Source organism: Hyperolius riggenbachi, chromosome 1, assembly GCF_040937935.1.
Source record: "Hyperolius riggenbachi isolate aHypRig1 chromosome 1, aHypRig1.pri, whole genome shotgun sequence".
Classification (NCBI taxonomy): Eukaryota; Metazoa; Chordata; class Amphibia; order Anura; family Hyperoliidae; genus Hyperolius; species Hyperolius riggenbachi.
The window spans coordinates 163,088,432-163,210,327 of record NC_090646.1 but is presented as its reverse complement, the minus strand read 5'-3'; the positions used below and the strand labels follow the sequence as shown (position 1 = coordinate 163,210,327).

Sequence of the window (121,896 nt, the reverse complement as noted above, 5' to 3'; positions counted from 1 at the left end):
CTAGTGCTATTGTAGTGGAAAACAGCCTGCTTCACTTATAAGGTACCAGGTTACAGACCCTAGAAGTATTTCACTGCCACTATGTCGCTGGGCTGTAAAGCAAAGCTGAAGTATGTATTAACCACTGAATAACAAAAAAAACAACAGGTAGCACTAGCTATACTAAAACTAGATTTATTGCTATAAATGTTACTATACTTTAGCAATCTAGACTGTATAATGACTTGGGGGCAGCTATAGTTCAAAAGTGTATATAATGTGGGTATTAATTCAAAGATTTTCAATACTGGCAAACGCATGCAGGACAGTTGAGCATAGAAAAACTTCCTGACAATCACTTAAAGAGAACTCAAGGTGGATCTTCAGGAGACAGATAGGACACAGAGACATGATCTCTGCCTAATGACATGATTGTGTCCCCACACCGCCTCTCTTTGCCCCCTCCCTAAGTCAGAGGTCGACAGAGGGGAGAGGAATTCCCTGTTCAAAACACCTGCCAGGGGCATTCTTGCAGGGGATAAGCAAGTCCATTTTGACTTGGTAACATCTGGTATTCATATGCTTGTTCAGGGTCTATGGCTAAAAGCATCACACTAGGCGCAATCGCATATGCGTTTTCAACTATCTACTATGGGTGCATATGCAATTCTGCCTAGTATATTCCTACCCTTAGAGGCAGATGATCAGCAGAATAGCCAGGTAACTGTTATAGCCTTAAAGGGGAACTGAAGTAAGAGTTATACGGAGGCTGCCATATTTATTTCCTTTTAATTAATACCAGTTGCCTGGCAGCCCTGCTGGTCTATTTGTCTTCAGTAGTATCTGAATAACACCAGAAACAAGCATGCAGCTAGTCTTTGTCAGATCTGACTTTAAAGTATGATCTGCTGCATGCTTGTTCAGGGGCTATGGCTAATAGTATTAGAGGCAGAGGATCAACAGGGCTGCCAGGCAACTGGTATTGCTTCAAAGGAAATAAACATGGCAGCCTCCATATACCCCTCTCTTCAGTTCCTCTTTAAAGAAGGTCTGTAATGAAAAAAACTCCCCTGGGGGTACTCACCTCAGGTGGGGGAAGCCCCCGGACCCTCGGTCCCACAGCAGCTGAGAAAATCCTCCCGGAGTGGCGGCGATGTAAATATTTACCTTTTGGCTCCACCGCAGGCGCAGTGTCCGCTCTTCCCGCGGAGATAGGCGAAAATAGCTAATCTCCTTCGGGCTGCTGTACTGCGCAGGCGCAAGTCGCCTGCGCAGTAGAGCAAACCTGACGGAGATCAGCTTTTTTCGCCTATCTCCGTCAGAAGAGCCGCAACAGCGCCCCTGCTGGAGCCTAGAAAGGTAATTATTGCACAGGGTGTCCGATTTGTCGCCTGTGCATTCCGGGGGCTGTAGCGAGACAGCTATGGGACACAGGAAGCAGAAAACAAAGCAAGCGCTCACCAATATGGGACACAGGAAGATAGGGGAAGCCTCGATAGGGTCCAGAGGCTTCCCCCGACTGAGGCGAGTACCCCCCAGGGGAACTTTATCAGTACAGGTTTTCTTTAAAGTAAATAAATATGGACACCTCCATATCCCTCTCGCTACAGTTGTACTTTAAATTTATGCAACTAGGTCAATGAAAAACAGATGCTAAACTTCACTTGTCCGGCTGCATAAAATTTGCATAAACTTACTTACTTAAAACATCTGCATGAAGTCACATTAAATGATGATAAACATCAAAAATTTTATTACAAAACTAACTTCATACCGTAGTGTAACAAGTAAAAAAAAAACAAATACAAAACAAATAATGCTTAGGATCTGGGCTATGCCTCCAGCTGATTTACAATCTCCTTTTTCCGATTGGCCAGGTGAGATTCAATGATTTCTGCAAAGAGATCTCTCTTCAGGAGCTTGTATGCCAGGAGTAAGAGCTGTCCGGCTACTTTATGAAAGTACTACAATAGAAAATAAGCATACATGAATTATCACCTCCAATCACACCTGGGTACTATGTTCAGTATGGTGCCCCTAATCTATAATACTGTATAGCTATAGTGGATTACTTTGGTGACCACTTACCAGCCTTGCAGTCCTTTCAGATTTACTCTCCTCTATCCAGCTGGATCCTTTATATAGATGGGGCTTTCACAGGGCTGTGGAGTAAATTTTGGGTACCTGGAGTTGGATGATTTTTTTTAAATTTTCTTTTGTACTAACTCCATAGCCCTAGTATTAGACTAAGGAGTCAAAAGTAATTTTGGGGTACCTGGAGTTTGAGTCAGTTTCATAAACTGAGGAGTCGGATGATTTTTATACCGACTCCATAGCCCTGCTTTCTAGTCAATATATCATACAACACGCCTTAAATTCAGTGTTAGACCAAGCACTCCAATGGAGGAGTGTGCTAAAGCTTAGACGCAGCTACAGCCCGCTGTTTTGAATGCTTCTTTGTCAAGCTGCAAGCTCATATGAGCTTGCCAAAGAAGCATTCAAAGCAGCGGGCTGTAGCTGCATCTAAGCCCATTTTTTTTAGCATGTGATTTTAATTACGTGTCTGAATAATGAGCTATTTCTTCAAAAGTGGTGCTGCTGATCTTGGTTTCTTGAATCACAGAAGCCTTCAGATTCATTCCTCAGCCTGTTTCAGGAACTCCGCAGCATCTCAAGTTTTCTGCTATTCATGCTGACAGTATGTAAACTGGCCACAAGTAGTGGTGATTATGTAGCATTGCCTTTTTATACAATATTCCAGACTTGTCAGTCAGTTTGATCCCAGCAGTTACATTGCTTATACTAACTGCTAGAATAAATATTGTATGCACATTCAGAATTGAAATATAACACTACAACTGCACTTTTTTTTACTGATCGGTATACTCCTAAAAAATGGATGCTGGTACCAAACAATTTAAAGTACCCCTGACCTCGTGTTTTGAATAAAATGTTTAATGCTTTTTTTTTTTTTTTTTTTTTTTTTTAAATCTGTGCTGTGACATAAGAGTTACAGCACAATCCTTCCCCTTTAGCACCCCCCCACCCAGCCACTTGAGGATAGACTGGGAGGATGTCAGTACTTTCTCCTCTCTGCCCATCATCAGTAACACCCCCTGCACTCGCTGCTCCTAGACTGATTAATTTAAAGTTAATGAGAGCTGTAAAATAATGCTGCTAGCGGTAATCTGGAGTCTGGGTCCAGGTTACTGCAGAGAGTGCAGCATTCAATACTCACCTCCCTGGGATCCAGACAGTCTGCTCCAAGGCTCTCGATCCATCGGGTGAGATTGTTGTCTGTCACATGATGACTGACGGAGATCTCACCAAATTAGAGCACCCCCAGAGGAGAAATTGCACAGATCTAGATGCTAGAGAGGTAAGTTCTGGGGTCCGCCTAAACTGAGGGATATCTCCGGCGTGTGATTAGTCCTGAATTTTAGACACTAAAAGCAGGAAAGATTGCACTGCTTTTAGACCCAAATATCCTGAACTAATTGGGGGGGTTAAAGCAAGTTCATTCCATTAACTAAAAGTAACAGAGCTGCACACACTGGACCTTCCTGGCGCTAAAAACTTAAGGTACGTTAGGTAGAATAATTAATAAACGCATAACCGTGCATAAATTACTTTCCCATTACTAGTGAACTTGTCTGAAATAAAAAAAAAAAAAAACTTACATGTGATCCATAACAAAAGAGGTCAATTCCCAGTTCATAGCCCATGCCATAATCACACTCATCATTTGCAAACTGAACAAAAGTCATCATTTCCTGAATAGGAGCAAAAGCTTTCATCCTCACGTCATCGCTGGGAGCTTCCACAATGGCTTTGCAAATCTTCTTAAGACTCCCTTTGAAGTGAAGTAAATAGATATACATGTCATTGCATGAAGAATCTGCATAAATTATGATATCTCTGCACTGGATATTGCCAGTTTTACTTTAAAAAGAATTTTACGGAAATGCAACTGGCGATTTATTCAAGAACAGTGAAAGAAAATCAAAACAAAAACTAATACATTAAAAATGTTAAACAAAAAGTATACCAGGAGGTGATCTAACATACCATCTGTTTCTGGGAGTTCTCTGTATCCAACATCATTCTTGTCTACAGGTACCACCAGGCCTGCACCATGGAAGGACTTTGTCACAACCTGATAAAATACGGCATACTAAAATGATATTCTAAACCCAGGGATAAATTAGGGAAACGTGTAGTAATAAAAAACATTAGCCGCACATAGTACTATTATCCACTTTATTGGAAAAATATGTAACAAAATGGACAAACAAATATAAATCTCATAGTTGGGGCATTGCCAGTGCAAAATGAAAAAAAACAACAAATGATTGTAATATTACTCTAATAATACTTCTATCAACTCCTAACATGATACGCTAACTGTGGGCTAATATACAGCTATACATCAGTAAATAAGGAGGTAGGTCACTAATCAATACTTACATCTCGCGCCTGAATAAATGAATAAATTTATTATTAAATACATCAATGAAGGTATACGAATATTCAATATTTGGTATGGTATAAATTTACAGGGAATCTGAAGTGAAAGTAAACTTATGAGATAATGTATTGCTTGTGTAGTACAGCTAAGAAATCAAACATTAGTAGCAAAGAAAAGTCTCGTATTGTTTTCCAGTACAGAAAGCGTTAGACACGTCACTGTTTTCTATGCAAAACCGCTTCTGAGCTTTCCGACTACTTTAGTTGGCTACAGTGCTATTTTCTGATGCACTTAGTGACTCCGCTATAATGATTCCTAAGCAAAGCTAGACAATGCTCAGTCGGGGATTTTATCAGGGTCGATTACAAGCAGGCTGAGCAGTAAAGAATGAAACAAAGCATAGTAGGTGTTTTCTTGAATGTTCTCACTGATATATATGGTAAAATACACAAGGGTGTTTGGTCTCTGGTTCACTTTAGGAACAATAACAATTGTCCACTGGCATCTTGACATGCAGCTCCATGAAGTATAACTGAATAGGATCAGACATACTAATACTAAAAGCGGCACTGCAGATCACAGTGGCGGTGCCTATTGGGGTGCATCACTTGGCCTTGCTGCGAATGCCAGCATACCCAAATACCTTCTGAATCTGTAACCCTAGCCGAGGGCATTAAGCTGTGCTGACCCCACTGGAGTTTTTTTCTCCAGTTATGGATCTCAAGTTATTAAAGCCAAGATATAAACATGATAGACAATTGGAATTAGTGATGGAAGCCTCCATATTCCTCAGTTTGTTTCCTTTAACTGTGAAATTGTAGCTGCTCACCTTTTTGTCTCTCCGTTTCATTGAGGCAGATTTCTGTTCCAACGAATAGCTACATTTATCTGCAGCTGCTGTTATCTTCTCAACTAAATCCTTTATTGTGGCAACTGCTTTCTTATCTGTCATTTCCTTTTGCTTCTTTATTGCAAATAGCCTAGAAACAAGGTTTAAAAAAAACCCAACAAAAACAGTACATTTATATGGATGAACTATAATGTACCAGGCTAGAGAACATGCACCCAAATCAAGCAATGCATATAACATTTGAGGTTTACTTACTTGACAGCAGCAAATATATTATCTCCAGTTGGAGTGATGAGGCATCCTTTAACAGCATCATTAGTACCAACAAAAACTGGCAGATCATCTGGAGAATCCCTGGAGAGGGTAGACAGATTAGACACAGACTGCTGATGCACAGAACAATACAATATACTGTTTATACCAGGGCTGTGGAGTCGGTCCAAAAATCCACCGACTCCGACTCCTCAGTTTAGGATTCCACCGACTCCGACTCCTCTAATTTGCATATTACAATTTTGTTGATTAACCACTTGAGGACCTAGGGCTTTCTACCCCTTAAGGACCGGCCACTTTTTTTCCATTCAGACCACTGCAGCTTTCACGGTTTATTGCTCGCTCATACAACCTACCACCTAAATGAATTTTGGCTCCTTTTCTTGTCACTAATACAGCTTTCTTTTGGGGCTATTTGATTGCTCCTGCGATTTTTACTTTTTATTATATTCATCAAAAAAGACATGAATTTTGGCAAAAAAATGATTTTTTTAACTTTCTGTGCTGACATTTTTCAAATAAAGTAAAATTTCTGTATACATGCAGCGCGAAAAATGTGGACAAACATGTTTTTGATTAAAAAAACCCCATTCAGTGTATATTTATTGGTTTGGGTAAAAGTTATAGCGTTTACAAACTATGGTGCAAAAAGTGAATTTTCCCATTTTCAAGCATCTCTGACTTTTCTGACCCCCTGTCATGTTTCATGAGGGGCTAGAATTCCAGGATAGTATAAATACCCCCCAAATGACCCCATTTTGGAAAGAAGACATCCCAAAGTATTCACTGAGAGGCATAGTGAGTTCATAGAAGATATTATTTTTTGTCACAAGTAAGTGGAAAATGACACTTTGTAAGAAAAAAAAAAAAAAAAAAAAGTTTCCATTTCTTCTAACTTGCGACAAAAAAAAATGAAATCTGACACGGACTCACCATGCCCCTCTCTGAATACCTTGAAGGGTCTATTTTCCAAAATGGGATCATTTGTGGGGTGTGTTTACTGTCCTGACATTTTGGGGGGTGCTAAATTGTAAGCACCCCTGTAAAGCCTAAAGGTGCTCATTGGACTTTGGACCCCTTAGCGCAGTTAGGCTGCAAAAAAGTGCCACACATGTGGTATTGCCATACTCAGGAGAAGTAGTATAATGTGTTTTGGGGTGTATTTTTACACATACCCATGCTGGGTGGGAGAAATATCTCTGTAAATGACAATTTGTTAATTTTTTTTACACACAATTGTCCATTTACAGAGATATTTCTCCCACTCAGCATGGGTATGTGTAAAAATACACCACAAAACACATTATACTACTTCTCCTGAGTACGGCGATACCACATGTGTGGCACTTTTTTGCACCCTAACTGCGCTAAAGGGCCCAAAGTCCAATGAGTACCTTTAAGATTTCACAGGTCATTTTGAGAAATTTCGTTTCAAGACTACTCCTCACGGTTTAGGGCCCCTAAAATGCCAGGGCAGTATAGGAACCCCACAAATGACCCCATTTTAGAAAGAAGACACCCCAAGGTATTCCGTTAGTAGTATGGCGAGTTCATAGAAGATTTTATTTTTTGTCACAAGTTAGCGGAAAATGACACTTTGTGAAAAAACACAATTAAAATCAATTTCCGCTAACTTTTGACAAAAAATAAAAACTTCTATGAACTCACCATACTCCTAACGGAATACCTTGGGGTGTCTTCTTTCTAAAATGGGGTCATTTGTGGGGTTCCTATACTGCCCTGGCATTTTAGGGGCCCTAAACCGTGAGGAGTAGTCTTGAAACGAAATTTCTCAAAATGACCTGTGAAATCCTAAAGGTACTCATTGGACTTTGGGCCCTTTAGCGCAGTTAGGGTGCAAAAAAGTGCCACACATGTGGTATCGCCATACTCGGGAGAAGCAGTACAATGTGTTTTGAGGTGTATTTTTACACATACCCATGCTGGGTGGGAGAAATACCTCTGTAAATGGACAATTGTGTGTAAAAAAATCAAAAGATTGTCATTTACAGAGGTATTTCTCCCACCCAGCATGGGTATGTGTAAAAATACACCTCAAAACACATTGTACTACTTCTCCCGAGTACGGCGATACCACATGTGTGGCACTTTTTTGCACCCTAACTGCACTAAGGGGCATAAAGTCCAATGAGTACCTTTAGGATTTCACAGGTCATTTTTGTTTCAAGACTACTCCTCACGGTTTAGGGCCCCTAAAATGCCAGGGCAGTATAGGAACCCCACTAATGACCCCATTTTAGAAAGAAGACACCCCAAGGTATTCCGTTAGGAGTATGGTGAGTTCATAGAAGTTTTTATTTTTTTGTCACAAGTTAGCGGAAATTGATTTTAATAGTTTTTGTGTCATTTTCCGCTAACTTGTGACAAAAAATAAAATCTATGAACTCACCATACTCCGTACGGAATACCTTTGGGTGTCTTCTTTCTAGAATGGGGTCATTTGTCGGGTTCCTATACTGCCCTGGCATTTTAGGGGCCCTAAACCGTGAGGAGTAGTCTTGAAACCAAATGTCGCAAAATGACCTGTGAAATCCTAAAGGTACTCATTGGACTTTGGGCCCCTTAGCGTACTTAGGGTGTAAAAAAGTGCCACACATGTGGTACCGCTGTACTCAGGAGAAGTAGTATAATGCGTTTTGGGGTGTATTTTTACACATACCCATGCTAAGTGGGAGAAATATCTCTGTAAATGACAATTGTTTGATTTTTTTACACACAATTGTCCATTTACATAGAAATTTCTCCCACCCAGCATGGGTATGTGTAAAAATACACCCCAAAACACATTATACTACTTTTCCTGAGTACGGCGGTACCACATGTGTGACACTTTTTTGCAGCCTAGGTGCGCTAAGGGGCCCAACGTCCTATTCACAGGTCATTTTGAAGCATTTGTTTTCTAGACTACTCCTCGCGGTTTAGGGCCCCTAAAATGCCAGGGCAGTATAGGAACCCCACAAGTGACCCCATTTTAGAAAGAAGACACCCCAAGGTATTCCGTTAGGTGTATGGCAAGTTCATAGAAGATTTTATTTTTTGTCACAAGTTAGTGAAAAATGACACTTTGTGAAAAAAAACCAATAAAAATTATTTTCCGCTAACTTTTGACAAAAAATAAAATCTTCTATGAACTCGTCATACATCTAACATAATACCTTGGGGTGTCTTTTTTTTCTAAAATGGGGTCACTTGTGGGGTTCCTATACCGCCCTGGCATTTTACAGGCCCAAAACCGTGAGTAGTCTGGAAACCAAATGTCTCAAAATGACTGTTCAGGGGTATAAGCATCTGCAAATTTTGATGACAGGTGGTCTATGAGGGGGTGAATTTTGTGGAACCGGTCATAAGCAGGGTGGCCTTTTAGATGACAGGTTGTATTGGGCCTGATCTGATGGATAGGAGTGCTAGGGGGGTGACAGGAGGTGATTGATGGGTGTCTCAGGGGGTGGTTAGAGGGGAAAATAGATGCAATCAATGCACTGGGGAGGTGATCGGAAGGGGGTCTGAGGGTTTGGCCGAGTGATCAGGAGCCCACACGGGGCAAATTGGGGCCTGATCTGATGGGTAGGTGTGCTAGGGGGTGACAGGAGGTGATTGATGGGTGTCTCAAGGTGTGATTAGAGGGGAGAATAGATGCAAGCAATGCACTGGCGAGGTGATCAGGGCTGGGGTCTGAGGGCATTCTGAGGGTGTGGGTGGGTGATTGAGTGCCCTAGGGGCAGATAGGGGTCTAATCTGATAGGTAGCAGTGACAGGGGGTGATTGATGGGTAATTAGTGGGTGTTTAGGGTAGAGAATAGATGGAAACACTGCGCTTGGGTGGTGATCTGTTGTCGGATCTGCGGGCGATCTATTGGTGTGGGTGGGTGATCAGTTTGCCCACAAGGGGCAGGTTAGGGGCTGATTGATGGGTGTCAGTGACAGCGGGTGATTGATGGGTGTCAGTGACAGGGGGTGATTGATGGGTGATTGATAGGTGATTGACAGGTAATCAGTGGGTTATTACAGGGGAGAACAGATGTAAATATTGCACTGGCGAATTGATAAGGGGGGGTCTGAGGGCAGTCTGAGATTGTAGGCGGGCGATTGGGTGCCCGCAAGGGGCAGATTAGGGTCTGATCTGATGGGTAACAGTGACAGGTGGTGATAGGGGGTGATTGATGGGTAATTAGTGGGTGTTTAGGGTAGAGAATAGATGGAAACACTGCGCTTGGGTGGTGATCTGATGTCGGATCTGCGGGCGATCTATTGGTGTGGGTGGGTGATCAGTTTGCCCGCAAGGGGCAGGTTAGGGGCTGATTGTTGGGTGGCAGTGACAGGGGGTGATTGATGGGTGATAGGTGATTGGCAGGTGATTGACAGGTGATCAGTGGGTTATTACAGGGAAGGACAGATGTAATTAATGCACTGGCGAATTGATAAGGGGGGGGGGGTCAGAGGGCAATCTGAGCGTGTGGGCGGGTGATTGGGTGCCCGCAAGGGGCAGATTAGGGTCTGATCTGATAGGTAAAAGTGACAGGTGGTGATAGGGGGTGATTGATGGGTGATTGATGGGTAATTAGTGGGTGTTTAGAGAAGATAACAGATGTAAACGATACATTTGGGAGGTAATCTGACGGCGGGTTTGCGGGCGATCTAATGGTGTGGGTGATCAGATTGCCCGCAAGGGGCAGGTTAGGGGCTGATTGATGGGTGGCAGTGACAGGGGGTGATTGATGGGTGATAGGTGATTGGCAGGTGATCAGTGGGTTATTACAGGGAAGAACAGATGTAATTAATGCACTGGCGAATTGATAAGGGGGGGTCTGAGGGCAATCTGAGCGTGTAGGCAGGTGATTGGGTGCCCGCAAGGGGCAGATTAGGGTCTGATCTGATAGGTAACAGTGACAGGTGGTGATAGGGGGTGATTGATGGGTAATTAGTGGGTGTTTAGAGGAGAGAATAGATGTAAACAATGGATTTGGGAGGTGATCTGATGTCGGATCTGTGGGCGATCTATTGGTGTGGGGGGTGATCAGATTGCCCGCAAGGGGCAGGTTAGGGGATGATTGATGGGTGGCAGTGACAGGGGGTGATTGACGGGTGATTGACAGGTGATTGACAGGTGATCAGGGGGATAGATGCATACAGTAAACAGGGGGGGGTGGTCTGGGGGGGGGTCTGGGGAGAATCTGAGGGGTGGGGGGTGATCAGGAGGGGGCAGGGAGCAGGGGGGGGGATAAAAAAAAAATAGCGTTGACAGATAGTGACAGGGAGTGATTGATGGGTGATTAGGGGGGTGATTGGGTGCAAACAGGGGTCTGGGGGGTGGGCAGGGGGGGGTCTGATGGGTGCTGTGGGCGATCTGGGGCAGGGGGGGGGAGAAATCAGTGTGCTTGGGTGCAGACTAGGGTGGCTGCAGCCTGCCCTGGTGGTCCCTCGGACACTGGGACCACCAGGGCAGGAGGCAGCCTGTATAATACACTTTGTAAACATTACAAAGTGTATTATACACTTTGTATGCGGCGATCGCGGGGTTAACATCCCGCCGGCGCTTCCGTATAGCCGGCGGGATGTTGCGGCGAGCGAGCGGTGACAGGCGCCGGCGGAGGATCGCGTCACGGATGACGCGATCGCTCCGCCCATGCCCTTAAATGGACCGCCGCCTCTGTGGGTGAGGCCGTCCTGCAGGGCTCCACTTCCCCGCCGCCCCTGTGTAGTGGGCGGTCGGGAAGTGGTTAAAAGTATGTAACATGAAATTCGTCTCTTAACTGCCAAAGCTTAGGAATTTTACAAGACAACTGAAGTGAGAAGGATATGTAGATTACTATATTTATTCCCTTTAGACTAAAACTAGTCCTTGGTAAGAGTACTTGTAAAAGGTACAGACCGGAACAAAGAACATCTATCAGGCCCTAGGCAATGTAATTGTGGGTACATGTAAGAATGATGTGCAGGTACTCTGCAGGGGAATGAGGAGATTGTAAACAGACAACACCTCTGTGTTCAATGTGCACAGCATTCTCAGTGGATTCCCTGCAGCTCTGTGGGGAGTGCATATGTAGAGTATAGTACTACTGTAACAAAGTAAACCTGAGACAGATGAAATTAAAGTTTTATACATACCTGGGGCTTCCTCCAGCTGCCTTCAGGATAATCAGTCCCTCGTTGTCCTCCTCCACCACCTGCATCTTCTGCTAGGAGTCCAGGTACTTGAGCCAGTCAGGCGTAGTGCGCATGCACACACTCCGCCGCCAGGAGCATACTACACCTGTGCAGCACTATTGCGCAGGTACAGAATGTTCCTGGCTGTGGGAGCGGCATGCGGCCGGACAGCGCTGACTGGCTGAATTACCAGGACTCATAGCAGAAGATCCGGGTGGTGGAAGACAGTGAGGGACTGATTAGCCTGAAGGGGGCTGGAGGAAGCCCCAGGTATGTATAAAACTTTACTTTTCATCCGTCTCAGTTTCCCTTTAATTTGTAGTCACCAAACCAAATTTTAATAACATATCAAATTATTTGATTTCATCAGCAAAGGGAGTGCATACATTTGCATAACTCAGCATCAATGCAGAATTATTTCCATCTCGTTGACCATCTCTATTAGTGACACTGCTACACATCAGGCTTTATACTTACAGCATAGATGTTATTTAGTGTATAAAAGAGATTCCTGTGTACACTTCATATATACAGTCACAATCAGATATGTATATCTGACTTTAAAAATACGGGGACTGCTTTATTGAAGCAGCACAAGTAACTAATTTTGATTGGTTTATTTCATTTTTGTAGACTAAGCACAGCTATTACTGTATATATACTGTATATATACATTATTTTTAATGACTTTTATCTGAGAAATAGAACATTTTATCATATTTTCTATTTTAATTACAGTTACAAATTCATTAGGAGTCGGAGTCGGTGCATTTTTCCCCGACTCCGACTCCAGGCACCCAAAATTGCCCGACTCCGACTCCACAGCCCTGGTTTATACTAGACTACAAGTCTAGAAATTTAGGTCCGACTCACTAAATAAAAATATGGGGGTCGACTTATACAGGAGTCACTGGCAATACTGAACACATTGAGTAATGTGTGTACTATTAAGGGGCCCATACACTGGTCGATTTCAGCCATCAATCGATTCCATCAAAACGATCAGAAATCGATTCTTTCACATCAGCAAAATCGATTTGTAGCCAATTTCAATCAATTTGATCTATCAGACAGCATGGAAAATCTATGGCCCATAGAGTTGCATTTGGATCTAATGGTGCAATAATGCATTTAAATCCATTTGCAATAGCTTTCCAATAGATTTCATTCTGAAATCTATTGGAAATCTGTTCCCAGTGTGTGGCACACATCAGATTCCTGTCAGATTCAACTTGACAGGCATCTGACAGAAATCTAATGGTCGAATCTGCTGCAAATCTATACGTGTTTGGCCACCTTTAGCAACATTCCCATTTACAGCAATTTACCCAGTGGTAAGTGACACTTTCTTGATAAAGGAAATTCTAAGAAAACACAGGTCTGAAAGTCCTGGCCACAACAATTAACAAGGAAAAGGGAGGGGGAGATACTGAGCTGCAGGAAGGCGGGTAGATAATTGCTGCACTTGGGGGCCTGGGGGAGTTATTGGCTGCACTTAAGGCACAGGAGGGGTTAAGAGCTACAATAATGTATGCAGTGCAGTCATTAACTCCTCTTGGTCCCCAAGTGCAGTTTTTAATTCTTCCTGGTCCCCAAGTGCAGCCATTAACTTTGCTGGGTAGATTTATACTTGAGTCAATAAAAAATTCCAGCTTAAGAGGGTCAAATATTAGAGTCGACTTGTATATGGGGTTGACTAATCACACTGCAATGCAGCAAGCTTACAAAATACATAATCGGGCAATTTGGGGCATGGGGTTAGGAGTAAAGGTAACTAAATGGCTGAATTAGGTTTTCCAGCTTGCTCACTGTTAAAAGGCAGGCTTCTGCAAGGTCTGTGGGGCTCCCTATCCACTAGGCAATGGGTGTTTATAAACTTCCTATTTGTGCACCTTTATTGCAAACAGGGCACTAAAGTGCACGTGTGACACAGAAGCGTGCATGCTTGTGCACACGTATTTGGATACTTCAGCCCATCATGGCATGAAATGGTTAAAGGGTACCCGAGAGGAGTTAAAAGAAGACACTTATACATACCTGTGGCTTCCTCCAGCCCCCTTCAGGCTGATCAGTCCCTCGCTGTCCTCCGCCCCCTGGATCCTCTGCTATGGGTCCCGATAATTCCATCAGTTGGCACAGTCCACATGCGCCACAACTGGCTGAATTACCGGGCCACCTAGCAGAGGATTCAGGCAGCAGAAAAGGACACAGAGGGACTGATCAGCCTGAAGGGGGCTGGAGGAAGCCCCGAGAATGTATAAGTGTCTTAACTCATTTCAGATTTACTTTGAGGAACTTTACCATGCAAAATACAGCCAAAAGCATGCAGGGGATCATACAATATACAGTAGAATCTCGTTATAGTAAACTCTGTCCCCAGGTCCCCGCCATATGCCTGTATAAATATAAGTATGACAAATTCTGATATAGTAAAGTACTTGGCCAGGTCCCTTGATGTTTACTATAAAGGGAATCTAATGTATTACAAAAAGAATTGGGATGCCCACCTATAAACACATAGATTTGGGCTCATTCACGCTACACAATGCGTGCAGGCTTTTCCTGATGCATGGCATGCTTAGTACTTTATAGTGCAGACATGGGCAGGCACAACACTATACAACCAGACGAGAAATTGTGTGGGGGAAAAAAACTGCTCCAAGACGTGTCTAGGAGTGTGTTCAAAGGAATTACTGACCATTGTTCCAGAATAGAGAGACAATATTTATATTGCACTTTTCTCCATGTGGACTCAAAGCGCCAGAGCTGCAGCCGCTAGGACGCGCTCTATAGGCAGTAGCAGTGTTGGGGGGTTTTGCTTTACATCACTACATTTGATGATTTGCATTACACTTGGTGCGGCTTGGATGCAGCTGTTTGGCCATAGAAACTCATTCCATGAAGCTCTCCACATAATATTCTACAGCTAATCAGATGGCCATACAAAGTTTGGAGGCCTTTGGTAGCTATTGACTCTGCAGAAAGCTGACAACTTTGCACAGGACGTGCTTCGGTATGCACTAAGCCAGCTGTCTGATTTTACATGGTCTACTACTTAGTGGCTAGTTTTCTGTTGCTCCTATTTACAAATTCTGAAAGTGAAAAGTGCATTAAATGTAGCTTGCTATTTTGCTATGCGCTTGAGTACTGTGGAGCGTTGCGAGGGGGATGGTGGAAAATAAAGGTGCCCTTTAACCCCCTTGGCGGTATGAAAAATACCACCAGGGGGCAGCGCAGCAGTTTTTAAAACATTTTTTTTTTTAAAATCATGTAGCGAGCCCAGGGCTCAGTGGCATCCCCCCGCCTGCTTCGATCGCCTTCGGTGATCTCCGATCAGGAAATCCCGTTCAAAGAACTGGATTTCCTGGAGGGCTTCCCCCACGGGGCGGGATGACGTTAGCGACGTCGGGACGTCATTGGGACTCCGGATCCAACCCTCGGCGCTGCCTGGCACTGATTGGCCAGGCAGCGCACGGGGTCTGGGGGGGGGGGGGGGCGCGCGCGACGCACCGGATAGCGGCGATCGGGCGCGCGGCGGTGATCGGGGTGCTGGCGCAGCTAGCAAAGTGCTAGCTGCGTCCAGCAAAAAAAATAAATTATTTAAATCGGCCCAGCAGGGCCTGAGCGGCACCCTCCGGTGGCTTACCCCGTGTCACACACGGGGTTACCGCTATGGAGGTTAATGATACAATTCAAGCAGACAATCAACCTTCAATGTCCAATAATGCTGATTGAAAAAATTAGATGGGCAGAAATATAAAACAATCCGATAATTTCAGATAGCATTGATCCTACAAAGTGATCGATAATCCGCACGATAAAACGATTGTTTTTGTCGATTGGCACCACCAACAACATCCAATGGGCTGTCTAAGAGTGCTCTTGCGATCCAGGTCTGGTTTCTGCCGCCAATCCGCAGCGTGAAGCCGGCCTGATTCTTGTATAAAGTCTAAGGAAGTCTTCATAAGCGAAAGCTTACACCTTTTCTTCAAAGCTGGCCAATAAATGGTATTCATCCTGATTCAAAACTTATTTCTGATGGCTAAGAGGGTACAATACTGCATTGCTGCTATAAGGAAACCTAATGCGAGAGACTTATGGAGCCGGTCATGTTCATTTTCTTTTAAAAAATACCAGTTGCCTTACTGTCCTGCTGATCAAAGGCCTTTAATCATTTTAGCCATGGACCCTGAACAAACATGCAGATCAGGAGTTTGACTGCATTTGCCACTTGCTTGTTTCAGGTGTGCGATTCAGACACTACTGATACATAAAAGATCAGCAGGATACTAGGCAGTAAAACTCATTTTTTTTCCACAGACTTAAGTGTCCCTTTAACCACCTGCCGCCCACGTCACGCCAGTAGGCGTGGCCGCGGCGGCAGCCCCAGGACCGCCTAACGCCGATTGGCGGAAGGTCCTGTCAATTAGAAATGCGGGCGATCGTGCGCGCGCACATCGCCCGGCATCACTTGCGGCCCCCCTGTGTCATCAGCCCGCCGGCCAATTAGCAGCGCCGGCGGGCTGCGATCTTTCAAATGGCCCAATGCAAAGTGTATAATACACGTTGTTATGTAAACAACGTGTATTATACTGGCTGCCTCCTCCTCTCCTGGTCACAGCGTTCCGGGACCACCAGGAGAGAGGACGGCAGCCCTGCTCACTTAGACCCGCACGTTTCCCTGCTCGATCCCCCACCCGATCGCCGCTGATCACCCCCACTACCCCCCTCACTGGCCCTGCCAAGGCGTCTGACTGAGGTCTGAGTGTCATCTGGTCGAGGTCTGAGTGCCATGTGAGTGACATCATTGCCTGTGCACAGTTTGACTTCTGATTGATTGATTGATTGCGTTGTGATTATTGATCATGTGATTGCCGTTTTCAATTGCTGTATACATTGGTTGGCATCTGACAGCTGCACTGTGATTGATATCTGGTTGCCTGTCACAGCTCTGATCGAGGTCTGAGTGACATCTATTGTCTGTGCACTGATTTTTTTTTACATCTGATAGATTAGTGATTGGTATTTGATCATCTGTGATTGCCTGAGATTTCAATTGCCGTTTACATTGGTTTGCATCTGACAGTGGCACTGTGATTGATATCTGGTCGCCTGTCACAGCTCTGATCGAGGTCTGAGTGAGATCTGAGTGACATCTATTGTCTGTGTACTGATTTTTGACATCTGATTGATTGATTGATTGGTGATTGGTTTTTGATCTGTGATTGCCCTGTGATTCCAATTGCTGTTTACATTTGTTGGCATCTGACAGCGGCACTGTGATTGATATCTGGTCACCTGTAACAGCTCTGATCGAGGTCTGAGTGACATCTTTTGCCTGTGCACTGTTTTTTTGGCCAGTGAGTTAGCTAGGCCCCTTTGTTAGGTAGTTAGCGCCCAGCCCACTACACCGCAATCACTATAAGTCGCTGATTAGCGTCATCACTGTCGCTAATCAGCATTGGTACTATATAGTATCTGTAAGTGATCAGTACTGATGGCAGTCAGATCTATATAAGTACGTTAGGGTCACCTTAGAGTAGGCTCCACTAAAAACGCAGTGTTTGCCCGATCAGGCCTGATCGTTCTGCCGCACTTGCGTTCAGCCCTCCCCACCAAGTGAAAGAAATTTTAGTTTTCTGATCACTGCAAAAAAACACAATAGTTGCGACGCTATAAAGATCAGTTTTGATTTTTTTTTTTTAATCAAAACTGAGCGATCGCAGCCCTTTACTTAACAAATACTCCCATTTGCTAGACAGGTGCATTTTTTCCTGGGTGGTCTCAGAGGAATACCCCCTAAATTTAGCAGCCCAAAATGGCAAAAAAGATGTATTCCCTGCAAGAGGCCTACAGTATTATGGCCGAGTCGGGTGAGAGTGATTGGGACTTCTCATCCGACGAATCATCCGGCTCAGAATATGAACCTGTAGAGGACAGTGACTCTCTGACCGATAGTTCTGATGACGAGGTTGAGGTCCCTGCTAGCGCCAGGCGTTCCCGACCCCATGTCAGTGGACCACAGGTTGCGCAGGATCAACCTGAAGGCCAGCAGAGTGGTGCTAGCGCTGATCCAGATTTTGATGGTGAGGCATGCACCAACAGCGCAGCACATCCTGGACTTGAAACCAGTACTGCCGTAGACCCTGGTGAAGTGGCGAGCACCAGCATGGCAGTTGAAACTGGTTCGGTGGTACGTGCAGTAAGACTCCAGTCGCAGCCACCAGAAACACGGGCCCGTAGTACCCCTAGGCTCCCAGAGGTGCTGGCAAACCCTCATTGGAAATTCCCTAATTCCGCCGCACCCGTAGTGCCCCCTTTCACCGCCCAGTCTGGAGTCCAGGTGGAGACAGATCATCTAGGATCGGCCCTAGACGATTTTCATCTGATCTTCACCGAGGATCTCTACGACTTAGTCGTGGCAGAGACCAACCGTAAGGCCACACAATTTATCACCGCCAATCCGAACAGCTCCCATGCCCAGCCTTTTCGGTGGAAACAGGTCACAGTTTTCGAATTTAAAATCTTTTTGGGCCTTCTCCTTAACATGGGTCTAACTAAAAAAAATGTATTGCGGTCCTATTGGTCTACGCACCCAATACATCACATGCCCATGTACTCTGCTGCCATGTCCAGGTCACGTTTTGAGGACATCCTGCGCTTCCTGCACTTTAATGATGATACAACCTGTTATGAAAGAGGCCACGCTGACTATGACCGGCTCCACAAATTTCGGCCCCTCATAGACCACCTGTCATCCAAATTTGCAGATGCTTACACCCCTGAACAGAACATCTGTATAGACGAGTCCCTCGTACATTTTACCGGGCGCCTTGGCATTAAGCAGTACATCCCAACCAAGCGCGCCCGGTATGGGGTCAAGCTGTATAAGCTCTGTGAAAGGGCCACAGGCTATACATATCGCTTTAGGGTCTATGAGGGAAAAGACACAAAATTGGAGCCGGTCGGATGCCCTGACTACCTGGGGTGCAGTGGCAAGATTGTGTGGGACTTGGTGTCACCCTTATTCCACAAGGGGTACCATCTCTATGTGGACAACTACTACACAAGTGTGGCCCTCTATCAGCATTTGAAGATACTTGGAATTCCCTGCTGTGGCACCGTGCGGCCTAGTCGCCGGGGCTTCCCCCAATATCTTACTGCTACCCGACTTGCACGGGGGGAGAGGGCTGCCTTGTGTAATGACGACCTTCTTGCAGTGAAATGGAAGGACAAGAGGGACGTTTACCTTCTGTCGACCATTCACGGAGACACGACAGTCCAAATTCAGCGAGCAACTGAGGTTGTTGAGAAACCCCTCGCTGTCCACGACTATAATTTAAACATGGGAGGGGTGAACTTCAATGACCAGATGTTGGCTCCCTATTTAGTTTCCCGAAGGACCAGCCGCTGGTATAAGAAAGTGGCTATTTACTTGATTCAATTGGAAATGTACAACAGCTTTGTTCTCTACAGTAAGGATGGGAGAACAGGATACTTCCTTAAATTTCAGGAAGAGGTCATTTCGGAACTCCTGTATCCAGGAGGGGCCGTGGCCAATCCCCCTAATGTAGTTAGCCGGCTACATGAAAGACACTATGCTTATGTCTTTCCGAGTACCCCAGGTCAACGCACCCCAAGAAAACATTGTCGTGTCTGTAAGAGGGATGGAATGAGGCGTGACACCACTTTTTATTGTCCCTACTGTCCTGACCAGCCTGCCCTATGCATAGGGGAGTGTTTTGAACAGTTCCACGAACACATTCGCTATTGGAGTAGGGAACGTGAGACACGGTAGTAGTCTCTCAAGGCTCTTTCACACTGGAGCGATGTGTTGCAGCATATTGCCTAGCGAAAGTCCCACTTTGCAGGTTCCTTCCTTACGCCGGAAGTGGTTGACTTAAAGCTAGTGCATACCTACGCTACTGCGCGGCTCCTGTGTGTGAAACCAGACATCTGCTTTTGAGAGACCCAAAAACACTGGAGTGATGGTTGCAGCAAATTGCCTAGCGAAAGTCCCACTTTGCGGTCCCCCCTTACGCCGGAAGTGGTTGACTTAAAGCTAGTGCATACCTACGCTACTGCGCGACTCCTGTGTGTGAAACCAGACATCTGCTTTTGAGAGACCCAAATACACAGGGCTGCCAGAAACCTCTCCTTTCACTTGGGACAAAGTGCATAGTGTACTTTGCTACATCTCTGTGCGATTTGCGCTTTGCACACTGTCCCATGGGGAAGGAGAAGTTTGTCCTCGGAAGGTAAGTTAAAAAAAAACAAAAAACAAAAAAACAGGTAAGCAAAAGTTCCAAATGTTATTGTTTGGTTAAAAAGGTTTAATAAAGTTTACGAAAGTTAATGTTAATGAATTTCTTGCATTGCTGCTTGCTTGTTTTTTTTTGTATGTTTTTTTCTCTCTCTTTTTCCATCCTTTACCCTTCCAGGTGGACCGAGCGAACGACTGATCGACCAACCAGCTGCAGCACTGATGGTGCATCCTGACAGAAGCATTGCGCGTCTGTCAGATTACACACGTCGGTGCATGCAGCGCTGCAGGACGAGATTTCTCCTCCGCAGTAAGATACGTTTGTCAAGGCATATGAGCTGAGGGGTGGTGTTGGAGCTCCTATGCTTTGGCAAGCACTTTGTATCAAAACTGGCAAAGGTTTTTTTCATCCACATCGATCGATGTGAATGGATTAATCTGGTTTGCCAGGGCATAGGAGCAAAGTGGGTTTGGAAAATTTTGTGGGCGGTGCTCCTATGTCCTGGCAAACGCCATGCTCCCCTCTTTTTTCACATATTTCGGCAGATATTTTTTCACCCACATTGATCAATGCGAATGTGAGAATCTTTGCCGTTCATTTTTCCTTTTATGGAGAAAAAAAGTGCATCACCCGTATGCCCAATGTAAGGAGTATAGCAGAAACTCCTAATACTGGCCATACATGTAATGATTGTAGAGACGCTAAAATGCCAGGACAGACCCCCACAAGTGACCCCATTTTAGAAAGAGGACACCCCAAGGTATTCGCTGAGGGGCATGGTGAGTTCATAGAAGATTTTATTTTTTGTCATAAGTTAGCAGAAATGGATTTTTTTTATTTTTTTTCCCACAAAGTGTCATTTTCCGCTAACTTATGACAAAAAATAAAATTTTATATGAACTCAGTATGCCCCTCGTGGAATACCTTGGGGTCTCTTCTTTCCAAAATGGGGTCATTTCTGGGGTGTTTTACTGTCCTGGAATTGTTTGGTGGGGGCCTAAATTGTGAGCACCCCTGTAAAGCCTTAAGGTGCTCATTGGACTTTGGGCAAGTTTGCGCAGCTAACCTGCAAAAAAGTGTCACATATGTGGTATTGCCATTCTCATGAGTAGTAGTATAATGTGTTTTGGGGTGTCTTTCCACACATACCCATGCTGGGTGGCAGAAATATCTCTGTAAATGACAATTTAGTGTAAAAAAAATGGAAAAAAATTGTCATTCACAGAGATATTTCTCACACACAGGATTGGTTATGTGTGAAAATACACCCCAAAACACATACTACAATTCCTGAGTACAGCGATGCCACACGTGTGACACTTTTTTGCAGCCTAGCTGTGCAAAGGGGCCCAAAGTCCAATGAGTACCTTTAGAATTTCACAGGTCAATTTTAATTATTTGGTTTCCAGACTACTCCTCACAGTTTAGGGCCCCTAAAATGCCAAGGCAGTATAGGAACCCCACAAGTGACCCTATTTTGGAAAGAAGACACCCCAAGGTATTCCATGAGGGGTATGGTGAGTTCATAGAAGATTTTATTTTTTGTCACAAGTTAGTGGAAAATGTGTGGAAAAAAATTGAGGAAAAAAACCTAAAAAATCCATTTCCACTAACTTGTGTAAAAAAATAAAATATTCTATGAACTCATCATACCCCTCATGGAATACCTTGGGGTGTCTTCTTTCTAAAATGGGATCACTTGTGGGGTTCCTATACTTCCCTGGCATTTTAGGGGCCCTAAACCGTGAGGTGTAGTCTGAAAAACAAATGAGTAAAATTGACCTGTGAAATCCTAAAGGTACTCATTGGACTTTGGGCCCCTTTGCACAGCTAGGCTGCACAAAGGTGTCACTCATGTGGTATCCCCGTACTCAGGAGAAGTAGTATAATGTGTTTTGGGGTGTCTTTTCACACATACCCATGCTGGGTGGGAGAAATATCTCTGTAAATGACAACTTTTTCAATTTTTTTTTACACACAATTGTCCATTTACAGAGATATTTCTCCCACCCAGCATGGGTATGTGTAAAAATACACCGCATAACACATTATACTACTTCTCCTGAGTATGGGAATACCACATGTGTGGCACTTTTTTTGCACCCTAAGTGCGCTAAGGGGCCCAAAGTCCAATGAGTACCTTTAGGATTTCACAGGTCATTTTGAGAAATTTGGTTTCAAGACTACTCCTCACGGTTTAGGGCCTCTAAAATGCCAGGATAGTATAGGAACCCCACAAATTACCCCATTTTAGACAGAAGACACCCCAAGGTATTTTGTTAGGAGTATGGTGAGTTCATAGAAGATTTTATTTTTTTGTCACAAGTTAGCGGAAACAGATTTTTATAGTTTTTTTTCACAAAGTGTCATTTTCCTCTAACTAGTGACAAAAAATAAAATCTTCTATGAACTCACCATACTCCTAACTCAATACCTTGGGGTGTCTTCTTTCTAAAATGGAGTCATTTGTGGGGTTCCTATACTGTCCTGGCATTTTAGGGGCCCTAAACCGTGAGGAGTAGTCTTTAAACCTAATTTCTCAAAATGACCTGTGAAATCCTAAAGGTACTCATTGGACTTTGGGCCCCTTAGCGCAGTTAGGGTGCAAAAAAGTGCCACACATGTGGTATCGCCGTACTCGGGAGAAATAGTATAATGTGTTTTGGGGTGTATTTTTACATTTACCAATGCTGGGTGGGAGAAATATCTCTGTAAATGGACAATTGTGTGTAAAAAAATCTAAAAATTGTCATTTACAGAGATATTTCTCCCACCCAGCATGAGTATATGTAAAAATACACCCCAAAACACATACTACTTCTCCCGAGTACAGCGATACCACATGTGTGGCACTTTTTTGCACCCTAACTGCGCTAAGGGGCCCAAAGTCCAATGAGTACCTTTAGGATTTCACAGGTCATTTTGAGAAATTAGGTTTAAAGACTACTCCTTACGGTTTAGGGCGCCTAAAATGCCAGGGCGGTATAGGAACACCACAAATGACCCCATTATAGAAAGAACACACCAAGGTATTCCGTTAGGAGTATGGTGAGTTCATAGAAGTTTTTATTTTTTTTGTCACAAGTTAGCGGAAATTGATTTTTATTATTTTTTTCACAAAGTGTCATTTTCCGCTAACTTGTGACAAAAAATAAAATCTTCTATGAACTCACCATACTCCTAACAGAATACCTTGGGGTGTCTTCTTTCTATAATGGGGTCATTTGTGGTGTTCCTATACTGCCCTGGCATTTTAGGGGCCCTAAACCGTGAGGAGTAGTCTTTAAACCTAATTTCTCAAAATGACCTGTGAAATCCTAAAGGTACTCATTGGACTTTGGGCCCCTTAGCGCAGTTAGGGTGCAAAAAAGTGCCACACATGTGGTATCGCCGTACTCAGGAGAAGTAGTATAATGTGTTATGGGGTGTATTTTTACACATACCCATGCTGAGTGGGAGAAATATCTCTGTAAATGGACAATTGTGTGTAAAAAAAATCAAACAATTGTCATTTACAGAGATATTTCTCCCACCCAGCATAGGTATGTGTAAAAATACACCCCAAAACACATTATACTATTTCTCCTGAGTAAGGCGATACCACATGTGACACTTTTTTGCAGCCTAGGTGCGCTAAGGGGCCCAAAGTCCTATGAGCACCTTTAGGCTTTACCGGGGTGCTTACAATTTAGCACCCCCCAAAATGCCAGGACAGTAAACACACCCCACAAATGACCCCATTTTGGAAAGTAGACATCCCAAAGTATTCAGAGAGGGGCATGGTGAGTCTGTGGCAGATTTCATTTTTTTTTGTCACAAGTTAGCAGAAATGGAAACTATTTATTTTTTTTGTCACAAAGTGTCATTTTCCGCTAACTTGTGACAAAAAAAATCTTCTATGAACTCACTATGCCTCTCAGTGAATACTTTGGCATGTCTTCTTTCCAAAATGGGGTCATTTTGGGGGTATTTATACTATCCTGGAATTCTAGCCCCTCATGAAACATGACAGGAGGTCAGAAAAGTCATAGATGCTTGAAAATGGGAAAATTCACTTTTTGCACCATAGTTTGTAAACGCTATAACTTTTACCCAAACCAATAAATATACGCTGAATGGGGTTTTTTTTAAATCAAAAACATGTTTGTCTACATTTTTCGTGCTGCATGTATACAGAAATGTTACTTTATTTGAAAAATGTCAGCACAGAAAGTTAAAAAAATCATTTTTTTGACAAAATTCCTGTATTTTTTGATGAATATAATAAAAACTAAAAATCGCAGCAGCAATCAAATAGCACCAAAAGAAAGCTGTGTTAGTGAGAAGAAAAGGACGTAAAATTTGTTTGGGTGGTAAGTTGTATAACCGAGCAATAAACAGTTATAACTGCAGTGGTCTGAATTGTAAAAAATGGCCTGGTCTTTAGGGGGGTTTAGCACTGCAGTCTTCAAGTGGTTAAAGAGTAACTGTCAGGCTGCAGAAGCTAATTTAAACCTCTATTCTCCTGTGTTAAACAGTTTAGAAGGAAGCCAAAAAGGCATTACTGAAGATAAAAATCTCTCTTACCTTTGATGTGTGCTTATCAGCAAAGCTGTTAGACCCAAGCAGGACGCAAGCCGCATACCATACTGCAAATCATTCTGGGGCCCTCCCCTCGGCTGCTAATGAGACGTTACAGGATAGAGTTTCAGCAGCTTGTAATCAGTCCAGCGCGTAGCACTGATAAATCTCCGGGCAGAGTACACTGCAGGAGTCCGCTATTGTTCCTAGCCGCATGGCTAATTAATATTCACTGCACACTGGTGTTATCCAGTACAAGCTTTTCTGTGATCAGGAAGCAGGGAGGACATGACGACACATTTGGCTTCATAGGACGACAGACAAACATGGAACCTGCCATGAGCTGTCAGGAGCATCAATCTCTGCATATACTATATAAAAATTCTGTGAAATCCAAACGTGGACAGTGAAATGCATATGTAATGTAAGTACAGCCAATCTTTAGCTACTGATATATGTGTTTATTTTCTCTGAGACCCCTTACCTAACAGCTCCTCTTTAAGGTACCCCTACACTTCTAGATTAGCAGCCAATTCGACTATCAGAATGCTTCCAGTCAGATGCCTTTCAGGTCAAATCTGACTGGAATCTATCTGATGTGTGCCACACAGTAGGAACAGATTTCCAATAGATTTCAGAATGAAATCTATTGAAAATCGATCGGTATTCAGTGTTGCATCATTCGATCCAATGCATCCTTATGGGCCCATCTGTGTGCTGCCAGCAGCCAATTGACACAGATTTTCTGTCCGGACCGATCGATCATGCTTTCTGCTGCATCGATTTCTAGCCGATTGGATCAGAACAGTCGAATCGGCCGTTGATCGATGGCTGAAATTGACCAGTGTATGGGCCCCTTAGCAAACCGATTATTTGGCTGGCTCATTGATAGAATCAGAAGTATCACCCAATATGTACTGAGCCTAGGGATGTCATTGTGTAAACCAGGGCTGTGGAGTCGGGGCAATTTTTTTTGGTTACCCAGAGTCAGAGTCGGGAGAAAATGCACCAACTAAATAAATTTAAACTGTAATTAAAATAGAAAAAAAAAGTTCTATTTTTCAGATAATAGTCAAATAATTTATATAGACAGTAATCGCTGTGCTTAGTCCACAAACATGAAATAAACCAATCAAAAAATAGTTACTTGTGCTGCTTCAATAAAGCAGTCCCCGTATTTTTAAAGTCAGCTATACATATCTGATCGTGACTGTACTGTACAGTATATATGATGTGTACCCACTACCCAGGAATCATTTATACTATACTAAACAACATCTATGCTGTAAGGATAAAGCCTGATGTGTAGCTGTGTCACTAATAGAGATGGTCAATGAGATGGAAATAATTTTGCGCCGATGCTGGTTTATGCAAATGTATGCACTGCCTTTGCTCATGAAATCAAATAATTTGATATGTTGTTAACATTTGGTTTGGTAACTACGAATTAAAGGGTACCCGAGACAGATGAAAAGAAAAGTTTTATACATACCTGGGGCTTCCTCCAGCCCCCTTCAGGCTAATCCAGTCGCTGTCCTCCTCCGCCACCTGGATCTTCTGCTATGAGTCCTGGTAATTCAGGCAGTCAGCGCAGTCTGGCCGCGTGCCGCTCCCACAGACAGAAACGTTCTGCACCTACGCAATAGTGCTGCGCAGGTGTAGTATGCTCCCAGCGGCGGAGTGTGTGCATGAGCACTACGCCCAACTGGCTCAAGTACCTGGACCAATAGCAAAAGATCCAGGTGGCGGAGGAGGAAAGCGAGGGACTGATTAGCCTGAAGGGGGCCCCATGTACAGTGATGTGAAAAACTATTCACCCCCTTACTGATTTCTTATTCTTTTGCATGTTTGTCACACTTAAATGTTTCTGCTCATCAAAAACAGTTAACTATTAGTCAAAGATAACATAATTGAACACAAAATGCAGTTTTAAAATGATGGTTTTTATTTAGTGTGAAAAAAAACTCAAAACCTACATGGCCCTGTGTGAAAAAGAAATTGCCCCCTGAACCTAATAACTGGTTGGGCCACCCTTAGCAGCAATAACTGCAATCAAGCGTTTGCGATAACTTGCAATGAGTCTTTTACAGCGCTCTGGAGGAATTTTGGCCCACTCATCTTTGCAGAATTGTTGTAATTCAGCTTTATTTGAGGGTTTTCTAGCATGAACCGCCTTTTTAAGGTCATGCCACATCTCAATAGGATTCAGGTCAGGACTTTGACTAGGCCACTCCAAAGTCTTCATTTTGTTTTTCTTCAGCTATTCAGAGGTGGATTTTGCTGGTGTGTTTTGGGTCATTGTTCTGCTGCAGCACCCAAGATCGCTTCAGCTTGAGTTGACGAACAGATGGCCGGACATTCTCCTTCAGGATTTTTTGGTAGATTGTAAGCCTTTGGCAGGGCCCTCTCCCCTTGTGTATCTTACTTGATTGTGTTCACTTTACCCAGAATTTGGAAATGGTAATTTTTACCACTACCACTCCAGTTTATGATCTGGTATGTACTACTATCTGCATTGTGTGGTGTATCTTATTGCTATTACCTGTATTGTTGTATCTATGGTCTGTTACCTGTATTGTTCTGTCACCCCAGTTATCATTGTCTGTAATCCTATTTATTGTACAGTGCTGCATAATATGTTGGTGCTATATAAATCTAATAAATAATAATAGACAGTAGAATTCATGGTTCCACCTATCACAGCAAGCCTTCCAGGTCCTGAAGCAGCAAAACAACCCCAGACCATCACACTACCACCACCATATTTTACTGTTGGTATGATGTTCTTTTGCTGAAATGCTGTGTTACTTGTACGCCAGATGTAACGGGACATGCACCTTCCAAAAAAGTTCAACTTTTGTCTCATCGGCCCACAAGGTATTTTCCCAAAAGTCTTGGCAATCATTGAAATGCTTTTTTAGCAAAATTGAGATGAGCCTTAATGTTCTTTTTGCTTAAAAGTGGTTTGCGCCTTGGATATCTGCCATGCAGGCCGTTTTTGCCCAGTCTCTTTCTTATGGTGGAGTCGTGAACATTGACCTTAAAGAGACTCCGTAACAAAAATTGCATCCTGTTTTTTATCATCCTACAAGTTCCAAAAGCTATTCTAATGTGTTCTGGCTTACTGCAGCACGTTCTACTATCACCATCTCTGTAATAAATCAGCTTATCTCTCTCTTGTCAGCCTGTGTCTGGAAGGCTGCCAAGTTCTTCAGTGCTGTGGTTCTGTGATGCATCTCCCCCCTCCAGGCCCCTCTCTGCACACTGCCTGTGTATTATTTAGATTAGGGCAGCTTCTCTCTTCTCTCTTATCTTTTACAAGCTGGATAAATCCTCCTCTGAGCTGGCTGTGCTTTCACATACTGAGGAATTACATACAGGCAGAGCTGTCTGCACTCTGCAGGAAGAAACAGCCTGACACTTCAGTGGAAGATAGCTGCAGGGGGAAAGAAACACACAAATGATCTCTTGAGATTCAAAAGGAAAGGTGTATACAGCCTGCTTGTGTATGAATGTATTTTCTATGTGTGGACATACTGTACATCAACCTACTTCCTGTTTTGGTGGCCATTTTGTTTGTTTATAAACAAACTTTTAAAAACTGTTTTTAACCACTTTTAATGCGTCGAGGAGCGGCGAAATTGTGACAGAGGGTAATAGGAGATGTCCCCTAACGCACTGGTATGTTTACTTTTGTGCAATTTTAACAATACAGATTCTCTTTAATTGAGGCAAGTGAGGCCTGCAGTTCTTTAGATGTTGTCCTGGGGTCTTTTGTGGCCTCTCGGATGAGTTTTCTCTGCGCTCTTGGGGTAATTTTGGTTGGCCGCCCACTCCTGGGAAGGTTCATCACTGTTCCATGTTTTTGCCATTTGTGGATAATGGCTCTCACTGTGGTTCGCTGGAGCCCCAAAGCTTTAGAAATGGCTTTATAACCTTTACCAGACTGATAGATCTCAATTACTTTTGTTCTCATTTGTTCCTGAATTCCTTTGGATCTTGGCATGATGTCTAGCTTTTGAGGTGCTTTTGGTCTACTTCTCTGTGTCAGATAGCTCCTATTTAAGTGATTTCTTGATTGAAACAGGTGTGGCAGTAATCAGGCCTGGGGGTGACTACAGAAATTGAACTCAGGTGTGATAAACCACAGTTAAGTTATGTTTTAACAAGGGGGGCAATCACTTTTTCACACAGGGCCATGTAGATTTGGAGTTTTTTTTCCTCACTAAATAATAAAAACCATAATTTAAAACTGTATTTTGTGTTCAATTATGTTATCTTTGACTAATGGTTAACGGTTTTTGATGAGCAGAAACATTTAAAGTGTGACAAACGTGCAAAAGAATAAGAACTCAGGAAGGGGGCAGATAGTTTTTCACATCACTGTATGTATAAAACTTTAAATTTCATCTGTCTCAGGTTTACTTTGTTACACACATATGCACTCTCCACAGAGCTACAGGGAATCCACTGAGAATGTTGTGCACATTGAACACAGAGGTGTTGTCTTTCACCCATAAACCTGGTTCAGATTGTACCTGAACAATGTGTAATAGAGGAAGAATTGCCTCATTCCCCTGCAGAGTACCTGCACATCACTCTTACCTGTACCCACAGTCACATTGCCTAGGGCCTGATGGATGTTCTTTGTTCTTGTCTGTACCTTCTACAAGTACTCTTACCAAGGACTAGTTTTAGTCTATGACTAAAAGTATTAGAGGCAGAAGATCAGCCGGTTAGCCGGGTAACTGGTATTGTTTAAAAGGGAATAAATATGGCAGCCTCCATATCCCTCTCACTTCAGTTGTATTTTAAAATTCCTAAGCATCGACAGTTAAGAGATGCATTTCATGTTACATACTTTCAATCAACAAAATTGTAATATGCAAATTAGGAGTCTGAGTCGAGGAGTCGGTGGATTTTTGTACCGACTCCACATCCCTGGTGTAAACTTCAAGCGACCTGGCCAAGTAGTTTACATCATCACAATTTGTTGTACATTGTATATTCATACAGGAATGGGTTTACAACAGCCAGAGGTCTACAATAGCAGAGTTTACTATTAACGAGATTCTACTGTAATCAAGCAATTGAAAAATAGCATTTTGCAAACTACTTGTTAATATCTCACCTGTAGTACCCCATGTGAAACTGCGTTCTACTATCCCCTACAATGACTGTCTGAAATTCTGGCGGGTCATAGAAAAACCTCCAGTGAAGATTATAATTGACATCTGTTTTCTTGGATGAGCTGTGCTTTCCAGAGAGAATATCATAAGGGCCTATAAGCTGAAGGCCAAGACTGGCTCTCAAAACATCTGTAAAAATAAATAAATTAGTCACAAGAGATCAGAGTGTACTCATGCAATTTGTATACAACACACGGTCACTTCACATATTCAGAAGTCATAAAACCAGGGATGTGGAGTCAGTACAAAAATCATCCAACTCCGAAGTTTATGACGCCACCAACTCCAGGTACCCAAAATTGCTCTGACTCCAAATCCCTGCATAAAACCAAGCTCTTGCAATCTGAAGACCTTGCAGCAAATCAGTTTTGAAGTGTTAACAGGGGCTGAATGAATCCTCGAAAGAGGTGCTTAGCGATAAACTGGGGCCGCCAGCCTCTCTACCCCTCTTCCCCCATGATGACCCCTGTGCATGTATACCAAGTGTGCTCACCTTAACCATTTTTTTTTTCACCACCACCTATAACAAAAGAAGCAAATGGATTGTAGAGGTGGCACACCTTACCCAAGGTGTGGGTGCATAACGTGTGGGTGCTAAGCGCAAGCACACAGTACTTCAACAGTCAAATATAAGTTCAGGTTAGCACACCAGCTTCAAGATGCAAACAATTCTATGTATTGCTTCATCAGCACATATACATGACAACGCAGCCCCGAAACAATGGTCATGTATATGTGCTGATGAAGCAATACATAGAATTGTTTGCATCTTGAAGCTGGTGTGCTAACCTGAACTTACATTTGACATCCCCTATAACAAGTGCGACCAGTATAAATCCCCCATCACCCCCACAGCAAGTATGGCTGCGTAATCACACCATGATAGCAAGTGTGGCTAGTATGATGCAGGCATGCGCACCCTCTCCCCACTCATCACAGAACAGATAACTGAAGTGTTTTGATATTATTGTGCTGATATTTTTTCCACAGTACATTAGAGCAGTTATTTCACTGTCTGTTACTCTAAAGAGCTCAGAAATCAGAAAGTCAAGACACTGAACATTTACACTGCACTTTTCTCCTGGTGGCCTCAAAGAGCCAGAGCTGCAGCCACTATGATGCGCTCTATAGGCAGTAACAGTGTTAAGGAGTCTTGCCCAAGGTCTCCTTACTGACTAGGTGCTTGGCTTACTGAACAGGAAGAGCAGAGATCTGAACCCTGGTCTCCTGTGTCAGAGGCAGTGCAAGTATATGTCAATTCCAGTAATTCCTCAGCGTTTCACTACGGTTATGCCCAACCAGAATTCCTGAGTACCTGTAGCCACCCAGTGCGCAAACACAGATTCACAGGTGCCTTGCCACCACCCCAACAATGAGATAGTATCAGATGCTGCTCACAAGAGTAAAGGCCAAAACATTGAATACAGTGAAAAAAAAAAAAAAAAAAAAAAAGGTTCCAGTAATAGAAACTCAGATTGTGGGTCCCTGCACACAGGATTATGTTTTAACGTAATGCACATCCAAAGCGCTATTTGCAGATCACAGAATATTTGACCACTTTCCAACCCAACAGTTTTGCCCTTCTGGCATTATGAGCCTGTGACGATGGCGGGAGGACAAAACTAGTCAGTTTTTTACTGTACTCAATGTCTTGAAATGTACTGTTGTGACCGGCATCTGAGGTCATATTGTTGGTGTGGAGGCGGGCACCTGTGAGTCTCTGTGCGCTGGGTGGCTACAGGTACTCCACAGATTCTGGTTGGACATAACTGTAGTGAAGGATTTACTGGAATGTGCATTGTACCATATATGGAAACTGGATCCCCTGGCAGCTGGTTGCTACATGTGATGTCCGCTTGTGTGTAAACGCCTGTATCTCCTGCTCCCTATTTATACTTGAGAGATTATACAAGCTTCTTGAAGATAATTTCATCACATGGAGTTTAAACAGACTCTAGTGTTGTATGTATGACAACTGTCCTAACCAGATATGCCAATATTTCCAGCTTGTATGCAAATTTAAAGCAAACCAGAGCTGAGTGAAAATGAAAAATCGATACTTACCCAGGGCTTCCTTCAGCCCCATAAGCACGTGCGAGTCCCTTGCCGTCCTCCCGCGGCCTGCCGTTCAGCCGCAATCAGCCTTGGTAACAGGCTCAAACGCAGACTTCTGCGTATGCACGGAGCAAGTTATTGGGGCTGATTGCGGCTGCACGGCAGACCGCCAGAGGACGGCGAGGGACTCGCACGTGCTTGTGGAGCTGGAGGAAGTCCCGGGTAAGTATCGATTTTTCAATTTCACTCAGCTATGGTACATTTTAAAGAAGAATGTAGCTTGGATCTGTGCCAAACAAATACACTGCCTGATTTTATTTGGCCCAATTTGAAGCTGCTTACAATTTACTTTAAATTTGCATGCAAGACAGAAGCACAAGCCTCACATTCAGTAGCTCTTGTGCTAACTACTTAGAGACTATCTTTAAAAGGATCCTGAGGTGTGGGACCTATGGAAGCTGCCATATTTATTTCCTTTTAAACAATACCAGTTGCTTGGCAGTCCTGCTGATCTTTCAGGTCGGTAGGGTTCAAATCACACACCTGAAACAAGCATGCAGCTAATCTTGTCTGATCTGCTGCATGTCTGTTCAGGGTCTGTGGCTTAAAGCATTAGAGGCAGAGGATCAGCAGGACAGCCAGGCAATGTGCATTTAAACAGAAACAAACATGTCAGCCTCCATATTCCTCTCGCCTTGGGTTCCCTTTAACATGAGAAGCAGCATCCTTACCGGAGGGTGCCTGTGGATCAATCTCTGCACAGAAAGTCCAGAATGCATAGAAGTCTTCAGGCATGGAAAGCTTATACAAGCCTTCCACCTCCTGCCGCAAACTGCTGGGAACATCCGACTGATCAGATCGCCTTTTCTTGACATCGTCCTTTACTGTGCAGTGCTTCTACAAGTGGGGAAAAAAATTAAAGACAGCACGCTTAAAACTCTTCCCCAAATGGAAATCTTAGCTACAGCTATGTAGAGCAAGCTATAATGACGATGAAGGTCTGTTTTTTTTTTGGGGGGGGGGGGGGGGAGCAGATCATGTACAGCAGTGCGGTAAAATCTTAGCAGATGGAATATGATTATGTATAAGAATAAGTATATACAAATATAGCATCCTCACACACCTTATCTGAGCCAAGGCGACCATACACCTTTTGGATCAGGGACATAATTGGCATATTGTTTACCTGCTGGTTAGTAGATCAGATTCCAGCCATCACAGCTACCTGTGCGCAGCCTGATTATTAAGGGGGAAAAAAAAGGGGAACTTACATACTTTGCTCTTTCTAATCAACAGACAAGGCCCCCTACCTCCATGGTGCAGCAAGCTACTACCACCCCAACACAAGTCAGCGCTAGTCTAGTTAGGGGACCCAGCAGTAAATCTCACAGGGAAATTCTGCTAATGTGATGGGTGGACAGCATACTCTTCAACTGCTAGGTTTCAGGTTGTACTAACCTATGCCCACTGCATTCAGCCTATCACAATGATTCGTGCTGTACAGCACAGGTGTCAAACTTGGTCCTCCTTGCCAATTTTGTGTCACCCTCGAGAGGATCAAATGTGCAGCATTGTAAGCAGTAAAAACAGCAGCACATTGCCTTCCCATTCAGAGTAGCACACCAGCAACAGTGTCTCTGATTAACCTCCCTAGCGTTCTGGACGAGCTGAGCTCGTCCAGAGACACCAGAGGTCACCGCTCAGGCCCTGCTGGGCCGATTTGAATATTTTTTTTTTCAAACACGCAGCTAGCACTTTGCTAGCTGCGTGTTTAATTTGATCGCCGCCGATCCGCCGCGAAAGCGGGCCCCCTCCGGGACCCCTGCGCAGCCTGGCCAATCAGTGCCAGGCAGCGCTGAGGGGTGGATCGATGACGTCACTCCATTCGTTGCCATGGCGATGGGGGAAGCCCTAAAGGAAATCCTGTTCAGGATTTCCGGATGGGACTTCACGCCAGCGGTGATCGGAGACGCTGGGGGGACGCCGCAGGGAGCAGCCAATCATGTAGCTAGCGCTAGGCTAGCTACATGATATATAAAAAAAAAAAAAAAAAAGGGCCGACAAAAACCCTCCCGTGGAATCAGAACGCCCAGCAGGTTAAAACATTGTCAGTTTGACTAGGGGTGCAGCAATAACCCACAAGAAACCCCCCAGGGAAATTAGTATGGGGCCCCTCTTGGGAACAAAAAACTTTTCATATGGCTGGCAAAACACACACCTATACGCCCCCCTCCCACACACACTCTGCCCACATAAGAGTACCACAGTGAAGCAGTGTAATATGTAACTGGTCCAAAGATGGGTTGTGACTAGTGTCTTTTGTTCTTACCAGCAGCTGCAGGGCTCTATGCTTGCATATCTCCATCTTCCAATCATGTGACATACATTTGGAGCCAGAGTTATGCATCATAGAGCATGTGGCTGTCAAGAAGACCAGAGGAGACCCGGAGCAGCACTGGATGCACCACTGCCCGACTCCACAAAAGGGTGAGGAGCTGCTACTCCACAGAAGGGGCGGAGCTGCTCTCCCAACCCCACCCCCCCCTTGGTATGCCACTTAAGGCCCATACACACGTCGGATTTTTGCGAACGACCCGTTGCTTGAACGTTCCGCCGTTCGTACGTCAAATCCGGTGTTTGTACAGACTATCGTTCAGGTGATAAGACTGGTTTTCAGTCTTATCACCTGAACGATAGTCTGTACACACGCCAGATTTGACGTGCGAACAACGGAACGTTCAAACGACGTGTCGTTCGCAAAAATCCGACGTGTGTATGGGCCTTTAGTTTGAGACAATAACTGTTAAAACAAACTCTTTGGCCACAACTTAAATTACGTTCTAGCCCCGTAAGTGATTGAGTTTGACACCCTTGCTGTAGAGGGGAGCTGTAATTGGAGATGTATTTTTTGGGGAGGTTTCCTGCTGGGTTCCCTAAACTAGCGCCCAAAAGTCTAGTTTCACTCAGAATCGATGTTGTGAAACATAAGGCCGACTTTACAGTCCATTTGCACCCCATATGCTATCCACTGAAACAGGGCTGTTGAGTCGGTACAAAAATCTTCCGACTCCGACTCCTCAGTTTATGAAACTCCGACTCCGAGTACCCAAAATGGCTCCGACTCCTTAGACTAATACTTAACAGGGTTGAGGATTTTGTACAAAAATCATCCGACTCCAACTCCTCAGTTTATGCATTTCAACTCTGACTCCGGGTGCCCAAAATTGCCCCGACTCAGACTCCACAGCCCGGCACTGAAACATCACAATGGGCTTTCCCAACCTGCAGGATAAGTAGCAGATGTATTGCCATATAAGGCTCCATACACACACTAAGCACCTGATAGTCTACTCTGTATCTTTTCTGTCATGTGAAACAATGAACAAGTGCACTAATTCAAAAGTGCTTAAAAAAAAAAAAAAAAAAAAAATTATACATACATACATACATACATACATACATACATACTGTACATACATACTGTACATGTGAAAAACTATTTGCCCCCTTCCTGATTTCTTATTCTTTTGCATGTTTGTCACACTTAAATGTTTCTGCTCATCAAAACCGTTAACTATTAGTCAAAGATAACGTAATTGAACACAAAATGCAGTTTTAAATGATAGTTTTTAGAATTTAGTGAGAAAAAAAAAACCTCAAAACCTACATGGCCCTGTGTGAAAAAGAAATTGCCCCCTGAACCTAATAACTGGTTGGGCCACCCTTAGCAGCAATAACTGCAATCAAGCGTTTGCGATAACTTGCAAAGAAGCTTTTACAGCGCTCTGGAGGAATTTTGGCCCACTCATCTTTGCAGAATTGTTGTAATTCAGCTTTGAGGGTTTTCTAGCATGAACCGCCTTTTTAAGGTCTTGCCACAACATCTCAATAGGATTCAGGTCAGGACTTTGACTAGGCCACTCCAAAGTCTTCATTTTGTTTTTCTTCAGCCATTCAGAGGTGGATTTGCTGGTGTGTTTTGGATCATTGTCCTGCTGCAGCACCCAAGATCGCTATAGCTTGAGTTGACGAACAGATGGCCGGACATTCTCCAAGATTTTTTGGTAGACAGTAGAATTCATGGTTCCATCTATCACAGCAAGCCTTCCAGGTCCTGAAGCAGCAAAACAACCCCAGACCACCACACTACCACCACCATATTTTACTGTTGGTATGATGTTCTTTTGCTAAAATGCTGTGTTACTTCTACGCCAGATGTAACGGGACACACACCTTCAGTCGTCGGTCCACAAGGTATTTTCCCAAAAGTCTTGGCAATCATTGAGATGTTTTTTAGCAAGATTGAGACGAGCCATTTTTTTTTGCTTAAAAGTGGTTTGCGCCTTGGATATCTGCCATGCAGGCCGTTTTTGCCCAGTCTCTTTCTTATGGTGGAGTCGTGAACACTGACCTTAATTGAGGCAAGTGAGGCCTGCAGTTCTTTAGATGTTGTCCTGGGGTCTTTTGTGGCCTCTCGGATGAGTTTTCACTGCGCTCTTGGGGAAATTTTGGTCGGCCGGCCACTCCTGGGAAGGTTCATCACTGTTCCATGTTTTTGCCATTTGTGGATAATGGCTCTCACTGTGGTTCGCTGGAGTCCCAAAGCTTTAGAAATGGCTTTATAACCTTTACCAGACTGATAGATCTCAATTACTTTTGTTCTCATTTGTTCCTGAATTTCTTTGGATCTTGGCATGATGTCTAGCTTTTGAGGTGCTTTTGGTCTACTTCTCTGTGTCAGATAGCTCCTATTTAAGTGATTTCTTGATTGAAACAGGTGTGGCAGTAATCAGGCCTGGGGGGTGACCACAGAAATTGAACTCAGGTGTGATAATCCACAGTTAAGTTATTTTTTAACAAGGGGGTCAATTACTTTTTCACACAGGGCCATGTAGATTTGGAGTTTTTTTCCTCACTAATTAATAAAAACCATCATTTAAAACTGCATTTTGTGTTCAATTATGTTATCTTTGACTAATAGTTAACGGTTTTTGATGAGCAGAAACATTTAAGTGTGACAAACATGCAAAAGAATAAGAAATCAGGAAGGGGGCAAATAGTTTGTCACACGTACGTACGTACGTACGTACGTACGTACGTACGTACGTACCCATACATACATCCTAGAGCAGTGATGGCTAACCTTTCAGAGGCCGAGTGCCCAAACTGCGACCTAACATCGACTTAGTTATCTTCGAGTGCCAATGCGCGCCGGTAAAATGGGCGTGGCCATGATATTGTATGGGCGGAGCTAACGTAATGATGTAACAGCAAGGCATAAGAAAGCAGCGTTTCCGCCATGATGTGGTGAATCGAGGATTCGCATCATGGGTGTGCAGAAACTGTATGATGCTATTTATACCCGCCGTAACCCCAAAGCAGCAAATATAGCCAACTATGACCATTAAGGGCTCATTTACACTATGTGCTGCGCTGTCAGTTTTGACGCAACGCACATAATGTAAGATTCATATGGTAACATGAAAGTCAATAGACTTCCATGTTACCATTCACACTACAGGTGTGTGTTCCCATGCGTTACGTTGTAACGAATCTGGGAACATTTTAACACACAACGCATACGTTTCCCCGATGAGTACAGCTGCTGACGTCCACGCTTTAGCGCACCACAACGTGCATTCCGTGTGATCACTGTGCGTTGGCAGCGCATGCATGAAATCGCATTCGTGCATACGTTCTGTAGTGTGAATGAGCCCTTAATAATAAATGCAGCAACAGTTACCCCAGACACCAGAAAATAAACGCAATGTGTGCAACATTTCACCCGAAAACAAACGCAGTGGGCCACATTTCACCAGAAAACAAACGCAGTGGGCCACATTTCACCAGAAAACAAACGCAGTGGGCCACATTTCACCAGAAAACAAACGCAGTGGGCCACATTTCACCAGAAAACAAACGCAGTGGGCCACATTTCACCAGAAAACAAACGCAGTGGGCCACATTTCACCAGAAAACAAACGCAGTGGGCCACATTTTACCAGAAAACAAACGCAGTGGGCCACATTTCACCAGAAAACAAACGCAGTGGGCCACATTTCACCAGAAAACAAACGCAGTGGGCCACATTTCACCAGAAAACAAAAACGCAGTGGGCCACATTTCACCAGAGAACAAAAACGCAGTGGGCCACATTTCACCAGAAAATAAACGCAGTGGGCCACATTTCATCCGAAAACAAACGCAGCGGGCAGCATTTCACCAGAAAAACGCAGCGGGCAGCATTTCACCAGAAAATAAACGTAGTGGGCAACATTTCACCAGAAAACAAAACGCAGTGGGCAGTATTTCACAGGAAACAAACAGTGGGAACATTTTAGCAGAAAATAACAGTGGGACGAATTTCACCTGCAAAAGAGTAATGTACTCACCTGACAGAAGTCTTCTCTCTCGGCTGGGCTCTGGCACGCATCTCCCCCGCAGAAGGAACTTCTGCAGTCTCCCGCGCTGCCGCTGACAGGCAGAGTGCAGGGCTACGGGAAGATGGCGCCCGAAGCTCTGTACTGGAGACACAAATAGTCTCTAGTACAGGGCTTCGGCAGCCATCTTGCCGTAGCCCTCGTCTGCCTCCCGGGAGACTGCGGGGCTGCGGGCTATGAACTGGCGCGGCGGCGTCTAGTAGACGCTGTGGCCAGTTCATAAGCAGCGGTGGCGTGCCAGCAAATTAGGCATGCCATAGGTTCGCCACCGCTGTCTTAGAGGCAGGCCTGGACTTACCTCACAGGAGCCTATAGAAAAAGATGCCCTGGCACCTTCTCCCTCCATGAACCTACAAACCCCCAACCAATTGCACCGCAAGTGTGCTGGCTGTCCCAGCTGTCACTTCTCCCTTACTTCTCTTGCCCATCATAAGTAGCTACAGGTGCCCCTTAATATTAGGTAGCCAGAAGTACTCTCAATATTAAGTAGCTAGAGGTGCCAAGGATTAGGTAGCTAGAGGAACCCCAGTATTAGGTGGAAAAGGTACCCCCGACTGAAGGGAGATCTCATCAGTGGAATGCTGAGGTCTGGGTGAGTAACCTCATTTACACTCATCTGAACGCTGCATAAGTACAAACTACAGAGGATTATCAGGTCGGCGCAGAGGATCATTGGGAGACCTCTGCCCCCACTTGACCACCTTTATAACACAAGACTGCGAACCAGGGCACTGAGGATTGCAAGTGACCTCTCCCACCCGGGCCACTGTTTTTTCACCCCACTTCCACTGGGTCGGAGACTCTGGGCCATCCACACCAAGTCCACCAGACACAGGAACTCCTTCATCCCTATGGCCGTTAGCCTCCTGAACTCCCTTAACATTCTACCACCCTCTATCAGCGCCCTACCACCGCATAGGAGCGGTAGACTTCCAGCAGTGTTGTTTCTGAAAGATGAATACTAAGCTTTATGTATATCTGATGATGATTGTATATGGTGTACGTTTATATTTGTGTATGAGGTATTACTGTCATTCTGTTTTTCCTGCCTTTCTGTCCATGTACCGATCCATTGTGCCAAACCCAATTCCGGGCTTGACCCAGTCATGCTTGGCGAAACAAAATGATTCTGATTCTGAAGGAAGGAAGTGTTGGGAAGGGGAGTGGGGCTGCCTTTACATCATCAGGCGCCTGTAGGCACGTGCCTACAGTGCCTTATGGTAAATCCGACCCTGGCTAGAGGGAATTACAGTAAATCTCCGTACACACACACTCCAATACCGCCATCATGAATCGAGCGAGACCCAACAGTTCGCAACAAAGCAAGACTCTGCAGGTTTGATTTCAACAATGGTTTGAATGGAGCAATCGTTTGTTATCATTCAATTATTATTATTATTATTTAGTATTTATATAGCGCCGACATATTACGCAGCGCTGTACAGTATATATATATATATATTGTCTTCTCACTAACTGTCCCTCAAAGGAGCTCACAATCTAATCCCTACTATTATCATATGTCTATGTTTGTATTATGTAGTGTAAGTACTGTAGTCTAGGGCCAATTTAGGGATGAGCCAATTAACTTATCTGTATGTTTTTGGGATGTGGGAGGAAACCGGAGTACCCGGAGGAAACCCACGCAGTATTCAATATTAACAAGTTACACCAATAATCGTCCCGATCGATCTGCCAGGACCGATCAGTCTACATGGTTGATAACCACTGTCTTTTACCACCTTTAGCACCCTTTCATCAAACGATTTTCAGCCAACCTGTCATTCCTCGTTCATTTCAGGCGACAGGGATCAATCGTGTGTATGCAGTTCAAGTGAGTTGAACAATACTCGTCAAGTTAAACAAAATTGTAAGTGGTACAAGCGGCAGGCAAGCTCTTCAGAATGAAAGGACCTAACATAGGGCAATTGCAGGAAACTGGCAGCTGCAGGGTGACAAGTCTGTACATGCTGTGCCAGCCGCACTGCCATCGGTGAGCATGGTCTGCGGATCTCACCTGCTGCTCAGCTGATGTTGCTCTTTTTCCTCCTCCCGCCATGTCAGATTTTTGCCTTGCCGCGCCAAATCTCCGAGACGTCATTTTCTTGTTACCTCCCCTCGGCGCCCCCTGCTGTAGAGAATCACCGACCGCAATACTTGCATCAGTCACGTGATCGTCGCATAAACAAGGAAGTCTACTTGCCAGTAGTAGACATGGCGTTTGCAGGGCACACGACACACGCGGAAGTTTCACTCTCCAGTCTCCACACAATATTCCATTCTGCAATGGAAAGTGCTAACCACTAGATGTCAGCATGGTTTACAACGTGATTTACATAACGTTCTGCAACACTCCATAGACAGCGTCATGTGCTCTGGTATAGCTGATCACTAGCTAGTTGAATTTCTGAAAGCTGGTTGAATTTTTGCTGCATGCGTGGCATGCAAGGAAGTTGCATGGCACCATGATTTCTTGCACTCTCAGAGAGCCCTTTCACACTTATGTGCAGTGCTGTCCGTTGCGACGCACCACATGTTGGGGTTGATTCACAAAAGAGTAGCACGACCGTGCTATGCAGTTAACACGCAAAGTGCCGCGTGTGCAAAGGCAAAGCTTACGCCCGTGTCCTAACTAACGTTTGCGCTCGATAATGCAGACATTTGCGCGCGGATGGGCGCGTGATTGCACGCAAATGTCCTCATTATCGCGTGCAAAAGCTAGTTAGCACTCGGGCGTAAGCTTTTGTGCGCTTTGCATGTTAACTGCATAGCACGGCCGTGCTATCAGTTAACGCTCTTTTGTGAATCAACCCTGTTGTGTGCGACATGCACAGTAACATGAAAGTCTATTGACTGTCTGATTACAATAGATAAAGCATTCCCGCCCATTGTGATGTACCGCGTCCCGGAACCTTTTATCGCACAACACAAGCATTTTCTCGCTGTATGTTGTAAGTATGCATGAAATCGCATTCGTGCACGGCTTAGCTAGTCTGAAGGAGCTGAGCTCTTCCACTGCAAAACGCACTGTGTTGTGATTGCAATACTATGCCCTAAACAAATGGGACTTTTCATGCGGCATAGCACACATTAAATTCATGCATTTATAGGTTTACATTGGGATTGTTATTCTGCAATTAGGGGAAGAGGGGTTGGATGTTACAAAGGCGTACGTTAAAAAGGGGCGATGGGAAAAAAGGGCGCCGGGTTTTTAACGATAAACATGGATTACGTTTAAAAATGTATTTCGTTTAAAAGTAATGTTTTTAAACGTTATAAATCATTAAATAATGTGTATTAAATCGGCAATTGTAAACACGTTAATCTTTCGTTTAAATAATGAAACGCATAATAACGTTTAAAAAAAAAATTACTAAGTAACCCTCCCTGTACCTACCCCTAACCCCTAGACCCCCCTGTTGATGCCTAAACCTAAGACCCCCCCTGTTGGTGCCTAAGTAACCCTCCCTGTACCTACCCCTAACCCCTAGACCCCCCTGTTAGTGCCTAAACCTAAGACCCCCCTGTTGGTGCCTAAACCTAAGACCCCCCTGTTAGTGCCTAAACCTAAGACCCCCCTGTTGGTGCCTAAACCTAAGACCCCCCTGTTGGTGCCTAAACCTAAGACCCCCTGTTGGTGCCTAAACCTAAGACCCCCCTGTTAGTGCCTAAACCTAAGACCCCCCTGTTGGTGCCTAAACCTAAGACCCCCCTGTTGGTGCCTAAACCTAAGACCCCCCTGTTGGTGCCTAAACCTAAGACCCCCCTGTTGGTGCCTAAACCTAAGACCCCCCTGTAATTTTTTTCGTTTAAAAATAATGTAAAAAAAAAAAAAAAAAGTAATGTTTTTCGTTTAAAAATAATGTTTGGGAAAAATATTGTAGTGGTTTTCGTTTAAAAATAATATTTAAACATGTATAAATCATTAAATAATGTGTAATCATGAGAAACAGTAATAAAACATTAAGTCTCCGGGCGCCGCTTTTAAAACGTTAGTTTTCTCCGGCGCCCTTTTTTCCTACCGGGCGCCCATTAAACGATATTTATTATAGAAGTGAATGGCGGCGCCCGATTTGTCCACTAGCCTCAGGCGCCCGAATTTACTGTTTCCGTTACAAAGGGCTCTTTTACATTATGTTGCATTTCAGTTAGGGCGATCTGTTTGTGGTGCAATTTTTACTCGAGCACAATCGTTGGCCTGCCGTGTTTTTGGTGAGATTTAACTTCTATACTTTGTACAGTAGCTCAATCGTAGTAGTGGAAATTAGGAGGAAATGTAATTGTTTCCTAGTGGAAAAGAGTCCTAAGGGCGATTGCAAGAAAACTGCACAGTACCACGTTTGCTGTGCAATTTTCTTGCACTCCTATTGAGGGAAAGTATGCCCTACGTTTGAGTTTGGGTGAAAATCAAATTGTGTTGAATACAGCAGTAGTAACAGGGCACTGTGATTGGCTTAGCTTTGGAAAATCAAATCTTGGGATGGAAACGTGGACAGTGGAAGAGGGCTCTAACCAAACGCAAGAAAAATACAAAATGCAATTTATTTTCAGATGGGTAAGACTAGAATCGTATCCGTGGAAACAGGGCACTGCAAGTACTTTGGTAATCGGGGTAACCTGTGATCGGCCAAATGCTGGCAATGTGATTTTTTTTTAATCAAAATGCGGTCAAAAAAGTGCCTAATACAAATACAGGAAAAATGCAGCAAGCAGTACACATACCTCCCAACTTTTTGAGATAAGAAAAAGGGACATGTAAGCTACCTCCCAACTTTTTGAGATAAGAAAAAGGGACATGTAAGCTACACCCCTGCCACTCCCCTAGTCATGCATACCATAAAGATTTCATAAGAAAAAACACTGGCCCTTTCTATCCTGGGTCATTTTCCTTCATTGTAACATTTAAAAATAAGAATTAAATCAAATTAAAGGAATGGAATAAAGTTTAGAGTCAATTAAACACATTTTTCAGTAAAAATAAATAAATCCATTTACCCAGATCTGTACATCAGTCCTGATAGAGGGACCAATGAGGAAGAAAGAGGATCAGGGTCCCCAAAGAGGAACTGTCCCTCCAAAGAGATACAGTTGGGAGCTGATACACTCTAGCTTGTGGAAAAATCAAATGATATTAGCAGAAAAGGAGCGGCGTGATTTACATTGGTCTGCCTGTGTACTTGTGATCCATGAATTTTATATAAGGCCCCACTCACACTGGGAATCTCGAAACACTACCAAAATCACTCGTTTTTGCAAAGCAATTTTCAAGTGATTTGTCACTGTATGGGAAAGCAATTTTGGGCATCTGTTTGAAAAGGGCACCTGGAAAAAAGGGCTCCTGGTGTAGCCCATATATAACAAATTCGGCTACAAAAAGGGTGCCTGGTGTAGCCCATATGACAACTTCGGCTACAAAGGGCACATGGTGTAGCCCATATACAGTATGCCAACTTGGGCTACAAAGGGCGCCTGGTGTAGCCCATATGACAACTGCCCCCTGCATCGTCACAGCAGCAGCGCCGGCCGCGGGGGGAGCGGGGAGCTGGGGGGGAGCACTACCTACCTATGCTGGGCACTATACTGGCTAAACTGGGCACTATACTGGCTAAACTGGGCACTTTACTAGCTAAACTGGGCACTATACTGGCTAAACTGGGCACTATACTGGCTAAACTGGGCACTTTACTAGCCATACTGGGGCACTATACTAGCTAAACTGGGCACTATACTAGCTAAACTGGGCACTATACTGGCTAAACTGGGCACTATACTAGCTAATCTGGGCACTATACTGGCTAATCTGGGCACTATACTGGCTAAACTGGGCACTATACTGGCTAAACTGGGCACTTTACTAGCCATACTGGGGCACTATACTAGCTTAACTGGGCACTATACTAGCTAAACTGGGCACTATACTAGCTAAACTGGGCACTATACTGGCTAAACTGGGCACTATACTGGCTAAACTGGGCACTATACTGGCTAATCTGGGCACTATACTGGCTAAACTGGGCACTATACTAGCCATACTGGGGCACTATACTGGCTAAACTGGGCACTATACTGGCTAAACTGGGCACTATACTGGCTAAACTGGGCACTATACTAACTAAACTGGGCACTATACTGGCTAAACTGGGCACTTTACTAGCCATACTGGGGCACTATACTAGCTAAACTGAGGCACCACCTACCCATACTGGGCGCTATACTGGGCACTATACTGGCTATACTGGGCACTATACTGGCTATACTGGGCACTATACTAGCTATACTGGGCACTATACTAGCTATACTGGACACTACCTACCTATACTGGGCACTATACTAGCTATACTGGGACACACTGGGGGGCTGCACCAATCCAGCATTTCCTACCCCCGGCCTATATGGGGGTCAATCATTTTTCCCTGTTTTTTCAGGGAAAAGTTGGGGGGTCGGCTTATATGCGGGTCGGCTTATATGCGAGTATATACGGGTATTTAAAAGTTATAGGCAAAATTTGTTGGGCTATAAAAGGGCTCTAGATATAGCTAAGAAAAGTGATTATTAATGCCTAACTGCTCCCTACTCTCACACAGACACCTCCCCTGATGGTGCCTAACCCTAACCCCCCAGGTGTTAGGGTTAGGCACAAAGGGATACAAAGGGGTGCCCTTTTGTAACCGAAAACATTGTACCTGAAAAAAAAATATGGGCTACAAAAGGGTGCCCGCTTGTAGCCTATATCAAAACTCGGGAGCCCTTTTCACCACCTTGTAGCCCATATTTGCAGAAATAACATTGATGTCTATGGAGGAGCCCTTTTCAACGGATCCCAATTTTGGAGCTATTGTGTTTTATGATAGATTAACATTGAAATGTACTTTAAAAAAATGCTGCCTGCACAGTGCTTGTGATTCCAGCAAATCGCTAAATGCTTAATCAGGGATCCATTGAAAAGGGAGCTCCTGAGCTGCCTGTCTGAAAAGGGCTCCTCCATAGATATCAATGTTATTTCTGCAAATATGGGCTACAAGGTGGTGAAAAGGGTGCCAGAGTTTTGATATAGGCTACAAGCGGGTGCCCTTTTGTAGCCCCCCAAAAATTTTTCGGCTACAAGGTGTTCGACTACAGTAGGGCACACCCCTTTGTAGCACATATTTTTTATTCGGCTACAAGGTTTTCGGCTACAAAAGGGCACCCGTTTGTTGCCCACAGTTTTATTCGGCTACAAGGTTTTCGGCTACAGTAGGGCGCCCCTTTGTTGCCCATATTTTTTATTCAGCTACATGGTTTTAGGCTACAAGGTTTTTGATTCTGCTACAAAAGGGCGCCCATTTATAGCCAAGACTTTTGATTTGAGGGTGCAGGGGAGGTTAGGATTAGGCATCACAAACGGGGGGGTTTCTTATGGTTAGGCACCACCTGGGGGTCTTAGGGTTGGGCACCACCTGGGGGAGTCATAGGTTTAGGCAGCACCTGAGGGAGGGTCTTAGGGTTAGGCACCACCTGGGGGGGGGGTCTTAGGGTTAGGCACCACCTGGGGGGGGTGGTCTTAGAGTTGGGCACCACCTGGGGGAGTCATAGGTTTAGGCAGCACCTGAGGGAGGGTCTTAGGGTTAGGCACCACCTGGGGAGTCTTAGGGTTAGGCACCACCTGGGGGGGTCTTAGGGTTAGGCACCACCTGGGGAGTCTTAGGGTTAGGCACCACCTGGGGAGTCTTAGGGTTAGGCACCACCAGGGGAGTCTTAGGGTTAGGCACCACCTGGGGGGGTCTTAGGGTTAGGCACCACCTGGGGAGTCTTAGGGTTAGGCACCACCTGGGGGATCTTAGGGTTAGGCACCACCAGGGGAGTCTTAGGGTTAGGCACCACCAGGGGAGTCTTAGGGTTAGGCACCACCAGGGGAGTCTTAGGGTTAGGCACCACCAGGGGAGTCTTAGGGTTAGGCACCACCAGGGGAGTCTTAGGGTTAGGCACCACCAGGGGAGTCTTAGGGTTAGGCACCACCTGGGGAGTCTTAGGGTTAGGCACTAAATGGGGGGTTAGGGTTAGGCACCACCCTAGGGAGGGTTCTGTGTAAGAGTAGGGAGCAGTTAGGTCGGGATCCGTTAAAAAGGGCACCTGAGCTGCCTGTATGAAAAGGGCGTCTCCATAGACATCAATGTTATTTCTGCAAATATGGGCTACAAGGTGGTGAAAAGCGCGCCCGAGTTTTGATATAGGCTACAAGCGGGCGCCCCTTTGTAGCCCATATTTTTCGGGTACAAGGTTTTCGGCTACAGTAAGGCTCTCCTTTGTAGCCCATTTTTCGGCTACAGAAGGGTGCCCCTATGTAGCCCATATTTTTTTCGGCTACAAGGTTTTAAGCTACAGTAGGGCACCCCTTTGTAGCCTATATTTTGTATTCGGATACAAGGTTTTTGGCTACAAGGTTTTTGATTCTGCTACAAAAGGGCACCCTTTTATAGCCAAGATTTTTGATTCAGGGTGCAGGGGGGGATGGGGGTTAGGATTAGGCATCACAAGCAGGGGGGTCTAAGGGTTAGGTACCACTAGGAGGGTTTAGGGTTAGGCACCACCAGGGGAGTCTTAGGGATCCTTACTGATATTCCTGCTGGCACCATGATCCCTGCCTCTTTAATGCTAATTTCCAACGTTTTGGTATCCCTCCTTCCATAACAGTTCTCACTCCCTCACCCTCACCAGGATTGCACTTTTAGGCTGCCTTCACATTAGGACGTTGCATTTGGGGCTACGTTAAGGTGGCACAACGTGCCCCTAACGCAACGAATGGTGGTGTTGAAGTTGGACGTTATAAAGAGCCCCATTATGCGTCTCTTGGTGCATCGTTTTCGTTCCATACTGATAGAACGAAAACGGCGCATGCGTCAAATTAAAAAAAAAAAAACATTACTGAGCATGTGCAAACAGTCTAACACAGCTAACTACGAGTATAACGCACAGCATGCTGCACTTTCATTGAATGTGCAGCGTTATACTCCAACGCAACGTGTGTACTGTGAACAGCCCATTGATTTTTCATTGCTGTGAGTTGTTCTGCGTTACGGGCTGCTGTAACGTGGAAGTCTAACGTCCCACTGTGAAAGCAGCCTTACTTAGCTTTCCTGTATGACAAGAAGACACAGACACACAGCACTGGGGGAAGGGGGGAAACAAAGGTGAATGAGGGAGAGCTGGTGCCCACCAACAGTGTGTCTGAGCGTTTTTCAAATCGACAGTGATTTGAAAAGCGATTTCACAGCATGAAGCATTTTTTGGAGCGATTCATTATAAAAAATTGCTCTGAAAATCGTTTCACAAAATCACACTCACAAATTGCTAGCGATTGCTATTGTGATCTTGGTGTGCACTAGCCCAGAGAGAGGAGGAGTGGAGAGAGACTGAGAAGGAGCAGAGAGCTCATCTGTATTGCAGTCCCACATCACACAGAGGCTACTTGCTTGTAATTTGACTCCTGTTCCAGTCTCTCACACAAGTCAGAAAGCAGCCCTCCTGGAATCTAGGGACTGTCAAAAACTTTTCAACTTTTTTCACACCTTATCCACACATGCAGTCATTATAACATAGGGTACAGACCAGACATATTTTTGCCCACAGACCCTCCAGGCAAGCTCTGCATTGTGTAAATTTACTAACTTGCCTGCCCTCCAGTTGCACCTTTATCAGCTAGCCTAGTGTTTCACATTGCCTTACAACAAACCTGAATACACCAGACCTGCCCTAAATCACTGAATGTAAGGCAGCCTGGGGGGAGATTGCCCCCCTTCCCCCCTGGCCAGTCTGCCCCTGTTGCCAGCAGTGATAATGGGCATGTGAGACTAGGAGTTATTAACTTTGTAACCAAAGAGCTGCTGCTTATACTGCTGTAATCTGATCCCTCACCCTCAGTGAGCTGGGAGGAGAGTCCCTAAAGCCACATCTACACCCGTAGATGCGGCCGCGATGTTCCTTATCAATCAAACCGCTGATGCGGCTCGATTGATAAGATCCGACAGGCAGGATCTTGCTTACGCCTTACGAATCAAGCGGAAGATAAGCGGCGCCGGAGGGGACGAGCAGGGAATCGAATGCGGCACACGCGCGGCGAGCGGGGACGCGGCGGGCACGCGGAAGAGGCGATCTGGCGGCTAATTGAGCCGCCGGATCGCAGCCTCATCTACCCGTGTAGATGAGGCTTTACTCTTCACAGCTCAGCAGAAGCTGCAGTTCCTGTTTCTTCCAGACATCCACTGTGAACCGAATCGTTCATTGTGATGATCAGGTTGATTCGACTCACAAAAAAGATCTGGATCAAATGAATAATTTGTTCATGATCCGGACAACACTAATAGTGACACGAGACTACAGTGGGACTGAGGCATGCTGGGAGTTGTAGTCCAGATCCCGGCAGGCAGTGCTGCATGGTGACAGCTGCCTCCACAGTAGGGTTGTCACCCAGACGGAAATTTAATTACAAAGCCACTGCCGGAAAATTTGTTTTACCGCTGTAATATTAGATAGTTCAACTAGAGGTAGAGGTTGATTGGCACAAGATGGTCGCAGACTGCAGACAGGTAGGGGGTAGCAGGTGGTTCTAGTCGTGCCTCCAGATCAGTGAGCCAACATCCATCAATGAAAAGTAGAAAGAAGTATCCGGGCACCAACAGCAGCAGTAATGCTAATACACCTTTAATACATCCCCAAACCGCTTGACATACAGGTAAAGCCTAACAGCCGTTTCACAGGAAAAACCTGCTTCGTCAGAGGCAACCAATAGCAAAGTGTCACAGAAACGAACATTCTTAAATACAATACAATACAATAAGGTTAACCGGCTTACCACACCTCTTTCAACCGCCCCACCGCCGGGCGTGCGTTCGTATCCGCACACCGCCCCGAGCCACTAGCTCCATGCATAGTCCAGTGAGTCACTTCCGGGTGGATCGTTCAGGCGTTCGCCTGATTGGTTGTTGGGGTGTCACATGACTTCCCCATCACTTCCGCCCGTTCGCAGTAGCTAGTGGTATCGGTGAAGGGAGGAGTCGGCGTCTAGTAACCTAGGCGACCGGAGAGGCAGCGTGGCGAGCCTGGAATTACAAACCAAAACAGAAAACAGCCTTACATAAAAGCAATATATACAAAGCAACAGTAAAAACAACATTTGCAGCTATAAATATGCAGAGTAATCATATAGAAGAGCCTAATCAGCCTAATAAATAGAAGGATAGAAAGCGAAGAGGGAATCAGTATAGAGCAACCCCGTTCAGCCTACACCCTTCAAATTCCTGGAACTTTGCTGAACTACACTAGGGTTCAACATGACCACTATAGGGAAGTATTTCCCCAAGCAGTGCAACCTCAAACAAGCAAGGTCGTCATCCTTCCATGAAATTCGGGTGACAGTGAAGCATAACCTTATGTTTCACTTGAGGCTAAAAGAGAGACGAGAAGAAGGGAAGAGTCTGAGATACCATTAGTATATTACAGGATACAGGATGCAGCCCCCAAGCCCCACTGGTTCCCGAGACTGATTACAGCAAACCTATCTCGGGAACTAGAGGGGCTCGGGGGCTGCAATTTGCCACAGAGCTAGATCTGGGGGTCCCCTCCCTACCCTGAACATTTCGGGACTGTACGTGGTGCAGAAGCGGAGATATGTAGGACGTTATACGTGGCTGCACAATTTGATGGGACGCAGGCTCTTACTGCGCATGCGGGGCTGCACAATCTGCAGGGCTGCTCATTCTGTCACTACACCGGCAATGTATCTGCCCGTTTTTTGTTTTTTTTGTGTGTGTATGGACTGAACCACAAGAGCAGAGGGGGAGACAGTAGGTCAATGTTATCATAATACATATACTACGGTAAATGTGATAAGTCTATAGCCTATTCTCCCTCCTGCTGGATGTACACAGCCCCCTGCCTCCCCTGACTGCAGAGCTGACGTAACACTGATACAGTTCAGTGTTCAGAGGCAGGGCCGAGGCAGAAGCGAGAGAGGCTCCAGCCTCAGGGCGCAGTGTAGGAGGGGGCGCATAATTCACTAAGCTATCATTCCCTAATTGTGTTTGAAGCAGAGAGAAATAAGAAAAAGGGATACATGGCAGTGACTGCATTGCAATTCAGATAACTAGAAAGTAAGGTGATAGCGGCCCTGGGGCGCATCTTAGTCTAATAGCAATCAGTGTGTGGCGGCTTGGGTGGTAGGGATGGAGGGGGCGCACTTTGGTATCTCAGCCTTGGGTGCTGGAGGACCTTGTCCCGGCTCTGTTCAGAGGAATGCCCAGCGCCCCTCCCCCTAAGAAAATGAGCACTGCCGCTGGAAAAGGAGAGAGACACAGAGACTGAGACAGGTCGTGGAGGAGCTGAAGCTATGACAGGCAGCAGATAACGGAAAATTGTATACTTACCTACCGGTAATTTTCCTTTGCTATCTAAACTCCATGGCAGCATACTACGGGGTTAACTCCGCCCCCTAACCCCTCAGGACTCGTGTCTAAAAATCTTTTGCCCTACCCACTCTTGCTTTTTCTATTAGTCCACCACTAACTGTGGCTTCTCGGGTGGGTCCTTCGTATGCTGCCATGGAGTTTAGACAGGAAAGGAAAATTACCGGTAGGTTAGTATACAATTTTCCGTTTTCCTGTCCAACTCAGTGGCCGCATACTACGGGGACTTAACTAGCTTGAATAAAGGGAGGGTAGAGCCATAAAGAACACTCAAATACAAATATGATGCCTAGAAAAAAACTGTATTGAACAAATCAAATTAGTAGTTTTATATTGTCATTTTGACAGAAGACATGATTTCTCTCCCAAATTGAACCGTGGATAGTGCTCCCGGATCCACTTTATAATGCCTTATAAATGTGTTTGCTGACGACCAGCTGGCTGCACGACATATAACTTCTGGCGACATCTTCGTTAGTGCTGCCCAAGATGCTGCAATAAATCTTGCGCTGTGACTACTTCAGGTGGTTCCTTGCCCATTATCTTATAAGTCTCTTTGATTGCCCTCACTAACCATCCTGCAATCGTTCTAGATGTCGCTGGGTATCCCTTTCTATATCCTTCGGGTATTATAAAAAGTATTTTTGTTTTGCGTAATTCCACCGTCCTCTGAACATAGGCCTTGATTATCTGTGGTACATTCCATGTGTCGGGATAGTCCGCCTATGGGTCAGAGAATAATGGCAGGTTCCATTCTTGATTGAAGTGGAAAGAGCTTGCCACTTTTAGGATACGGTAAATTCTTGTACTGGCCTTAAAGTTACTATATCTTGAAAGAATTGAATATAAGGTGGTTCACAGCTTAACGCCTGAAGCTCTGCAACTCTGCTGGCCGACACAATTGCTGTTAGGAAGACTGTTTTACGTGTCAAGCTGTATAATGTGCAGTCACAAAGGGGTTCAAACGGTCTCCTGGATAATCCTGCCAGTTCCAACGGTAAGTCCCATTGCGGATACCAGTCTTTTTTAGGTGGTTTGATCTTATTGACCGCCTGAATAAATTGTATGAGCAGTGGGTCCATTGCCCCTCTTGTATGTGTCATCGCCAAAATAGCCGATACTTGTCCTTTAATCAGGGCCGGTTCAAGTAGCAATAGGGTCCTAGGGCAAAATTAGCCTGGGGGCCCCCCTGATACCCCCCGACCAAAAAGCGTCATTAGAGGTCCTTTGTTGCAGCCAAACTTCACTCCTTGGCCCCTGAGCTGGCTGCTGACCCTCCCCCTATCACCTCCCAACTTAACAGACTCTGCAGAGCCCCTGGGTAGCAACAGTTAAGATGGGGAGGGACAACTTGGGGTCCCCTAGAGGCTCTGGGGCAATTGGCCATTTTTTCCAATGGTAGCTCCGGCCCTGCCTTTGATTGTTCTTAACACTAATCTAAATTCTAGCCCCTTTTGTAGAAACTCAAATACATGTGTCACGATCGGTGTAGCGGAGAGGGTCTGATTCTCGGTGATCTGCAGTATCACTGGGAATACAGATATATATCCGATTATTGATGATCTGCAGTATCACCGATAATCCGATATAACGCTAACCTCTGAACACCTGAGTAGTGTGAGTGCTTGGTGCAACAGTAATACCGTGAGGACTAAGCCTCAGGAACAAGTGCCGTACTGTATGAAGTACAGCAGCAATACAGATTCCTTCCGAAGGCCTGGACTCTCCCAGGGGAGGAGTCAGGCGGAGCGTAGGAAGGACAGAACGTGAGTGACACCTAGGAGAGGGCGTCACTAACAGATCTGGGAACTGCCTCTAACAGCAAGGTCAGTTCTCGAAGTCGGGCAAGCCAGGTCGTAACACACGGACAGATACAGTACAGATACAAAAAGCAGAGGCGGAGTCTAATAAACAGGCAGGGTTCGGCAACAGGGTATCAGAAATATCGGGGTACCAGATCAGAATACAGAAGAATAGTAACAAGCTTGGGGAACCTGAGGAGCGAGTTCCCAATGAATACAGGATGGGCCCTGAGGCAGCAAATACAGAGCTGGCCCTGTGGAGCAGGTGCCCAACAAATACAGAGCTGGCCCTATGGGGCAGGTGCCCAGCAAATACAGAGCTGGCCCTGGGGAGCAGGTGCCCAGCAAATACAGAGCTGGCCCTGTGGAGCAGGTGCCCAGCACATACAGAACTGGCCCTGTGGAGCAGGTGCCCAGAACATACAAGGCATGAACTATCTCCTAGTGATAGAGATAGTTCTCAGGGTTGGGAAGGCCCTGGGGCGCAGGTGCCCAGCGAATAAAGAGCTGGCCCTGTGGAGCAGGTGCCCAGCGAATACAGAGCTGGCCCTGTGAAGCAGGTGCCCAGCACACACAGAACTGGCCCTGTGGAGCAGGTGCCCAGAACATACAAAGCTGGCCCTGTGGAGCAGGTGCCCAGAACATACAAGGCATGAACTATCTCCTAGTGATAGAGATAGTTCTCAGGGTCGGGAAGGCCCTGGGGCGCAGGTGCCCAGCGAATACAGAGCTGGCCCTGTGGAGCAGGTGCCCAGCGAATACAGAGCTGGCCCTGTGAAGCAGGTGCCCAGCACATACAAGGCATGAACTATCTCCTAGTGATAGAGATAGTTCTCAGGGTCGGGAAGGCCAGGTCGGCAACTCACAGACAAACAAAGTACAGGATCAGAAGACAGGGGCAGAATCAGGGGCAAGCGGAGGTTGGCAACGGAGTATCAGAAAGGCAAGGTACAGGGTCAGTTATCAGGAGAGTAGTCAGACAGGCAGGAAGTGATAACAGATAATCACAATCAAACTAGTACTTTAACCTTTTCGGGACCGGCCACCTACCCCCCCTTAAGGACCAGGCATTTTGTGCGGGAAGGGGGTGCGCGCGTTTGGGGGGGTCAGGCGGCCGGATCCCGTCTGTGGCTGCCTGGCATTGTGTCCCCCCTTGGTGGCCTGGGCCCCCCCTTCTGCCAGCAGCCTTCACTTACCTTCCAGGCTCCAGCGATGAGCCGCACGGGACCCTCTTCTCCGGCCGGCATCTCCGTTCTGTCTGACGAGCAGTTCCGGGTCGCGGCTTGATGACGTCATCAAGCCGGGACCCGGCGCTGACGTCAGATGAAGCGGAGATGCCGGCCAGAGCGGAGGGGGGCGCCGATCGTCGCTGGAACGGCAGGGAGGTGAGTGGATCCTCTTCTTTCCCCCCCTGCCGCCGCAGCTGTCAAACAGATCACTACGATCCGACGGCGATCGTAGTGATCGTGTGATCAGCAGCCATACGCGATGGCTGCTGATCACTCGGGGGAGATGTCGGCTGTCATATGACAGCTTAATCTCCCCCTCCGGGTGAGCACGATCGCGTCGGGAGCGGAAATTGCGGGCCGGCGTAGATTCTACGCCGCATCAGGCTAGAACAGCCACAAGTGCGGCGTATAATCTACTGCAAGCGGTCCTGAAAAGGTTAAGCTATCAACAGAATCTAGCTAAGTGTAGGATTACAGCTCCAGCTGGTCCCGGCACACTTAAGGATCTGACTAAGGGTCTGCGTGCTTCCACATTGTGATCGCAACGACAGGCAACCAGCAACTGACCAAGCAGCAGAATATATAGTTACTGGACACTGCCGCCCCGCCCGAACCATTCAGCCAATCATGAGTCCTGCAGGAATCAGCTGACCTTCCTGATCAGCTGACACTTCCCCTGCTAGTATAAAGGTCCTGGATTCAGGCCCGCGCGTGCATAGCTCTCCATCTACCTAAGTGCACTAACAGACCCAGCCACACCAAGCACACGCTGCTGCATGCAAACAGCCGCTTTGCTGTCAGGACATGCGGCGGCTATTCCGCGTTCCACCACACACCCAGACGCGTGCAAACCGCCGCGTAGGATGCGGAGTCAGCCGCCTAGCTCTTGGCACACGCGGCGGCTTTCCGCGTTTCCTCACAGTACCCCCCCCCCCCCCTGAGGCGTGGACTCCGGACACGCCCCAGACAGATCCCCAGGAGACAATGATAGCGACGTCAGCTACCAAAGTCGAGGACCGTCCTGTGTCAGATTCAGGATTTTGGTACAAGGCATAAATGTGATAGTCACTAAATTCCTCGCATTCAGAACATAAATACAACCTTTCACAGGTGCGAGATTTCTCATGAGTGACAACCGGTGGATCAGGCGAAAAACATTTCCCACACTCAGAACATGAATACGTTTTTTCATCGGTGTGAGACTTCCAATGACTGAGAAGTTCAGTGTTATTTACAAAACATGTTACACACTCAGAAGACGAATAAAGCTGTCCCCCGCAGTGTGAGTTTCTACGATTGACAAGATTTATGTTATGTTTAAAACATTTCCCACACTCAGAACATTAATGTGATTTCTCATCAGTGTGAGACTTCCCATGACTGAGAAGTTCTTCCTCACATACAGAACACCAGTACAGCTTCTCACCGGTGTGAGATCTCCCATGGGCTACAGGCGGTAGTTCGGGTACAAAAGGGACCCCACACTCAAAACATGAATAATGTTTTCTCATTGGTGTGAGACTTCCCATGACTGAGAAGTTTCTCCTCACATACAGGACACACGTATAATTTCTCACCTGTGTGAGATTTCCCATTAGTCACAGGTCGTCCCTCAGGTACAAAAGAGTCCCCACACTTAGAACATGAATATATGTATCCCTTAAAGTGGGGCCTACTATGATTAACAAGATCTAATTTCTGCTCAGAACATGAATGTGGTTTCTGGTTACTTAGAATCTGGTCAGATGATGGAGCTGAAGACTGTACGGTTTCAGACTCCTGAACTCGATTTGCTGCAATAAGCAAGCTTGACCCTTGCGCAGCAGATTCATGACTATAGATAGAGCCATCACTCTCATAAAGTTCGGAAATGTTATCCGCATAGTAGCTCTCTATCTGTTCTTCAAAACTATTTCCCGCTACTAGTGAGGTCATACTTCCCCTATATGAGTTCTCACCATAACGCGATTTCTCAGGAATCATAGGTTGTGCAGGATGTACGTGGGACTTTCTATGATTGAGGAGATCCGCATAATATACAAAATCCTCTTTACACTGTGAACATGGAAAGGATTTATCAGACGGACGGGAGGTATCTAAATCAGGGAAAGACTTGAGCGACAGACTTCCCACCAGGAGTTCAGATACACCAGCACATGGTTTCTGGAGACCGGGATCTGAACTAGCACCAGATCCCGTATTTCCCAGAGATGGCGCAGCAGACTCCTTAGAACTCGGGACTCTCACCATCCCCAAAAAATTTTTCCTTGACTTTTTCCTGCAATCTCGTACCCAATGGTTATGTTGTCCGCAATAGAAGCAAAGACCCTCTAGGCGTCTTCGCGTCCTCTCTGATTCAGATAACCTAGAGTGGTGCCCTACGAATTTCCCTGGCGAGGGTACTCTAGATTGAATTACAGAGGGGGGTGACACTGGTGCAACAGAGTTTAAAATACACTTAATTGACTCAGTCAGTTGGTTAACCTGAGTCTGTAATGTATCAACCGCTTTCCTAACCTCCTTAAGAGTAGCGGTTAACACATCGATCCGTTCATCAAGTGTCACCATGTTTTTTTGGGCCTGTCATTCTGTCACGATCGGTGTAGCAGAGAGGGTCTGATTCTCGGTGATCTGCAGTATCACTGGGAATACAGATATATATCCGATTATTGATGATCTGCAGTATCACCGATAATCCAATATAACGCTAGCCTCTGAACACCTGAGTAGTGTGAGTGCTTTGTGCAACAGTAATACCGTGAGGACTAAGCCTCAGGAACAAGTGCCGTACTGTATGAAGTACAGCAGCAATACAGATTCCTTCCAAAGGCCTGGACTATCCCGGGGGAGGAGTCAGGCGGTGCGTAGGAAGGACAGAACGTGAGTGACACCTAGGAGAGGGCGTCACTAACAGATCTGGGAACTGCCTCTAACAGCAAGGTCAGTTCTCGAAGTCGGGCAAGCCAGGTCGTAACACACGGACAGATACAGTACAGATACAAAAAGCAGAGGCGGAGTCTAATAAACAGGCAAGGTTCGGCAACAGGGTATCAGAAATATCGGGGTACCAGATCAGAATACAGAAGAATAGTAACAAGCTTGGGGAACCTGAGGAGCGAGTTCCCAATGAATGCAGGATGGGCCCTGAGGCAGCAAATACAGAGCTGGCCCTGTGGAGCAGGTGCCCAACAAATACAGAGCTGGCCCTATGGGGCAGGTGCCCAGCAAATACAGAGCTGGCCCTGGGGAGCAGGTGCCCAGCAAGTACAGAGCTGGCCCTGTGGAGCAGGTGCCCAGCACATACAGAACTGGCCCTGTGGAGCAGGTGCCCAGAACATACAAGTACAGTGACCAGATTTTTGATGGCTCAACCTGGCGAAAAATGGGCGTGGTCATAACGTGGTGGGCGTGGTCATAACATGGTGGGGGTGGGGCTAACTAGTGTGACAGAGCTAACTAATATAGCTGTGTAACTGAGGCAGTGGGCCAGAGTTACAGAAATGCCAAAAAAGACCTTAAAGGATACCACAGCTGACAAAAAATATTGTTGCAGTGTGTGGGGGATTACAAGTACATACCTTTAGCGTCTCCTTTAGCGCCACACAGGGCGCAGTATGTCCGGGTGGGGGGGTCAATCAAGTCGCCGGACACCGGGAGGAATATTAGACTAACGGCAGCAGACAGAGGGAGGAAGGAGGCGCTAAAGGTATGTACTTGTAATCCCCCACACACAGGGCCGGCCCGCTCATGAGGCGGGGTGAAACATTTGCCTCAGGCGGCAGATCTGGGGGGGCGGCACCCGCCCGTCCATGGACGCTGGGGCCGCCCGCCGAGCTGGAGGGGTAGCGGGCAGAAAGGGGGTATTGGGCCTAGCGGCGGGGAGGGGGGTCGGACCCCCCCCCTCCCTCGCCTGGGTCCCCCGATCTGCGCTCCTCCTCCAGCATAAAGTACCAGCCAGCGTGCATATGAGAAGAGGCAACGGGCGGGGGAATCACTCACCTTCCGCGTTCCATCGCGTGCTCCACTGACGTCACTTCCGGCAACGCCGCCCACTGTATTGTAAGTGGACGGCCTTGCAGGAAGTGACGTCGGTGGAGCGCACGATGGAACGCGGAAGGTGAGTGATTCCCCCGCCCGTTGCCTCTTCTCATATGCAGGCTGGCTGGTACTTTACGCTGGAGGAGGAGCGCAGATCGGGGGACCCAGGCGAGGGAGGGGCGGGGGTCCGACCCCTCTCCCCGCCGCTAGGCCCAATACCCCCTTTCTGCTAGCTACCCCTCCAGCTCGGCGGCACCCCCCCCCCCACCCACGGGGGAGGGGGAGGGGGAGGGGGGGGCGATTTTTTTTTCTAATTTTGCCTCAGGCGGCAAAAAGTCTAGGGCCGGCCCTGCCCACACACTGCAGCAATATTTTTTGTCAGCTGTGGTATCCTTTAAAGTACCAAATACAGCCATTATGACCATCAAATAATAAATGTAGCAACCGTCAACTCCGGCACATGACATGCAAAAAATATGTTTCCTCCGACCAGTTGAAATGCAACAACCACTACCTCCAACACTTTAAATGCAACCACCGCTACCTCCGACACTTGAAATGCAACCACCATTACCTCCAACATTTGAACTGCAACAACCGCTACCTCCGACACTTGAAATGCAACAACCGCTACCTCTGACACCTGAAATGCAACAACCGCTACCTCTGACAATAGAAATGTAACAACCGCTACCTCCGACACTTGAAATGCAACAACCGCTACCTCTGACACCTGAAATGCAACAACCGCTACCTCTGACAATAGAAATGTAACAACCGCTACCTCCGACACTTGAAATGCAACAACCGCTACCTCTGACAATAGAAATGCAACAACCGCTACCTCAGACACTTGAAATGGAGCAAACAGGAATGCAATAAAAATTATCTCCCAGACATTAAAATGCAGTATGTTAAAACCCATACATTAAAATGCAGTAAATCTTACAACACATACATTAAAATGCAGTAAACATTAAATGTAGCAAATGGTACCTCTGACACATGTGAAAAACACGTTACCCCACATGTTAAATGCAGCAAATGTTAGCTCAGATTCAAATGCATTAAATGTTCCCCTCCTACTGGGTGCTGGTGGGATGGGAGGACGATACTGGGTGGGGAGGAAGGTGACAGTGAGGAGGAGGACTGTATACCCCCAATACCCCACATGGATTGTATATCCCAGCCCCCCATATTGCCCAACCCCCTATACCCTTCCCTTGGCTTATTCCATTCCCCCCCCCCCCTCATGTTAATGCTTCGTTTTGCTTTGGCAATGCTAAATGTATTTGGTCCTGCCAATAAAGCTTTTTTGGATTTGGGTGACAGTGGGGAGGAGAGTGACAGTGGGGTGGAGAGGAGGGTGACAGTGGGGAGCAGAGGAGGGTGACAGCGGGGAGGAGAGGAGGGTGACAGCGGGGAGGAGAGAAGGGTGACAGCGGGGAGGAGAGGAGGTTGACAGTGGGGAGAAGGAGAGTGACAGTGGGGTGGAGCGCAGGGTGACAGTGGGGAGGAGAGGAGGGTGGCAGTGGGGAGGAGAGGAGGGTGACAGTGGGGCGGAGAGGAGGGGTGACAGTGGGGAGGAGAGGAGGGTGACAGTAGGGAGGAGAGGAGGGTGACAGTAGGGAGGAGAGGAGGGTGACAGTAGGGAGGAGAGGAGGGTGACAGTAGGGAGGAGAGGAGGGTGACAGCAGGGAACAGAGGAGGGTGACAGCGGGGAGGAGGAGAGGAAGGTGACAGTGGGGAGAAGGAGAGTGACAGCGGGGTGGAGCGCAGGGTGACAGTGGGGTGGAGGAGAGGAGGGTGACAGTGGGGCGGAGAGGAGGTGACAGTGGGGCGGAGAGGAGGGTGACAGTGGGGAGGAGAGGAGGGTGACAGCGGGGAGGAGAGGAGGGTGACAGCGGGGAGGAGAGGAGGGTGACAGCGGGGAGGAGAGGAGGGTGACAGTGGGGAGGAGGAGAGGAGGGTGACAGTGGGGAGGAGAGGAGGGTGACAGTGGGGAGGAGGAGAGGAGGGTGACAGTGGGGAGGAGAGGAGGGTGGCAGTGGGGAGGAGAGGAGGGTGACAGTGGGCAGGAGGAGAGGAGGGTGACAGTGGGGAGGAGGAGAGGAGGGTGACAGCGGGGAGGAGAGGAGGGTGACAGTGGGGAGGAGGAGAGGAGGGTGACAGTGGGGAGGAGAGGAGGGTGGCAGTGGGGAGGAGGAGAGGAGGGTGACAGTGGGGAGGAGGAGAGGAGGGTGACAGTGGGGAGGAGAGGAGGGTGGCAGTGGGGAGGAGGAGAGGAGGGTTACAGTGGGGAGGAGGAGAGGAGGGTGACAGTGGGGAGGAGAGGAGGGTGACAGCGGGGAGGAGGAGAGGAGGGTGACAGTGGGGAGGAGAGGAGGGTGACAGTGGGGATGCTGACTGGGTGGGGAGGGGGACACGAGGTGGCAGGGTGGGTGACACTGGCTGGGTGGGTAGGAGGGTGACACTATGTGGGGAGGAACGTGACACTGACTGGGTGGGTAGGAGGGTGACGCTATGTGGGGAGGAAGGTGACACTGACTGGGTGGGTTGGAGGGCGACACTGACTGGGTGGGGAGGAGGATGGCACAAAGTGAGGAGGAGGGTGACACCAACTGGGTGGGGAGGAGGGTGGCACTGGGTGGGTAGGAGGGTGACAAGGTGAGGAGGAGGGTGACACTGGGTGGTGGGGAGGAGGGTGACACAAGGTGAGGAGGAGGGTGACAGTGACGGTGACTAGGTGTGGAGGAGGTTGACAAGGTGGGGAGGAAGGTGACAGACTGGGTGGGTAGGAGGGTGACACAAGGTGAGGAGGAGGGTGACAGTGACTGGGTGTGGAGGAGGTTGACAAGGTGGGGAGGAGGGTGACACTGGGTGGCAGGAGGGTGACACAAGGTGAGGAGGAGGGTGTGGAGGAAGGTGACACTACCTGGGTGGGGGGCACTGACTGGGTGGGTTGGAGGGTGACTGTGAAACTGACTGGGTGGGGGGATGCTGACTCTAGATGAGAAGGAGACATTGTTCTCTCACCTCACCATCTTCTTCTCCAGACTTACTAGTGTTGTCCGGATCATGAACGATTCGGATCTTTGATCCGAATCTATTTTATGAGTCGATCATCCGAATCATCAAAATGAGTGATTCGGATCGCAAAAAGGGCGGGGCCAGGAGCGACACGCCCCCTCTCAGCGGGTAGCAGCGGGGTCCTGGAAGCAGAGCAGAGATGGATCGCTCTGTTGGAGGGGACTCAGGGGAGCCAGCCTTGCAGGGACAGGTAGAGAGGACATCGGTGCCACTGCCAGATATGTGTAGAGCACACATACTGGCTATAACGTGCTGCTCATTACAGGCTGTCTGTTCCTAGTTGTGCACAGTGAACACATGGGAAGCTTTTGGCTCAGCTCAGCACAGCTCAGTAACTTTGCAGGCACTGTGATTGCAGCGTAATATGATCCTCCTGCCCTCGCTCTAAACAGCTGCACTTTACTTCTGGGAATGGTTTCTTTCACTGTGCGACCTTTTCTTTCAAAGTGTACAGATGAGCATATAGGTGAAATATATGTAAAGCATATGACTTCAGCATGTGGGTATTACGTGCAAACATTTCTGCTCTCTGCTCGTCCCTTCTCTGTCCACTCCCTGCCCTCTGTCCATCTTCTCCCCTACTCTGTGTGTCCACCCCCCTCTCCTTGTCCACAGACCTGTCCTGCTAGTCATTTCACCCCCGAATGCTTCCGGTAGTAAAATGATCCGAGATTCGGATCAAAGATCCGGATCTCTTCAATGATCCGATTCGAATCATCCGGATCATTGAAAAGATCTGAACTTCCCATCTCTAAGACTTACAGCTGCGAGCATGGCGGGGGCGGGGCTAATGGTTCCAGACGGCTGCTCTCTCTGATTGGAGGGCGGGCAAGGCTAAACCCCACTCTGGGGGCGGAGCTTAGGCGGCCGCGTGATTGTAGGGTAAGAAGGGCTACGGGGGCGGAGCTTAGGCGGCCAGGGGGCCGCGTGATTGGAGGGTGGCAAGAGCAGTCCTATGGAGGCGGAGCTGAGGCTGCGAGAAAGCGGCATAATTGTGTAGCATAATGCGAGGTTGATGAGACTAAGAGGCCGCGCCCTCCCACGCTAATACACGGTGGCCAGAGTCCTGCTGCCGGGACGTCCCGCAGCTGAAAGCGGGACGTTTCCCGGGACGCTAGCCAGCCTGGGACAGGGGACCCCGAAAGCGGGACGTGTCCCAGGTAAAGCGGGATGTCTGGTCACCGTAATACAAGGCATGAACTATCTCCTAGTGATAGAGATAGTTCTCAGGGTCGGGAAGGCCCTGGGGCGCAGGTGCCCAGCGAATACAGAGCTGGCCCTGTGGAGCAGGTGCCCAGCGAATACAGAGCTGGCCCTGTGAAGCAGGTGCCCAGCACACACAGAACTGGCCCTGTGGAGCAGGTGCCCAGAACATACAAAGCTGGCCCTGTGGAGCAGGTGCCCAGAACATACAAGGCATGAACTATCTCCTAGTGATAGAGATAGTTCTCAGGGTCGGGAAGGCCCTGGGGTGCAGGTGCCCAGCGAATACAGAGCTGGCCCTGTGGAGCAGGTGCCCAGCGAATACAGAGCTGGCCTTGTGAAGCAGGTGCCCAGCGAATACAGAGCTGGCCCTGTGGAGCAGGTGCCCAGCGAATACAGAGCTGGCCCTGTGAAGCAGGTGCCCAGCACATACAGAGCTGGCCCTGTGAAGCAGGTGCCCAGCACATACAAGGCATGAACTATCTCCTAGTGATAGAGATAGTTCTCAGGGTCGGGAAGGCCAGGCCGGCAACTCACAGACAAACAAAGTACAGGATCAGAAGACAGAGGCAGAATCAGGGGCAAGCGGAGGTTGGCAACGGAGTATCAGAAAGGCAAGGTACAGGGTCAGTTATCAGGAGAGTAGTCAGACAGGCAGGAAGTCATAACAGATAATCACAATCAAACTAGTACTTTAAGCTATCAACAGAATCTAGCTAAGTGTAGGATTACAGCTCCAGCTGGTCCCGGCACACTTAAGGATCTGACTAAGGGTCTGCGTGCTCCCACATTGTGATCGCAACGACAGGCAACCAGCAACTGACCAAGCAGCAGAATATATAGTTGCTGGACACTGCCGCCCCGCCCGAACCATTCAGCCAATCATGAGTCCTGCAGGAATCAGCTGACCTTCCTGATCAGCTGACACTTCCCCTGCTAGTATAAAGGTCCTGGATTCAGGCCCGCGTGTGCATAGCTCTCCATCTGCCTAAGTGCACTAACAGACCCAGCCACACCAAGCACACGCTGCTGCATGCAAACAGCCGCTTTGCTGTCAGGACATGCGGCGGCTATTCCGCGTTCCACCACACACCCAGACGCGTGCAAACCGCCGCGTAGGATGCGGAGTCAGCCGCCTAGCTCTTGGCACACGCGGCGGCTTTCCGCGTTTCCTCACAACATGTACAACTTTTAGCGTAGATACCTGAAGGTGTCTGTCTTCTAGAAAGGTTATGAATGTGTCCCAAGTTCAGTAATAGTTTATATTAGTAGATCTTTTTCTAGCTTTAATCAGTAAAATTAAAAGTAAAGTTTCGATGACTGCTTAGGAGCATCCTAAACCTTGTAATCTTTGCCTCTCAGCCTCCATGCCACTAAAGGCCCATACACACGTCTGATCCGCCCGGCGGATCGCTCAAACTCAGTCTTATCACGCGAAAGACAGTCTGTACACACGCCCGATTTGGCGGGCGAACGACTGAACGACGGGACGTTCAAACGACCCGTCGTTCGCAAAAATCAGACGTGTGTATGGGCCTTAAGTTAAATTTGGCGGGCGAACGACTGAACGACGGGACGTTCAAACGACCCGTCGTTCGCAAAAATCAGACGTGTGTATGGGCCTTAAGTTTAGTATTTGAGGGTGAGGATATAATACTCCGTTCTGAGATAAGAGGTCCCTCGGACACGGAAGTCTCATTGGAGGTTCCACCGCCAGTTCTTGAAGGAGGGGGAACCAGGGTCTGCGCGACCAATGAGGGATGACTGCTATTACTGTCACTCTCTCTCTCTGAATTCTCTTGAGTAACCAATGAATTAATGGTGTCGGCGGGAATACATAACCTAGAGTGAACTTCCACAAGGTCGTCAGAGCATCCCATCCCGATGCTTGTTTGTACTTCAGTCTGGAAAAGAATTTCACACATTTCGTGTTCTCCGGCGTAGCCATCATATCTATTTGTGGATTCCCCCATGTCGCACAGATCTGGTCGAATACCATCGTCTTGAGAGACCATTCCTTGTAGTCTATACAGTTTCTGCACAATGCATCCGCCAGATGATTCTAGTAACGGTACTAGATTGTGGTGATTGCGAAGATTCTGTCTGTTCGTCCACCACTGCAATTGTTTCTTCATCGGAGGAAGAATGTCGATTTTCTGATTGTAACATATTCCCTTTCATTGGCGAAGGAACGATATTTGAAACTCTCTCACATTCCATTTTGCCCACTTCACCATTGAAATTGTAGCAGTAAATGTCCCCAATATTATAAGGCATTGTCTGGCTGAAAGAGTATTCATCTGTTTCACCATCTGTACTTTGTGTATGATACTTTGAATCTTTATGTCTGGAAGTTTCACCGCATTTTGTATCGTGTCTATCTCTGCTCCCAAAAATATCAGATCTTGTGAAGGTTCCAACCTGCTCTTTTTGAGATTCACCAACCATCCGAAGCTCTGTAAGGTTGTTAAAGGAATTCGCTTGTGATATTCTAGACTAGTTCTCTGCCACTAGCAACACGTTGTCTAGATAATGGTGTGTACGTAAACCGTCTTTTCTCATTAGTGCAATGATAGTAACCAGCACCTTTGTAAAGGTTCTGGGAGCAGTACATATTCCGAAAGGAAGTACCATAAATTGGAAGTGATCTTCTCCAATTGCAAAGTGAAGATATTTCTGAAAACTGGAATGGATTTTGGATGTGCAGATACGCATCTGCAATGTCTACAGTAATTAACCAATCGTTTAAAGATATTGATGGTAGAATGGATTGTAGTGTTACCATCTTGAATTTGTCCTGCCTTATATGGGTGTTGAGTAAGAGTAGATCTAGGACAGGTCGCAAGTCTCCGGTCTTTTTCGCTACAAAGAAAAGGGGAGAGTAAATTCCTTTGAATTTTTCCTCCTTGGGTACTTGCATTATCGCATTTTTTTGTATTAGTTCGCCCACATATTGGAAAAGTATCTTCTTTTTGTCTTCTCTGTCATGACAAAATGCGGGAGAGGGGGTTCCGATTTGAATGTCCAGTAATGACCTCTTTGCAGAGTATCTTTAACCCATGGGTCATTCACCTTCTCCGCCCACAGTTTGAGATAGTTCCGTAACCGACCCCCTACCGGCTCCGGTTGGGCGGACAAATTTTCAGAAGGATTTTGTGTTTTGAGCGGATGTAGCGGTACTTCGTTGCTTATTGTACTTGGATAAAGAAGATTGTGTAGATTGCCATGATCTACGAAAGGACTGATTCGCCCTGTGATTTTTATAATCTTTAGATCTGTATTGGAATTGTCTCTTTTCTCCCTCCTGGTCGAGACCTTCTTTGCTTCCTGTCCAGCGGGAGCAACCCAATTTGCCCCCAGTGACGCGTGAGATGGCATCATCCATTTTGGCTCCAAACAAACTCTTGCCATCATAGGGGATTCTACACCAGACTGCCTTTGAATTAGGATCAGCATACCAGGGCCTTAACCACATGGCTCTTTTTGCTGTGACCGCATATACCATGCCTCTAGTACTACACCATATTACATCAATGACAGCTTCCCCAATAAAGTCCGATGCCATGCGAAATTCCTCGAGAGCAGAGACTAGGGTCTTTGGATCTACGTTGGCCTGTATTGCTCCTTCCAAATTGTCTGTCCATGTTCTCAACGCTTTCGCCAATGACGTTAAAGCGATTGCTGGTTTGCAGGCCCCGCCTACATTCGAATATACTTTCCACAGATCCTGGTCTACCTTCCTTTCCATCGGATCCTTAAAGGCCACCGAATCTTCAAGTGGCCGTGTAACATGCTTCGCAAGACGTATAACCGAATGGTGGCGTGTCAAGCTGTGTTATTAAATTTCCTTCCATAGGATATAATTTATTCAGGCGGTTGGACATTGGAGATCTTCTGTCCAATTTGGACCATTCCTCCTGCACCAACGCCTGAATTTCTTCCATAACAGGAAAATGAACAGCCTTCTTCTTAAGATGTGGGTAGTAAAGTTTCTTGCTCGGTGGTTCTTCGGGTTCCTCTCACTGTATTGCCTCACTTATTGATTTAATTACTGGAAGGACCATAGCAAAATCGTAACCAACCACCACTCCATCGATACATTCGTTCGAACCAGTCGCACTAGCGGAGTCGTCCTCTGGGATCTCGCTCATTGCAGTAGATGCTGGTAGGTGTTCCGCCGGCATTTGCTTAACTATCTCCTTGACTAAGGCTGGCAAGTCTGGAAATGGTTCCTGATATGGATCCTCATATGGTTCCTCCTCCGTGGGCATGGTATAGAAGCAATTAGCACAAACCAGTTTGCCAGGTAAAGTTTTGTCTCCACATGCCCAACAATCCTTAGGTTTAGAAGATGATGATCACTCCTTATTATTTGATTTAGAGCTTGACAAGCGCAGGGAGTTGAAAGATGATTCCTGGGTTTCTCTGGATGTAGACGCTTGAGGTTGCGGAGGGCTAGGGAGAAGGAGACAAGAGGAGACAAACAAGAAAAAAAAGGTTGCTAGCTAATCCGCATAGCTAAAAAGCCTCCACAATTTGAAAATAAGAAAAAAAGTAAAAAGAAAAATGCACAGTCGGTCCTTACCAATCCTTATGTAGCTGGTCTGTTTTTAGGGCAGGATTAGTGTCCATAATAAGGCAGAAAATAAAAGTATCACTGCAAGAAAACAAATTTATATTGTATAAGGCACTATAAGCCTGAACGAAGCCCCAATAAATACACAATACATTAATGCTAACCGGCTAAATATAGCAGTACCACTGGGCTCCAGTAGCAATATGACAGCAGTAGCAGAGAGTGAGACCGCAACCTGTATAGAACACAGTGGACCACATCAAGTCAGATTATACAATAAATACTGGGCGAGCATACATCTAGTCCAGACGCCATCTCTCATACCTGTTACTGCAAGCGTCCGATCTCCGCCGAGAGCAGCGTCCTCCGTGCCCCCACAGCTTAAATAAGCTGTACTTCCGGGACACCGACATTCAAAGACTCCTTCCGGGTCCGTATGACTCACTGCGCACGCGTGTGCGTTCCAGCGTGACTCCGGTTTTCCTACCAGCAGAGGGAGTCTTGCGGCCATCTAGCCAATCAGTGCCAAGTATAGCCCATGGCGTCAGCTCCTGCCCCATCAGTATTCCGCCGATTTACAGCGTACTAGATATACGTGCCCCAGAAAGACCAGCAGAAAGAGGGGCTCCACCGCTAGCATTTATTTAAAAGCAAATGCGGGGACTTCATGCTCGGAGGCTATAAAAAAAGGGCATGTTAGGCTGCCAAGAAAACAGCCAGGTAAGGACAAAAAATGTAAAAAATAAAAATTATAAGGGAAAAAATAATAATACTATCCTTTAACTAAAGACACAGTCCTGATGGTAGGACAAAGAAAAAAAAGCAAGAGGAAGTGGGTAGGGCAAAAGATTTATAGACATGAGACCTGAGGGGTTAAGGGGCGGAGTTAACCCCCTTGTATGCTGCCATTGATTTGGACAGGAAAAGCAGTGCTGCTGTATGAGAGGTGCTTTGTTTGAATGAATGCAGTGTGTGCGTGCGTGCGTGTGTGTTGTGTATGCGTGCGTGTTGTGTATGTATGTGTGTGTGTGATGTCTGCCTGATGTCTGTGTGATGTGTCTGTCTGTCTGATGTGTATGTGTGATGTGTCATGCCCACCACCCCCCTCTTTCTCCTCTGTCCCCCTCCTTTTTAAAGACATCCTCCGCTGCGGCTCAACCCAGGACTGCCCTAATACATGCCGCTCCCCCCATTTTCATTATATTTTTAAATATAGACGAAACCAGAGACGAAACATAGTGGACGTTTTATACATACCTGGGGCTTCCTCCAGCCCCATCCCCACGGATCCCTCCCACGCCGCCGTCCTCAGTCTTATCCTGCTCCAGTACTGGGTCCCAAAACTTCCTCCAGCCCCATCCGCATGGATTACTCCCACGCCACCATCCTCAGTCTTATCCTGCTCCCGTACTGGGTCCCAAAACTTCCTCCAGCCCCATCCCCACGGATCCCTCCCACGCCGCCATCCTCAGTCTTATCCTGCTCCAGTACTGGGTCCCAAAACTTCCTCCAGCCCCATCCACACGGCTTACTCCCACGCCACCATCCTTAGTCTTCTCCAGCTTCAGTACCGGGTCCCGTAACTTTCTCCAGCCCCATGCGCACTTATCCCTTCCACGCCACCGTCCTCAGTCTTCTCCCTCTTCGGTACCAGGCCCCATAATTTCAGCCAGTCACAGACAGTTTTACGCGTGGGCATTGCCCACTTTCCGGCTGAGAATAGTGCTGCGCCTGCATAGTACTATTCTCCGCTGGAGAGAGCACAATGCGCGTGCTCAGACTTTACGCAACTGGCTGAAGTTACAGGACCCGGTACTGGAGCAGGAGAAGACTAAGGACGGCAGCGTGGGAGCGATAAGTGCGCATGGGGCTGGAGAAAGTTACCGGACCCGGTACTGGAGCAGGAGAAGACTGAGGACGGTGGCGCTGGAGCGATCCATGGGCATGGGGCTGGAGGAAGCCCCAGGTATGTATAAAACGTTCACTAACTATGCATCGTCTCCGGTATACTTTTTTACTTTTTAAAAATGGCAGGTGTGTAATGTGTGCTACTGTGGGTGTGGGGGTCAGGGGGAGCACTATTACTTAACTAAAGGGTGCTGATCCTCTGGCCCTGACCTGTTTGGGATCCTCCTATCTTGTTCTCCTGTCTGCAGCTTATGTAAGCATTTGTAATGTGTGGTGGACACATGCCTCAATGGATTCTGGGAGATGTAATCTGGTTAGGTGTGAGTACATTAATCCACTGGCTTACATCTCCTGGTATGCATTGTGGCGTGCGTGTGACCCCCGCCAGGAATTACAATGCTTGTAGAAGCTGTGGTCAGGGGACGTTGGAGGATCCAGAATGGGCTGGGAACCATACGATGTTGATAAGTAATGGCTCTCACACTGACCCCCATGTCCCCAGTGTAACTTACCTAGGGATTCTTCTAGCCCCCTGTAGTCATTCTGGTCCCTTGCTGTCATTCTACTTTAGGCGAGCACAGCTGCTGGGGGGAGCAGAATGACTTCAGGGGGCTAGAAGAAGACCTAGATAAGTTAAACTTTACATTTACTTTTAGCGCCATTGATCCCGCTTTACTGTTGCAAAATTTTGTGGCACGTCATGCTGCATTCCAGAGACTCAGACCGAGCCTTAAAGGACAACTGACCTAAGAGAGGCATATGGAGGCTGCCATATTGATTTACTTTTAAACCATACCAGTTGCGTGGCTAACCAGATAACCTTTTTTGGCATTAGTGGTGTCTGAATTCTACACCTAAAACAAGCATGCAGCTAATCTCGTCAGACTTCAGTCAGAAACATCTGATCTGCTGCATGCTTGTTCAGGGTCTGTGGCTAAAGCCCAATCTACACGATAAGATTCTTTGTGCGATTCGATTACGATTCTATTTACGATCCGATTACATCCGACATGTCCGATCGGGATTTGATTCAATTCAATTTGCCATTGCAAAACAATGGCAAATCGAATTGAATCGAATCCCGATCGGACATGTCGGATTTAATTGGATCGTAAATAGAATCGTAATCGAATCGCACAAAGAATCGTATCGTGTAGATGGGACTTAAGGGTATTAGAGGCAGAGGCTCAGTTGGACAGCCAGGAAAAGTGCACCCGGTACTGAAGCTGGAGAAGACTAAGGATGGTGGCGTGGGAGTAAGCCGTGCGGATGGGGCTGGAGGAAGTTTTGGGACCCAGTACTGGAGCAGGATAAGACTGAGGACATGTCGGATTTAATTGGATCGTAAATAGAATCGTAATCGAATCGCACAAAGAATCGTATCGTGTAGATGGGACTTAAGGGTATTAGAGGCAGAGGCTCAGTTGGACAGCCAGGAAAAGTGCACCCGGTACTGAAGCTGGAGAAGACTAAGGATGGTGGCGTGGGAGGGATCCGTGGGGATGGGGCTGGAGGAAGTTTTGGGACCCAGTACTGGAGCAGGATAAGACTGAGGACGGCGGCGTGGGAGGGATCCGTGGGGATGGGGCTGGAGGAAGCCCCAGGTATGTATAAAACGTCCACTATGTTTCGTCTCTGGTTTCGTCTATATTTAAAAATATAATGAAAATGGGGGGAGCGGGCATGTATTAGGGCAGTCCTGGGTTGAGCCGCAGCGGAGGATGTCTTTAAAAAGGAGGGGGACAGAGGAGAAAGAGGGGGGTGGTGGGCATGACACATCACACATACACATCAGACAGGCAGACACATCACACAGACATCAGGCAGACATCCCACACACACATACATACACAACACGCACGCATACACAACACACACGCACGCATGCACACACTGCATTCATTCAAACAAAGCACCTCTCATACAGCAGCACTGCTTTTCCTGTCCAACTCAATGGCAGCATACAAGGGGGTTAACTCCGCCCCCTAACCCCTCAGGACTCTTGTCTATAAATCTTTTGCCCTACCCACTTCCTCTTGCTTTTTTTTCTTTGTCCTACCATCAGGACTGTGTCTTTAGTTAAAGGATAGTATTATTATTTTTTCCCTTATAATTTTTATTTTTTACATTTTTTGTCCTTACCTGGCTGTTTTCTTGGCAGCCTAACATGCCCTTTTTTTATAGCCTCCGAGCATGAAGTCCCCGCATTTGCTTTTAAATAAATGCTAGCGGTGGAGCCCCTCTTTCTGCTGGTCTTTCTGGGGCACGTATATCTAGTACGCTGTAAATCGGCGGAATACTGATGGGGCAGGAGCTGACGCCATGGGCTATACTTGGCACTGATTGGCTAGATGGCCGCAAGACTCCCTCTGCTGGTAGGAAAACCGGAGTCACGCTGGAACGCACACGCGTGCGCAGTGAGTCATACGGACCCGGAAGGAGTCTTTGAATGTCGGTGTCCCGGAAGTACAGCTTATTTAAGCTGTGGGGGCACGGAGGACACTGCTCTCGGCGGAGATCGGACGCTTGCAGTAACAGGTATGAGAGATGGCGTCTGGACTAGATGTATGCTCGCCCGGTATTTATTGTATAATCTGACTTGATGTGGTCCACTGTGTTCTATACAGGTTGCGGTCTCACTCTCTGCTACTGCTGTCATATTGCTACTGGAGCCCAGTGGTACTGCTATATTTAGCCGGTTAGCATTAATGTATTGTGTATTTATTGGGGCTTCTTTCAGGCTTATAGTGCCTTATACAATATAAATTTGTTTTCTTGCAGTGATACTTTTATTTTCTGCCTTATTATGGACACTAATCCTGCCCTAAAAACAGACCAGCTACATAAGGATTGGTAAGAACCGACTGTGCATTTTTCTTTTTCCTTTTTTTCTTATTTTCAAATTGTGGAGGCTTTTTAGCTATGCAGATTAGCTAGCAACCTTTTTTTTCTTGTTTGTCTCCTCTTGTCTCCTTCTCCCTAGCCCTCCGCAACCTCAAGCGTCTACATCCAGAGAAACCCAGGAATCATCTTTCAACTCCCTGCGCTTGTCAAGCTCTAAATCAAATAATAAAGAGCGATCATCTTCTTCTAAACCTAAGGATTGTTGGGCATGTGGAGACAAAACTTTACCTGGCAAACTGGTTTGTGCTAATTGCTTCTATACCATGCCCACGGAGGAGGAACCATATGAGGATCCATATCAGGAACCATTTCCTGACTTACTAGCTTTAGTCAAGGAGATAGTTAAGCAAACGCTGTCGGAACACCTACCAGCATCTACTGCAATGAGCGAGATCCCAGAGGACGACTCCGCTAGTGCGACTGGTTCGAACGAATGTGTCGATGGAGTGGCGGTTGGTTACGATTTTGCTATGGTCCCTCCATTAATTAAATCAATACAGGAGGCAATACAGTGAGAGGACCCTGAAGTGGATGCTTCGGTTATACGTCTTGCAAAGCATGTGACGCTGCCACTTGAAGATTCGGTGGCGTTTAAGGATCCGATTGAAAGGAAGGTAGACTGGGATCTAAGGAAAGTATATTGGAATGTAGGTGGGGCCTGAAAACCAGCAATCGCTTTAACGTCATTGGTCAAAGCGTTGAGAATATGGACGGACAATTTGGAAGGAGCAATACAGGCCAACGTAGATCCAAAGACCCTAGTCTGTGCGCTAGAGGAATTTCGCATGTCATCGGACTTTATTGGGGAAGCTGTCATTGATGTAATACGGTGTAGTGCTAGAGGCATGGCATATGCGGTCACAGCAAAAAGAGCCATGTGGTTAAGGCCCTGGAATGCTGATCCTAATTCAAAGGCGGTCTGGTGTAGAATCCCCTATGATGGCAAGAATTTGTTTGGAGCCAAAATGGATGATGCCATCTCACGCGTCACTGGGGGCAAATCGGGGTTTCTCCCGCAGGACAGGAAGCAAAGAAGGTCTCGACCAGGAGAAAAGAGACAATTCCAGTACAGATCTAAAGATTATAAAAATCACAGGGCGAATCAGTCCTTTCGTAGATCATGGCAATCTACACAATCTTCTTTATCCAAGTACAATAAGCAAGGAAGTACCGCTACATCCGCTCAAAACACAAAATCCTTCTGAAAATGTGTCCGCCCAACCGGATCCGGTAGGGGGTCGGTTACGGAACTATCTCAAACTATGGGCGGAGAAGGTGAATGACCCATGGGTTATCGATACTCTGCAAAGAGGTCATTACTGGACATTCAAATCGGAACCCCCTCTCCCGCATTTTGTCATGACAGAGATACCTACCGTACTTCAGAAGACAAAAAGAAGATACTTTTCCAATATGTGGGCGAACTAATACAAAAAAAATGCGATAGTGCAAGTACTCAAGGAGGAAAAATTCAAAGGAATGTACTCCCCCCTTTTCTTTGTAGCGAAAAAGACCGGAGACTTGCGACCTGTCCTAGATCTACGCTTACTCAACACCCATATAAGGCAGGACAAAATCAAGATGAAAACGCTACAATCCATTCTACCATCAATATCTTTAAACAATTGGTTAATTACTGTAGACCTTGCAGATGCGTATCTGCACATCCCAAATCCATTCCAGTTTTCAGAAATATCTTCACTTCGCAATTGGAGAAGATCACTTCCAATTTACAGTACTTCCTTTCGGAATATGTACTGCTCCCAGAACCTTTACAAAGGTGCTGGTTACTATCATTGCACTAATGAGAGAAGACAGTTTACGTACACACCACTATCTAAACAGCGTGTTGCTAGTGGCAGAGTCAAGAGAACGTCTAGAACATCACAAGCGAATTCTTTTAACAACCTTACACAGCTTTGGATGGTTGGTGAATCTCAAAAAGAGCAGGTTGGAACCTTCACAAGATCTGATATTTTTGGGAGCAGAGATAGACACGATACAGAACGCGGTGAAACTTCCAGACATAAAGATTCAAAGTATCATACACAAAGTACAGATAGTGGAACAGATGAATACCCTTTCAGCCAGACAATGCCTTATGATATTGGGGACATTCACTGCTACAATTTCAATGGTGAAGTGGGCGAAATGGAATGTGAGAGAGTTCCAAATATTGTTCCTTCGCCAATGGAAGGGAATAAGTTACAATCAGAAAATTAACATTCTTCCTCCGATGAAGAAACAATTGCAGTGGTGGACGAACAGACAGAATCTTCTCAATCACCACAATCTAGTACCGTTACCACCAAAGATAATCACAACGGATGCCAGTATGTGGGGCTGGGGAGCACACATGGACCAAATGTATGCACAAGGAAGATGGAGAACGAAATTACAGCAACTACCGGCAAACATAATCGAGCTGAGAGCAGCATACAAAGCAAGGATCCACTTCAGCAGGCATATCAAGGGCACAAATGTCATACTGAGAATGGACAATATGACGGCCGTAGTATATATACAAAACCAGGGAGGCAAGCACAGCAGAACTTAATTGAGCGAAGTGTCACCCATAATGAACTGGGCCCTGCAGAACCTTGTCTTACTCCAAGCAATCCACATACCTGGCACCAGAATCATCTGGCGGATGCATTGTGCAGAAACTGTATAGACCACAAAGAATGGTCTCTCAAGACGACGGTATTCGACCAGATCTGTGTGACATGGGGGAATCCAAATAGATATGATGGCTACACCAGAGAACACGAAATGTGTGAAATTCTTTTACAGACTGAAGTACAAACAAGCATCGGGATGGGATGCTCTGACGACCTTGTGGAAGTTCACTCTAGGTTATGTATTCCCGCCGACACCATTAATTCATCGGTTACTCAAGAGAATTCAGAGAGAGAGAGAGAGTGACAGTAATAGCAGTCATCCCTCATTGGTCGCGCAGACCCTGGTTCCCCCTCCTTCAAGAACTGGCGGTGGAACCTCCAATGAGACTTCCGTGTCTGAGGGACCGCTTATCTCAGAACGGAGTATTACATCCTCACCCTCAAATACTAAACTTAGTGGCATGGAGGCTGAGAGGCAAAGATTGCAAGGTCTAAGATGCTCCGCAGCGGTCATCAAAACTTTACTTAAAGCTAGAAAAAGAACTACTAATATAAACTATTACAGAACTTGGGACAAATTCATAACCTTTCTAGAAGACAGACACCTTCAGGTATCTACGCTAAAAGTTGTACATGTACTTGAGTTTCTACAAAAGGGGCTAGAACTCGGATTAGCGTCAAGAACAATTAAAGGACAAGTATCGGCTATTTCGGCGATGACACATACAAGATGGGCAATGGACCCACTGGTCATACAATTTATTCAGGCGGTCAATAAGATCAAACCACCTAAAAAAGACTGGTATCCGCAATGGGACTTACCGTTGGTACTGGCAGGATTATCCAGGAGACTGTTTGAACCCCTTTGTGACTGCACATTATACAGCTTGACACTTAAAACAGTCTTCCTAACGCTAATTGTCTCGACCAGCAGAGTTGCAGAGCTTCAGGCGTTAAGCTGTGAACCACCGTATATTCAATTCTTTCAAGATAGAGTAACTTTAAGGCCAGTACAAGAATTTATCCTAAAAGTGGCAAGCTCCTTCCACTTCAATCAAGAATGGAACCTGCCATTATTCTCTGACTCATTGGCGGACTATCCCGACACATGGAATGTACCACAGATAATCAAGGCCTATGTGTAGAGGACGGCGCCGCCGAAGTACGCATAACAAAAATACCTTTTATAATACCCGATGGATATAGAAAGGGATACCCAGCGACATCTAGAACAATTGCAGGATGGTTGGTGAGGACAACCAAAGAGACTTATAAAGAGAACCAGAGATGAAGCACCCTCTTGTATTTTACCTTATAAATCAGTGGGAACATGACAGTAAACACCTAATCTGCCCTTTGTTTCATTGTTCTCTGTGTAATCTGACTGTTATCACCTCTGATAAGAACCCCCCGACTGAGAAGTCAGGCTGCTCAGTCTAGCTTTGCTACAGAAAGATTATAGCTAAGTCTGTCTTCTGTGGTGTTATTTCAAGCCCAAGCCTGCCCCCTTGTGGCTTTGCTATAATGACTCAGCAATAATCATTCCCAGCAAAGCCAGATTTAATTGCTCAGTCTGGGATTCTTGTGACTGCTGATAACAGCAGTCTGCACACGATTCTCAAATTGCATCTACCTGTGTATGTGACTTTCTACATCTGCACACGATTCTCAAATTGCATCTACCTGTGTATGTGACTTTCTACATCTGCACACGATTCTCAAATTGCATCTACCTGTGTATGTGACTTTCTACATCTGCACACGATTCTCAAATTGCATCTACCTGTGTATGTGACTTTCTACATCTGCACACGATTCTCAAATTGCATCTACCTGTGTATGTGACTTTCTACATCTGCACACGATTCTCAAATTGCATCTACCTGTGTATGTGACTTTCTACATCTGCACACGATTCTCAAATTGCATCTACCTGTGTATGTGACTTTCTACATCTGCACACGATTCTCAAATTGCATCTACCTGTGTATGTGACTTTCTACATCTGCACACGATTCTCAAATTGCATCTACCTGTGTATGTGACTTTCTACATCTGCACACGATTCTCAAATTGCATCTACCTGTCTATTGTTATCTTACTGTCTGCTTGATTCACACCTCTTTATCCACCCAGCTCTAAGTATTTGCATAGTCCACCCCCATGCTGGTCAACTTCCTGTCCAGCTCACAGCTGATTGTAGTGGAGGCTTATGGTCTCTAGACCAATTTTATTCAAACATTAGGGCTGTGTGGATGTTCATAAGGATGCTGTGTAATCGGCTTTGACGATTGTCGGCTCGCATTTTAAGGATCGCTTTAAGGATCTTACTAATTGAATTTACCAGAATTCACCAGCAATCCAGCAGCATTAAGCAGTCACTAAGGTATTTGCATTATTTACAACTTTAAACACTGCCAAACATCTCGGCCTACACAAACCATCTCTCCCTACTCTCAAACTCCATGACTCCTCCACCTTTCTGCACACCTCTTCCTCCACTATCTACATATCACAATATGCTCTTCCTCCACCTGCTCCTTCACCACCTAGTCCTCAATAAGGTCACCTTATGTAACTCTACCCTCCCATTTTACCCTCCAACCCCACGCAACTCCCATACCACTCCATCACTGACTCCATGCACACCCCACTCTAAACATGTCTCCACCCCCCTCACAGTTCCTTCCCGCACCCACACTCACTCCCTCTCCTCCCTCATTCCCATCCAGACCTCTCACAAGCACACCACCCCTCTCTCCTGCGCCCTCTGGAATGCTAGATCAGTCCGCAACAAACTCACTGAAATCCATGACCTTTTCCTCTCCAACTCCCTCACCCTCCTTGCCCTCACAGAGACATGGCTCACCCCCTCTGACTCTGCTGCAGCAGCGGCCCTCTCCTATGGGGGACTTCACCTCAGTCACACCCCCAGACCAGAAAACAGGTCTGGGGGAGGGGTGGGTCTGCTCCTCTCCCCGTCCTGCACTTTCCGTGTCCTCACGCCACCCCCTTCTTTAAACTTTACATCCTTTGAGACACATGTTATCCGCCTCTACCATCCCCTTCCAGCAGTCATCGCAGTCCTTTACCGCCCCCCATCCACCTCCATTAAACAATTCCTGGACAACCTGGCCTCTTGGCTCCCACACATCCTCTCCTCTGACCTCCCCACAATCATACTTGGGGACTTCAACATACCCATGGACAGTCCTTACTCCCCTGAAGCCTCTCAACTGCTCTCCCTCACTACTTCCCTTGGCCTCTCCCAACACACCAATTCCCCCACCCACCGCGCTGGCCACACTCTCGACCTGATTCTCTCAAAATCCGCCACCCTCCCCAACCTGGACATCACACCCTTCCCCCTCTCCGACCATCACCTTCTCACTTTCTCCATCTCCCCATCATCCTCCCCCAACCCTCCTCCACCCTCAGGTCGTTGGCAGAGAGCTTTGCATAACCTAGACCCAACTGCACTAGCCAACCCCCTCCACTCCCTCTCATCCACCCTCCCTAACGTTACCTGCCCAAACCAAGCTGTGGCCAAATACAACCAGGCCCTTTCAGCAGCCATAGACATTGCTGCACCCCCCACATTCCGCCCCAGCCGTCCCATCAACCCCCAGCCCTGGCACAATGCACACACTCGCAACCTCCAAAAACAGACACGCACCTACGAACGCAAATGGAGGAAATCCCGCAGCAACTCCGACTTCTTGGTGTACAAGGCCAACCTGCAGCTGTTCTATACCGCATTAACTGATGCTAAACAAAAATACTTTGCTGCCTTGATCGGATCCCAAGCCTCCAACCCTCGGCGCCTCTTCGCCACCTTCAACTCCCTCCTTAACCCCACCACTCCTCCCCCCACCTCCGCCCTCTCAGCCACTGATCTGTCCACCCACTTTACCGACAAAATAGCCAGCATCCGACGGGAAATCTCATGCCTCCACTCCACCACCTCTTCCTCCCCCACCAATACCTATTCCCCACCCCACCCTCCACTCACTGCCTTTACTCCTATCACAGAGGACCAAGTCAGCCGTCTCCTAGCCACTTCTCCTGCCACCTCCAGCCCCCTAGACCCTGTGCCATCCAAATGCCTCCGTCCTCACTTCCCTGTTCTGGCTCCTGTCCTCACCACTCTGTTTAACCTCTCCCTCTCTACGGGTACCTTCCCCTCTGACTTCAAACAGGCCACTGTACTTCCCCTACTTAAAAAACCCTCACTAGACCCCTCACTTCCATCCAGCTACCGTCCTATCTCCTTACTCCCTTTTGCATCTAAACTCCTAGAGCGTTTAGTCCACCAACGCATGACCCATTACCTTGACTCCAACTCCCTATTTGATCCCCTACAATCAGGATTTCGGCCAGGTCACTCCACCGAGACTGCCCTCACCAAGGTCGTCAATGACCTCACGCTTGCCAAGGCCGAAGGAAAATACACTATCCTTCTCCTCCTAGACCTCTCATCAGCATTCGACACTGTTGATCACTCCCTGCTACTCCAGTCACTGCAATCTGTGGGTATCCAAGACCGTGCCCTAGCATGGTTTTCCTCCTACCTCTCAAATCGCTCCTTCAAGACCTCCTTCAATGGTTCCTCCTCAACCTCCTTCCCACTTTCAGTTGGGGTCCCCCAAGGCTCTGTTCTTGGTCCCCTGCTGTTCTCCATTTACACCGCCTCCATAGGAAAACTCATCTCCTCTCTGGGTTTCAACTATCACCTATATGCAGATGACACCCAGATTTACCTCCATACCACTGACCCCTCCACCACCACCATGGAGAAGGTATCCTCTGGTCTCTCAGCTATTTCATCGTGGATGTCTGCCAGGTTCCTAAAATTAAACCTGGATAAGACTGAGCTCCTAATCTTCCCGCCCCGTGCTGCTTCACCCCCCACTGACCTCTATGTCACTGTCAATGGCACAATCATTCATCCAACCACACAAGCCCGCTGCCTGGGTGTCACCCTAGACTCGGCCCTCTCCTTCACCTCCCACATCCAAACCGTAGCTAGAGCCTGCTATTTCCACTTACGCAACATCTCCAAGATCCGGCCTTTCCTGACCCCAGACACTACCAAACTCCTTGTCCATGCCCTCATCATCTCCCGCCTGGACTACTGCAACTCCCTCTTGTCAGGCCTTCCTCAAAACCGCATCGCCCCCCTAAAATCCATCATGAACGCAGCAGCCAGACTCATCTACTCCTCCCACCGCTCTGTCTCCACAACTCCCCTACGCAAATCCCTTCATTGGCTTCCAATTCACTTCAGAATCAACTTCAAGATCCTATGTTTGGCATACAAATCCTTACACAAGTCCTGCCCAACCTACATCTCTGACCTGGTCAGCAGATATACACCTGGCCGCCCACTTCGCTCCTCCAACGACCTCCTCTTAACCACCCCACGCATCTCGCACTCCCATGCCAGACTGCAGGACTTCACTAGAGCTGCCCCTATCCTGTGGAACTCTCTCCCGCTGCCCATCAGGCTCGCTCCCACCTTCAACACCTTCAAAAAAGCACTCAAAACTCACTTCTTCAAGGAGGCCTACATCAACTCGACACTACCCTAATCCTTTCTGCCAATAACTTCTTGATGCACCCCCTCCTTTTGTGTCACCAGCCCCTCCCTCTAGATTGTAAGCCTTTGGCAGGGCCCTCTTCCCTTGTGTATCATACTTGACTGTGTGCACTTTACCCAGAATTTGGAACTGGTAATTTTTTACCACTACCATTCCAGTTTATGATCTGGCATTGTACTATTATCTGCATTGTGTTGTGTATCTTATTGCTATTACCTGTATTGTTGTATCTATGGTCCATTACCTGTATTGTTCTGTCAACCCTGTTATCATTGTCTGTAAGCCTATTTATTGTACAGCGCTGCGTAATATGTTGGCGCTATATAAATCTAATAAATAATAATAATAATAATAACAGACACTTTTAGCAGTGAGGATGAAACAGAGAGCATGGTAAGTGTTTTCTCTAATGTTCTTACTGATATACATGGTAAAATACACAAGGGTGCTTCGTCTCTGGTTCCCTTTAAGATAACGGGCAAGGAACCACCTGAAGTAGTCACAGCGCACTCCACAAGATCTATTGCAGCATCTTGGTCAGCACTAACGAAGATGTCGCCAGAAGTTATATGTCGAACAGCCAGCTGGTCGTCAGCAAACACATTTATAAGACATTATAAAGTGGATCCGGGAGCACTATCCACGGTTCAATTTGGGAGAGAAATCATGTCTTCTGTCAAAATGACAATATAATACTTTCATTGAAAACTACTAATCTGATTTGTTTAATACAGGTTTTTCTGGGCATCATATTTGTATTTGACTGTTCTTTATGGCTCTACCCTCCCTTTATTCAAGCTAGTTAAGTCCCCGTAGTATGCTGCCATTGAGTTGGACAGGAAAACGGAAAATTGTATACTTACCTATCGGTAATTTTCCTTTCCTGTCTAAACTCCATGGCAGTATACGAAGGACCCACCCGAGAAGCCACAGTTAGTGGTGGACTAATAAAAAAAGCAAGAGTGGGTAGGGCAAAAGATTTATAGACACAAGTCCTGAGGGGTTAGGGGGCAGAGTTAACCCCGTAGTATGCTGCCATGGAGTTTAGACAGGAAAGGAAAATTACTGGTAGGTAAGTATACAATTTTCCGTTATCTGCTGCTTGTCATAGCTTCAGCTCCTCCACGACCTGTCTCAGTCTCTGTGTCTCTCTCCTTCTCCAGCGGCAGTGCTCATTTTCTTAGGGGGAGGGGCGCTGGGCATTCCTCTGAACAGAGCCCGAACAAGGTCCTCCAGCACCCAAGGCTGAGATACCAAAGTGCGCCCCCTCCATCACTACCACCCCAGCCGCCACACACTTATTGCTATTAGACTAAGATGCGCCCCAGGGCCGCCATCACCTTACTTTCTAGTTATCTGGCTTGCAATGCAGTCACTGCCATGTATCCCCTTTTCTAATTTCTCTCTGCTTCAAACAAAATTAGGGAATGATAGCTTAGTGAATTATGCGCCCCCTCCTACACTGCGCCCTGAGGCTGGAGCCTCTCTCGCCTCTGCCCTGCCTCTGAACACTGAACTGTATCAGTGTTATGTCAGCTCTGCAGTCAGGGGAGGCAGGGGGCTGTGTACATCCAGCAGGAGGGAGAACAGGCTATAGACTTATCACATTTACCGTAGTATATGTATTATGATAACATTGACCTACTGTTTCCCCCTCTGCTCTTGTGGTTCAGTCCACACACACACAAAAAAACGGGCAGATACATTGCCAATGTAGTGACTGAATGAGTAGCCCTGCAGATTGTGCAGCCCCGCATGCGCAGTAGGAGCCTGCGTCCCATTAAATTGTGCAGCCATGTAAAACGTCCTACATATCTCCACTTCCGCACCACGTACAGTCCCAAAATGTTCAGGGTAGGGAGGGGACCCCCAGATCTAGCTCTTTGGCGAATTGCAGCCCTCGAGTCCCTCTAGTTCCCGAGATAGGTTTGCTGTAATCAGTCTCGGGAACCAGTGGGGCTTGGGGGCTGCAATTCGCCACAGAGCTAGATCTGGGGGTCCCCTCCCTACCTTGAAAATTTCGGGACTGTACGTGGTGCAGAAGCGGAGATATTTCAGGAAAATAATATCTAACTTCCCACTGAGCATGCGTGATGCTCAGTGAGGAAAGCTGTTTCCGGGCTGCAGTATCTGATATTACAGCGGTAAAACAAATTTTCCGGCAGCGGCTTTGTAATTAGCGGCTTTGGGTGGCAACCCTACTGTGGAGGCAGCTGTCACCGTACAGCACTGCCTGCTGGGATCTGGACTACAACTCCCAGCATGCCTAAGTCCCACTCTGTGGTCTTGTGTCACTATTAGTGTTGTCTGGATCATGAATGAATCGTTCATTTGATCTGTATCTTTTTTGTGAGTCGAATCAACTGGATCATCACAATGAACGATTCGGTTCACAGTGGATGTCTGGAAGAAACAGGAACTGCAGCTTCTGCTGAGCTGTGAAGAGTTAAGCTGGCCACTAACGGTCCAATTTCTAGCGAAAAATCGTTCGAGTGATCAGAAATTCTGATCGGATTGGTTGTAAATAATCTCCATTGGTGGACACAATTGGATTTTCTTGGTGGTCGTGATAGATAGGAAGCAATGATTGGTTAGTTGATGGTGTAGTGAACGATTTTTCGTCCGATCAGAATTTCTGATCGCTCGAACAATTTTTCGCTATAGATTGGACCGTTAGTGGCCAGCTTTAGGGACTCTCCTCCCAGCTCACTGAAAGTGAGGGATCAGATTACAGCAGCATAAGCAGCAGCTCTTTGGTTACAAAGTTGATAACTCCTAGTCTCACATGCCCATTATCACTGCTGGCTATGTGTCCTCACACAGCCACTATCACTGCTGGCAACAGGGGCAGATGGGGCAGACTGGGCAGGGGGGAAGGGGGGCAATCTCCCCCCAGGCAACCTTTCATTCAGTGATTTAGGGCAGGTCTGGTGTATTCAGGTTTGTTGTAAGGCAATGTGAAACACTAGGCTAGCTGATAAAGGTGCAACTGGAGGGCAGGCAAGTGGGTAAATTTACACAGCATGATGCAGAGCTTGCCTGGAGGGTCTGTAGGCAAAAATCTGTCTGGTCTCTACCCTATGTTATAATGACTGCATGTGTGGATAAGGTGTTAAAAAAGTTGAACAGTTTTTGATAGTCCCTAGACTCCAGGAGGGCTGCTTTCTGACTTGCCTGAGTCAAATTACAGGCAAGTAGCCTCTGTGTGATGTGGGACTGCAATTCTGATAAGCTCTCTGCTCCTTCTCAGTCTCTTTCCACTCCTCCTCTCTCTGGGCTAGTGCACACCAAAATCACAATAGCAATCGCTAGTAATTTGTGAGTGTGATTTTGTGAAGCGATTTTCAGAGCGATTTTTTGTAATGAATCGCTCCAAAAAATGCTTCACGCTGTGTGTTTGCGATTTTGAAAAAATCACAATGCTGCTGTGAGAACACCATCATAGGGTAACAATAGCCAATCGCTTTTCAAATCACTGTCGATTTGAAAAAAACGCTCAGACACACTGTTGGTGGGCACCAGCTCTCCCTTATTCACCTTTGTTTACCCCCTTCCCCTAGTGCTGGGTGTCTGTGTCTTCTTGCCATACAGGAAAGCTAAGTAAAAGTGCAATCCTGGTGAGGGTTGCTTTCTGACTTGTGTGAGAGACTGGCAGGGACAGGAGTCAAATTACAGGCAAGTAGCCTGTCTGATGTTGGACTGCAATACAGATAAGCTCTCTGCTCCTTCTCAGGCTATTCTCAGTCTCTCTCCACTCCTCCCCTCTCTGGGCTAGTGCACGCCAAAATCACAATAGCAATCGCTAGCAATTTTTGAGTGTGATTGGAGCCTGCTGAATATGCCGCACCTCCCGCTGCTCGTAAAAGGAGGGGGGACCCTGGACCCCAGTTGAGGCAGGGGGGGATAGGAGTCGGGCCCCTACCCCACTAAACTACCAGGCTGCCTAACTGCCCACCCACCCGGCTGCCTAACTATCCATCCACCCACCCGGCTGCCTAACTGCCCACCCGCCCACCTAACTGCCCACCCTCCCACCCAGTTACCTAACTGCCCACCCTCCCACCCAGCTACCTAACTGCCTACCCTGCCACCTATCTGCCTACCCTGCCACCCAGCTACCTAACTGCCTACCCTGCCACCCAGCTACCTAACTGCCTACCCTGCCACCCAGCTACCTATCTGCCTACCCTGCCACCCAGCTACCTATCTGCCTACCCTGCCACCCAGCTACCTATCTGCCTACCCTGCTACCCAACTGCCTACCCGTCTACCTATCTGCCTACCCTGTCACCTAGCTACCTATCTGCCTACCCTGTCACCTAGCTACCTATCTGCCTACCCTGTCACCTAGCTACCTATCTGCCTACCCAGCTACCTAACTGCCTACCCTCCCACCCAGCAACCTAACTGCCTACACAGTGCAGTGCCTGCACCGCAAATAGCGTGCCAGCCTGCCCAACCACCCTCCCTCCAGGTAATTAATGTTAGGCCACTATAGACCTGGCTACATATACTGCATTTTGTCGGAAAATCTGGCGACAATCTGATTGCATTTTGTTAGGGAAATTTGGCGACAATCTGATTGCATTTTGTCGGGAAATCTGACGATAATCTGATTGCATTTTATGGGGAAATCTGCAGACAATTTGGTTGCATTTTGTGGGAAAATCTGCCGACAATCTGGTTGCAATTTGTGGGGAAATCTGCCACCAATCTGGTTGCATTTTTTGGGGGAAATCTGCTGCCAATCTGGTTGCATTTTTTGGGGAAATCTGCTGCCAATCTGGTTGCATTTTTTTGGGAAATCTGCCGCCAATCTGGTTGCAATTTGTGGGAAAATCTGCTGACGATCTGGTTGCATTATTTTGGGAAATCTGCTGCCAATTTGGTTGTATTTTTTGTGGGGAAATCTGCTGCCAATCTGGTTGCATTTTTTTGGGAAATCTGCCGCCAATCTGGTTGCAATTTGTGGGAAAATCTGCTGACGATCTGGTTGCATTATTTTGGGAAATCTGCTGCCAATTTGGTTGCATTTTTTGTGGGGAAATCTGCCGCCAATCTGGTTGCAATTTGTGGGGAAATCTGCTGCCAATCTGGTTGCAATTTGTTGGGAAATCTGCCCACAATCTGGTTGCAATTTGTGGGGAAATCTGCCAACAATCTGGTTGCATTTTGTGGGTAAATCTGCCGACAATCTGGTTGCATATTGTGTGGAACTCTGCCGACAATCTGGTTGCATTTTGTGGGGAAATCTGCCGATAATCTGGTTGCATATTGTGTGGAAATCTGCCGACAATCTGGCTGCGTTTTATTGGGAAATCAGATTTCCCCATAAAATGTTTGGGTGGGGGGTCCGAGGTCTGTGGGGTTGGAAGGTCGGGGGGGGGGGGGGGCATATTGTTTTTTTTGCTATGGGGCCTAGTCATTTCTAGTTACGCCCCTGGCACCAGCTCTTCCTCATTCACCTTTGTTTCCCCCCTTCCCCTAGTGCTGGGTGTCTGTGTCTTCTTGTCATACAGGAAAGCTAAGTAAAAGCGCAATCCTGGTGAGGGTTGCTTTCTGACTTGTGTGAGAGACTGGCAGGGACAGGAGTCAAATTACAGGCAAGTAGCCTGTCTGATGTTGGACTGCAATACAGATAAGCTCTCTGCTCCTTCTCAGGCTATTCTCAGTCTCTCTCCACTCCTCCCCTCTCTGGGCGAGTGCACGCCAAAATCACAATAGCAATCGCTAGCAATTTGTGAGTGTAATTTTGTGAAGCGATTTTCAGAGTGATTTTTTTTTTCCTTCATGCAGTGTGTTTGCAATTTTGAAAAAAATCACAACGCTGCTGTGAGAACAACCCAGGGCCCTTTTCCACTAGAGAGATAGCATTTGCTCAATTGCAAAATCGCAAACCGCTAGCGATTTTAAAATCGGTAGGGTTTGCTAAATAACATAGAAATCGCGGTAGGTTATTTCCACTACGCGATTCAATTTTAACAAAAACGCGATCGCGTGCCGGAGCGATTATTGCCACGATTTTGCTATGCCCTGCAGTGCATAACAAAATCGCAATTGCTAACGCTAGTTATTGCTAGTGGAAAAGGGCGCTCACAGGGTAACATTAGCCAATCGTGTAAGGAAACGCGGAAAGGCCGCCGTCTCTCAAGGTGAGGCGGCTGTTTCCGCGTCCAGCATGGCGTCACAACGCGGAAAAAACGCCGCATGCCGCATAGGCAGTGCGGCGGAATCCGCATTGGTAACGGCGGAATCCGCATTGGTAACGGCGGAATCCGCATCAGAGGCGGCCCCCGCACTAGATACATTGCATGACAGTGCTGGTGTGGCTGGGACTGATAGTCCACCAAGATTCAGACTTACACGCGCGCGAGCACAGAGGCAGAGTTTAAATAACAGTTAGAAGGGAGTCAGCTGACCAGCTGGGTCAGCTGACAATTTCCACTGCTCTCATTGGACCAGCAATTAGGGAGGTCCTGGAAAGGTCCTAGAGTATATATACTGCTGGTTGTTCACTTGCTCTTTGTCTGGCGTGCGATCACATATGTGGGAGCACCCAGATCCGTATAGGGTTGCCACCTTTTGCCTGAAAAAATACCGGCTTTAGGGTGTGGCCTGGAGGTGTGGCCTAAAGTGGGAGGGGTTTGTTACGACCTTTTTTCAAACATAGCACAAGAAAGTTGAATATTTACAGAAATAGAAACAAATGTTAAAGGGATCCTAAAGGCAAGGATCCCTGGGGCTTCTACCAGCCCCCTGCAGCTGTCCTGTGCCCGCCCAGCCACTCACTGATGCTCCGGTTTCCCACCGTGGGTCAGTTTCGTGTTTGCCAATTCAGAGTCGGTGGGCCACTGCGCCTGCACAGCTCTGTCCAAACATGTCCTTTGCATTCCTGTCTGCTATAGCATCCTGCGCAAGACGTTTTTGTGGATAGGAATGTGAAGAAGGATACGCGTGGACATAGCTGTGCAGGCGCAGTGGCCCGCTGACCCTGAGCAGGCAAAAACGAAACTAACCCCTGGGGGGGAATGGAGGATAGTTGAGGACCGGCAAAGGCACAGGATGGCTGCAGGGGTTAGGTAGAAGTCCCAGATAAATGAAACTTAATTTTTTTTTCTTGCCTTTAGGATCCCTTTAAATAGTTTAAAGAACACCTGTAAAAAAAAGTGGCCATGGGTGGTACTTGCCTCTGGAAGAGAAGGCCTCTGAATCCTAAGGCTTCCTCCAGCCTCCTCAGGCAGCCTGATCCTGCGCTGGGACCCCCGGACAAAAGAAAACAAAAACAATCCACGTTGCCATTGTGCGCAGAAGCATTAGCAGCTTCCCACTTGGGCTCTGGCGAAAATAGCCAAGCCTGATCTGTTCTACTCTACTGCGTGAGCCGAGCGGTAAACTGCTAGTGCGCATGCACACGTGCCAACAAGCAGTCAACAAGGAGATGTTGGAGGGTCCTAGCGCTGGATCGCCCCTGCCGAGGACAGGGGAAGCCCCATTAGGATCCAGAGGCTTCCCTTTACGAGGTAAATACCCCAAGGGGCACTTTTTTTCCCTACAGGCACACTTTAAAAGTGCCCATTAATTATACAATTCCACAGCTGATCAATCATTTCCAATGATAATCGATCGGTTGTACCCTTTTAACAGCCGAATTACCGGTAGCCAAGTCGATCAGATTAATAGAATCGACCTGTTTTTCGGATTGATCCCAGTGTAATTGGCTAGCAGGAATTTGGCCATTAATGGGCATGACCAATTGTTTCTGACTGATTACTGTGGAAATGATCGATCAGCCACAGAATTGTATTATTAATTGGTACATTAAAGTGTACCTGAGAACTCGGAATAAAAAGATTTTATACTCACCGGGGCTTCCTTCAGCCCCATGAGCACCGAATCGTCCCTCAACATCCTCCCGAGTGCCTCCGTTCGGCCGCAATCAGCAGGGCCGAATTTCCGCACAGGCCACCTAGGCCGTTTCCTAGGGCGGAAACCTGCCGACAGAAAAGCTGGGGCGGCTGTCGCACACTACACCTGGACCTGGTAGCAGATCAGCTGTCCCCTGTCTCTGCTAGAACTGTACGGAGGAAAGCGCCCCTCCCCTCCTTTCCTCTCCATCCTGACACTGAGGGAGGAGGGGCTGAGCACACAGCACAGAAGTCAAGCCGGGAGATTCAGTTTCAGGAAGTAGATGTGCGGCTACTCTCAACACAGCAAAGGTATCTGTGCATGGTGGCAGCGCTGTGAGAGGGAAGGGAGGGCGTAGAAGTGTCTGCAGAACACTAGATTAGAAGCTCGCTGTGCCTGCCTGATCCTGGGGAATGAGTGACCAGCTGGGATCCCTCTCTCTCCCCTTCCTTCCCGGGAGTCTGACTCCTGAAGCTACTAAAACAGGGCTGCCTGGCTGGTGCTCCCCTCTGTCCCCCTGTAGCCTGGCTTCATCTCTTCTCTCTATGCACCCCTGTCATTCCTTTTATCATTTTCACCAGATAGAATAGTTTCCCTTCTCCTCCCCCCCACAGTCATTTGTCTTTCCATTGCCCTAGTGCAGCTATTCACACTTGTTCTTTTTCTTATTGCACTTTTAGTCTTCTGAGATAACTGGTTCACTCTGTTTTTTAAAGGATATTGAGGTTGATTCATGAAATGCTAATGTGCTAAGCTGCATGGGTTAAATCGGTGACCGCACACTATCAGCGTAGCGAGCGCTCTTGGCTAAGCGTGCTTCTTTGAAGTACAGTGCGATGGTATGTAGCACGACTGTCATACTTTAATGTAGCAGCGGCCAGACTAGTAAAGTATGACAGTCGTGTTACAGGGGACAGGCAAAAATGGCGCACAGCGCCAATAGTGTCAGAATGGCGCTGCATTACAACGATATTTATCGTTTTATATGTTCAATTTTTTTAGCAGGGATCGGGCTGGAGAGGCAGCGGGCTGGCAGCGGGGTCGGGCTGGAGAGGCAGCGGGCAGTAGGCTGGCAGCGGGGGTCGGGCTGAAGAGGCAGCGGGGTGGAGGGAGGATTACGCAGCATGTGTATATTGTGTATACATTACCTTGTCCCGGCCGGCGATCGCTCCTTCACTTCATAGCTTGCACGAGTTCTGCATCCAGCCAATCACCATGCGGAAACTGAAGCCGCATGGTGATTGGCTGGATGCAGGACTCCTGTAAGCTATGGAGTGAAGGAGCGATCGCCGGCCGGGACAAGGTAATGTATACACAATATACACATGCTGCGTAATCCTCCCTCCACCCCGCTGCCTCTTCAGCCCGACCCCCGCTGCCAGCCCGCTGCCTCTCCACCCTGACACCGCTGCCAGCCCGACCCCCGCTGCCAGCCCGACCCCCTCTGCTAGTTCCCTGCATTTTTCAATGGCGCACCGTTCTGCTGTTTTATAAAACGCTATTTACCGTTTTAATGTATTTACATTAAAACGGTAAATAGCGTTTTATAATCGGCAGAACGGTGCGCCATTATTTCCTCCGCGTCATTTTTTACTGTATGCGTGTTACAAACCATCGCACTGTACTTCAAAGAAGCACGCATAGCCAAGAGCGCTCGCTACGCTGATAGTGTGCGGTCACCGGTTTAACCCACGTGGCTTAGCGCATTAACATTTCATGAATCAACCTAATTATATCTATGTTTGAGCACCAGCACTTTCTCCCTGCAGCTACTGTATATGGATAAAAGCAGTTTTTAAAATTGACTACAAACTTATTACACTTGTTTTTATCTAACTGATGCAGCCTGATTAGTTTGCACTGCTCTTAGTACTTATGGGTTGTTGTTAAGGCGCGTACACACCTGTGACTGTCACCTTTCCGGAATCAAGACCCAATCCCTTTGGGCGACATCGCTGGGCTGGGCTGTACAGATGCGGGTCAGCTGTGTAACTGACAAGGCATTCTGTTGTCATGCAGGGGGGTAGAGGGACAACAAAGCGGCACGTGAGTGACGTCACGCAGCAGGCGGGGGAGTGGCATACATCTAATCCTACCATAGTCATAGTCTAATGTCCTCCATTATTATTATTATGTATTTATATAGCACTGACATCTTCTGCAGCACTTTACAGAGTACATAGGCATGTTACTGACTGTCCTCAGAGGAGCTCACAATCTAATCCTGCCATAGTCATAGTCTAATGTCCTACATCATTATTATTATTATTATTATTGTTATTATGTATTTATATAGTGCTAACATCTTCTGCAGCACTTTAAAGGACCACTATCGTGAAAAAAGTAGGCAGTTAATATCTGACTGAACCGACAGGTTTTGGGCCAGTCCATCTCCTCATGGGCAATTCTCAGGGTTTTCTTTGTTTTCAGCAGCATTTCCTGAACAGCAGTTGCAAAGTCTAACTGACAAAATAGTGTGCAAGTGAGTAGGGAGGCCGGCTGGTATCTTACTATTTTGGCAGTTAAACTGCTGTTCAGGAAATGCTGTTGAAAACAAAGAAAACCCTGAGAATCCCCCATGAGGAGATGGACTGGCCCAAAACCTGTCAGATTGTAACTGCCTACTTTTTTCGCGATAGTAGTCCCCATACACACACATTGAATTTCTAATTTGATTCCCTGCAGATTTGTTCACTCTGATCAAATCAAATGCAAATCAATTCCTTTATATTTGATTTAATTTGACCAGAAATCGATCTAAAGTATCGATGAAACAGGACTCCTGGGTCGATTGGGGGTGGAGCAGGAGTGGCAGATGATTGATAGACCATAGTATTGCATTATATCATGCAGCGTTGGGGTTCGATCAGTTTTCAATAGATAACCTGCTGGAATCTATTAAAAATGAATGTGCTGTGTGTTGTAGGAATCAATTCCTTCTAAACTGATTCCTTTCAGAAAGGAGACTTTGGAACATTGGGTAGAAATCTATAATTGTATGGCCAGCTTCACTCTAACCTGACTTAATTTTAATCCTTTTCCCATAATGCTATTCTCAAATTCCTAGGCTCAACCTAAATTGCCAAAAGGCCTAGTTTTTAATCTTTCCTAAGCACTTTTTTTTGTAAGTACCTAAACCTAATAACCTAATCTATTAGTATTTCTAACCTTCCCCTTTTCTATGACCGATAACCCTATCCTAACCACGTTGTTGTCATGGGGCGGCTGGAGGTAATGGGCCTAGGGCGGTAAAAAGTACAAATCCGGCCCTGGCAATCAGCCCTGGTAATCTGGCTCAGTCACATCAGTCGGCTCTTCTGCGCACACAAGGAGGGGCTGCACATGCGCAGAAGACCCCGACTGACGTGACTGAGCCAGTTACCTGGGCTGATTGCAGCTGAACGGAGGCACCCAGAAGGACAGCGAGGGACGCATCAGTGCTTATGGGGCTGGGGGAAGCCCCGGGTAAATATAAAATCTTCCTATTCTGAGATCTCAGGTACACTTTAAAAAGTACCTAAACCGTTTGAACTAAAATGAGACTCTCTCACCTCCCACCAGCCCCCTGCAGACGGTCCTCAATGGTCCTCTATTACCCCGTTGCGGGTTAGTTTAGTTTTTACCGACTTGGAGTCAGTGGGCCACTACGCCTGCGCAGCCCTGGCCTGCGTATCCTTCGCGTTCTCCTCCGCAATTTAAGGGGAACGTGAAGAAGGATAAGCGTGGCCAGGGCTGCGCAGGTGCAGTGGCCTGCTGACTCTCAGTCAGGAAAAACGAAAATAACGCGTGGTGGGGAACAGAGGATTGTTGAGGACCGGTGTGGGACTGGACGGCTGCAGGGGGCTGGCAGAAGCACCGGGTAAGTAAATATATATATATATAATTCAAATGGATTAGTTTCCCTTTAAAAGTCTGAAAGGGAGGATAGGGGCTGATGGAGGTTTGGGGAGAGAGAGAGAGAAAGTGACTGTGTGTGTCCACTCTACCTGCTGGACAGGGTCAGGTCATTTGGATGATCCTCTCTCCTTGCTGTCACACAGCATAAGCTGTGACAAGTCGTCCGGACCCCTCTCCTCCCCACACTTCTGACTGCTGCCTGGGGGGCTGGGACAGTGTCTCTTGCAGTTTGGCTGGCTGTGTCTCTTCTCGCTCTCTTCTCATGGAGTCCTGGCTCTCCACGAGTTGCCTGGGGGTTGGGCTCTGCAGAAATTTCCAGCCTCTCTCTGTCGTCCTCTGCTGCTCTGACTGTTGCTCTGTCTCTCTCTCTCTTCTAAGTCCGTGGCTCAGCTGGCAAGTGACTCCTCCATATACACTCCCCAGTGACTGTGACTCAGCTGAACAATCTACCGTAGCTGCTTGTGTGAGGCAAGGAAAGCTGAGACCATTGGCAATTCAGGCCATGTGCTGCTCTGCTGGCTGCTGCTCCGAGGCAGCTCTCTCTCACTCACACCCAATCCTGGCTCCTCCTCCCCCTCCCACAGTCCTCAGCAGCGTGGGGAAAATACAGCCACTCCTGTGATTGGCTGGCAGTACGTGACCAGCCAATCCGAGAGAAGAAAGGAGGGAAATGTGTGAGGGTGATCAGCCTGGGGCTATTTTTTCCGGCAAATGACGTGCCGGAAATAATTAAATTCCGGTCCCGGCTTTTTAGCTGTTTTTACGGCCAAGCCGGCCAGATTCCGGCTGGGTGGCAACCCTAGATCCGTAGTCAGATCCGCAAGTGTGCCGGGACCAGCTGGAGCTGTAATCCTACACTTAGCTAGATTCTGTTGATAGCTAAAGTACTAGTTTGATTGTGATTATCTGTTATGACTTTTGCCTGCCTTGACTACCCTTCTGAACTCTGATCTTGTACCTCGATAATTCTGATACTCTGTTGCCGATCTCCGGCTCGTTTCTAGACTACGCCTCAGCCTCCTGATTCTGTACCTCGATATATCTGATACCCCGTTGCCGAACCCTGCCTGTACCTAGACTCCGCCTTTGTCTCCTGATCTTGTACTTTATCTGTCCGTGTGTATACGACCTGGCTTGTCCGACCTCGAGAACCGACCTTACCGTTAGGGGGCGGTTCCTCGCTCTGTTAGCGACCCTTCCTCCTGAGGGTCACTTTCAGACATCCTTCCTACTGTCAGTCTGACTCCTCCCGTCTTGGAGAGCTCAGGTCTGCGGAAGGAATCGGTGCAGTACTCCTTGCTGCACTGAGGCCTAGTCCTCAAAGTGTTACTGTTACACCAAACACTACACTCTACTCAGGTGAACAGAGGTTAGTCTGTATATCGGATTATCGGTGAGACTGTAGATCACTTATAATCTGGTATATATCTGTATTTCCGGTGATACTGCAGATCACCGGTAATCGGATACTCTCTGTGCCCACCGATCGTTACAAATCGCTTTTCAAATCACTGTCGATTTGAAAAATGCTCAGACGCACTCTTGGTGGGCACCAGCTCTACCTCATTCACCTTTGTTTCCCCCCTTCCCCCAGTGCTGGGTGTCTGTGTCTTCTTGTCATACAGGAAAGCTAAGTAAGGCTGCTTTCACAGTGGGACGTTAGACTTCCACGTTACAGCAGCCCGTAACGCAGAATAACTCACAGCAATGAAAAATCAATGGGCTATTCACAGTGCACACGTTGCGTTGGGAGTATAACGCTGCACGTTAAATGAAAGTGCAGCTTGCTGTGCGTTATACTCGTAGTTATCTGAGTTAGACTGTTTGCACATGCTCAGTAATAATTGTTTTGTTTTTTAAATTTGACGCATGCACCGTTTTTGTTCTATCAGTATGGAACGAAAACGGCGCACCAAGAGACGCATAACGCGGCTCTTTATAACATCCAACTTCAACACCACCATGCCTTGCGTTAGGGGCACGTTGTGCCACCTTAACGTAGCCCCAAACGCCATGTCCTAATGTGAAAGCAGCCTAAAAGTGCAATCCTGGTGACGGTGAGGGAGTGAGAACTGTTATGGAAGGAGGGATACAGAAACGTTGGAAATTAGCATTAAAGAGGCAGGGATCATGGTGCCAGCAGGAATATCAGTAAGGATGTGTCTGGTAAAGGGGGAGGGGATATCCGAGGTGGAAGAGGGGCATATTTGAGGGTTAGTAGAGATGGTGGTGAAGGGGAGGACACAAGGGGGGGGGGAGGGGGGAAGGAATGAGCTTTGGGGAATTAAGGTGGCCATACATCTGTTAACTTGACAGCCGATCAACCAACCGTTTTGATATTATCGAATCGGATAAAAATTTTGGGTGGAAATTGGTTGAATGTATCAATCTCAGAAGTTGGGAAATCTCGGGCCAATGTGGTTGTCAGGGTGTAAACCCTGGCCGTTGTCCCTCAAAATGTATTTCCGCATTGGCACTCCACGTGATTACTGGCATATACGACATGGGGTGCGTGTGTGATGTCATTTGGGCTGAGGTTGCCATGATAATGGGCCTCTAGTTTGCGTTTCCCCCCAGGCCAAAAGGTCCCAGTCCTCCCCTGGCTGGCAAGGTGAGAGGTACGGTATTTGGAGGCTGCCATATTTATTTGCTTTTAAACAATACCAGTTGCCTGGCAGCCCTGATGACCCTGTGTCTCTAATACTTTTAGTCATAGACCCTGAACAAGCATGCAGCAGATCAGGTACTCTGACTCAAGTTTTACTGAATTTGCCATATGCTTTTTCCTGGATTTTGACTCAGACACTACTTATGCCAGATGATCAGCAGGGCTGCCAGGCAACTGGCATGGTTTACAAGGAAATTAATATGGCAGCTTCCATATCCTTCTCACCTCAGGTTCCCTTTAAAAGGAAGATCCGCGAAGATTATAAAAAACAAACTGCACTTACCTGGGGCTTCTTCCAGCTCCTGGCAGTCGATCGGTGCCCTCGCCGCAGCTCCTCTCCCTCCCGGCGTCCAGCGGTTAGGAAGCCTCGCCAGGTCTGCTTCCGGGTCGGCTTCATGTGCGCTCCACGGCGCGGGTCACGTGGTGTAAGTGACGTCATCTGGTTTCTACTGCGCAGGCGCAGTAATTCTGCGCCTGCGCAATAGAGACCCGATAACGTCCCTACACCATGTGACCCCCCGCCGTGGAGCGCACAGAAGCGGCGAGGTCGGCTTCTTCACCGCTGGACGCCGGGAGGGAGAAGAGCTGCAGCGAGGGCACCGATCGACTGCCAGGAGCTGGAAGAAGCCCCAGGTAAGTGCAGTTTGTTTTTTATAGTCTGCGCAGATCTTCCCTTTAAAGGAGTACTGTGAGGTTTTTAAAAAGAAAATCGGACACTTACTTGGGGCTTCTACCAGCCACCTGAAGACATTAAGTCCTGCGCCGTCCCTGCAGGATCTTGCGTTTGCCGCCACTGGTCACGGTGTCATTATCACTGCGGCTGCGCGGCCGTGCAAGTCCTCGCTTCCGATAGCATCATCGGGAGCTTACTGCGCAGGAGCAGTTCAAGAAAGCTTTGTACTGCGCAGTAAGTCCCGATGACATAATCATGAGTGAGGACACACGCTGCCATGGCTGCGCAGCCGCAGTGATATTCGTCTAGTTAGGCGAATAATGACACCGTGACCAGCGTCGGGGAATGGAAGATCCTGCAGGGACGGCGCGGGACTTAATGTCTTCAGGAGGCCGGTAGATGCCCCAAGTAAGTGTCCGTTTTTCTTTTTAAAAAAACCCACAGTACTCCTTTGATAGATCCTGTGTGTTGCTGTGCTGCATACACACCTGTTGCTTTGGTGGTAAATAAATAAAGCTCAGATTTACAGAATACCCAGCATGCTCAGGGAGAATCAGATGGGCAGGCCATAAAATGTTAACTCTGGAGGGGATAAGGCCCCTTGCTTGCTAAACCTCTCTCTTTAGGTGGGGAAAGGTTATCTTATCATCCTGCTCGTGTCTACATATCATAACAGAACTAAAAGTAAAATATATCAGTGAAGTTGACACATAGCTTGCTATACTAGCAGCCAGGCTTGAACAGAATGTACAGTGCAGGGAAATTCCTGTCCTGGTCATTTCACCCCCAGTCTAGTGTTGTCCGGATCATGAACGATTCGGATCTTTGATCCGAATCTATTTTGTGAGTCGAATCATCCGAATCATCAAAATGAGTGATTCGGATCGCAAAAGGGGCGGGGCCAGGAGCGACACGCCCCCTCTCAGCGGGCAGCGGGGTCCTGGAAGCAGAGCTGAGATGTATCGCTCTGTTGGATGGGAACCAGGGACAGGTAGATGAGAGAGAGGAGACATGGGTGCCACTGCCAGATATGTGTAGAGCACACATACTGGCTATAATCTGCTGCTCATTATAGGCTGCCTGTTCCGTAGTTGTGCACAGTGAACACATTGGAAGCTTTTGACTCAGCTCAGCACAGCTCAGTAACTTTGCAGGCACTGTGATTGCAGCGCAATATGATCCTCCTGCACTCTATTGCTCCTGCACTCGCTCTAAACAGCTGCGCAAATCTTCTGGGAATGCTTTGGGGAATGCTTTATTTCACTGTGCAACGTTTGCATTCAAAGTACACAGATGAGCATATAGGTGAAATATATGTAAAGCATATGATTGCAGCATGTGGGTATTGTGTGCAAACAAACATTTCTGCTCTCTGCTCGTCCCTCCTCCCTTCTCTGTTCACTCCCTGCCCTCTGTCCATCTTCTCCCCTTCTCTGTGTGTCCACCCCCCTCCCCTTCTCCTGTCCACAGCAGGGAAAAACCTGTCCTGCTATTCATTTCACCCCCGAATGCTTCGGTAGTAAAATGATCCGAGATTCGGATCAAAGATCCGGATCTTTTCAATGATCCGATTCGAATCATCCGGATCATTGAAAAGATCAGAACTTCCCATCTCTACCCCAGTCTGCTTCCCTAGTAATAGTAAAATGATTCAAAGATTCGGTTCAAAGATCCAGATTTTTTCAATGATCCGATTCGAATGACCCGAATCCTTGAAAAGATCCGGACTTCCCATCTCTAGTCAGTGGCGTAGCTACAGTCTTCTGGGCCCTGATGCGGAATTTGAACCTGGGCCCCCCACCCCCATTGAGGCCAATTTGCTTTCAACTTATTTTGCCGAACTCACCCCCGACAAGCGAACATAATTGTCAAAGACATACAAGGTAATAATTCCCAATAATTCAGTCAGTGACATGACTATATACTCTGCACAGTGCTGCAAAATATGTCAGTGCTATATAAATACATAATAATATGGTAGGACATTACACTATGACTATGGTAGGATTAGATTGTGAGCTCCTCTGAGGACAGTCAGTGACATGGCTATGTACTCTGTAAAGTGCTGCAGAAGGTGTCAGGGGTACATAAATGCATAATAATAATATGATAGGGCATTAGACTATAACTGTGTAGGGATTAGATTGTGAGCTCCTCTGAGGACAGTCAGTGACATGACTCTGTAATGTGCTGCAGAAGATGTCAGTGCTATATAAATATATTAATAATAATATGGTAAGCTATGACTACACAGCCACTTTCTTTTCTACCCTTAAAGGGGAACTGAAGAGAGAGGTATACGAAGGCTGTCATGTTTATTTCCTTTTAATCAATACCAGTTGCCTGGCAGCCCTGCTGGTCTATTTCTCTGCAGTAGTATCTGATTAAAACCAGAAACAAGCATGCAGCTAGTCTTGTCAGATCAGACTTATAAGTCTGAACCACTGAAACACCTGATCTGCTGCATGCTTGTTCAGGGGCTATGGCTAATAGTATTAGAGGCAGAGGATCAGCAGGGCTGCCAGGCAACTGGTATTGTCTAAAAGGAAATAAATATGACAGCCTCCATATACCTCTCTCTTCAGTTCCCCTTTAAAGGAGTCATCAGGGGAAACCGTGTATAATAGGCGGTACTTACCGGGGGCTTCCTCCAGCTCCAAGGACGTCCCTCGCCGCAGCTCTCCCCGCAGCCGTTTGCCGCAGGTCCGTCCTGGTCCCTGGCGATGACATCAGAGCGACCTGACATCAGAGCGACCTCCAGGTCACTCTGTACTGCACCTGCGCGAGCGGCGCTGTCAATCACCGCCACGTGAGCCATTCGCCGCAGGTCCGTCCCAGTCCCCGGCGATGACGTCAGAGTGACCTCCAGGACGCTCTGTACTGCGCCTGCACGAGAGGCGCTGTCAATCACCGCCACGTGAGCCATTCGCCGCAGGTCCGTCCCGGTCCCCGGCGATGACGTCAGAGCGACCTCCAGGTCGCTCTGTACTGCGCCTGCGCGAGCGGCGCTGTCAATCACCGCCACGTGGGCCAGAGCGGACTGCGCAGGCACAGTACTACTGCACCTAGGCAGTCCGCTCTGGCCCACGTGACGGTGATTGACAGCGCCGCTCGCACAGGCGCAGTACAGATCGTCCTGGAGGTCGCTCTGACATCATCGCCCAGGGGACCAGGACGGACCTGCGGCGAACGGCTGCGGGCAGAGCTGCGGCGAGTGACTTCCTGGGAGCTTGGAGCTGGAGGAAACCCCCGGTAAGTACCACCTATTTAACACGTTTTCCCCTGATGACTCCTTTAAGCATCACACATAGGGCAAAGCACACAGTCCTGCCTGATTGATATGTGCCCGGGTCCCAGCAGTGACATCTGACAGTGTAGCACCTGTGGTGTGCTGTGTACTTGTTGTCCCCAGGGTGCTCTTTTCCTGCGTGTAATGCCTGCGTCTGCTTAGCATCTCCCCCTCCCCTGAGCAGACATGGGCTGTAAGCAAGCACAGGCGAGAGATGACAAGTATATGGCACACCACCACAGACGCTGCACTGTCAGATGGCACATATCATGCAGACAGGAACGTGATTTTCCCGGGCCAGAGGTGCAGAACAGAGGTCAGAGGAATGGGTATTTGGGAGCAGACAGAGGAGTGGGAGAGGAAGGATTGCCTCACTCACCACACACACGGAACCTGTAGTAGTGATGGGTCGTTGGGGAAGAGCCGGCTCTAAGAGCCGGCTCTTTGAAGTGAATCAGAGGAGCCGATGCTCACTCTGAGAAGAGCCGATGCCTCAGCCGCCCCTTTTAGCTCTGCTTTGCTCCGTAATAAAGGGCGCTGAGGCATTCTGGGAGATGTAGTCCTCCTCTTGCAGCTTGTAGGAGTGTTTGGGGCGGAGCAGAGCAGTAGCAGGAGGGATTGCCCCAGTCAGAGAAGCAGTCTGGAGTTGGCATGGAGACGGGGGCGGGGCTTTTAATCCGATTCTGAGTGGTGTCTAGTGATATTTAATTAAGAGCCGATTCAGAGCCATAAGAGCCGGCTCTTAAATGGGAGCCGATTCAGAAGAGCCGATTCTCTGAGAAGAGCCGGAATTCCCATCACTAACCTGTAGATGCTCACGCTGCATGCATTATCATCTGCACTGCACACGTCACGAGGAAGAGGGGAGGAGGAGCCGGGCCCCGGCCAGCTAAAGACTGTTACTGGCTGCAGGGCTGGCTGGAGGGGGAGGTGCTGACTGAGCCTGAGTGTCCGGCATAGAGTACAAGTGATTCCTGCCGCTGAGTTGCGAAACAACTTAGTGACGAAACGCGGTATGTTGTGGAGTCGGGAGGGGGACTCTGCAGTCATTAAAGAGAATCTGTATTGGTAAAATCGCACAAAAGTAAACATACCAGTACGTTAGGGGACATCTCCTATTACCCTCTGTCACAATTTCGCCGCTCCACGCCGCATTAAACGTGGTTAAAAACAGTTTTAAAAAGTTTGTTTATAGACAAACAAAATGGCCACCAAAACAGTAAGTAGGTTGATGTACAGTATGTCCACACATAGAAAATACATCCATACACAAGCAGGCTGTATACACCCTTCCTTTTGAATCTCAAGAGATCATTTGTGTGTTTCTTTCCCCCTGCAGTTATCACCCACTGAAGTGTCAGGCTGATTCTTCCAGCAAACAGCTCTGCCCTTGTCTGTAATTCCTCAGTATGTGAAAGCCCAGCCAGCTCAGAGGACGATTTATCCAGCTTGTAAAAGATAAGAGAGAAGCTGCCCTAATCTAAATAATACACAGGCAGTGTGCATAGAGGGGCCTGGAAGGGGGAGTTCATAGCAGAACCACAACACTGAAGAACTTGGCAGCCTTCCAGACACAGGCCGACAAGTCTGACAGGGGAAAGATACATTGATTTATTACAGAGACAGTGATAGTATAAAGTGCTGCAGTAAGCCAGAACACATTAGAATAGCTTTTTGAACTTGTAGGATGATAAAAAACAGGATGCAATTTTTGTTACAGAGTCTTTTTAAAGTCTCTGGCAGTGTTGTGACACACGGGCCCCTCCTACGCTACTGTCTCTAGTCACTATCTCGCAGCGAAGTGGGCGGGTTTAAGTCCTGCTCGCGCTAAAGCTCGATTATAGTTCGGTCTAGTGTTATAGCTCGAGCAGGACTTAACCCCGCCCACTTCGCTTCCGAGCTTCGAAAAGGACGGACATTTCTGGTATGTAATCCTGCCTCTATGTTCCCCGCCTACATTCTAGGGCACTGTGTGTCTCCCAACTGTAGTGTTTACAGAGCAGACAGAGCTGTGTAGCCGAGCGACATTCTCTACCTACACGCCTGCCCCTTTTCCCGACACCAATGCGAGTGTGAGACCTGGCGGAGTCCCGCCCCGCATCCCTGCCCTAAGTCCCCGCCCCGCCTCTGAGGGCTCGTTTCCACTGTTGCGGTGCGGAATCGCCTGGATTCCACCGCAGAAGAAATTGCATGCGGCTGCGTTTCCGCAGGCGGATTTAGCCGCGATTTCGCATGCGATTTTGCATGGCAAATTTAACCATGTCACTGCCTGAGTAAAGCTCCATAGCAAACCATGCGAAATCGCACGAGAAATCGCGGGGAAATCCGCATGACAAAGCCGCATGCGATTTCCCTATTAAATGCATTAGCGGCGAATCGCCCGCATTCCTCCCGCACGCGAAATCTGCCGGCTCTGCCGTGCAGATTTCTGCCGCACCGAAAAACGCTCCCGCCGCCGCACAAGTGGAAACAGCCCCATCCACTTACATTGACTATGCGAATCCGCATGCAGTGCCCGCATGCGGATTCGCTATAGTGGAAACGAGCCCTGAAGTGCAGCAGCGATAGTAGGCTAGGCGACTGACCGGCTAATAATGACTTTCTGCCTGGCTAATGGCTATTATCTACAGAGATAGGGGAATTAGCTGTCGGGAGATGCTGCTGGAACGCACGTGCACAGACAGCCGGGAGCTCAGTCTGTTCGCACAGCAGGTTCTCCCCCTGCAGAGATCTTCCTCCTGATCCCAGTACTGCCTGCTGGGATCTGGCCTATAACTCCCAGCATGACTCAGCACTCTGTAGTATCGTGTCACTATCTCGCAGCGAAGTGGGCGGGGTTTAGTCCTCCTCCAATTGTAGCTCTTGACTCGTGTCACTATCTCGCAGCGAAGTGGGCGGGGTTAAGTCCTGCTCGCGCTATTAGCTCGAATATAGCTTGCGCAGGACTTAACCCCGCCCACTTCGCTTCCGAGCTTCGAAGAGGACGGACATTTCTGGTATGTAATCCCGCCTCTATGTTCCCCGCCTACATTATAGGGCTGTGTGTGTCCCAACTGTAGTGTATACAGACAGAGCTGTATAGCCGAACGACATTCTCTACCTACACGCCTGCCCCTTTTCCCGACAGCAATGCGAGTGTGAGACCCGGCGGAGTCCGGCCCTGCGTCCCTCTCCTGCCTCTGAAGTGCAGCAGCAATAGTAGGCTAGGCGAGTAATAATGACTTTCTGCCTGGCTATTATCTGCAGAGATAGGGGAATTAGCAGCCGTGAGATGCTGCTGGGACGCAGGTGCACAGACAGCCTGGAGCTCAGTCTGTTCGCTAAAGCACGCTCTCTCCCTGCAGTGTAGATCTCTTCCACCTGATCCCAGCACTGCCTGTGCCTGCCAGGGTCTGAACTACAACTCCCAGCATGCCTCAGCCCCACTCTGTATCTGCAGCTATAGGGGAAAGCTAGCTGCTGGGAAATGCTGCTGGGACGCACGTGCGCAGACAGCCGGGAGCTTGTATCAGTCCGGTGTTGTGTCTGATTTTCTGCCGCGCATGCTCAGTAGCAACATTGTCTAGAATTACACTGCATCATGTGACATTTCTTAGCACATGCGCAGATGCAGTATTTTTAAGCTGCCCCAGAGCTCCACAGGCTGGAGGCATTGTGCTTCCTGTATTGTGCTTCCTGTTAAAATAAATAAATACTAAATAAGGATAATAAAGCCCAAATAAAAAGGGTCTTTGCTCCTGGCAGTTATCTCACATAAAATAGGTCTCTCGTGTTAAAAGAAAAAGTGCAGTGACTATTACTGTGGAAATGGAACAGCAGCTGGACGGCTGATTGGATTACAGCAGGGGCGTAGGGCCCACGGTCGCACGTGCGACGGGGCCCCGAGCTGGAGGGGCCCTGTGCGTTCCCCAACCACACACTTTCTTTCCTCCCCCAAATCCCCGATCTGTCCGGGTAATGCACACAGTCCTGTCTGCTTTGTGTCTGAGCCTCTGTATTTACATGTGACAGTGCAGAGGCTGTGACTTACGGTATACAGAAGTCCCTGTGCTGCTGCTCTCTTCTTCCAGCTTGAATCGGCGTGTCTGCTGAGCAACTCCGCCCCTCTCTTCAGTGGCATAGTGGAGGGGAGGGGCGGAGTTGCTCAGCAAACGCGGACGATTCAAGCTGGAAGAAGAGAGCAGCAGCACAGGGACTTCTGTATACCGTAAGTCACAGCCTCTGCACTGTCACATGTAAATACAGAGGCTCAGGCACAAAGCAGACAGGACTGTGCTTTACCCGGACAGATCGGGGATTTGGGGGAGGAAAGAAAGTGTGTGGCTGGGGAATGCAGCTGGACACATAAAAGCTGGCAGGACTGTGCTGTGTCACAGCCACAGGTGTCAATTGTGGGGCCGTGCACATAATGATATAGGCTAGGCTGATTGCTGTCCTTTGTTTTCTTTTGTTTTTAAGTCTGCCGAGTGTTATTTTGTGTTTGCTCTTCAGTCTTTGCTCTTTACAGGCTGCATATGCGAGCAGCATAGCATTTCTCTGTACATTGCTGCTGAATGTAATGATACCCTCTTCAATATGCCCTGAAACTCTCAGAACAAACCAACATTTCATGCAAAATTATAAAGTGTGCTTTAGATCAAGTCTGTCAATGATCACTTTCAGTTTGAAGTCATGTGGGTGCGTATTTATTTATATTTCTTCTCAGAGCTTTAGCCATTTTATGACATCGCCATTTTGTATATTGCATACCATAGTCATAGTCTAATGTCCTACCGTATTATTATTATGTATTTATATAGCACTGACATCTTCTGCAGCACTTTACAGAGTACATAGTCATATCACTGACTGTCCTCAGAGGAGCTCACACTCTAATCCTACCATAGTCATAGTCTAATGTCCTACCATGTTATTATTATGGATTTATATAGCACTGACATCTTCTGCAGCACATTACAGAGTACATGGTCATGTCACTGACTGTCCTCAGAGGAGCTCACAATCTAATCCTACCATAGTCATAGTCTAATGTCCTACCATATTATTATTATATATTTATATAGCACTGACATCTTCTGCAGCACTTTACAGAGTACAGAGTCATGTCACTGACTGTGAATTAATAGGAATTATAATCCTGTATGTCTTTGAGGATTGTATTCGCTTGTTGGGGGTGAGTTTGACAAACTAGGTTTGCAAGAAAATTGGCCCAAACTGGGGGTGTGGGGGGCCCAGGTCCAAATTCTGCATCGGGGCCCAGAAGACTCCAGCTACGCCACTGGATTACAGTCTCAGTATTCTAAATCTAGCACTTCTGGCTGCTGTCTGCCCTAAAGTCCTGTCCTCCTGTCAGTAATCTTCTGCTACAATCAGCCACTTTCAGCGCATTACAATAGACCCCATACAGCACGGAAGTGCTGCGGTTTAATTACCATTGGAGGGCAGCTCTGCAGAAGCACAGTCTGAGCTGTGCTATGTCTGATTGTGCTGCCTTTCTCTCTGTGGAATGAGGAAGTCATGTCTGCCATGGAGGGCAGCATTGAGGCAGCGTAATCAGACATTACACCGGCCAAGCCGCCGTGACCTCAGTTTGTTAGCACAGCACGCTCTACCCCTGCAGATATCTTCCTCCTCCTTCCTTCTTTATTAACCCTTGCTATGGATACACCAAGCCTCTGGAATCACAAGGGGCAGCCAGCATGTCCTCTGGGCTCTTTCACATTAGGGCAGACTTTGTGCGTTAACGCAAACGGAAGCCGTTTGCGTTATCCAAGGTAAGATGAAAGTCCATAGACTTTCATTTTACCTTTCACACTCGACGCTGCGTTTCGATGCGGCGTTTTCCGTCGGGTTTAATTACCAGCTACCGCTGCTGATTGCGTCGCACCGCAGATACCCGACGACGCCGCAGGCAGACAACACGTGCAGGAGGACGGCTCCTGTTCGCGTTGTCTGATGTGAAAGATCCCTTAGACCAGACTGAGGCTTGCAGTGTTACATAGAACATTCATGTGTGTTTGAGCAATAAACCTGCAACTCCTCAGCATGACCTGAAATGTAGGACATGCTGAGCCTTCTGGTTCCACAGAGGCTGCATCTATATTACAGACTTTAGGGAATTAACAGTTATTTCCATCACCAAACTCATGCATAAAGATACCAGAGGCCAAAAAGTTTGGAGAAATGGGAGCAGACATATAATATCACCTGTCCTTATGCCCACCTCTCCCCTGTTCTCTCTGCTCCCGCTATCTCACCTAAAACCCCCCGGGATCCTTTTCCGGTCGGCCAGGTTGGGACTTACTGTGCAGGCGCCGGCCAGGCTGCCCACATACTACAGCGTGTGGCTGGGAGCACACTGTGCATGCGTATGACTTCATACCCAGTGATGGCATGTGCAATGTGCTCCCGGCCACAGGAGTGCGCAGCCCAGCCAGCGCCTGCTCAGTAAGTCCCGACTGGAAGAGGATTCTGGCGGACTTGTAGGTGAGTTAGCAGGGGCAGAGAGGAGAACAGGGAGAGTAGTGGGCATCAGGACATGTGGTAGTATATGCCTGCTCCCCCTATTTCTCCAAACTTTTTAGTCTCTGGTATCCTTTAAAAGTATCCTTGACCTGTGGGAAAAAATCACTTGAATGAAGCCCATGGTGGTTAACCTTCTCATGAGTGTCTTGCAGTGGCTCGTCCAGGGGGCCCTTCCATTCCCAGTGTTTGAAGTATATAAAGGGATCCTCTAGCTCAGAGGTGTCTACACTTTTTCGGCTTGCGGCCTCCTTCAAAAATGACTAATTGAAAATTATCTACCAAGTAGAATCTACCTACAGATGCAAAAACACACACTATAAAAACTGGAAAACTAAAAAAAACACAAAAAAATTAAAAAACAAAAAATTCACCAAAAACTAAAAAAACCACAAAAAAACTAAAAAAACACAAAAAACTAAAAAACACAAAACTAAAATAACACAAAAAACTCAAAAAACTAAAAAAAGAAAACCACAAAACTAAATAAAACACAAAACACACAACTAAAAAAACTCAAAAAAACCCACAAAAACTAAAAAAACACAAAATTATATAAAAAACAAAACAAAACTAAAAAACACAAAAAACTAAAAAGCACAAACTAAAAAAACAACTAAAAAAAACTAAACTAAAAAAAACACAATAAGCTAAAAAAAACAACACACAAACACTAAAAACACAAAAAACTAAAAGAACTAAAAAACACAAAAAAAATAAAAAAAACACAAAAAAAATAAAACACAAAACAATAATAAAACACAAAACTAAGTAAAAAAACACAACTAAAAAAACATAAAACACACAAAACTAAAAAAACACAACGTAAAAAACCACAAAACTCAAAAAACAAAAAAAACACACAACTAAAAAAAACTAAACTAAAAAAAAACACAAAAAACTAAAAAAACACAAACAAAAATAACTAAAAAAACACACAAAAAACTAAAAAACAAAAACTAAAAAAGTTAAAAAAACACACGACACTATAAAAACTGAAAAAACACACACAAAAAACGAAAAGAACACAAAACTAAAAAAACCAAAACTCAAAAAACACTGAAAAAACTAAACTAAAAACACTAAAGAAAACCCTCAAAAAACTAACAAACACTATAAGCTAAAAAACACAAAAAAACTAAAAAACACAAAACTAAATAAAACACAAAAAACTACAAAAACTAAAAAACACAAAAAACTAAAAACTAAAAATGAAAAACTAAAAAAAACATTAAAAACTCAAAAAACACAAAACTCAAAAAACACTAAAAAACACAAAACTAAAATAAACAAAACTAAAAAAAACTAAACTAAAAATAAACTAAAAATACTACAAAAAAACCCAAAAAGCTAAAAAAAAACCACAATAAGCTAAAAAAAACTAAAAAAAACACAAAATAACTAAAAAATAACAAAAAAATAAACTAAAAAAAACACTAAAAAACACAAAAACAGGTAAAAAAACACAACACTATAAAAACTGGAAAAAACACAAAAAAACCAAAACTAAAAGAACACAAAACTCAAAAAACACTTAAAAAAACTAAACTATAAAAAAACTAAACTAAAACACTAAAAAAACCCAAAAAACTAAAAAAACACAAGCTAAAAAACACAAAAACTAAAAAAAACCACAAAAAACTAAAAGAACCAAAAAACACAAAAAAAGAAAAAGTAAAAAAACCTAAAAACAAAAAAAACACAAAATAATAAAAAACACAACACCTAAAAGAACTAACAAAAAACACAAAACTAAATAAAACACAAAAAACTACAAAAACTAAAAAAACACAAACTAAAAGAACTACAAAACACACAAAAAAACTAAAAAAACACACAAAAAAACAAAAACTAAAAAAACACAAAAAAACTAAAAGAACTAAAAAACACAAAGAAAGAAAAACACAAAAAACTAAAAAAAACCACTAAAAACTAAAAAACACAAAAAATAAAAAAACACACAAAACTAACAAAAAAACAAAACTAAAACAAACCTAACAAACACAATAAGCTAAAAAACACAACACACAAACACTAAAAGCACAAAAAACTAAAAAAAAGCAAAACTAAAAAACACAAAAAACTAAAAAAACTCAAAACAACTAAAAATTAAAAACTAATAAACACAAAAAAATAAAACTAAACGCTACAAACTAAAAAAAACCACAAAAAATAAAAACTAAAAAAACTAAAAATTTTTTCAAAACAACACAAAAAAACCCTCCAAAAACACAAAAAAACAAAGCACTAAAAAAATTTAAAAAAAAAACCACAAAAAAATACAAAAAACACAAAACAAAAAAACACAAAAAAATAAAAAAATAAAAAAAAAACAGAAACTACAAAAACACAACCTATAAAAAACACAAAAATTAAAAAACTAAAGAAACACAAAACACAAAAAAAATCACTAAAAACGTAAAAAAACTAACAAAACGAAAAAAAACCTAAAAAACACAAAAAACTAACAAAAACTAAAAACACACAAAAGAAATAAAAACTACAAAAACATTAAAAAAACCTCAAAAAACACAAAAAAACCACAAGAAACTAAAAAAAAATATTAAAAAATACAAAGAAAATTACAAAAAACACAAAAAATACAAAAAAACACAAAACTAAATAAAACAAAAAAAAAAATAAGAGAAACACAAAAAAATATAAAAAACAAAACTAAAAAACACAAAAAAATAAAAACCACAAACTATAAAAAACACAAAACTTTAAAAAACACAAAAATAAAAAACTAAAGAAACACAAAACACAACAAAATTAAAACAAAAAAATATATAATCTAAAAAAAACACAAAAAACTATAACAACTTAAAAAACTAAAAAACACAAAAAACAAAAAAAATTAAAACACACAACTAAAAAAACTGAAAAAAGCTAAAAAAAACCCACACAAAACACAAAAACTAACAAAACACAAAAAACTAACTAAACTAACAAAACCAACTAAACTAAGAAAAAAACTAAACTAAAAAAACACACAAAACACTAAAAACTAAAAAAACACAAACTAAAAAAAACTAAACTTAAAAAAAAATAAAGAACAAAAAACTAAAAAAAAGCAAAAAACTAAAAACACAAAAAACTAAAAAAAACCACAAACACCAAAAACTTTAAAAAACACAAAAATCAAAAACTAAAGAAACACAAAACACAACAAAATTAAAACTAAAAAAAATATAAACTAAAAAAACACAAAAAACTATAAAAACTTAAAAAACTAAAAAACACAAAAAACTAAAAAAAAAACTAAACGCTACAAACTAAAAAAAAACCCACAAAAAATAAAAACTAAAAAAACAAAAAAATAAAAAAAAAAAATAAAAAGAAATAAAAACTACAAAAACATTAAAAAACCCTCAAAAAACACAAGAAACTAAAAAAAATAAAAATACAAAGAAAATTACAAAAAACACAAAAAAATACAAAAAACACAAAACTAAATAAAACAAAAAAACTAAGAACTGAAAAACACAAAAAAACTAAAAACTAAAAAAAAACACACAAAAAAACTAAATAACACAAGAAAATAAAAAACACAAACTATAAAAAACACAAAACTTTAAAAAACACAAAAATAAAAAACTAAAGAAACACAAAACACAACAAAATTCAAACAAAAAAATATATAAACTAAAAAAAAAAACAAAAAAAAATTAAAACACAACTAAAAAAACTGAAAAAAGCTAAAAAAAACCACACAAAACCAACTAAACTAAGAAAAAACTAAACTAAAAAAACACACAAAACACTAAAAACTAAAAAAACAAACTAAAAAAAAACTAAACTTAAAAAAAATAAAAAAGAACAAAAAACTAAAAAAAAGCAAAAAACTAAAAACACAAAAAACTAAAAAAAAAAAAAAAAAACACAACAAAATTAAAACTAAAAAATATATAAACTAAAAAAAAACACAAAAAAACTATAAAAACTTAAAAAACTCAAAAACACAAAAAAACAAAAAAAAAATTAAAACACAAAACTAAGAAAAACTGAAAAAAGCTAAAAAAACACCCACACAAAACACAAAAACTAACAAAACACAAAAAACTAACAAAACTAACAAAACCAACTAAACTAAGAAAAAAACTAAACAAAAAAACACACAGAACACAAAACTAAAAAAAACACAAAATACTTTAAAAAAAAACAAACTAAAAAAAAACAAAACTATAAAAACATAACTGAAAAAACTAAAAAAAACACTAAACTAAATAAACTAAAATGAACAAAACTAAAAAAAACTACAAAAACTAAAAAAAACTACTAAAAAAACTAAAAAAAAACTAAAAACACAAAACTAAAAAAAAAAACCTAACTGAAAAAACACATAAAACTAACACTGAAAAAACACAAAAAACAAAGACTAAAAAACACAAAAAACCAAACACACAAAACACAAAAACTAACAAATCTAAAAAAAACAAAAAACACAATAAACTAAAAAAAACACAAAAAACTTAAACACAAACAACTAAAAAAACACAAAAAACTAAAAAAAGCTCAAAACTACAAAAAAATAAAAACTAATAAACTAAAAAAAAACTAAACGCTAAAAATAAAAAAAAAACACAAAAAATAAAAACTAAAAAACAAAAATAAATAAATAAATAAATAAAAATTCAAAACAACACAAAAAAACCCTCCAAAAACACAAATAAACAAAGCACTAAAAAATTTAATTTTTTTTTAAAAAACTACAAAAAATACAAAAAACACAAAACTCTAAAAACACAAAACTCAAAAAACATTTAAAAAAAACTAAACTATAAAAAAATAAACTAAAACACTAAAAAACCCCCAAAAAACTAAAAAGCACAAGCTAAAAAACACAAAAACTAAAAAAAACCAAAAAGTAACAAAAAACACAAAACTAAATAAAACACAAAAAACTAAAAGAACTAAAAACACAAAAAAAGAAAAAGTAAAAAAAACCTAAAAACTAAAAAAACACAAAATAATAAAAAACACAAAACCTAAAAGAACTAACAAAAAACACAAAACTAAATAAAACACGAAAAACTACAAAAACTAAAAAAAAACACAAACTAAAAGAACTACAAAACACACAAAAAAACCACAAAAAAACTAAAAAAACACACAAAAAACTAAAAATAAAAAAACACAAAAAAACTAAAAGAACTAAAAAACACAAAGAAAGAAAAACACAAAAAACTAAAAAAAACCACTAAAAACTAAAAAACACAAAAAAATAAAAAAAACACACAAAACTAACAAAAAAACAAAACTAAAACAAACCTAACAAACACAATAAGCTAAAAAACACAACACACAAACACTAAAAGCACAAAAAACTAAAAAAACACAAAACTAAAAAACACAAAAAACTAAAAAACCCTCAAAACAACAAAAAATTAAAAACTAATAAAAAACACAAAAAACTAAAAAAAAAAAAACTAAACGCTACAAACTAAAAAAAAATCACAAAAAATAAAAACTAAAAAAACAAGAAAATTAAAAAAAAATAAAAAAAAAATTCAAAACAACACAAAAACCCCCTCCAAAAACAAAGCACTAAAAAATTTAAATTTTTTTTTTTCAAAACACAAAAAACTAAAAAAAAAAAAAACTAAACGCTACAAACTAAAAAAAAAACCACAAAAAATAAAAACTAAAAAAACAAGAAAATTAAAAAAAAAAAAAAAAATTCAAAACAACACAAAAACCCCCTCCAAAAACAAAGCACTAAAAAATTTAAATTTTTTTTTAAAAAACACAAAAAAATACAAAAAAACACAAAACTAAAAAAACACACAAAAAAATAAAAAAAAAAACACAGAAACTACAAATACACAACCTATAAAAAACACAAAAATGAAAAAACTAAAGAAACACAAAACACAAAAAAATCACTAAACACTTAAAAAAACTAACAAAAATGAAAAAAAACCCTAAAAAACACAAAAAACTAACAAAAACTAAAAACACACAAAAGAAATAAAAACTACAAAAACATTAAAAACCCTCAAAAAACACACAAAAAACAACACAAGAAACTAAAAAAATAATAAAAAATACAAAGAAAATTACAAAAAAACACAAAAAAATACAAAAAACACAAAACTAAATAAAACACAAAAAAACTAAGAGAACTGAAAAACACAAAAAAACTAAAAACTAAAAAAAACACAAAAAAATAAAAAAAACTAAAAAACACAAAAAACTAAAAAACACAAACTATAAAAAACACAAAACTTTAAAAAACACAAAAATAATAAACTAAAGAAACACAAAACACAACAAAATTAAAACTAAAAAAAATATAAACTAAAAAAAAACTAAAAAACTATAAAAACTTAAAAAACTAAAAAACACAAAAAACAAAAAAAATTTAAAACACACAACTAAAAAAAACTGAAAAAAGCTAAAAAAAACCCACACAAAACACAAAAACTAACAAAACACAAAAAACTAACAAAACCAACTAAACTAAGAAAATAACTAAACTAAACAAACACACAAGACACTAAACACTAAAAAAACACAAACTAAAAAAAACTAAACTTAAAAAAAAAATTAAAAAGAACAAAAAACTAAAAAAAAGCAAAAAACTAAAAACACCAAAAACTAAAAAAAAAAACACAAACACCAAAGACTTTAAAAAAACACAAAAATCAAAAACTAAAGAAACACAAAACACAACAAAATTAAAACTAAAAAAAATATAAACTAAAAAAAAACACAAAAAACTATAAAAACTTTAAAAACTAAAAAACACAAAAAACAAAAAAAAAAACTGAAAAAAGCTAAAAAAAAACAAAACAAAACACAAAAACTAACAAAACACAAAAAAACTAACAAAACCAACTAAACTAAGAAAAAAACTAAACTAAAACACACAAGACACTAAAAACTAAAAAAAAACACAAACTAAAAAAAACTAAACTTAAAAAAAATTGAAAAGAACAAAAAACTAAAAAAAAGCTACAAACTAAAAACACAAAAAACTAAAAAAAAACACAAACACCAAAAACTTTAAAAAACACAAAAATCAAAAACTAAAGAAACACAAAACACAACAAAATTAAAACTAAAAAAAATATAAACTAAAAAAAACACAAAAAAACTATAAAAAACTAAAAAACACAAAACACAAAAACTAACAAAACACAAAAACTAACAAAACTAACAAAACCAACTAAACTAAGAAAAAAACTAAACTAAAAAAACACACAAAACACTAAAAACTAAAAAAACACAAAGACACAAAAAACTTAAAAAACAAACTAAACAAATACAAAACGATAAAAACAAAACTGAAAAAACTAAAAAAAACACTAAACTAAATAAACTAAAATGAACAAAACTAAAAAAAAACTACAAAAACTAAAAAAAATACTAAAAAAACTGAAAAAAATAAATAAAAACACAAAACTTAAAAAAAACAAACTGAAAAAACAAAAAACTAACACTGAAAAAACACAAAAAACAAAGACTAAAAAAACACAAAAAAACCAAACACACAAAACACAAAAACTAACAAAACAAAAAAAAAAACACAATAAACTAAAAAAACACAAAAAAACTAAAAAAAGCTCAAAATAACAAAAAATAAAAACTAATAAAAAACTAAAAAAAACTTAACGCTAAAAACTAAAAAAACACAAAAAACTTAAACACAAACAACTAAAAAAAACACAAAAAACTAAAAAAAAAACTCAAAACAATAAAAGCTAAAAACTAATAAAAAACTAAAAAATAAAACTAAACGCTAAAAACTAAAAAAAACACAAAAAATAAAAACTAAAAAAACAAAAAAATTAAAACAAAAATTCAAAAACACACAAAAAAACCCTCCAAAAACACAAAAAAACAAAGCACTAAAAAATTTAATTTTTTTTAAAAAAACTACAAAAAACACAAAAAAATACAAAAAACACAAAACTAAAAAAACACTAAAAAATAAATAAAATAAAAAACACATAAACTAAAAAAACACAACCTATGAAAAACACAAAAATGAAAAAACTAAACAAACACAAAAAATTCACTAAAAACTTAACAAAACTACCAAAACGAAAAAAAACCCTAAAAAACACAAAAAACTAACAAAAACTAAAAACACACAAAAAAATAAAAAGAAAAAAATAAACAAAAAATAAAACACACTTAAAACTAAAAAAACACAAGAAATAAAAACTACAAAAACATTTAAAAAAAAACCTCAAAAAACAAAAAAACAACACAAGAAACTAAAAAGATAATAAAAAATACAAGGAAAATTACAAAAAACGCTAAAAATACAAAAAACACAAAACTAAAACACAAAAAAACCTAAAAGAACTGAAAAACACAAAAAACTAAAAACCTAAAAAAAACCACAAAAAATTAAAAAAACACAAAACTAAAAAACAAAAAAAAATATAAAACACAAACTATAAAAAACACAAAACTTTAAAAACACAAAAATAAACTAAAACTAAACTAAAGAAACACAAAACACAAAAAAATTAAAACTAAAAAAAAATATAAACTAGAAAAAAAACACAAACTATAAAAACTTAAAAAACTAAAAAAGCCACACAAAAAAAAATAAAACACAAAACTAAAAACTAAAAACCCTCAAAAAACACAAAAAAACAACACAAGAAATTACAAAAAATACAAAAAACACAAAACTAAATAAAACACAAAAAACTAAAAGAACTGAAAAACACAAAAAACTAAAAACCTACAAAAACCACAAAAAATAAAAAAAAACACAAAACTAAAAAACACTAAAAAATAAAAAACACAAACTATAAAAAACACAAAACACACACAAAAAAACCTACAAAAACACAAAAAACCAAAAACTAAAAAAACACAAAAAACACAAAGAAAGAAAAACACAAAAAACTAAAAAAAAAAACAACACTAAAACAAACCTAACAAACACAATAAGCTAAAAAACACAAAACACAAACACTAAAAGCACACAAAACTAAAATAACACAACTAAAAAACACAAAAAACTAAACGCTACAAACTAAAAAAAAACCCACAAAAAATAAAAAAAAAAAATAAAAAAAAATTCAAAACACAAAAAAACCCTCCAAAAACACAAAAAAACAAAGCACTAAAAAATTTACTTTTTTTTTAAAAAAAAAATACAAAAAACACAAACAAACTAAAAGAACTGAAAAACACAAAAAAACTAAAATAAAACTCAAAACAACAAAAAATTAAAAAATAATAAAAAACACAAAAAACTAAAAAAAAAAAAAATGCTACAAACTATAAAAAACCACAAAAAATAAAAAATAAAAAAATAAAAAAAAATTCAAAACACAAAAAAACCCACAAAAAAACAAAGCACTAAAAAAATGTAATTTTTTTTTTAAAAACTACAAAAAACACAAAAAAATACTAAAAACACAAAACTAAAAAAACACAAAAAAAAACAAAAATCAAAAACACAGAAACTAAAAAAACACAACCTATAAAAAACACAAAAATAAAAAAACTAAAGAAACACAAAACACAACAAATTCACTAAAAACTTAAAAAAACTAACAAAACGAAAAAAAACCCTAAAAAACCTAAAAAAAACAAAACTAAAATAAACCTAACAAACACAATAAGCTAAAAAACACAACACACAAACACCAAAAGCACAAAAAACTAAACAAACACAAAACTAAAAAACACAAAAAACTAAAAAAATACTCAAAACAACAAAAAATTAAAAACTAATAAAAAACACAAAAAACTAAACGCTACAAACTAAAAAAAAACACAAAAAATAAAAACTAAAAAAACAAAAAAATTAAAAAAAAAATACAAAACACAAAAACCCTCCAAAAACACAAAAAACAAAGCACTAAAAAATTAAAAAATTTTTAAAAAAAAACTACAAAAAACACAAAAAAATACAAAAAGCCCAAAACTACAAAAAACACAAAAAATAAAATAAAATAAAAAACACAAAAACTAAAAAAACACAACCTATCAAAAACACAAAAATGAAAAAACTAAACAAACACAAAAAATTCGCTAAAACCTTAAACTAACAAAAAAGAAAACCTAAAAAACACAAAAAACTAACAAAAACTAAAAACACACAAAAAAATAAACAAAAAATAAAACACACTAAAAACTAAAAAAAAAACAAGAAATAAAAACTACAAAAACATTAAAAAAAAACCCTTAAAAAACACAAAAAAACAACACAAGAAACTAAAAAAATAATAAAAAATACAAAGAAAATTAAAAAAATACAAACAACACAAAACTAAATAAAACACAAAAAAAACTAAAAAAACACAAAAAACTAAAAGAACTAAAAAACACAAAGAAAGAAAAACACAAAAAACTAAAAAAAAACACTAAAAACAAAAAAAAACAAAAAAATAAACACACAAAACTAACAAAAAAAACAAAACTAAAACAAACCTAACAAACACAATAAGCTAAAAAACACAACACACAAACACTAAAAGCACAAAAAACTAAAAAAAACACAAAAAAACACAAAAAAACCAAAAAAATACTCAAAACAACAAAAAATTAAAAACACAAAAAACTAAACGCTACAAACTAAAAAAAACACTAAATAAAATAAAAAAATAAAAAAATAAAAAATAAACAAAATTAAAAAAAAATTCAAAACACAAAAAAATCTCCAAAAACACAAAAAACCAAAAAAATAACTAAAAAAAATACAAAAAACACAAAACTAAAAAAAACACAACCTATAAAAAACACAAAAATGAAAAAACTAAAGAAACACAAAACACAAAAAATTCACAAAAAACTTAAAAAAACTAACAAAACGAAAAAAATAACCTAAAAAACACAAAAAACTAACAAAACAAAAAACACACAAAAGAAATAAAAACTACAAAAACATTAAAAAAAACCCTCAAAAAACAAAAAAACAACACAAGAAACTAAAAAAATAATAAAAAATACAAAGAAAATTACAAAAAACACAAAAAAATACAAAAAACGCAAAACTAAATAAAACACAAAAAAACTAAGAGAACTGAAAAACACAAAAAAACTTAAAACTAAAAAAAACACAAAGAAATAAAAAAGCAAAACTAAAAAACACTAAAAACTAAAAAACACAAACTATAAAAAACACAAAACTTTAAAAAACAAAAATAAAAAACTAAAGAAACACAAAACACAACAAAATTAAAACTAAAAAAAATATAAACAAAAAAACACAAAAAACTATAAAAACTTAAAAAACTAAAAAACACAAAAAACAAAAAATATTTAAATCACAAAACTAAAAAAAACTGAAAAAAGCTAAAAAAAAACCCCACACAAAACACAAAAACTAACAAAACACAAAAAACTAACAAAACCAACTAAACTAAGAAAAAAACTAAACTAAAAAAACACACAAAACACTAAAAACTAAAAAAACTTAAAAAAAACTATAAAAACAAAACTGAAAAAACTAAAAAAAACCACTAAACTAAATAAACTAAAATGAACAAAACTAAAAAAAACTACAAAAACTAAAAAAACTATTAAACAAACTGAAAAAAAACTAAAAACACCAAACTAAAAAAAAACAAACTGAAAAAACACAAAAAAATAACACTGAAAAAACACAAAAAACAAAGACTAAAAAACACAAAAAAAACCAAACACACAAAACACAAAAACTAACAAAATTAAAAAAACACAAAACAAAAAACACAATAAACTAAAAAAAACACAAAAAACTTAAACAAACAACTAAAAAAAACACAAAAAACTAAAAAAAAAACTCAAAACAATAAAAGCTAAAAACTAATAAAAAACTAAAAAATAAAACTAAACGCTAAAAACTAAAAAAAACACAAAAAATAAAAACTAAAAAAACCAAAAAATTAAAACAAAAATTCAAAAACACACAAAAAAACCCTCCAAAAACACTAAAAAACAAAGCACTAAAAAATTTAATTTTTTTAAAAAAACTACAAAAAACACAAAAAAATACAAAAAACACAAAACTAAAAAAACACAAATAAATAAAATAAAAAACACATAAACTAAAAAAACACAACCTATGAAAAACACAAAAACACAAAAATGAAAAAACTAAACAAACACAAAAAATTCACTAAAAACTTAACAAAACTACCAAAACGAAAAAAAACCCTAAAAAACACAAAAAACTAACAAAAACTAAAAACACACAAAAAAATAAAAAGAAAAAAATAAACAAAAAATAAAACACACTTAAAACTAAAAAAACACAAGAAATAAAAACTACAAAAACATTTAAAAAAAACCTCAAAAAACACAAAAAAACAACACAAGAAACTAAAAAGATAATAAAAAATACAAGGAAAATTACAAAAAACGCTAAAAATACAAAAAACACAAAACTAAAAAAAACACAAAAAACCTAAAAGAACTGAAAAACACAAAAAACTAAAAACCTAAAAAAAACCACAAAAAATTAAAAAAACACGAACCTAAAAAACAAAAAAAAATATAAAACACAAACTATAAAAAACACAAAACTTTAAAAACACAAAAATAAACTAAAACTAAACTAAAGAAACACAAAACACAAAAAAATTAAAACTAAAAAAAAATATAAACTAGAAAAAAAACACAAAAAACTATAAAAACTTAAAAAACTAAAAAAGCCACACAAAAAAAAATAAAACACAAAACTAAAAACTAAAAACCCTCAAAAAACACAAAAAAACACAAGAAATTACAAAAAATACAAAAAACACAAAACTAAATAAAACACAAAAAACTAAAAGAACTGAAAAACACAAAAAACTAAAAACCTACAAAAACCACAAAAAATAAAAAAACACAAAACTAAAAAACACTAAATAATAAAAAACACAAACTATAAAAAACACAAAACACACACAAAAAAACCTAAAAAAACACAAAAAACCAAAAACTAAAAAAACACAAAAAACTAAAAGAACTAAAAAACACAAAGAAAGAAAAACACAAAAAACTAAAAAAAAACAACACTAAAACAAACCTAACAAACACAATAAGCTAAAAAACACAACACACAAACACTAAAAGCACACAAAACTAAAATAACACAACTAAAAAACACAAAAAACTAAACGCTACAAACTAAAAAAAAACCCACAAAAAATAAAAATAAAAAATAAAAAAAAATTCAAAACACAAAAAAACCCTCCAAAAACAAAAAAACAAAGCACTAAAAAATTTAATTTTTTTTTTAAAAAAACTACAAAAAACACAAACAAACTAAAAGAACTGAAAAACACAAAAAAACTAAAATAAAACTCAAAACAACAAAAAATTAAAAAATAATAAAAAACACAAAAAACTAAAAAAAAATAAATGCTACAAACTATAAAAAACCACAAAAAATAAAAAATAAAAAAATAAAAAAAAATTCAAAACACAAAAAAACCCCTCCAAAAACACAAAAAAACAAAGCACTAAAAAAATGTAATTTTTTTTTAAAAAACTACAAAAAACACAAAAAAATACTAAAAACACAAAACTAAAAAAACACAAAAAAAAAACCAAATATCAAAAACACAGAAACTAAAAAAACACAACCTATAAAAAACACAAAAATAAAAAAACTAAAGAAACACAACAAATTCACTAAAAACTTAAAAAAACTAACAAAACGAAAAAAAACCCTAAAAAACCTAAAAAAAACAAAACTAAAATAAACCTAACAAACACAATAAGCTAAAAAACACAACACACAAACACTAAAAGCACAAAAAACTAAACAAACACAAAACTAAAAAACACAAAAAACTAAAAAAATACTCAAAACAACAAAAAATTAAAAACTAATAAAAAACACAAAAAACTAAACGCTACAAACTAAAAAAAAACACAAAAAATAAAAACTGAAAAAACAAAAAAAACAAAAAAAAATACAAAACACAAAAAACCCTCCAAAAACACAAAAAACAAAGCACTAAAAAATTAAAAAATTTTTAAAAAAAACTACAAAAAACACAAAAAAATACAAAAAGCCCAAAACTACAAAAAACACAAAAAATAAAATAAAATAAAAAACACAAAAACTAAAAAAACACAACCTATCAAAAACACAAAAATGAAAAAACTAAACAAACACAAAAAATTCGCTAAAACCTTAAACTAACAAAAAAGAAAACCTAAAAAACACAAAAAACTAACAAAAACTAAAAACACACAAAAAAATAAACAAAAAATAAAACACACTAAAAACTAAAAAAAAAACAAGAAATAAAAACTACAAAAACATTAAAAAAAAACCTTAAAAAACACAAAAAAACAACACAAACTAAAAAAATAATAAAAAATACAAAGAAAATTAAAAAAATACAAAAAACACAAAACTAAATAAAACACAAAAAAAACTAAGAAAACACAAAAAACTAAAAGAACTAAAAAACACAAAGAAAGAAAAACACAAAAAACTAAAAAAAAAAACACTAAAAAAAAAAAAAAAAAAAAAATAAACACACAAAACTAACAAAAAAACAAAACTAAAACAAACCTAACAAACACAATAAGCTAAAAAACACAACACACAAACACTAAAAGCACAAAAAACTAAAAAAAACACAAAAAAACACAAAAAAACCAAAAAATACTCAAAACAACAAAAAATTAAAAACACAAAAAACTAAACGCTACAAACTAAAAAAAACACTAAATAAAATAAAAAATAAAAAAATAAAAAATAAACAAAATTAAAAAAAAATTCAAAACACAAAAAAACCTCCAAAAACACAAAAAACCAAAAAAATAACTAAAAAAAATACAAAAAACACAAAACTAAAAAAAACACAACCTATAAAAAACACAAAAATGGAAAAACTAAAGAAACACAAAACACAAAAAATTCACAAAAAACTTAAAAAAACTAACAAAACTAAAAAAAAAACCTAAAAAACACAAAAAACTAACAAAACAAAAAACACACAAAAGAAATAAAAACTACAAAAACATTAAAAAAAACCCTCAAAAAACAAAAAAACAACACAAGAAACTAAAAAAAATAATAAAAAATACAAAGAAAATTACAAAAAACACAAAAAAATACAAAAAACGCAAAACTAAATAAAACACTAAAAAACTAAGAGAACTGAAAAACACAAAAAAACTTAAAACTAAAAAAAAACACAAAGAAATAAAAAAGCAAAACTAAAAAACACTAAAAACTAAAAAACACAAACTATAAAAAACACAAAACTTTAAAAAACACAAAAATAAAAAACTAAAGAAACACAAAACACAACAAAATTAAAACTAAAAAAAATATAAACAAAAAAACACAAAAAACTATAAAAACTTAAAAAACTAAAAAACACAAAAAACCAAAAATATTTAAATCACAAAACTAAAAAAAACTGAAAAAAGCTAAAAAAAACCCACACAAAACACAAAAACTAACAAAACACAAAAAACTAACAAAACCAACTAAACTAAGAAAAAAACTAAACTAAAAAAACACACAAAACACTAAAAACTAAAAAAACTTAAAAAAACTATAAAAACAAAACTAAAAACACACAAAAAAATAAACAAAAAATAAAACACACTAAAAACTAAAAAAAAACAAGAAATAAAAACTACAAAAACATTAAAAAAAAACCTTAAAAAACACAAAAAAACAACACAAGAAACTAAAAAAATAATAAAAAATACAAAGAAAATTAAAAAAATACAAAAAACACAAAACTAAATAAAAAACACAAAACACACACAAAAAAAACTAAAAAAACACAAAAAAACAAAAACTAAAAAAACACAAAAAACTAAAAGAACTAAAAAACACAAAGAAAGAAAAACACAAAAAACTAAAAAAAAAAAAAAACTAAAACAAACCTAACAAACACAATAAGCTAAAAAACACAACACACAAACACTAAAAGCACACAAAACTAAAATAACACAACTAAAAAACACAAAAAACTAAACGCTACAAACTAAAAAAAAACCCACAAAAAATTAAAAAAAAAATTAAAAAAAATTCAAAACACAAAAAAACCCCTCCAAAAACACAAAAAAACAAAGCACTAAAAAATTTAATTTTTTTAAAAAAAAACTACAAAAAACAAACAAACTAAAAGAACTGAAAAACACAAAAAACTAAAATAAAACTCAAAACAACAAAAAAATTAAAAAATAATAAAAAACACAAAAAACTAAAAAAAATAAATGCTACAAACTAAAAAAAACCACAAAAAATAAAAAATAAAAAATTTAAAAAAATTCAAAACACAAAAAACCCCTCCAAAAACACAAAAAAACAAAGCACTAAAAAAATTTAATTTTTTTTTTAAAAACTACAAAAAACACAAAAAAATACTAAAAACACAAAACTAAAAAAACACATAAAATAAAATAAAAAACACAAAAACTAAAAAAACACAACCTATCAAAAACACAAAAATGAAAAAACTAAACAAACACAAAAAATTCGCTAAAACCTTAAACTAACAAAAAAGAAAACCTAAAAAACACAAAAAACTAACAAAAACTAAAAACACACAAAAAAATAAACAAAAAATAAAACACACTAAAAACTAAAAAAAATACAAGAAATAAAAACTACAAAAACATTAAAAAAAAAACCTTAAAAAACACAAAAAAACAACACAAGAAACTAAAAAAATAATAAAAAATACAAAGAAAATTAAAAAAATACAAAAAACACAAAACTAAATAAAACACAAAAAAAACTAAAAAAACACAAAAAACTAAAAGAACTAAAAAACACAAAGAAAGAAAAACACAAAAAACTAAAAAAATAACACTAAAAACAAAAAAAATACAAAAAAATAAACACACAAAACTAACAAAAAAACAAAACTAAAACAAACCTAACAAACACAATAAGCTAAAAAACACAACACACAAACACTAAAAGCACAAAAAACTAAAAAAACACAAAAAAACAAAAAAAATACTCAAAACAACAAAAAATTAAAAACACAAAAAACTAAACGCTACAAACTAAAAAAAAACACTAAATAAAATAAAAAATAAAAAAATAAAAAATAAACAAAATTAAAAAAAAATTCAAAACACAAAAAACCCTCCAAAAACACAAAAAACCAAAGCACTAAAAAATTTAATTTTTTTTTTAAAAAAAATACAAAAAACACAAAACTAAAAAAAACACAACCTATAAAAAACACAAAGATGAAAAAACTAAAGAAACACAAAACACAAAAAATTCACAAAAAACTTAAAAAAACTAACAAAACGAAAAAAATAACCTAAAAAACACAAAAAACTAACAAAACAAAAAACACACAAAAGAAATAAAAACATTAAAAAAAACCCTCAAAAAACAAAAAAACAAC

At 43.2% G+C, this 121,896-nt stretch overlaps 1 protein-coding gene across 2 annotated transcripts; it reads right to left on the bottom strand.

Moving 5' to 3' along the window:
- Positions 1-1,704: 1,704 nt before the first annotated feature.
- On the bottom strand, positions 1,705-92,000 carry HPF1 (histone PARylation factor 1). 2 transcript variants are annotated; one of them, XM_068269322.1, is made up of 9 exons: positions 91,543-92,000; positions 49,077-49,318; positions 32,535-32,700; positions 29,691-29,877; positions 5,553-5,651; positions 5,277-5,427; positions 4,048-4,135; positions 3,660-3,832; positions 1,705-1,943 (listed from the first exon to the last, which is right to left on the bottom strand). In XM_068269322.1, exons 2-9 carry the CDS (start codon positions 49,146-49,148, stop codon positions 1,812-1,814), a joined length of 1,068 nt encoding a protein of 355 aa, XP_068125423.1. In that variant the 5' UTR covers positions 49,149-49,318; positions 91,543-92,000; the 3' UTR covers positions 1,705-1,811. The 2 variants fall into 2 exon arrangements, with proteins under 2 accessions (XP_068125423.1, XP_068125413.1); XM_068269312.1 differs by lacking the exons at positions 49,077-49,318; positions 91,543-92,000 and adding an exon at positions 40,261-40,423.
- Between the last annotated feature and the right edge of the window lie 29,896 nt (positions 92,001-121,896).

What these genes read in the sequence shown, in the direction of transcription:
- HPF1 (XM_068269312.1), bottom strand. Translation starts at nt 40,344, where the DNA reads ATGACGTCTCGGAGATTTGGCGCGGCAAGGCAAAAATCTGACATGGCG. An exon ending in AGAACTCCCAGAAACAGATG is followed by an intron (nt 3,833 to 4,047) that starts GTATGTTAGATC and finishes TTCACTTCAAAG; the next exon opens with GGAGTCTTAAGAAGATTTGC. An exon ending in TCTTTTGTTATGGATCACAT is followed by an intron (nt 1,944 to 3,659) that starts GTAAGTTTTTTT and finishes TTTCTATTGTAG; the next exon opens with TACTTTCATAAAGTAGCCGG.